Genomic DNA, 144,179 nt, shown 5'->3' with positions numbered 1-144,179 from the left:
AGATGTCACAGACAAAAGGGTCAAAGAGGTGTTGAAGGTGGTGACATTTGTCTGAGAAAAGTGCTAATTAAGAATGGAAGACAGGATATTCAAGGTACAGCTCTAGTGGGGGTGGGGTGGAAAGACTAACAAGGTTTTAGTTTTAGATTTAAAAATAATGGAAATAGGTGGGGAAAGAAGAATCTATATAAATTATTGAAAAAAAAAGCGGGGGGGTGGGGAAAGAAACGGGGTGGGGATGGGGGGAGGGGGAGTTTAAGATCTAAAGTTGTTGAATTCAATATTCAGCCCAGAGGGCTGTAAAGTGCCTAGTCGGAAGATGAGGTGCTGTTCCTCCAGTTTGCGTTGGGCTTCACTGGAACAATGCAGCAAGCCAAGGACAGACATGTGGGCAAGAGAACAGGGTGGAGTGTTAAAATGGCAAGCGACAGGGAGGTTTGGGTCTTTCTTGCGGACAGACCGCAGGTGTTCCGCAAAACGGTCGCCCAGTTTGCGTTTGGTCTCTCCAATGTAGAGGAGACCGCATTGGGAGCAACGAATGCAGTAGACTAAGTTAGGGGAAATGCAAGTGAAATGCTGCTTCACTTGAAAGGAGTGTTTGGGCCCTTGGACGGTGAGGAGAGAGGAAGTGAAGGGGCAGGTGTTGCATCTTCTGCGTGGGCATGGGGAGGTGCCATAAGTGGGGGTTGAGGAGTAGGGGGTGATGGAGGAGTGGATCAGGGTGTCTCGGAGGGAACGATCCCTACGGAATGCCGTCAGGGGGGGTGAAGGGAAGATGTGTTTGGTGGTGGCATCATGCTGGAGTTGGCGGAAATGGCGGAGGATGATCCTTTGAATGCGGAGGCTGGTGGGGTGATAAGTGAGGACAAGGGGGACCCTATCATGTTTCTGGGAAGGAGGAGAAGGCGTGAGGGAGGATGCGCGGGATATGGGATATGGGCCGGACACGGTTGAGGGCCCTGTCAACGACCGTGGAAGGAAAACCTCGGATAAGGAAGAAGGAGGACATGTCAGAGGAGCTGTTTTTGAAGGTAGCGTCATCAGAACAGATGCGACGGAGGCGAAGGAACTGAGAGAATGGGATGGAGTCTTTAAAGAAGCGGGGTGTGAGGAGCTGTAGTCGAGGTAGCTGTGGGAGTCGGTAGGCTTGTAATGGATATTGGTGGACAGTCTATCATCAGAAATTGAGACAGAGAGGTCAAGGAAGGGAAGAGAAGTGTCAGAGATGGACCATGTGAAGATGATGGAGGGGTGGAGATTGGAAGCAAAATTAATAAATTTTTCCAGGTCCCGACGAGAGCATGAAGCAGCACCGAAGTAATCATCGATGTACCGGAGAAAGAGTTGTGGGAGGGGGCCGGAGTAGGACTGGAACAAGGAATGTTCCACATACCCCATAAAGAGACAGGCATAGCTGGGGCCCATGCGGGTACCCATAGCCACACCTTTTATTTGGAGGAAGTGAGAGGAGTTAAAGGAGAAATTGTTCAGTGTGAGAACAAGTTCAGCCAGACGGAGGAGAGTAGTGGTGGATGGGGATTGTTGGGGCCTCTGTTCAAGGAAGAAGCTAAGGGCCCTCAGACCATACTGGTGGGGGATGGAGGTGTAGAGGGATTGGACGTCCATGGTGAAGAGGAAGCGGTTGGGGCCAGGGAACTGGAAATTGTTGATGTGACGTAAGGTGTCAGAGGAATCACGGATGTAGGTGGGAAGGGACTGGACAAGGGGAGAGAGAAGGGAGTCAAGATAACGAGAAATGAGTTCCGTGGGGCAGGAACAGGCTGACACGATCGGTCTGCCAGGACAGTTCTGTTTGTGGATTTTGGGTAGGAGGTAGAAGCGGGCCGTCCGAGGTTGGGCGACTATCAGGTTGGAAGCTGTGGGAGGAAGATCTCCAGAGGAGATGAGGTCAGTGACAGCCCTGGAAACAATGGCTTGATGTTCTGTGGTGGGGTCATGGTCCAGGGAGAGGTAGGAGGAAATGTCTGCGAGTTGACGCTCAGCCTCCGTGTGGTAGAGGTCAATGCGCCAGACAACAACAGTACCACCCTTGTCAGCGGGTTTGATGACAATGTTGGGGTTGGACCTGAGAGAACGGAGTGCAGTGAGTTCAGAGAGAGACAGATTAGAATGGGTGAGAGGAGCAGAGAAATTGAGACGGCTAATGTCAGGCCGACAGTTCTCAATGAAAAGATCAAGAGAAGGTAAGAATCCAGAGGGAGGGAGGGAGGATTTTCTGTTCATTTATGTTTGGTTTATATTTACTGGTTTGGGAATGAAGACCAGAAAAGGTCATGTAAATTTTTTTGGATTGTCAAAATGAGGTAAATCTTGTTTTTGTGCTAATGGCCTGAGTATGCTTCACCTTTTTATGTTTTTGGTGCAGGGTACGTCAGTATGTAATGCTGGACGTGAGTGGCTCTGAACTTTATTGCGCAGGCTCTGAGTGGACTTTGGGGTCAAATGAAAGGGTCATTTCAGATACCCGGGATGGAGGCAGCAGCCCTGACGTGAGGTGGTAGTTCTTATTTGGCAGCCTAGCTGAAGGAGCGTTGATCAAGGTGTCCTGGGTGTCCCTGCCCCCCTGGAGATTATCGAAGTCTGCCTCCATGCCCTCAGCATTCTCCTCATCGCGCTCCCCTCCTGACTCACTATTAGATCCATCCTCTGTGGCCTGTGCAGCTGCCTCAAGATCCTCTTCCCCCAGTGGGTCCCCCCCTTGCCAGTGCCAGATTGTGGAGAGTGCAGCATGAAACCACGATCAGTGACACCTACTCTGGAGGGTATTGGAGTGCGCCCCCTTAACAGTCCAGGCATCGGAAGTAAATCTTGGGAAGACCTATGGTTGTTTCTACCACAGCCCTTGTGGTGCCCTGGCTCCTATTGTACCGCTGCTTGGCTTCTGTTCTTGGATGGCGGAGAGGTGTCATGAGCCACTTTCTAAGGGGATAGCCCTTGTCACCCAGCAGCCATCCATCCAGCCGGGCTGGAGCACTGAAGAGCCCCGGCACCTGGGAGTGTCTGAGGATGTAGGCGTTGTGGGAGCTGCCTGGGTACCTTGCACAGACTTGTAGAATCTGCATCCTGTGATCACACACTATCTGCACGTTCATGGAGTGGAAGCCCTTCCTGTTGACGAAGGCACCGGGCTCACCCGCTGGCGCCTTGAATGCCACATGTGTACAGTCTATAGCACCCTGGACACGGGGGAAGCCAGCAATGGCCGCGAAGCCTCTGTCTCATTCAGCCTGGCTGGCCTCGTCCGTACAGAAATGAAGGAAAATCAATACCCGCCTGAACAGAGCTTCTGCCACCAGTTTGACACAACTGTGGACAGCTGATTGGGAGACTCCACCCAGATCCCGCACTGACCCCTGGAAAGAGCCAGAGGCGTAGAAGTTGAGGGTCACTGTGACCTTCAGAGCCACTGGCATGGGGTGTCCACCCACACAGTCGGAGCTGATCTCAGGGCCGATCATCTGACAAATGGAGGTCACAGTCTCCCTTGAGAGGCAGAGCCTCCTTCAGCATTGCACCTCGGACATATTGAGGTAGCTGCATCGCTGCCTGTAAACCCGGGCAGCAAGATAGTGGCATCTTCTGCGGCCCCACTACCTTGGACTACCTGCTGACTCTGCACCCCTTGTGCCTGCGCCTCTCCTCCCACAGGTCACTCCCCTGGAAGCTGCATTGGGACACCCGGCCTCCTCTCCCTTCTGCCCCTCTCTTCCTCCTCAGAGGAGGTACCACCAGCGGAGACCACAATCCCCATCACCAGGGTAAGGGAAGGCTGTCTGATACCTGGAAGGGTCCACACAGTCCGAACCCTCTGGGGGTCTGGCAGACAGCAATGAGACCTGAAATGAAGCCTGGAAATGCTAAAACTGAAGCTCAGAACAGAGATGAAGCTGCCAAGTTCCAATAAGCCACCAGCAGCAAACTATCTCCCAAACTCCTCACTCCTCACACTGGCAATGCTGCTGACCCTTCTTATCCCGTCCGTGGATGAGGTTTGTGAGAATGTCGGCTGCCCGCCTGCCCGTTTTGTCCGTGTGACGAGCGCGAAATCACACGGGCAACGAAAAATCAGCATCAATTGGCTTTTTAATGGCCTTAAGTGGCCTCTTAATTAATGGCGGGCGCGGCTCTGACACCCGCTCGAGTCCATTGACCGAAATATCGAGCAAATGCGCGATGATGTTGGGACGCTCACCCGACATCATCACGCGCTATTTTACGCACGATGGGGTCAGGCATGTGGGGCGTAAAATTCTGCCCATGGGGTAGAGGGAGGGGGGGAGTTGGGGGGGGGTTGTTTCCAAAGGTGAAGTACTGTTGAGCGTGGGGAGAGATAGAAGCATAAAGGAGTTTGTGAGATGGAGGCGGGCGGGGAGCTTAACGGAGGGATTTCAAAACCAGAGCAAGAGTTTTAGGTTTGAGGTATTTGGGGGACCAGGAGTCAACAGGAGCCAGTGAAATGGGGGATAATGGGTGAGGGGGCTTTACTGCAGGGCAGGACATGGATGGCTGAGATTTGAACACTTTGAATCGAGGAAAATGGGAAGCCAGTGGGAAGGACATGAGGGAGATCAACTGTCAAGGTGCCATAAATGTGAATGAGGGTATCAGTGAGGGGTTGCAGGGGCAGAGGTTGGGGCAATATCATAGATGTGGAGATAAACATCCCTGAAAGGATTTAGGGTGACATTTGAAGCCGAGTTCTGGGGCAAGCAGGGCAAATGTTATTAGTGGCAAGGGAGCAGAGTTTATGGCGTCCAAGATGATGCCTTTGATCTTCCTGATTGGGGGAAGTTTTGACTCATTGACAACTTCATTTCAGAGGGGCAGTTAAGCGGCACTGAGTCGCTTGCAGGGCTGAGTGTGTCGGTAGGGATGTGGAGAATGTGTGTGGTCGGGCTACCCATGGAAGCTACGTTTGGAGACGGTGTCAACCAATGGGCAGCTGGTAGGTAAAGGTGGATCTTTGATGTACCCTAGAGGTGATGCTACGGGCATAGGAAGCAAAGCCATCGCTAGAGTTGTACTGGCTGTGATCGGAGCGATGGGAGTGTGACCAGACAAGGACAGAGAGGCGGAGGTGGACATTGAGGACCGGCTCACCACACTCATGGTCATGGATATCATTATTTGTGACGTTACCCCTGGTCATCTCTGGTCAGGACTATGCCTACCACAAGAATGGATAACTAATAGATACGGCCCAGGGGCCAGACTCCAGTGGATTAGAAAGGCAGGAGAACATCAAGGGCAAATCACACAGCACAAGAGCAAAGTCCGGATGGTTCCGAAAGAGCTAAGGGTGAGGATGCATTGTGGGATTGTTGCTAGGCGACTAATCCATGGGTGGGATTTTCCGCTCGGCGGACCCGGGAGCGGCTGGGAAAAGGACTGCTGCTCGTGATTGGCCTCTCCCCCCGACCGGCTTGGCCAATTAACAGCCAGCGTGAAAGGCGTGCTGAAGCGCTCAGCGCTGTCGGGGTGGGGGCGGGAGGAGGGCGAGCGTGGAAGTCTGCGCGTGCCCGGGTGGTGGGGGGGGGGAGCGTGTGCTGACAGCTCCCTGAGGACACAGAGCCGCCTCAGGGAACTGAAGAATTGGACCAAGGAAAATAAAGATTTTAGTTATGATACAAACGGGTCCCCACACGTGACTCAGTCACATGAAGAGGGTCACGTTTATAATGAAGTCGAAAATTCTTTTCCCGCCCATGCATGAGATTTCATTAACAACGCAAAGGCCGCCGGGCCTATTCGCCCTCTCGCCAACCGAACGGTCGAACAGGCAGCGAAAAATACAGATCAATGACTTGCTCGGGGCCTTAATAGGCACCTTAATCGTCGGCGGGCTCGCTGCTGACTCTCGGGCGTGCTTGCCAACGGAAAGATCGTGAGAATGCGCGATGGGGTCCGGACGCTCTCCCGACGTCGTTATGCGTGATCTTACGCCCGATCGGGTCAGGGGGGCGCGCGGGACATAAAATCCTGCCCCATGACCTGGCCGAATCAATTTTGGGCGGTGAATTCATTCCCCGTCATGGCAAGTGGGGAAGATAAATTCGATTAATGAAGTAAGTGTAGAACGCAAGGAGTAAGTCATAAATCCCCTTCGAGCCTGCTCCGCCATTCAATAAAATCCTGAACTTATTTTCCCCTCTCACCCTGGTATATCTGTTTATTCCCTTAGCCTGGTATAAACACTTACACCACATGGTTCAAGAGGGCGGCTCCCCACCACCTTCCCAAGGGCAACTAGGGATGGGCAATAAATGCTGGCCCAGCCAGCGACGCCCACATCCCCGTGAATGAGTAAAAAAATTTAACATCATCAGTGAAACTCCCAGATTGTAAATAACATTCTATCTGGTTCACTAATGTACTTTAGGGAGGGGAATCTGGTGCCCTGGTCTGGTCAATATGTGACTCCAGACCCACAACAAAGTGGCCCGTTCTTAACTGTCCTCTGAAATGGCCAAGCAAGCCACTCAGTCGTGTAAAAGATGGTGGCTCACCAGCAGCCTCTGAATGCCAAGTAGGAATGGGCGATATATGCGGACTTACCAATAACACCTACATCCTGTGAATGAAAAAGATAACGTGTGGTAACCCACAGCTGACTGTATTTTGCGTGACACACAGTATGTAGCATCGTCAGACCACATGGTAAAAGGAGCAGTGATAGGAAGATTTATTTGCCTGGGGAATACCTAGGTTACTGAAGAAGTTGCGCTGATAGCAGTTCAGTGATAGAGTCTTTGCACCGATTGCAGTGAAGGATGTAGCCAGTCAGATTGGACGAGGAAGAATTTAGAATTTATCTTGTGCTAAGGGGGCTAAGGAGGAATGTTTGGGGAACTCTTGAGATTACGGTGCAGGGGTGGGAAGAGGTAAGCCATTGGTGGAGAAACCCCAGCTACCATCAGAAGAGTTAAACTAAGCAACTAGCACAGACATGAATCTATCACAAATGCATGCAGTTCAGCACATAGCAACATATGATTAGGAGCAGGAGTAGGCCACTCGGCCCCTCGAGCCTGTTCTGCCAATCAATAAGATCATGGCTGATCTGATTGTAACCTTGACCCCACATTCCCACCTACCCCCGATAACCTTTCACCCCCTTGCTTATCAAGAATCTATCTACCTCTGCCTTAAAAATATTCAAAGGCTCTGCTCCCACTGCCTTTTGAGGAAGAGAGTTCCAAAGACTCACAATCTTTTGAGAGAAAAAATTTCACCTCATCTGTGTCTTAAATGAGCGATCCCTTATTTTTAAACAGTGACCCCTAGTTCTAGATTCTCCCACAAGAGGAAACATCTTCTTCACATCCACCCTGTCAAGATCCCTCAGTATCTTATATGTTTTAATTAAGTTGCCTCTTACTCTTCTAAACTCCAGTGGATACAAGCCTAACCTGTCCAACCTTTCCTCATAAGACAACTGGCCTAATCCAGGTATTAGTCTGGTAAACCTTCTCTGAGCTGATTCCAATGCATTTACATCCTTAAATAAGGAGACCAATACTGTACATTGTACTCCAGATGTGGTCTCACCATGTGGTAGATACACAGGAACTGCTGCCATATTACCCAAGTTATTTTGAAAAGCAGTCCACAAAGTCTTCCCTCTCGATTCTGTTAACGCAGGATATTTGCAGTGTGGAGCTTGGTAGAAGCTGGTGTCTGTTGCTTCTTGATGAGAAAGGTTTGTATGTATCTCGTTCAATGGTCTGCCCATTGCCTGGCCGTCACTACCTGGAGGTGCACTCCCAACTTCAGAATCCTCTCATTCCTTCTCAGGTACAGAACAGCATGAAGGCCTTGAACTTTAGTGGTGCTCTCACATGGTCTTTATCTTATCTCTGTTGGAAACCCTGAAGAAATGGTGTAATTGACTGAAGACTGTCATTTCATGGCAATTCCCGCCATTTCCCTGGGGTTTATGCTGACTCGCAGTCGTCCTGAAGGACCTCAGAGCTAGGTGATTCTGAAGCCCACTATCGATCCATGGCAGATTCACTGGAACGGAAGACAGTGTGGAGATGAGCATCTGTCCATATTCTTTTCAGGTATATAGGATGTGGTGAGACCACATCTGGAGTATTGTGTACAGTATTGGTCTCCTTATTTAAGGAAGGACGTAAATGCGTTGGAAGCAGTTCAGAGAAGGTTTACTAAACTAATACCTGGAATGGGTGGGTTGTCTTATGAGGAAAGGTTGGACAGACTAGGCTTGTATCCACTGGAGTTTAGAAGAGTAAGAGGTGACTTGATTGAAACATGTAAGATCCTGAGAAGTCTTGACAGGGTGGATGTGGAGAGGATGTTTCCTCTTGTGGGATAATCTAGAACTAGGGGTCACTGTTTAAAAATAAGGGGTCGCTCATTTCAGACAGAGATGAGGAGAAATTTTTTTCTCTCAGGAGGTCGTGAGTCTCTGGAACTCTCTTCCTCAAAAGGCGGTGGAAACAGAGTCTTTGAATATTTTTAAGGCAGAGGTAGATAGATTCTTGATTAACAAGGGGGTGAGAGGTTATTAGGGGCAGGTGGGAATGTGGGGTTGAGGTTACAATTAGATCAGCCATGATCTTATTGAATGGCAGAACAGGCTCGAGGGGCCGAGTGGCCTACTCCTGCTCCTAATTCGTATGTTCCTATGTGCTGAACTGCATGCATTTGTGATAGATTCATGTCTGTGCTAATACTTGGTTTAACTCTTCTGATGGTAGCTGGGGTTTCTCCACCAGTGGCTTACCTCTTCCCACCCCTGCACCGTAATCTCGAGAGTTCCCCAAACATTCGTCCTTCGTCCCATCCTCTCCCTGATCAAGACCCCGCCCTTTGGAAACACAGGATCAGGTTCCACATGTAGACCTATAACCTCCCCCCTCCATACCTCTCCACCACCCCCCTCTCCCCCCCTCCACCCCCCCATCCCCTCTCTGCTCTCACACGGCTTGTCTGACATCTGCTCTTGGAATCAGCCGGAATTTCCTGGAGATAAACTTGAGAAGACCACAGCCACCACCTGACTGTCCATTGACACAAACGGCACCCCCTTTCCACCACACCTCACTCCTCAGCTATCACCGCGGGCTGAACCTGATTGGTTATGACCTCGCTATTTGAACCATAGCTGTATTTCTGACCTCGTATCCTTTTGCTGAGAATGACCATTTACTGACAACTCAATGACACTGCCGGGTTCCTGCCTGGTGTTTCAGTCCGTCCGCTGTCTTTTTCCATGACTTTGTTCCTCTCCTACCCCAGACTCAGCTGTCTTATTGCTTCCTGAACTGGCCCTTTATATTACACCCTCTGACAACTTCAGGTTATACAAGACTCCACTGCTTATATCACACCAAATCCCACTCACCCATCACCCCTTTCTTGTAGACCTGCATTGCTTCCCAGTTTTGCTGATGCCTCAAATGTAAAATTCTCATCCTCGTGTTTAAGTCCTTCCCCTGGCCTTACCCCTCCATATCTCTGTCACTTCCTCCAACAACTCCGAGCTCACCTTCATCTCTGCTCCCGCCGTTTGTGAATCTCCCTGCCTCTTTCCTGTCCTTTATTCTTTCATGGGATGTTGGCGTCACTGGCAAGGCCAATATTTGTTGCCCATCCTTAATGGCCCTTGAACTGACCTTGCCAGGTCGTTTCGGAGGGCAGCTAAGAAGCACCTTTGAACTTGTCTCTGTGCTAAGGCAGCTTAGAAATACCTGTCAGTCTTATGGTCAAGTGTTATCATTGTTAGCAGGATTTAATCTTGCTTTCGCCGATACCTGTAATCCACAAATTTCAAAACCAAAGTTGACCCCAGACAAAAGCCGAACGCTGACTGTGACCTCAGAGCGGAATTAGCTGAAAAAAAATGGGCAGCTCTCGCACCCTCAGTCAGAACGCAGAGGTGATTCTGGGTTATGTTGCGCTGTGAAATTTGGGAGTGTGAAACAGAGGCGCCTCAAACCAACTATTGACAGGGCCCAGAACCAAATTCCTGGAATATTTTCCATCCTCAGAAAAAAAAACACAATTCCAACACTGGAAACTCTTACCACAAGCCTTCAGCAATGGTCCTCAGCTAATGTGGACTGCACACATCCAACTAGCAACGCCACAGAGACATAACCACATGGGGTATAACTCATCACTTCAGATACTTGAGTACTATAAAGAGGCCTCGCGCTTTTGGGCAAAGCCACAAATTAGCTGAGGCAACTGTCCAGTTCAATCCCTGTTGAAATGCATAATGCTTCAAGCAACAAGCTATTGCAGTTCAACTTGGATAGGATTCTCCTGTGCTGAGCGTTTGCAAAACCAAACCTGCCATGTAATTATACTGACTGCTGCAATCTACCATTTAAACTGTCCATCACCCGTCACACGTGGAAATATTCTTGGACGCAGGGAGGGGGCTCGGTGGGTGGTGGTGGGTGTGGTTGGGGAGAGGTGAATAGGGTCAGAAGGTGAAATGGTTGTATTATAAAGTGGTTAGAAATTGGAGATTTGAATGAATTTCCCTGCCCCAAATAACTTTTCTTCGTTACGATAGGCTGATTATGTAACTGGAAGGGGAACTTTGTGGCTGTGATTAGTGTAAAGACAAGATTTTAAATTTGAGGCATTGGGGGTGTCAGGGAGCTGATGGTGGTCAGTGAGGTTGGAGTAAGTGGGTAAGTGACATTTAGTACAGGAGCTTTAGGTAAACTGGAATGAGTGGAGAGTGATGCTGGGAGATTGCAGAAGACAATGACGGATTAGATCAAATCTGGAGGGGACAAAGACATGCCTGAGGGTTTCAGAGGCAAAGGGGCTGAGCAACTGGAAAGGATTGGTGTTTCTACAGGGGTAGGTCATCCTGGGGACAGAGGGTGTTTGAGATTGGAGACCCAACACGGGGTCGAACAGGATGTTACGGCTGAGGACAGCCTATGGAGTATCTCCTGATGGACACATGTCCTGGGTTCCCAATGCACCTAACTCCCAAAGTCAACGCACTCCTCAAAGTAAACAGAGCAGCTTCCGTTCAGCAGACCCAGTGCCTCAAGGGGCATATAAATGGCAGTAAGTCACTGCGCCTGTGTGAGGATGGGAGCATTTAGGGGAGGAGGAAGAATACCTTACATTGTCCTTAACTTCTGCTGTTTTGTGGGTCTTTTGGAGTTGGATTCAGCAAAGGGAGAGAAGGACAGTTCTTCTCAGTCCAACATCCCGTGCGCTCCAGGTTTTTGGGTGTTAGGGATAAGGCTAAAGGGACGACAAGTACAATGCTTCCACCCCTATCACCCCGTTGAAATTTGAGCCCGTTATAACTAACTGTACAGAGTTGCTACATGTTGAGCAGCAATGGGTGACTAAGTTTAAAGGATCAAAAAAAAATTAGTCAGCTTTTGTTTTCTTAGATCTCCTGGCACTTTGGGCTCCTGGGAGCTTTTATTTATTGCTGGATATTTATTCCCTTTGTGCCAGTGAGAGTTCCCCTATCAGAACTACCAGGAGAGAGGCAGCCAGGTTGCGATACTGAGAGATGCCCCGTGCCTTGCTGGCAGTTGCCGACAATCTGCAGGTACAAATAAAATTGGAAATAAAAACAGAAAATGCGGGAAAAACTCAGCCGGTCTGACAGCGTCTGTGGAGAGAGAAACAGAGCTAACGTTTCCAGTCCGTCTGACTCTCCTTCAGAGCTGAGACCAGCAGAGACAGGTGGCCAGTTCTCTCGTTGACGGACAATTAACGTGTACTGAGACTCGCTGGGTTGTGACAGCAGGCCTGATGGCATGGATGCTTGTGAAGAATTGACCAACGCTTCTGCTGGATAATTCAACATAAGTGTGCCCATCACATGTTTTAGGTGGTATTCAATGAAAGAAGGCAAGCCAGGGTAATTAGAGTCATCGAGTCATAGGCCAGGACTTTCCCCGCTGGCCGACGGGTAATATGTCGAGGGGAACTCCCGACGTCACCGCGTCCCATTTAAATTTTCAGGTAGGCGGGGGTGCAGCGAAATCAGCTGTGTGCCCGCCGACCTATCAATGGCCAATTGAGGCCATTGACAGAGTCATTAAACTAATTAATGGACCTGCCCATCCAACCTTAAGGCTGGCGGGCAGGCCAGGAGCCCCAGCGGGCTTCTGAAAAAGCATGAAACCTCATCCACTGGCGGGATGAGGTTTCATGTAGCTTTTAAAACATTTAATAAAAGTGTTTTTAGAAGTTGTGGACAGTGTCACATGAGGGGACATGTCAGGGAATTTTTTTTTCTTCTGTTTTTAATATTTTTGACATTTAGAGCCGATCTCCCTGAGGCTAAGCGCAGCCTCAGGGAGATGAATACGCTCTTTCGTGCGCATGCGTGAAATAGCGCACTCCCGGGTTTAGGGACTCCCCCCCCCCTCCCCCCTCCAGCCCACACAGGGAGTGCACAGCGCTTCTGTTCGCACGTCACGCTGGGTGGGTCTTAATTGGCCCGCCCACGTAAAATGGTGGCGCTCCCCCCGATCGGGGGCACCGATGGGAGGCTCACCTCTGCGCGCCCGCTCTTCAACTTCCCCCCCGACGGGGGAAACTCCTGACCATCGAGTCACACAGCACAGAAACAGGCCCTTTGGCCCATCGTGCCTGTGCTGGCCATCAAGCCCCTATCTTTTCTAATCGCATTTTCCAGCAATTGGCCTGTAGCCCTGTATGCCATGGTGTTTCAAGTGCTCATCTAGACACTTCTTAAATGTCCTTTCCAACCACATTGGCAGGTATTGATGCACCTGCCTGGCAAAGCTTTGGGAGGGAGACTCCTCACCAGGTCTGGGCTGGTAGGTAGCCAGGTGCAGTAATGTGCCAGCTGCTGCAAACATGGGCCACAGGCATGGCACAGACGTAACAGAACCAGTCAGTGCTATCTCAAAACTGCGGATAAAATTCCTTTCCTATCGCCTGTGTCTGTCAGTTCTCTGTCCCTTTTAGCCCTGTTGAGTTGAGATGTCATTGAGGCTTTCAATAACTTTATGCTGGCATAAGTCCCACTCGTGTTACCAGTGGGATTCTTCCATTCGCTGCCATCTGCACCTGACTCAATGAACAACGTTGCAAACAAAGTGACCCAGGAAATCATAGCGTTATCAGTTTGTTACCTCCAGGTACTTGGGTTTCCAGGAGCCCTTGTGGCAATTGTTTAAAAACGTATGGATTTTGCCTGTGCAGAACCATTCCTGCCATCAATGGGTTTCCCAATGGGAACTTCCCTGTCCGAGGAGCTTGGAAGATGAAGAGGGTCGGTAAAAGAATGACAGGAAAGTTGAGGATCACGCGCTGTGTCCTCCCTCTAGTTCCTGCATATCCACAACTAGAGACAGAAGAAACCAAATCACTTTTTGACCAAGGATTAATCCAAACGGAGTCAGAATTAATGCCTGTTTTTTTTCCCAACATGATACGCACCATGTAAGGAAGAGAGTCCTCTAGATTTTCTGTTCCCATCAAAAGGCCAATAAAATGAGCAGAGGAAATGCAGCAAGACAATATCCAGACTTGGGCTGACAAGTGGCAAGTAACATTCAGGCCACACAAGTGCCAGGCAATTACCATCTCCAACAAGAGAGAGCCCAACCATCACCCCATGACATTCAATGGTGTTACCATCACTGAATCCTCCACTATTAACATCCTGGGGGTTACCATTGATCAGAAACTGAACTGGACTAGCCATATAAATACTGTGGCTACAAGAACAGGTCAGAGGCTAAGAATCCTCCAGCAAGTAACTCACCTCCTGACTCCCCAAAGCCTGTCCACCATCTACAAGGCACAAGTCAGGAGTGTGATGGAATACTCTCCACTTGCCTGGATGAGTGCAGCTCCCACAACACTCAAGAAGCTGGACACCATCCAGGACAAAGCAGCCCACTTGATTGGCACCGCATCCTCAAACATTCACTTCCTCCACCACCGATGCACAGTGGCAGCAGTGAGTACCATCTACAAGATGATCTACTGCAGAAACTCACCAAGGCTCCTGAGGCAGCATCTTCCAAAATCACAACCGTTACCATCTAGAAGGACAAGGGCAGCAGATACATGGGAACACCACCACCTGGAATTTCCCCTCCAAGTCACTCACCATCCTGACTTGGAAATATATCGCCATTCCTTCACTGTCGCTGGGTCAAAATCCTGGAACTCCCTCCCTAACAGCACTGTGGGTGTACCTACACCACAGGGACTGCAGCGGTTCGAGAAGGCAGCTCACCACCACCTTCTCAAGGGGCAATTAGGGATGGGCAATAAATGCTGGCCTAACCAGCGACCCCCACAACCCGTGAACGAATGTCACAAAACTAACACACAGCTTGAAACTAAAGCCACCTTCGATTACATAGTGGAATTGTATCACAAATACCACCAGTGAGAGTGCATAATTGATTTTCAGATTCCAGGCTATTTAATCTTGGATGATTGGGCAGGTCTAATTATTTGGCCATGGGCATACCGCTAAATGCTGTCTATGGGCTTGGGTTTTTTATGAATATGTTTTGAATGGGAAACGTTTTAAAAAAGCAACAGAAATGTAAGATTTAGAATAATGGGATGGTTATTATAAAAAAACATGGCGCAAACAGGCCTGAGAGTAGTGGCACATTATTGCTCTGTGCAACATAGTTTGTCTGGATTTGGGGTATGCTGCACCCCTTCTGTGCCTTTGTCAGTTTTTCAGCTCAGATTCTGATTGATTTAAATGAATATTAATGACACACAAAGTGCAGTGATTGGGTCAGATTTGGGGTACAGTGTTCTGGGAGTCCAAAGTGATGAAAAATACCACATATAAAGTTATGACACAGCTGATGGCGAAGGCTGAGTTGTTCAAATCCCAGAGGGAAACTTGAAACAACTGTCATAACTCATTTTTGCAATTTGTAATTTCGAGATGCAGGCTTTGAATTCAGTAGGAATAAGACCACAGAGTCTCGTAGTTTTTATATCAAACTAAATTAAATATTTATTAATTTAACAACAAATTAAACACATACAGATGGCTAAAAATTACAACTATAATAACTTTCTAACAAATCCCCAAATTAATAATCCCCAGGTAAATCTCCACTAAGGTAACAGTAACCCATAGACTTTAAATAGACACCAGGCAAAGCACATTTGACCTTACGAATTCCAAATGAGGTCCCTTTCAATTTGGTTCCTGTGCAGACAGTTGTGGGCTTATAGGCTGGTTAGATCTTACATGCCTCTGCCCCCCACCACACACAAACTCCTTTCGGTTTATACCCAGCTTTCCCTTTGAATGTAAATTTTCCATTGTGTTACTAGGTTTTTAAAAAAACTTTTACCTCTCCTAACAATAATCTTTTCACTCCATCAATATTATTAGTAATTTAATACCTTGCTTAGTGTCTCCCAGCTAGGTGCAAGATTTTACCCATTCTTTTGAATGGTTTATTCAACAAACACTGAGGAGTGCGGAGGAACAAAGGGATCTGGGAGTTCAGATACACATTCCCTGAAAGTGGCGTCACAGGTAGACAAGGTTGTAAAGAAAGCTTTTGGCATACTGGCCTTCATAAATCAAAGTATTGAGTAAAGGAGTTGGGATGTTATGATGAGGTTGTATAAGACATTGGTGGGGCCAACTTTGGAGTATTGTGTGCAGTTCTGGTCGCCTAACTACAGGAAGGATATCAGTAAGATTGAAAGAGTGCAGAGAAGATTTACTAGGATGTTGCCGGGTCTTAAGGAGTTGAGTTACAGGGAAAGATTAAACAGGTTAGGACTTTATTCCTTGGAGCGTAGAAGAATGAGGGGAGATTTGATAGAAGTTTACAAAATTATGAGGGGTATAGACAGAGTAAATGCGAGTAGGCTCTTTCCACTTAGATTAGGAGAGATAAACACGAGAGGACATAGCTTTAGGGTGAAAGGGGAAAGGTTTAGGGGGAACATTAGGGGGAACTTCTTCACTCAGAGAGTGGTGAGAGTGTGGAACGAGCTACCATCTGACGTGGTAAATGTGGGCTCACTCTTAAGTTTTAAGAATAAATTGGATAGATACATGGATGGGAGAGGTCTGGAGGGTTATGGACTAGGTGCAGGTCAATGGGACTAGCGGAATAATATTTCGGCACAGACTAGAAGGGCCGAATGGCCTGTTTTCTGTGCTGTAGTGTTCTATGGTTCTAAATGCAAATGTACTCTTTGCCTTCCAGCCTCCTGTTTAACTAATTAACATCTCAAACTACTATATATCAAAACACCCAGACTAGCTGTCTTTAATCCAATTAAGCCACACAAAAAGACACCACTAAGCTCTATTTTAAAAAAAATAATTTCCAATAACATTATAGACATTAATGTCTTCATGACAATAACACACAGAAAGCCCACAGTGGTATTGTTCAAATATAAAATCCACAATATACCCTGTAGCACACGTCCAAATGAAAACGAAAGGCCAAGCAAGAAACACCCAGGTCTCTAAATGCACATAGTCCACTAATACATGGAATTTAATCAAGCATGTCTAGCTTATTGCAGCCATCGCAACCTGTTCCTCACAATCCCTAAATTAAGCAACACAACTAGTTGGGACGGCAGAAAGAAAATTGACAATGTTGAGACTGCAGCTTTTCAAGTAACTCTTTCGAGTTATCAACAGATCACATGTAACTCTTTCGAGTACATTCACAGTTCTTGGTTTCCAGGAGTGGGACATGAACCCACAACCCTCTGATTCAAAGGCGAGGGTGCTATGAACTGAGCCACAGCTGACATCTCAAGCTTTTCAAGTAGTTGCTGTCCTAAAGGGGACTTTCCTGCTTCCTAGTTAGCAAATCAGCTCAGCTAAGTTGCTGGTTGCAACCAGTGAGAATAATGTTCTGATGAAGGGTGACAGGCCTGAAACATTAACTCCTGTTCCTCTTTCCACGGATGCCGCCAGACATGCTGAGCATTTCCAGGCACTTTCTGTTTTTATTTCAGGTGTCCAGCATCTGCGGTATTTTGACTCTCGGAGTAAAGATTGTCTGATTGCTTTACTTCTCGGGTAGGTTCAATGCGGCATGTCACTCGAGGCTGACAAGGTGCGTTTTAAATAGATGCAGTAATTCCTCACCTAACGTTGACTTGGGTCAGGACGTTTTGTCAGGATGTCGCGGTTAAAATAGGGAACGTATAGTCTTTTAATGTCGCGGCATTCGCTGTAATGTCGTTTGCCAGAAAGTTTCCTGTCCCATGGTCTGCGCATGCCACGTGCTCACGATGCGGCTGCAGAGGGTAACCTCAGCCCCGGCGTTTTCACTCATTTCCTCTCAATGCTGCCCCTCGGACGAGGCGCAACCAGTGGCCACTGCTATTGCCCTCCGAAGCTCACAGAGCTTTTTGGTCTGCTGTTGACCTGGAGGAGATCTGATGATCCGCTCCCAAGCATTTATTGCCCATCCCCAATTGCCCCTTGAGAAGGTGGTGGTGAGCCACCTTCTAGAACCGCTGCAGTCCCATGTGGTGTAGGTACACCCACAGTGCTGTTAGGGAGGGAATTCCAGGACTTTGGCCCAGCGACAGAAAGAATGCTCGGTGCCCCAGCTTCTGGAGGTCGGGGCGACCTTTCAGCAGCAGCTCCCCTCCCCCTCCCGACTCCCCTCCCCCACACCCACTCCCACCGTGGAAGGCCCCAGTTTCTGCCACGACCACCAGGAGCTCCTGCAGCTACTCCAGCACCGACGCCACCTCCTGGTGCTAGGTGGGGCCTGATCACTGAGAAACCAGGCGGCCGCTGAGTGTAATCTTCTTTAGATTTATATTCCCTTTATGTTTATAAATCTATTTTAATTTAAAATGATTTTATTCAGGAACGTAGGAATTTAGGGATTCGCCCATAATGTTTTAATGTTCTTTTTTCTGGTGAGAAAGCCTGAAAGACGAACTCCGGTGTTAACATTAGCTGAAATGAGGAAATCTGATTCTCTTAACAATGTTTCGTGTAGAGTTGCGCTTTTCAGAAATACAAGGTTAAGTGAGGAATCTCTGCATGTCACTCACAAACACCAAATACAGGTACCCAATCAGTAGTTACTTTGCATAATAGTTAAACTTTAGGGTATCAAAATATTTTGTTATGACCCGGCAGCTGGTAAAGCTGAGTTATTTAAAAATCCCTGAGGGAAACTTTAAACAACTGTCATAACCTATATTTTTAAGTGGTATGTTTGAGATGCAGCTCTAAATTCAGGAATCAGACCACCAGTTCTCGAGAGGTTTTATATCAAAATACATGAGACGTTTTATTAACACAAGTTAAATATATACACATAGCTACAAGTTATTACTATCATAACTTTTAACAAACGTCCAAACTAATCTCCATTGAGGCAACAGCAACCCATAGGCTTCACCAGACATCAGGCAAAGCATTTTCACCTTACAAATTCAAAATTAGGGTATTTTCACTTTGGTTCCTGTGGAGACAGTTATAGGCTTACAGCTGCTTTGATCTTACATTGCCTCTGCCCTCCATACACAAAACTGCTTTCTGATATACCCAGCACAGCTCACTGAATGTAAGTTCTCATTGTATTACCAGCCTCTTTGAACTCCACCTCTTCTAACAATAAAACCCCTCTCATAGCACCAATGTTATGAGGAATATAAACATATTGCTTGGTCTCTGCTGACTAGGTGCCAGATTTCACCCCACTTCTTGAATGTTCTATTGAAAAAATGCAAATGCCCTCTACCTCTCTTACACCTCAAAACTAGTACACATCAAAGCACCCAGACTAGCTGGCTTTAATCCAATTAAGACACACCCACAGACTAAACCTCAATTTTAAAAGTCAAATATTTTCCATTGAAATTATATACATTAATAGCTTCATGACAATTTTTTTAATGGTTTAAAATCAAGTTTATGTTATTTTAGTCAGAACCAAAGCAAATATTTTTATCCTACAGTAATTGTATTGCGTTTAGTGTTAGCTTGGCTCAGTCTTGTGACACAGCCACCACTGAGTCAGAAGGTTTTGGGTTCAAGCCAGGCTGTGGAACTTGAGTGTAAACCTAGGTAGTACTGTGGGAGTGCTTCACTGTGGGAGTACTTCACTGTCAGATGCCCCGTCTTTCAGATGGTAAACCAAAGCCTTGTTCAGGCGGAATATGACTGATGGAACTTTCCATCTTTGGCATTCTTCAAAGTGTTGTTTTCTCTGCATGAGTGATTGCAGATTGGTTTGAAAAGTCCCCTCTCTGGATTCCCCAGAGCTTAGAGACATCTGTCCAAACTCCTGTCAGACTGGGTAGGCTGCATGGGGTAGAAGCGCTGGGTAGGGTTGACCCAGACAGGTTGACCAGACGTGATGAACTAGGCAGGGACAAATGTTGGGTTGGGTAGGTGTTACGACCAATCCCTGGGCGAGGACCCCAATTTGTTATGACCCTGAATGGGACCCCAGTTTTGTTATGCTCTCGTGGGAGGAGGAATGAACTGGCTCCCCTTCTTTATTCAGCCCCCTCAGTTGGTTGCAACAAGGTTAATTTGAAAGTGGTCCCTTCCCTCGTGGATATCTTTTCCCAGCCCAAATGTATTTATGTTTTAAAAGGAACCAATTTAACCAGGCTTTCTTGAGTCAAAGAAAGAGTAAGTTTATTAGTTAAAAACCCGAGATAAAAATAATGAAAACACAATGCATACACACACACACACATACATACACATCAGAAATGAGAAGTTGAGTCCAAAAGTAAAAGTTAAAAAAAATACGAATCAGTCTTTGGCTTGTCCATGAGAAGTAGACGGTGAAATTTGCGACTGTTACGTTGGGTGATTCCAGTAGAGGTGACTTTGGCAGTTGAGCAATTGATTTGGTGACTCTTGGGGCAGAATTTTCTGCCTGTCGGGCAGGCGGGCCCGACCCAATCCCCGCCGGAGGAGTGGGCCGCACCGCCATTTTATGTGGGTGGGCCAATTAAGACCTGCCATTGTGACATCCGGCGGGAAGCGCTATGCACTTCCTGTGAGGACGGGGTGGGGGGGGGGGGTGGAATTCCCCAAAAGTGAGAGTGCGCTCTTTCACGCATGTGCACAACAGAGCACACATCTCCTTGAGGCTAAGTGCTGCCTCAGGGAGATCACTGACACATTGAAAAAGATTAAAAATAGAAAAAAAAATTCCCTAATATGTCCCCTTCATGTGACAATGTTACATGAGATGGGACATGTTCATAATTTACACTATAACTTTATTAAACTTTTTAAAACCCTACATGAAACCTCATCCCACCGCTGGATGGGGTTTCATGTGTTTTCTCTATTTGCCGCCGGGGCTCCTGGCCGACCCGCCAACCTTAAGGATGGACGGGCAGGTCCTTTAATTGTTTCAATGATCCTGTCAATGGCCTCAATTGGCCATTGACAGGTCGGCGGGCCCGCAGCTGATTTTGATGCGCCCCCGCCTTCCTGAAAATTCAAATGGGGCGGGGATAACGTCGGGGGTTCCCTCTGACATCATCCCGCATCGGTTTACGCATCGGTGAGCGGGCCCCGCCCCCTGCTCACCGACGGCAAAATTCTGCCCTTGATTCTGCAGGTTGGCTGAAGGAGTTGACCTGTTTCCTTTTTGATTGTGGCTTTGCTGACTTACCTCCAGCCAGAGAGAGGGAGATAGAGAGAGATAGACTTTTACCTGCAGGCTTCAGGAGTGTCTAGTTGATGTTCTTCTGCTATGACCTTCAGAGCCAGCACACACTAGCCCACCAGAACTGGAACGCACAGATCAGGTTTGGAGCTGCCTTTTTGACCCATTCCCTTGTGTCTTCCATGCCTTTCACCCAGAATCTGCTTTCCTTCAGCTCAGATCATTTCCACATTCCGAGACATAACTCAACAGGCGACGGTTTCTGCTGAGATGTGGAATCCGTCTCCATTTGTCTCGGTAACTACAGGAGATTCAGGTTCAGCATTTCATATTGCATTTCTTCCTTCCAAGTGTCTCTGACTGAAGTCGGCCTTGACACCTTCTTAGGTGCGACATTCCATGGGCTCTCTGGACAAGTCAGTCAAGTATAATAGAAAGATTTCCAGAAAGTAGTTACTTTACACTGTCAGCCAGCTTTTGCTTGCACGTCTTTGGAAAAAACACACACGCCTTCCTTTAAAAAGTGCAAAATGCCGGTAAGTAATTCAGGGTTGTGATCCGCTGTTGTAACAACAGGTGATGTGAATGTCTTACAATTCATTGACATGTTAGCTTGATGATCAGCAACTTCTGGAAGTGCTAAAAATAAGCCCCACGGTCAACATGTTAAACTATTTCTTATTCAAAACCTTTTTTTTAAAAAAAAACTGCAGGACTATCATTTCAAGAAGATAATTTCAGGACAAACACGTAATTAAACTTAATCCTGGGTTAGTCCTTTTCTTGGGATGTCCGCTGACAGCAAAATGGATTCAGAATGGAGTTCCAGCTGGGGGATTGAAGTTTGAAGGTGAAACCTTCACTAAGGTTCAGACTTGGATGTCCTCTGGATCATAGCACATCACAGGAGGAGGCCATTTGGCCTGTTGTGTCTGTGCTGGCTCTCCTTAAGAGCAGCTCACCTAGTTTCATTCTACACTTTTCACTGTAGCCGTGCAGTTCCTTTCTATTCAGATGGTTATCCAAGTCTTTTTTGAAAGCCACGAATGAATCTGCCTCCCCTGAAACTCTCAGGCAGTGCGTCCCAGTAACCACTCGCTGCTTGATAAATCCTTTCCTCATGTCATGTCACCATTGCTTCTTTTGCCAATCACCTTAAGTCAGTATCCTCTGGCTCCACGCCAATGGGAGCAGTTTCTCTCGATCAACTCTGACCAGGCCCCTCAAGGTTTTGAATACCTCTATTAAATGCCCCCAACAGCCTTTGCTTCTCCAGGGAGTACAGCCCCAAATGTCACCAGGATCGGCTGAGCGATAGAACAAGAGGAGGCTGCGATGGCAAAACCGCTCCCTAAATTGGCGCTGAGAGAGATGGCCAAAAAGAGGAAGTTGCACAAAGGAACTTATAATGAAATCCTCGGACAAGTTGGACTCTTCTGTTGGAGGGTTACGTCGGTACTGAGGGCTGGCCGGGGTTAGAAGTTCAAAAATAAAGTTTCACAAAGCAACCTTAAAAAGGAGCAGCGAGTTGGGAAGACAAGACTTCCATGTGAGATTCGGTTTTCTTTATTTCAGATAAAGGGTGAGCCGGAAAATCAAGTGACAAATATCTGGAAAATAGCGTTGAATAAAATGTGCATTTTTTTGCCTATTCACGTGTTTGCCATACAAAACCGCTGTCACGACAATGTGTCATGTGCAACGCGGAATGTTAATTGTTAGTTTCATCAGCTGGTGCAACGCCTTGGATTGTCTTTGGAAAAGAAACAGCTAGAACTTGCAAAGACACTGCTTTAAAATGGCCACAGAAGTCACCTGACATACAAATTAGCCAAGTTCTAGCAGCCCCTGAATGTGGGCTACCAGAGGGGTATGTCTATGCAGTTCCCTGGTGGACTTCACACCTACCATTGTCTGAACTCTCTACAAAATATATGGACAATAGGTCATCAGCCTTCATGGCCCCAGAAACTGCCAGATACAAAGAAGGACTAACGAAATGCATTATGCAAGGAGGATGCTAAGGACCGCCTCTCTGTTTCAATGGCATTTTGATAGTTTTGACAATGGGAGATCGAAGTTCCTTTGTTAATATAGGTTGCACTCCATTGCGTGGCAGTAGATAGCTGTCACACGATTGGAAGCCCACTTGTGAAAAGCTATGATTATAAAACTTGCCTGTTTGTCACAGTAAAAGAGGGGTCTTCAGAAACACCCAGAAGACTGCAGAATGTAATGTTATCTTTCTCCCTGCTATTCTCAAGCTCGGACCCTATCTCTGCTACATTTTGGAATATATCACAGGGATAGAGAATTTTAACCGAAAGAAACCTCAACATCCACTTTGGAAACAGATAGATTGATGTTTAAGAGAGATGATCCCCAGAAAAACAACTGGCTTACATCGGCCACAACACCCCTGGAATTATCAAGACCATCAAAGGAACATCGAAATGTATATTTCTTTTTTTTCTTACAGACTTTAACTCTTATCAATTCCACTTCCGCCAGCCTGGAACTGGTTCTGCTTTCCAGGCTAGCGCGTGTTTATGTCTGTTTGTGTGTGTCATGGGATTTGCCTCGTGCTCTTACCAATTTAATAAGTCTTATACTTTTTCCTGAGTGAGTTTTTAACAGTAAAACTAACTCCTTGCTTGTTACCTCAAGAGATATGACTGGCGTACTTCTTCATGTAGCTTTACATTTGGTCAAGTGCATATTGAATTGAAAATCGCCACTTTTAGAAATTCAAACTCTGTCATAAATGATCTCAGGGGTGGAAAAGAGAGGAATTTATTTATTCACCTTTCCAGACTTAGTTGCAACACCACTCATTAATATACTCACAGACTGTTTCTTGTATAAAGATGGTAAAATAAGGTTTAATGTTATTGATTGCTATGTTAGAACAGGATGTAGTAAAAAAACTATTAGTGCCAGAGCAGTTTTCAGTTACAAAATTTGCAGTCAGAAAGAGTTTGATCCCAACCCAGAAGCTAAGGCAAAGCTGCTGATGAGTCTGGCACTGCACCAGGTGTAGGTTCAGTTCAGTGTCAAACCTGCTTTATGAGGGACTCAGGGGTCCACCACCAGCCGCCCCGCATTACTCAACGTTAATGTGCCCATTTGAGAAAGCTGGGGTTAACCCGGGCATTGTACCTGATCGCCAGCATTTGAACTGATCGGGCAGGATCTTCACGTAACCATGTCCCTGCTGAGACCCTCACCAGGACAGGATGATCCAGCGAAGCAAGAGCCAGGCAGAGTGCGCAGGGTGCCAAAGATCTGCTTCCGCCTCATGCCAGGGGTGCCACCTCCATCCCAGATGCCTGAAATGACTCTTTCATTTGAACCCAAAGTCCACTCAGTGCCTGCGCAATAAAGTTCAGAGCCACTCTCGTCCAGCATTACATACTGGCCTACCCTGCACCAATAAAATAAAAAGGTGAAGCATACTCAGGCCATTATGACAAAATCAAAATTTATGTCATTTTCACAATCCAAACAAATTAATAAAACCTTCTCTGGTCTTCGTTCCCAGGCCAGTAAATGTAAACAAAACATTACAGAACAGAAGATCAGCTGTGACCTGTCCCTCTTCTGCTCATGGTGCCTTAAACTTACGTTTGTGGGTGCCAAGTCTAGGTGCTGCCCCATCGCTGGCACTGCCATTGGAGACAGCTGCTGACTCTGCTGTCCTGTTGGCCTTGATGACCTTGGCAGTCGTCCTCTGGCCAGTGGAGCCTGTGCTGGCCCCGCCTGGGAGGGATCGGCCAATGCCATGGCTGGCATCTCCCCAGTCATCGCAGCCTCATCAGATGCCACAGTCACTGGCAGAGGGCCAGAGGAGCTGCTGCGATCATCCAGAACGCCCTGAGAGGAGCCCACAGAGACCCCAAGCAGCTCATGCAACAACATGAGGTCTCACTGGACCTCCTTGCTCACCATTGATGGATGGGCACCGAGCTGGGATACTGGGTGCCTCATCAGGTCTCCTGAGGTCATTGCCGGTGTGAGGGCTTGCAGGTCCGAGCACAACCCCAGGAACACCTGATTCCCATGAGAGTTGCCTTTCCCTCAGTGGAGGAGGCAGTGTGCTCGGCCATGAGGGTCAATGCAGTGCTGATGCTCCACATTGTCTCCTCCATAACAGAGACCATGGCACACAGACCCTCATGGATCTCCACCAGATCCTCCCGCACATCCTGCTGGACATCCAGCATCTGCTGCCTAATGGATGACTCCAGAGGCTCATCATCTGCCTTCAACTCAGCATCGCCCTGGTCTCCAGCCGTCCTCCGCTGGGCACTCTCTGCCTCTACCTGCTCCTCATGCGAGTGTGAAGTGCCCTCACCACTGTGCACCGACATTCTAGCTGCCTATCTAATGCCCACCGAGGTGCTGGCATCTGCGCTGGTGCTTGGTGCAGAGAGTGGGTGTGATGCAGGTGCATCTGGAGCCCAACAGTCCTCTGACATCAAGGGTGGCCCTTTGGGGTCCTGCAATTGAGTGTGTGCTGGCAAATCTAAGGGAGAAGAAGGACATGTCATTAGTTAAACCCATCACACTGTCACTGTGCCAGGCACCCTGGTGAGACAATGGGGATCTGCATCATGGTGCCATCGTCTTTCAATGATCAATGGCAGCTCCAGGTTTGAGGCTCCCATCAATGACGAGACTGCACTAGAATGTTTGCACCATCCGAAACTCTCACCCCTGTGCCCTGCGCTCTTACCTTCATCAGGGACCCCAGCCTCTCCACGACCGGCTGGCCGAGGTGGGTGGCGCCTCTCCAGCTCCAAGGTGTCCTGCTCAAATCTGGTTAGGATTAGGAGGTTTGGGGACCTCCGCCTGTCCGCGACCTTTCTATTTTGCTATGGGATGTCTTCTCCTGAAAGGACAGAGGAGCATGGATGAGTCCACTCTCTACCTGCAGCGCCATTGCAGCCTGGCCAACCCCAGCTGAGGAACACCTCACAGGGCACATCCGAATCGTGGCCCTCGAGCCGCAAGCCCCTCAGTCCAAGCAGCCAGGGCTCACCCCCTTGGCCAACTCCAGCATCATTGCCAGTTGGCACTTAGACTCTAACACCCCTGTGCTCCACAGGGGGGATGGCCAGCCCTTAACACTTCACCACGCTGATCCATGCCAACTTGGTACTCACTCTTGCTGAGCACAGCAGATCGTTGAACCTTTTGCGGCACTGCGCCCATGTGCACCACACAACGTCATGGCCGCTGACCTAGTCTGTCACCTCCTCCCAAGCTCTTTCCATTAGGTGCGGTGGGCCTCCTCCTGCCATCTCTGGGGATGCTGACGTCCCTCCTGCCAGCCACCTCCTCCAGGAGGACCACAAGGGACTCGTCTGAAAACCTGGGGGGGGGCTCACCCGAACCTCCTGCCCGCCTGATGTCTCCAGTCGCAGTTCAGGCCATAGTTTTGCTCTTCAGAATGCAGATGATATGCTTTTCCTTGGCGTCTTCAAGGTGCCGTTTTTAAACTGCCCACCAGGTCACCATTGGAACTGGTGCCTGACAGGCCCCCATGTCTGCCCATTGGGGAGGCTCCTTTAATGCTGGGTGGGCCTTAATTGACCAGCCAGTGCGGTTGGGGGCCTTCGCAGGTAGAGGGCCCGTTTCCCAACTGATCCCGGACCTGTCGATTGCGTGCGCCCGACAAGAGAATAATTCAAGCCATAGTCCCAAACTGTGACACACACAAACTCAAACTGTGACACACACAATCTCCCGAACTGTGACACACAAACTCCCAAACTGTGACACACACAAACTCTCAAACTGTGACACACACAATCTCCCGAACTGTGACACACAAACTCCCAAACTGTGACACACACAAACTCTCAAACTGTGACACACACAAACTCTCAAACTGTGACACACACAATTTCCCGAACTGTGACACACACAAACTCTCAAACTGTGACACACACAATCTCCCGAACTGTGACACACACAATCTCCCGAAATGTGACATACACAAACTCTCAAACTGTGACACACACAAACTCCTGAACTGTGACACACATAAATTCTCAAACTGTGACACAAACTCTCAAACTGTGACACACACAAACTCTCAAACTGTGACACACACATCTCCCGAACTGTGACACACACAAACTCTCAAACTGTGACACAAACTCTCAAACTGTGACACACACAAACTCCTGAACTGTGACACACACAAACTCTCAAACTGTGACACAAACTCTCAAACTGTGACACACACAAACTCTCAAACTGTGACACACACAATCTCCCGAACTGTGACACACACAATCTCCCGAAATGTGACACACACAAACTCTCAAACTGTGACACACACAAACTCCCAAACTGTGACACACACAAACTCCCGAAATGTGACACACACAAACTCTCAAACTGTGACACACACAAACTCTCAAACTGTGACACACACAAACTCTCAAACTGTGACACACACAAACTCTCAAACTGTGACACACACAAACTCTCAAACTGTGACACACACAAACTCTCGAACTGTGACACACACAAACTCTCAAACTGTTACACACACAAACTCTCAAACTGTGATACACACAACTCCTGAACAGTGACACACACAAACTCTCAAACTGTGACATACACAAGGTCTCAAACTGTGACACACACAAATTCTCAAACTGTGTCACACACAAACTCCTGAACTGTGACACACACAATGTCCCAGAGGCTGGAAATACTGTGGTGAGTAATTCAACTCCTGACTCCCCAAAACCTGTCTACTATCTGCAAGGCGGAAGTCAGGAGTGTGTTGGAATACTGTCCGCTTGCCTGGATGAGTGCAGCTCCCACAACACTCAAGAAGCTCAACACCATCCAGGACAAAGCAGCCCACTTGATCGGCACCACATCCACAAACATTCACTCCCTCCACCACCGACGAACAGTGATGGCATCGTGCACCATCTACAAGACGCACTGCAGCCACTCACCAAGCCTTCTTCGACAGCACCTTCCAAACCCATGACCATCCCGACTTGGAAATATATCGCCGTTCCTTCACTGTCGCTGGGTCAAAATCCTGGAACTCCCTCCCTAACAGCACTGTGGGTGTACCTACAGCACAGGGACTGCAGCGGTTCAAGAAGGCAGCTCACCCACCACCCTCTCAAGGGCAATTAGGGATGGGCAATAAATGGTGACCCAGCCAGCGAAGCTCACATCCCGTGAACGAATTAATAAAAGGGGTTAAAATGACAAGTGGAAGAAAACACATTTAGAATAAAGTTAAAGTTGATGAAGCATAATAAAAGAAGCATGGATTGAAAGATATACAACATCGAAAATATTATAAAAGGAGGGCGATTAAGCTAAGCCAAGGAGCTCTTCTGTTTCCAATTTATCAATCGGATTGGAATTCCTATTAAACAATAAAACCCAACTTCTAAATCTACCACACAGCAACATCAGGAGACGAAAGGCAAACAGTTGCTGGCTACAGATTTAAACCCACATTAAATGCGACTACCCTTCCTTTGCACACATAAGGAAGGGGAATAAAAATGCAAAGATCAGCAATTCAAGTTTTATGAGCTTGGCTTTACCCCTTTGTCTGCAGGGGCACTGCTGGGACTTCTTATGTGGCAAGAGAAAAGTATGAGGTTCAACAAGATAAAAGGAAAAAAAAAAATCCAAACTCAAGCAATTAGCCCATTAAAAGATGGGCCAACAGCATGTGTACAGTGACCTGAAAATCACTGACAATGGGCGCAATTTAGTTCTTATTCCTCGTTACATGTGGTGAACATTGAAGCTCGTTCTGCATTTTTCTATCACAAGGTTTTTATGAGATAGGCAAAGCAAGTCTCGGTTGCGTGTCTCTTCAGGCATCATTTACAATTGCGCATCCATTACTAACACAGGCACTTTATCCAAAAGGAGGATTGAAGACAGGCCCATGGTTTTGAATTCAGCGTAGGGAAACCCTTCAAATGCACCTGATGGTCACCGCTGTACAATGAGCACAAGGCCAATTTCCGAATGCCAATTCTAATTAGATTCGAATCTGACCATTGCTGAGAAAAGACATTTTGTTGAAGCTTTTCATCTTGCACTCATCAGGACGATCACAAGAATACCAAGGTCAGGGGAAACAACAGCTTTATGCTGTATGAGAAGAGAGTGCTGATTGGTTGGCAAGTGGACACTGATTGGATGTGTATACGGTATAAAGTTGTTGCTTCCCTTGACATTGGTATTCTTGCGATTGTCCTGATGAGTCCAAGATGAAAAGCTTTGACAGAATGTCTTTTTTCAGCAATACTCAACTTCTGTGCTACCAAATGGCTAGTGAATTAGGATCCATGAACAGGACCAATATTAGCTGCCTGATAAACGTGGACATCTGGGCAAAGTCAGGTTGCTGACAAAAGCTCCAAGTTTAGATTTAAATCTGATTCCACAGCCCAGAAGGGAAAGTACTTCCCTGGACAGACAACACAATGGATGTCACAGGTAAAATGCAAGACTACCCAGGAAATGCATGTGCCATACATTAGCAGAACTTCATGGCAGATATATTATGCTGTTCCAGTACAGCTACAACACTGGCATCTACCCAGGAATGTGGAAAATTACCCAGGTATGTCCTGTCCACAAAAAGCAGGACAGATCCAACCCAGCCACTTACTGCCCCATCAGTCTACTCTGGATCATCAGTAAAGTGATGGAAGGGGTCATCAACAGTGCTATCAAGCGGCTCTTGCTTAGCAATAACCTGCTCACTGAGGCCCAGTTTGGTTCCATCAGGGTCACTCAGCTCCTGACCTCATTCAGCCTTGGTTCATACATGGACAAAAGAGCTGAACTCCCGAGGTGAGGTGAGAGTGACTGCCCTTGACATCAAGGCAGCATTTGACAGAGTGTGACATCAAGGAGCCCTAGCAAAACTGGAGCCAATGGGAATCAGGGGGAAAACTCTCCACTGGTTGGAGTCATACCTAGCACAAAGGAATATGGTTGTGGTTGTTGAGGTCAATCATCTCAGCTCCAGGACATCACTGCAGGAGTCCCTCAGGGCAGTGTCCTCGGCCCAACCATCTTCAGCTGCTTCATCAATGACCTTCCTTCCATCGTAAAGTCAGAAGTGGGGCTGTTCGCTGATGATTGCACAATGTTCAGCACCATCCATGACTCCTCAGATACTGAAGCAGTCCATGTCTAAATGCAACAAGACCTGGACAATATCCAGGCCTGGGCTGACAAGTGGCAAGTAACATTCATGCCACACAAGTGCCAGGCAATGACTATCTCCAACAAGAGAGAATCTAAATATCATCCCTTGACATTCAATGGCATTACCATCACTGAATCCCCCACTATCGATATCCTGGGGGCTACCATTGACCAGAAACCGAACTGGACTAGCCACATAAATATTGTGGCTACAAGAGCAGGTCAGAGGCTAGGAATCCTGCGATGAGTAACTCACCTCTTGACCCCCCAAAGCCTGTCCACCAACTGCAAGGCACGAGTCAGGAGTGTGATGGAATGCTCCCCACTTGCCTGGATGAGTGCAGCTCCCACAACACTCAAGAAGCTTGACACCATCTAGGACAAAGCAGCCCACTTGATTGGCACCACATCCACAAACATTCACACTCTCCACCACTGATGAACAGTAGCAGCAGTGTGCACCATCTACAAGATGCAATGCATTAACTCAGCAAGGCTCCTTAGACAGCACTTTCCAAACCCACGACCACTACTATCTAGAAGGACAAGGGTAGCAGACATATGGGAACACCACCACCTGGAAGTTCCCCTCCAAGCCACTCACTATCCTGGCTTGGAAATATATCGCTGTTCCTTCACTGTCGCTGGGTCAAAATCCTGGAACTCCCTCCCTAACAGCACGGTGGGTGTGTGGACTGCAGCGGTTCAAGAAGGCAGCTCACCACCACCTTCTCAAGGGCAGTAAGGGATGGGCAATAAATGCTGTCTTAGTCAGCAATGCCCACATCCCATGAATGAATAAAAAAAAGGCACAGTTGTCATTTCTCATGTAATGATTGAAAGAAAATGATTAACCGGGAGAATGTAAAATATAAAAAGCATCAGAAAATGTTAAAAGCCACCAGCAGTTGATAGAATGTGACATGTTGGGTGAAACCCCTAGGTCAATTGACATTTTCAATATTGTCCTGGTTTTATTGGCCCGTCCTATGAATAATGTGATAGAATGGAAGGGCTTTACCAATAGTCGAATACTCAATGACACATTATGGGAACTAATGGTTGAACTGGCTTTTCCAAAGGGATTCTTATGACTGCAAAGTTCTTGTACAATTCCCGCTATCGATATAATTTCCCAGCTGAGCCCATCATTATGCAACAGAATATGTGGACATTATCCACACTATAGGGACATTGTTTGCAGGAGTAGGCGCAAAGGGCTGAATGGCCTACTCCTGCTGCTAATTCGTATGTTCGTAAGTATGTTCGTAAGACACAAAGACACTGTACCATTTTCACTCAAATCTAACGTAATAAGAACGAGATACCAGTGCTGAATATCCACCCCCCCCACTCCATTAGTTATAACAAATCTGTAAATGTGTTGGTGAGTTCATTAAAGTCGCTTCAGGGAGGGAAGTATTGGAGCGAATGCCTTAGGTATCCACCCATCCTCAAAATGGCAATGATCCACGCAAAATGCCAGCTACCTGTTTTATGGTGTCAGAAAGTTTCCCACTCAGTTTACATTCGACCATACAAACATATAACTTAGGAGTAGGAGTAGGCCATTCGGCCCCTCGAGCCTGATCCGCTCCATTCAATAAGATCATGGCTGATCTGATTGTGGCCTGAACTTCACATTCTGCCTACCCCCAATCGCCTTTGACTCCCTTGTTAGTCAAGAATCGATCTACCTCTGCCTTAAAAATATTCATTGCTCCCTGGGGAAGAGAGTTCCACAGAAGCACACCCTTCTGAGAGAAAAAATTTCTCCTCAAAATTTCTCCTGTCTTAAATGGGAGACCCCCTTATTTTTAAACTGTGTCTTCTGTTCTAGTCTCTCCCACAAGGGGAAACAACCTTTCATCATCCACCCTGTCAAGTCCCCTCAGGATCTTATATGTTTCAATGAGATCACCTCTCATTCTTCTAAACTCCAATGGATACAGGCCCAGCCTGTCCAACCTTTCCTCATAAGATAACCTCCTCTTCCCAGGTATCAGTGGAGTGGGCCTTCTCTGAACTGCTTCTAATGCAATTATGTCCTTTCTTAAATAAGGAGATCAAAACTGTACACTGTACTCCAGATGCGGCCTCCCCAACACCCTGTACAACTGTGGCAAAACATCCCCACTTTTGGGCAGAATTTTGCCGTCAGCGAGCAGGGGGCGGGGCCCAATGTCACCCCGCCCCATTTAAATTTTCAGGAAGGCGGGGGTTCGGCAAAATCAGCTGCGGGCCCGCTGACCTGTCAATGGCCAATTGAGGCCATTAACAGGATCATTGAAACAATTAAAGGACCTGCCCGTCCAACCTTAAGGTTGGCGGGTCGGCCAGGAGCCCCGGCGGGGAATAGAAAAAATATGAAACCTCATCCAGTGGCGGGATGAGGTTTCATGTAGGGTTTTAAAAAGTTTAATAAAGTTATTATGTAAATTACGAACATGTCCCACCTCATGTGACATGAGGGGGACATATTAGGGAATTTTCTTTTTCTATTTTTCATATTTTTAAAAGTGTCAGTGATCTCCCTGAGGCTGCACTTAGCCTCAGGGAGATGTGCTCTCTTGCGTGTGCATGCGTGAAAGAGCGCACTCTCGCTTTTGGGGAAATCCCCCCCCCCTGCCCGCACAGGGAGTGCATAGCCCTTCCTGCCGGACGTCACACTGGGCGGGCCTTAAATAGCCCGTCCACGTAAAATGGCGGTGGGGCCCGCTTCTCTGGCAGGGATCGTCTCCCCGCCTGTCGGAGATTGGGTCGGGCCCACCCACCCGACAGGCAGAAAATTCTGCCCTTTATATTCCGTTCCCCTTGCAAAAACAACATTCCATTTGCCTTCCTAATCACTTGCCGTACCTGCATACTAACTTTTTGTGATTCATGTACCAGGACACCCAGATCCCTCTGCACCTCAGAGTTCTGCAATCTCTCTCCATTTAAACAGTACACTGCTTTCCTATTCTCCCCGTCAAAGTGGGCAAATTCATGTTTTCCCACTTTACACTCCATCTGCCAAATTTTTGCCCATCCACTTAACCTGTCTATGTCCCTTTGCAGAGTCCTCATGTCCTCTTTGCAAATGACCAGGCGAGCGATATACTCCAGGACATCCCCTGGTTTAACCCCTGAACTAACTCAGCAATGTCAGCGGAATTGCTGTTACAACTGACTTCAGTGCTGCTCCTCGGTTAGAGATTTGCTGCTCCTGATTGTTGTCCAGCAGCCTTGTGTGCACAGCAGTCAGGCGGGGAAGGGATTGGGCTAGACTACACAGCTTTCCGCCCTTGAATAAGCTGATTATGTCCGCTACCAAGGTTCATGCGCCAGGAAAGGCCACCTGATGGAGGAACCAGAGGGCGTCAATGCAACTGTGGAATCAAATATCGGAGAGCAGTGGTGAGAAAACAAGGAATGGGGTTAAATATCATGGAAGCCAGTTATCGGTGTGCTCCTGTGGGGCTCAGTACTCAGTCACTTGTTTTTTGGAGTTTATGTTAATGGTTTTGACTCAAGTGTAGGGGAACCTGATGAGGAACTTTGCAGATGATACAAGATGTGGCCTTGCGGTTGACAGGGAGGATGAAAGTTTTAGGCTACAGGAAGATATAGTTGGGTAGAAACATGGAAAATGGAATTCAATCCAGAGAAGGATGAGGTAACGCAGTTTGGGAAGTGCAACAAGGCAATGGGAATACACAATAACTGGGAGGATACTGAGTAATGTGGAGGAACAGGGGCACCTAGGAGTGCATGTCCACAGGTCCTTCACGATTGCAGGGCAGGTTGATAAGGTGGCTACGAAGGCAAATTGCTTTCCTTTATTAGCTGAGGCATCGAATATAAAGCAGGTTAGCAGGGTCATTTGGGACCTCAGGAGGTGGCCGTCCCTGCTCTTTTGTGAGTCAGGCAAGGGCCGTATGCTCAGGATTATGAGAAAAGCCAACAGTGCAGAGCCAGCGAGTTTTCGATGGTGATGGTGATAGGGCTAGGTCCTTACAGGCAGGGGATCATTCAGGAACAGGCCTTGTGTTTCTTTTAAGATCGCATGAGGAAGGCAATGGGAAACCACCTCATGCCTTCTTTTCCTCAGTCATATTTTTCTTTTTATTCATTTATGGGATGTGGGCGTCGCTGACTGGGCCAGCATTTATTTCCCATTCCTAATTGCCCTTGAGAAGGTGGTGGTGAGCTGCCTTCTTGAACCGCTGCAGTCCGTGTGGTGTAGGTACACCCACAGTGCTGTTAGGGAGGGAGTTCCAGGATTTTGACCCAGCGACAGTGAAGGAACGGTGATATATTTCCAAGTCAGGATGGTGAGTGACTTGGAGGGGAACTTCCAGGTGATGGTGTCCCCATGTGTCTGCTGCCCTTGTCCTTCTAGATGGTAGTGGTCGTGGTTTTGGAAGATGCTGTCTAAGGAGCCTTGGTGAGTTGCTGCAGTGCATCTTGTAGCTGGTACACACTGCTGCTACTGTGTGTCGGTGGTTGAGGGAGTGAATGTTTGTGGCTCATTGAAATTGAAATTGAAAATGGGAAGTTCCTACGAGCAACTGAATAGAAAAGACCACAAGGTCATTGAGAAATGAGCAGAAGACCTTCCCTTGGACAGATTACTACTGTAGAATATAAGAGCAGGGAGGTTATGCTAGAACTGTATAAAACACTAGTTAGGCCACAGCTAGAGTACTGCGTGCAGTTCTGGTCACCATGGGAAGATGTGATTGTACTGTACGGGAGACGGCGCAGAGGAGACTTACAAGGATGTTGTAAAGCCTGGAAAATTTTAGCAATTAGGCAAGATTGAATAAGCTGGGGTTGTTTTCTTTGGAACAGGGGAGGCTGAGGGGTGACTTAATTGAGGCTTAAAAATTATGAGGGGCCTAGACAGAGCCAGTAGGGACAACCTAATTACTTTAGTGAAGGGGTCAAAAAACCAGGGTGCATAGATTTAAGGTAATTGGTCGAAGAATTGGAGGGTAGATATGAGAGAATGTTTTCACCAAGAGGATGGTAGGGACCTGAAACTGACGGCCTGACAATGTGGTGGAGGCAGAAGATCTCACCTCATTCAAGAAGCACTTGGATGTCAATTCTACAGCCGTGACCTGCAGGGCTGTGAACCTAGCACGGGGAGATGGTGTTAGGCTGGTATTAGTCCTTCATCGGCCAGCATGCACATGGTGGGCAGAATGGCCTCCTTCTCTGTCATACATTATCTATGATCCTGTGAAAAGGGTTCTTAAAAAACCTTAAATCTGGGACTATCAATCTTGCCATTTCCATGGACCACGTGCAATCTTTCCTGGTCAATGAATATATCCATCTGTTCAACCATTCAAGAGAAAGTTGGCATAAATACTTCCTAATTCCTAAGGGTTATTAGGGCTTCCAAACTGTGGGTAGGGATCCTAGTGGGGATCACATGATGAGATTTTGGGGACGGGTGCTCTGAGGCAGCAATAGCTGCTGCGGAGCTCGGATTGAAGGTTAAAATCCGAGGGCCCTTTAAATTCTTGCATTTTTTTTTCTGATGTCGGGGCGTGGCCTAATGGACAGACCTTTGAGGCCCAATTGCTGCTGCAAAAAAAGCCCGTGAGAAGGCAGACACCCTATAGTTTAAACGCTACCTACCGTGCTCAACCGACACTCCGCCTCTGCTCAGCAACTGAAGATCACCCCACCCCACCACCATTCAACGAGTATTCGTCTTCCTTCATTATCCAATCCCAGCCAACTGTGGTCTCCGGGCAACCGCCCCACGTCGGCTGCACAAGAGCTCTGTATCGCCAGATCCCTCGGAGAGTCAGCAAACCTTTCCTGACGAAAATTAACCAGCAAAACCTTCACTAATGAAGCAACAAGGCTGTAAATTAAGATTTAATCAATTGCATTCAATGCTCTGCATCATTGAGGCCAGTCAGTGCACGTTCATGCAGATTACAATCTGTACTTTCTACACATCGTATAAAGATGATCTTCTCCGAGGAAGTACTTCCTGTGGGAATCACCTCTCTTCAGTGAGGGTGAACAAACTGCAGTCACCTCTGACCCATTTGCTTTGGCAATGGGCCATGGAAAACCATGAAGGTTTAACTTTTCTAATTCTCAGCTCAGATTTTCCAGCCACGGTGATTTAGCGGGAGCAGGCTGTTGTCGCTCAGGCTTCCACAGGCTTAAAGTTACGCCCTGGCGCTCGATCAGAGTGATCGCTTGTGGTGGTCAGTGCACATCGACGTATGTGGCTTTAGGTAGTGACGGGCACTCCAAGCCAGGCCTCACTCAAGCCTCCTGTGCGCTGCTGACCTTGGTTCCTCTGAGGGTACAAATAGCATTAGGGGTAGGTCCGACAAGACGAGCATCTCAACGCTCCCCGTCCTACACTGTTGCCCCCCATTAGGTGGCCTATTCAAAGCAGCTGACAGACTGACGACATTTTGATGATGCGACATGGTGGAAGGACTGGCTTGGGGGAGGGGGGGGGAGCGGTGGTGGGGGAGGTGGGGGGTGGGGCTGCACAGAGCGGTGATCACCCACTCACTGAGCTCCCAATCCTAGTGGGAAAGGGCTGAATGCAAAGCAATGAGAGAGGGAGTAAAAGCTGGTTACTCACCTCACCCCGGGCTTACTCACACGCACTGTCTTTCCGGCATTTGGAAGCTAAGGGTCAGGCGACTCATCCTCCTTTGCCACAAATGCAAAGCTTAGGAACTCTTAGCTGGGAAATGAGAATAGAGTAAATTCCAAAAAAAAATGAAGCATAATTCCTGCCAGGAAATGAAACAACTCGCAAATGGAAAGCTAGAAAGATCATCACTAAACCCGATCCTTGGCTTGCTTGAATAATTTGGGATCTTCAGTTCTTTATCCCGTTTATTTGGTCATGATGAAATGTACAGAAACATCTCCAGGTTCAAGTGATCTCCGTGATTAGCCATTGATCCAAATGCGCTCTTGCCCCCTGTGCTTCCAACTGACCACCCCCACCCCCCCAACCCCCAAAGCAGACCAGCCTACCATGGCTTGGCCCTCGGCCAAGCCTCCATGCATGCGGTCTGACCTTAAAAGAAGCTGTTTCTCAGTCGAGCGACACTGCGAAAGGATGTGGGCAAATCAATAAATGCAAAGGGATCAAAGTCCGCGTAGCAAATTCATTCCTTCTGCCGGCTGAATGTTCAAACCCTCGGGGGTCGGGGGTGGGGGGGTAACCATTTGTGGTGAATGTTAACTTAGCAACTCAAGAGAAAGGCAGGAGATGAGAAAAAAAAAGAGAGTGACGTGACTAAGGAGGTAAAGGTGGCAATATCCAGATGCATTCTTCAAAACTCAGTGAGGAAAGCAGTAGACCCTTTGTGTGAGAGCATTTCTATTTATAAGTCATTTGAAAGAGACTGCAAACTGCGGCATTTCAAATCTACAATTAAAGAGCTTGCCACCAGGATGTTACTAATGATATCAAGATACTACTTTTTGCAACCAAAATAAAACACATGTTTGGCAGCAATCCAACCATGATTTCCTTTAGTTTGCTGCATTCACCATCTTCCTGCAGTTTGTTGAGTAGCAGTTCCTCTCCAAGTATGTTTATTCCCTGGCTTGAGATTCAAGGTTCATTGGATGCTTAACATGACCCGTGTGTGGGGCATGCGAAACGAAGACTAACGTGAAGGGATTTTCTTATAGCTCCCTAACAACGATACCTCCGTGCAGAACCATCAAGTCATGCCACTGGCAACCGAGTTCTCTGCAGTAATGGGTGTGAATGCAAAATACCGCGGATACTGGAAACCTGAGCTAAAAGCGGAAAATGCTGGAAAGACTCAGCGGGTCTGGCAGCATCTGGGGACAGAGAAACAGAGTTAATGTTTTGAGTCCGTGTTGACTCTTCCTCACCACTAAAGAGGAGTAGAAGTGATTTTCTGCAGCCCCCTTGTCACACAAGCCCGAATGCGAAAGTGCTCGAAATTTTTTAAAAATGACTTCAGAAATGTCATTCTATGAACCTTTGAGCATGGTGCAACATAAAGAAAAATAGTCGTTAGGTAGTACAGGGCTTGAGTATTGCTGAAAAAAAGAGACGACCTGTTAAAGCTTTTCGTCTTGCACTCATGAGGACAAATGCAAGAATGCCAAATTTCAAAAAGAGCAGCAATTTATACTGCGTGGGTGCTGACCGGTTGGCAAGTCAATTCTGATTGGTTGAGACGTTTCCATGGAGAATGCACCAAGGAACTACGCCTTTCTTTCATTCAAAAAAAGACACGGTGTCTGGATTTGTACCTGCAGAGGATAGATTCTTGTGTATATGTGCATATGTAGCTTCAAGGGAGCGTAAATGAGCCACATTGCAAGCCCAACTGATGATCTTAAATTGGATGGTAGTGTGGTTCTTAGCACACTCAGGATTGTTCAGCCACTGCTGTCCAATCGCTGAATCATGTCTGACGTTAGACATTGCATTCTGAGTTTTACAAGCACAGGCTGGTTGAGTACAGTTAGTACTTTGCCTGTTGCGAAGAGCCAAAGGGACGTGCTGTTTGATACGATCCACCAGCCATTGGGATGTACAGCCTACAAACCTGACACTGAAATTCACACATCACATAATGCATTTGTGTGGTGGGCCGAATGCCTTTTTGGCAGCGTCCTGTTAGTGGGGTTAACACAATCGAAAGAAAGTAATAAAAATCCCGGAAATACTCAGCAGGCCTGACAGCGTCCGCAAAGAGAGAAGCACTTTTAATGTTGCAGCTCATTGGGCTTTCCTCAGAGCTGGGATAAATTAGGGATGTAATAGGTTTTGAGCAAGTGAAAGGGGGTGGGGGAGGTGGGTAAAAGAACCAATGATAGGGTAGTGGGCAGAAGAGACTAAACAACAAAAGGTTTCATCTTGCCAGGCCAAAGGGAGCGGTAATGGGACAAGTAAAGAAACAAGAGGTGAGCACCGAGGAGGTGTGAATGGCAGGATCAAAAGTAACTGCAGCGTGAAAGCAAAAAAAAGAAGAAAGGGAGAAACAAGAGAGACAAAAACAAGCCAGGAAAGGAAAAATAAACAAAATGGAAGCAGAATACGATCTAAAATGGTCAAACTCAACGCTGAGCCCAGAGGCTGTGGAATGCCAGCCGGAAGGTAAGGTTCTGTTCTTTGACATTTTAGTACATTTCAAAAGCCAACATACTTAAAAAGGGAAACGTTAGCAGGGATGTGGGGATCGAGCAGGGCACTGGGATTATAGGATCACTCTTTCTCAGGACTGGCACAGGCACAAGGGCTGAATGATCTCCTTCTGTACTGTATCATTCTTTATGCCGATGGGCGGGGCTGGGTTACTGGTACGAGTATGACCGGACGCTCCACTGTCTGAAGCAACACGGAGCGAAAATGGCGGCCGATTTCTGATCCCAGCACTGCCACAGCTTCTGGTTCAAGCGAAACTGCGGTGAAGGAAAGACCATCGGCGAGACAAAAGGGATACCGAAATGCAATCCCACGGGGACCTGAATGTGACAAAGCATTTCTGTAAGATACTAAATGAAGTGCACTGCCTGAAGTTTATTTTTATTTGCTCCCGACAACATTGGGACATAGGAACATAGGAAATAGGAGCAGGAGTAGGCCATTCGGCCCCTCTAGCCTGCTCCACCACTCAACCAGATCACGGCTGATCTTCTACTTCAATACCATTTTCCCATGTTATCCCCATACCCCTTGTATCTAGAAATCCATCTCTGTCTTGACTCAATGACTGAGCCTCCCAGAGCCCACTGGGGTAGAGAATTCCAAAGACTCACCACCCTCTAAGTGAAGAAATTCCTCCTCATCTCAGTCCTAAATGACCGACCTTTTATCCTGAATCCGTGTCCCCTGGTTCAAGACCCCCCAACCAAGGGGAAACATCCTTTCTGCACTTACTCCTGTTTAGCCCCTCAAGAATTTTGTAAGTTCCAATGAGACCACCTCTCATTCGTCTAAACTCTAGAGAATACAGGCCCAGTCTCCTCAATCTCTCCTCATAGGACAGTCCCGCCATCCCAGTGAGCTTCCGCTGCACTCCTCCTATGGCAAGGTCCTTCCTTAGGTAAGGAGAGCAAAACTCTACACAATCCTCCAGGTGAGGTCTCACCAAGGCTCTATACAATTAAAGCGAGACATCTTTACCCCTGTACTCAAATCCTCTTGTGATAAAGGCCAACATACCATTTGCCTTCCTGATCGCTTGCTGCACCTGCATGTTAGCTTTGAGTGACTTGTGAACAAGGACAACCCAGGTCCCTTTGGACACCAACACTTTCCAATCTCTCAACATTTAAGAAATCCTCTGCACCCCCGTCCCTCCTGCCAAAGTGGACAACCTCACACTCATCCACGTTATATTCCATCTGCCAACTTCTTGCCCGCTCACCTGGCCTGTCCAAATCCCCTTGAAGTCTCTTTGCATCCTCCTCACAAATCACTTTCCCACCTAGTTTTATGCCATCGTTACATTTGATTCTCATGTGCGATACATTGATATAGATTGTGAATAGTTGGGGCCCCAGCACTGATCTTTGCGATACCCCACTAGTCTGCCAACCTGAGAATGACCCGTTTATTCCTCCGCTCTGTGTTCTGCCCTTTAACCAATCCTCGATCCATGCCAGTAGGTTACCCCCAATCCCATGTGCTCTAATGTTGTTTACTCCAAATCCACCAGTTGCCTCTGACCTATTCTGCTAGTTACATCCTCAAAAGACTCCAACAGCTTTGTCAAATCATGTTTGATAAACCAATCCATGTTGGTTTTTGGAAGGCAGCATTCATTGCTGATCCCTTGTTACCTCTGCCTCAGAAAGTTTTGGGTTCAAGTCTCCGGCATCTTGAGCACAAAAAGCAAGTGCAGTACTGAGGGAGTGCTGCACTGTTGGAGGCACAGTCTTTCAGATGAGGCATTAAACCGAGGCCCTGTTGGCCCTCTCACGTAGATGCAAAAGATTCCTCGGTGCTATTTCAGGGGAGTTACCCCTGGTGTCCTGACAATATTTATCCATCACCAACATCACAAAGGAACAGATTATTTGGTCTTTAACACACTTCTGTTTCTGGGAGTTTACTGAGCACAAACTGACTGTCACGTTTCCTACAATACAAAAGTGACTACCCGTCACACAGTACTTCATTGGGTGTAAAGTGTTTTGGAATGCCCCTTGGTCATGCAAGGTGCTATATAAATGCAAGTTTTTCTTTTTTTGTAATACAGCTCACTAAGCACTGGCATATTGTAGCCCAACTAATACTGCACCTCTGCGGAGAGCAAGAGGTGCTACCCTTGAAATTGGCAAAATGAAGTCACTGAGGAATTATTGAATGGACCATCCATCATTACAGAAGGGGCTATCCTAGCTACAATATAATGTGCATGGATCCCAACGATTGCCAAATTTAATGGAGTTATCTAAACAATGGAGACTGGTGAAGCTCCAGAACTGGATAGCATTCCTGCAAGAGATTTACAAATCCAATTGTGAAGGTCTCACTGGATACATAGCCAAAGTCTTCATATCTATCAGGAGATAGCACCATCTTATGAGACTTAAAGGACTGGGTGATTGCTACTATTTACAAGCAGAGAGCAAAGGATAATGAAATTATGATAAATACCATGAAATTTCCCTTCTCTTAACAGCTGGAAAAAGATCTTCATAATACTCAAATATTCAATTGCCAGAGAGCATGGGCAATTCATTGGCAGCGCAGAGAGGATGATAATGAATCAGAATTCCCATTGATCTCAATGGAAAAGATAAAGCTGCTGTAGATCTACCCTTGCTTGTTTTGACCTGTCTCCAATGTCAAATGTCACCTTCAAGTGTGCTCGGAGCAAACCACAGCCATACTGACAGAGGTTTCATTGCCCTGCAGACACAGGGTTAATATATGGAGCAGTGTGAAGGCCATTCCAGAGCGCTCCTTGACTTGACCAAGGCTCCTGACAAGTTTGAGTGACTGAATGTCCAAGTTTCGTGGTCAGGGAGATTTTGTCTCATGGTCAATGGGCTCCATGATACAAAACCTTGGTAGACAGGGGTGTTGAAGGATGGATGCTTCCTGAACTTTTAATTATCACCAGCTGACTCAAGGAAGAGTATGTGCAGTCACAAATCTCTACATAACCTCCATCGTGGCTATGCAGCAAGAGGTTTAAACAGATCCAGTTGCTTAAGTTTCCATCAATCCTGAACTCCCTTCCGCCCGAGTTGCACCTACACTGTTTTGATGTAGGTGACAGGAAGAAGGTTCCAGAATCCCAGGAGCAATGGGTTTTGTACAGCAAGCTGGAAGAGGCAAAGCAGCAGATTGAGTGAAAGAGATTAATGGACACGCTGGAACACCATGTCAATTCACGTAATGTCATTGTTCAGAACCGGGGATATCTTGCAGTTGATCGCAAGAGATTGTGGGCAGAAATACACAATATTCTCAGACGGAATACACTCCGAGTGCCTGGATGAGTGTAGTTCCAACACTCAAGAACTTCAATATCATCCACGGCATAGCAAGCCAAGCTTGGTCAGCATCCCATCCACTACCTTAAATAGTGTGTACCATCTACAAGATGCACTGCAGGAATTCACCGAGGCTGCTTAGACATCACCTTCCAAACCCATGACCGATACCATCTAGAAGGACAAAGGCAGCAGACACATGGGAACACCAGAACCTGGAAGTTCCCCTCCAAGCCACTCACTAACCTCACTTGGAAATATATCACCGTTCCTTCACTGTCGCTGGGTCAAAATCCTGGAACTCCCTCCCTAACAGCACTGTGGGTGTACCTACACCACATGGACTGCAGCGGTTCAAGAAGGCAGCTCACCACCACCTTCTCCAGGGCAATCAGGGATGGGCAATAAATGTGTGACAAATCCCATGGATGAGGTAAAAAAACCTCTCAGCTGGTATGAGCACGAGCTTGCTGTTGTTCTGAAGAGGCGGTGGGGGGTGTCAGATGGGCTTGTTGGAGCCTGTGAAATGTGCCTTTCTTGTGCTAACCTTAATATTCATCAGCACAGTCACTAGGACTGATTCTCTTTACAACAGGAATGAACATGGTGGCAGACTACAACCCACCTACTCTTGCACAATGAACCATGGCCCGTCACCAAAGTTTTTCAATAAATAAAACAGGAGCAGCTGGGTACAAAAATGGTGAGTACACCCCATGAAAGTAACGCACAATTGTCTTCCCACTGAAGAGTGGTGCATGTTTCAAATAAGGTACCTGGGCACTAGAGGACAAAAGTGAATTCAAGTAGACCCTGTACGGTGCGTGGAAACAGACGAGTGGTTTGTGACTGTGATTTCCTGTATGGTGGCCTTGCCCTCAGCTGTACTCTTGTTGACTGGAGACAAGATGCATCACCACAAGATGTATCTGGGGGTTGAGGGCAGCGGAGTGAGGGGGGAGGGGTGCGGTGGTCACCCAGGCTGCTTGGTTGCATCTCCTGCTGGCTGCACAGGAGCATTAGAAATGATCTAGAAATAACCGGCCCGGCTACTCTCTCGGGGTACCATGTAGGCGCAGGTCTGAAGTTGGTTCCCATCAAGTGCACCAAACAGCAAATCGTCAGCTTCTTTCGCACCCCACAAGGGATGTTAACTTAATAATTAATTTAACTTTGCGTTAACTTAAATAGAACATTTTTAACCTATGATCCAATGGAATAGTCAGCGCAAAAACAGGCCAATCGGCCCATCCATGCCATGCCAGTGTTCATGCTTCACTCAGGTCTCCTCTTTACTCATCAGCATAACACTCTATCCTCTTCCCCCTCATGTGTTTATCCAGCTTCCCTTACACAATGCATCTACACCATTCACTCCAATCACTCCCTGTGGTAGCGCGTTCCACATTCTCCCCACTCTCTGGGTAAAGAAGTTTCTCCTGAATCCTCTATGGGATTTCTTGCTGGCTACCTTGGTCCTTGGTTATGGTCTCCCCCACAAGAGGAAACATTCTCTCTGTATCCTCTCTTTCAAAACCTTTCAGACTTTTAATGATCTCTATAAGGTCACCTCTCAACCTTCTCTTTACAAGAGAAAAGAGTCTCAGTCTGTTCATCCTTTCCTGTTAGGTGTAACTTCGGAGTTCTGCTATCATCCAAATAGATATCAACATCTGTGCTGTAAATTTCTCTATGTTTCTAGGGCAAGAACTAGGGAAAGGATTGAAGAGTAGAAAAGTAGGATGTTACTCAGATGGAGAGAGGTTGCAGAACGCTGAAGTACAGAGGGATCTGGGTGTCCTGGTACATGAATCAGGAAAAGTTAGTATGCAGGTGCGGCAAGTGATTAGGAAGGCAAACGGAATGTTGTTGTTTATTGCAAAAGGAGTGGGATATAAAAGTAGGAATGTTTTGCTGCAGTTGTACAGGGTGTTGATGAGACCACATCTGAAGTACAGTGTACAGTTTTGGTGTCCTTATTGAAGAAGAGGCACAATAACATTAGAAGCAGTTCAGGGAAGGTTCACTCAACTAATTCCTGAAATAAGGGGGTTACCTTATAAGGAAGGGTTGAACAAGCTGGGCCTGTATCCATTGGAGTTTAGAAGAATGAGAGGTGATCTTATCGAAACAGACCCCGAGGGGACTTGACAGGGTGGATGCTGAGAGGATGTTTCCCCTTGTGGGAGAGACTAGAACTAGGGGGACACAGATTAAAAATAAAGGGTCTCCCATTTAAGACGGAGATGAGGGCTTTTCTTTTCTCCCAGAGGGTCGTTAGTCTGTGGAATTCTCTTGCCAGAGAGTGGTGAAGACAGGGTCATTGAATATTTTTAAGGCAGTCAGATAGACTCCTGACTTACAAGCGAATCAAACATTTTCGGGGGTGGGCAGGAATGTGGAGTTGAGGCCACAATCAGATCAGCCATGATCTTATTGAACAGTGGAGCAGGTTCAAAGGGGCTAAATAGCCTACTCCAGCTCCTAATTCGTATGTTTGTATGTATATATATGTAAGGACGAGTGATAGTGCTGTGTGATTCCAATAAAAGTCTAAGCTGAATGAAATGTATGTAAGAGTGAATCATTTTATTGAGTTAAATTCTGTGTCTGGCATTTACACTTTCTTTAGGTGTTCAGACAAGTTGTCCACAAGGCCTCCATTTCTTTACGGTTTTAATGTAATAGGTGCTTTATGTACAAAAAAATAGCATTTATATAACTCTCTTTCAAAACCTCGGAATGTCTCAAAGCACTTCCCAGCCAATGAAGAGCTTTTTCTTAAGTAAAGTCACTGTTGTAATGTAGGAAACGTGGCAGCTAAATTGTGTGCAGCAAGATCCCAAACCCAGCAATGTGGTAATGACTGGAAAATCTGTCTGCATTACATGGAGTATTTTAAGAGAGAATAGAGTGCAGCGGTTCAATAGCATTGGGTTCATTCCCATAACTGTACTGAAATGGCATCACTACCAAAAATAGTAAAATATCTCTATAATAGAGAAGGTCGCACACTGGGAAGCGAGTATTCATGGAAGGTGCCACCATGTATTCAGGCCAAAATGGCAGAGCACAGTAACCTGGCATTAGCTCGTCTACAGAATGCACATCTGTGTGAAGAGACTCCTGGTATGCCTCCTGGATTATCGGGAACAGATGGGATTTTCAGAACTTGCTGCAGGGAATTATAACATCATTACTGGTGTTTTCTTTTTCAGATTACTGGCCAGTTGTGGTGCTCCAGTTCACTGGGGAAGTAATGATGTCCAGTTGTCATCTGGTTTGCTTAGTTTCGAACTTCGAAGGTGAGAATGTCCAAGTGTTTGATTCGAGATATTTCTGGAGACGTGAAGTGAACGTTGAGAAAGGGCACAGCAAAAGATTGGCAACTGGAGATGGCAATTAGCGACTTTATCCAGGTCACCCAGAGACTTCTTCTTTGCTGTTATAGTCTATCTCCTCCCCTTCCAGCTCTGGACTAGTCATTGTAATAACAGGACTTCAGTAACAACATTGCAAATTGAGCCAACCCAACCTTTACACCCGTTATTTTGGATCTCATTTGAGAAATAAAATGGGCTTTAAGGACACGGAGGAAGATAGGAACAGGAGGAGATCGTTCAGCCGTCGGAGACTGTTCCTTTGTTTGATTAGATTCCACATTTGGCACCGCACACTCAGATCGAGAGGCTGTTACAAAATTGGGCCCTGGGGCGGGTCTACATCCTTGGAGTGAGGTGCCAACGCCTGTTGCACCCTCTCGGGCAGGAGGCAAACGAGTTTCAAGCACTCAGAGACGGTGCTGAGGTAGGCTCCAGGCGGTGAGGTGCGGAGGTCGGATTGAGTGAGGGACCCTGAGTGCGGCAGACCCGCCACTAGCCCACTCACTCATTTTGTACAGGAGTCTTTGAACATGCATTAGGCGTCTGATTAGCATATTTAAGGGGCCTAAGGCCCGTTCTAGGTGTCTGCCCAAAGACGTTTAAAAATGTGGTTGGCGTAAATTTAACAGTGGCACCAAAGTTTGGGCGTCGTTCTTCCCAATGTTAAGTTGATTTGCTTTGCGTGCGTTTCCACCTGGAAATGGGCACCTTCCATTGCAATTTCTGCCCCCCAAATACCCAACAAAGATGGCTGGTCCATGTCAACCTTAGCTCAGTGATAACATTCTCACCCCTGAGTTGGAAGGATCGCAGGTCTTAACTCCTCTTCAGGGTGTGAGCATGTTATTGAGGTTGACACTTGAACGACTGCCTCGCGCGATGTTAGACCAAGGCCACGCCTGTCTTCCCAAGTGAACGTGAAAGAGTCCCACGGCACCACTTGAGGGAGAACAAAGAATTATCCCGGTTATTATTTATCCCTCACGTCAACTACATTGAAACGGGGCAACTGATCAATTATTCTGCCTTCTCAGCTCACCCGCCCTGCCCGCTGTGCCCCAAACCCCCCCACCACGCCCCCAGCTCGCCTTTGCCCCTGTTACATCGCAAACTTCTCCCAGTCCTGAAGGAAGGTCATTGACTTGCAACGTTAATCCTGGCTGGAATTTTACAGCCTCTTTGCCAACAGGGCTGGAAAAGTGGAAGGGGCTGAGGAGGGGAGGTGTCGCAGGGAGGGGGTGGTCTGAGGCCTTCCTGCCACCATGCCATTTTGCCAGCGGCAGGATAGTTGGCAGCTTGGTCACCCGGTTCAGCCACTCGGATGGGAAATTAACAGCCGTCCCCCACCTCTGGGGGCCTCTTGTCCAGGCTGAGACCATCTGCCATCATGTAGGGAGATTGCCAGGTGAAATCTAGTAGCCTCTTAGCAGGGTCTAGGATAGTGACAGGTGGTGGGGAGGGTTAGTGCCCTCCTTCATGGCGATTCCCATGGCCTACGGAGGGGTCCCAGGAACGACGATGGCTGCACTCGCGGCAACAGGCACCACCATAGCTGAGTGAACCACCCCCTACCCTGATCACAGGGGAATGCCTAGCTGGCCCTGGCATTGCCCCAAGCTCACTTACCCCTCTTCAAGGACACCTCGACATTGAGATGCCATCTCACTGCAGCTGCAGCCTTGGCCATGGCTACTGCTAGCCACCTCTGGTGGGGCCAGCGGCTCTTGGGTGCGGGCTGCCATCCTCAACTGGACACAGGAAGCCACCTAATGGGCTGCGGAGGCGGAGGCAAAATGCTGTCCTGAGTCCGACCACCCACCAAAGCGGGATCGCCTTCCTCTTTCAGCCCCTGCAGCGGGACTTCTGCCACCCAACAAAATTCACATCGTAGTTTCCCCCTTCGTGGATGTTGCCTGATCAACTCAGAATTTCCAATATTTTCTGTTTTCACTGCCAATTGCTACCATCTGCAGTATTTTCCTTTTGGTCACTTTTCTCCTTTCTATTTGTGACAATTACAACAGTGATTACAATTTCAGAGCTTCTTAATTAGACACAAAGTGCTTTGGGGTGCCCTAGGACATTGGGAAATGCAGATACTTCCTTGTATAGTTTGAAAGTTTCAGCTTGGATTATCTTCAGGAGTACTTTGCTTTCCACTGTAGCACCGATGTGTACTGAATTATTGCTGTGTTACACTGTATTACCAATGTGTACTGAATTATTGCTGTGTTACACTGTGACACCAGTGTGTACTGAATTATTGCTGTGTTACACTGTAACACCAATGTGTACTGAATTATTGCTGTGTTACACTTTTACACCAATGTGTACTGAATTATTGCTGTGTTACACTGTAACACCAATGTGTACTGAATATTGGCTGTATTACACTGTAACACCAATGTGTACTGAATTATGGCTGTGTTACACTGTAATACCAATGCATACTGAATTATTGCTGTGTTACACTGTAACACCAATGTGTACTGAATTATGGCTGTGTTACACTGTAATACCAATGCATACTGAATTATTGCTGTGTTACACTGTAACACCAATGTGTACTGAATTATGGCTGTGTTACACTGTAATACCAATGTGTACTGAATTATTGCTGTGTTACACTGTAATACCAATGCATACTGAATTATTGCTGTGTTACACTGTAATATCAATGTGTACTGAATTATAGACATGTCACATTGGTCTGTGTCCACTAGGAGCCAGTATCTTGTCATCCATCTCATTAACTACTGAAATTACTGAGTGGACATTCTTTAATTCAATCCCAGCTATTCCGGAGGTAACGGGGCAGTGCACAATCCCCTCTACACCATGAACACTCCTGTTCTGCCAAGCCCATGGTCTAACACGAGGTCATGATCCCTTCCTCACAGTACGGGGCTGAAACATGAACAACGTATAAGATGTGCCTCAAAGCACTGGAGTTATACCATCAATGCTGCCTGCCGAAGATCTTACAGGACAGACGCTCCAACATCAGTGTCCTCTCACATGCAGGCAACACAAGCATCAAGGCTATGACCATCCCCATCAGCGTTGTTGGGTTGGTCATAGAGTTCGGGTGTCAGAGACCAGCTCCCAGAGCAGGTCTCCTTCTCCCAGCACAGTCGGGGCAGAAGCACCAGAGGAGGGCAGAAGAAGGGCTTCAAGGATGTGCTGGCAGTCAACATGAAGAAATGCAACCATTGACATTAACTCCTGGGAGGCAATCGCCTTGGATCAAACCAGATGGCAGCTGAGCTTGTGGGAAGGATCCCAGCATTTTCAGACTCAATGGTGACAAAATGATGATGAACAGAGAGAGCGGCAAAGAGAACAGGCCGTGGCCCGAACTAATAACACACAACCAGACATCCCACAGGACAACAAATGTCCCGTGTGCCATCAAGTCTGCAGATGCCAAATTGGCCTCATCAGCCATCTTCGGACTCATGGAAGCCAACCATCCTTGTTAGCGAGAGATCGCTAATAATAACAATAATACCACTTGACACTTTGCCCCCTCAAATAACTTCACTCTACTTTTTGCCCCATAGCTATGTAAAAAAAAGCTCACACTAAAAGGGCAATGATTGAATTGTCACTGGTACCTTCAAAGGAGATCTTACTCCTGTTAATGTGCTAGTTACATTTTTGTTGGAAGGCTTGTTTGAATTTTACATTTAAATATTTCCATGAGTCAGAATAAATTTATGACTCAATAAATTGCCAGAATAACATTTGGTGCCAAACAAAATAAAGGAAATAAATGACAAATCAACAAATGATGACGTCAATTGCGATTGCAAAACAGAGGCAGTGACAATATAAAATCTAAGAAAAAAAACCACAGTAATTATTCCAAAGCAAGCAGGATACTTGCTTACCAAGTGCAGGTATAGAAAGGGGTACTGTCAAGGGCTGGGTTAGGCCAGTTTATATACTTGCAGGTTCGTGGGGACCAGAGTCTAGGATTGAATAACTCAAGCCAGAGCCCACATTCGAAATGGCTTCACCACGTGATGATTAATCGATGTGGACCAGGTTTTTTATCGGGGCACCAGTGATTCTCCTTTGGGCACCGACCTCTAGGGAAGTCAGCCATTGAATCTTACTGCACAGAAGGAGGTCATTCACAGGGTTGGCAACCCTCCCGGAATAGCCGGGACGGTCAATTAAGTCCATCATCCTGGCCCCGCTGCTATCTTACCTACAGCAGTGCAAGGCCCCAGGTCAGGTGGGCAGGCTGGCAGCTTTACTGGGCGAGCTGGTGTGGCGCAAGGAGGGGGTGACCTCCTTTGGGTGTCCCCCACGCTGGTCAGAGGCATTCCCCTCCCCAGGATCATATGCCCCCTTTAACCAACACCCCTGGCATCTTGCCCTGGCCCCCTACCTCCCTCACATCCCCACCCCACCCCACCACCCCCACCCCCCCCGCTCCCCAACTACCCCCCCAACCCCCACCTCACTGGGGGGGACTTGTCAGCCAAGACCCTGCCGATACCCCCAACTCACCCTCAGTCAGCTTCCCTAACCCTCCCTCTCCTTCGGAGACTGGCTTCCATTCCGGCAGCGGCCACCGCTCAAGCCTGGCGCTGCTGGGGGCGACAGAGCTGCTGCCAATCGGGTTAGCTCTCTCTCTCTCTCTAGGGCAGGGCTTCCCCCCTCAGGTAAGGGGCAGAAGCCTGGCCCTGAGGCCAATTATTGCCTGCGACGCCGTGAAACGGCCGCAGGCAGCCGGCTTCCTCGTGGGCATTCCCCTGTGGACTGACTTTTTAGTCCAAGGGGGAAGGAAATGCACGGATCCCCCATCCCCCCCGACCTTGTAAAATCCAGCCCCCGATGTTTGTCAATCTGTGAATGTGTCTGCCACTAATTCGGCATGGGTGATTTTCAGTCTTCCTTGAGCGCTTGTCATTTTACTGACCCCCGTAGATAACTTTCAGCAACAGCATCAATAACTTTAATGGCTGTGCTGTATCCAGTTGCACACAGAAATAAAAAGCAGTGAATGCAAAAGATGGCTTGAACCGCAACCCTTTGGAGAACATGTGTTAATTCTCCTCGGTCCTTGGTTCCTGTTTTTTTTTTGCCTGCTCCTCCTTAATGTTTGCTGCCGTGGCCCATATATGGTCGCCACACGACAGTGGCACTCTCCACCCTCAGCCAATCGGTAACGCTGTTGCCCGCTCAACCCATATATGGACGTGATTCCATTTTGCTTCGCCCTGGCTCTTTTCTTCCCCGACAGGCACAAATTTAAAACAAAAAAAAAGCAACTGCAGTCGAGCAATTCACCATTGTATCGTCGTAGCCGTCGTAGGGCAAATTAACTGGCCATTTGTCACGCATCCCCTGATCTCTGACGGGGAAATCGTGGAGTGAGCCCCATATAAATCTCCCCTCGCAAAGCCATGAAATCTTCAGTGCTGTTGGATAGACTATTGGCATCTCCCTGCCAAAATGTATGTAAACGGCTCCATGTGCATCTCATTTTAAAATCCCTTAGAGAGCACTCCGAACCACTGCACAGACTCAACCTCGATACTTGCTGGATGACAAGCAAGTTTAAAGGGATTCTTCAGATGAGGGGCTTTAGCCTTGGCCTTCTAAGTTTCTCACCTTCACTGTTGGTGGGTGAAGCGCACCTCGCGCTGATCGAGCCCTTGGCAACGGCACAGTGCTCAATTGACGGACTGGCTATTCAACCATAATGGCATCGCTTCCGAGCCAAGGCTGCCCTGGTCAGAAATCCACACATGCCCATTTTTCAATAGATTTACAGAAAATGGGCTGACTCATTTCTACTCCCCACCACCCCCCACCACCCCCCTCCCACCCCATGGAAAGGAACTGAGCCAAGTCGTTTGACTGAATTTGACCATGGTGTTCTGGACGTCGACGTCAGGAGCGTATGATGGGGGGTGGGGTGTCCCGAGCCACCTCCCCAAGCTCTCTGCCCAATTAGGCAGGGCTCCAGGTGCTGCTGGCCCAATGGGAGGGCCGGTAGCCCTGGAGACTTGGGCCATCCCGTCGGGAGAGGCGGGCACTGCTGAGGGCAGGTCCAGGACTGGGAGGGCGCGATTGGAGAGGAGGCTCGAATTTAATATTCCGGGGGAGGGCCCACGAGGAGGAGGGGAAGCCCTCCGGATGGAGTGGCAGGGCAGCAGGGTGTGGGGGTGGGGGATGGGGGTGGGGGAGGGGTGGGAGGGGGGGGCGGGTGGAGGGGTGCCTTTCCTCCCCGTGGCCCCTCTTTGAGGGCGCGGAGCCCCTGCCTCCAGTGGCACCCCTGGGGCTGGCTGGCGCAGGGAGGCCGCTTCCATGACGTTGGTGGACCCCCCCCAGCTCCCCCCCCAACCCCGCACACGGGCAGGTGAGGCTTCCCAGCGCCGGGCAAAATGCCATCGGCTCTAAAACAAAAACTGACCCTAACAGGGGACCGAACGATTTAAGTTGGCTGCCTGTCTCCCTAGTGGAACGCGTCAGGAACCAGCCCGGACCCAGCTCCCCTTATTTCACCACTTGCCCCCACGACCCCCACCTCCTCCCAGCCCACCACCCAAAGGAGGGTAAACCTCTGCCCGTAGCGTCTGCACTGCAATCTTGCCAGGGCCCAGCACAGATCAGCGCCTGACTTGCTCCTCACCGAGCACTGTACTTCCTAACCAATCTATGAGGACTGCCCTCAAGTATTCATCCAGAAGCTAAACCCACAAGTCCTATATATATTTATACATTTATATATATATATATATATATATATATACGGCTTTAAAAGCCGTAAGTGAGTGATCTATTTTGCAAAGGTGACCTCATTGTTGCTGCCTTCTTGATGTGGCCTCCAGTGTCTGTGCACATTCCTGTGGTCGCCCGGTGAACACGACAGTTATCTCATGTTCTCACTCAGTTCCCAGCACCCTTTGTCCCACTGCCAATAGATGGTAAGAAACAGCACCGACTTTTTTGGGAGATGAGCTTTCGCACTGAAAATGTCCCGTTTTTAACGCCCATTCTTCGGAAATGTGGTGGTGGTTGAACCCCTGGGAAGCCACCCCCATGGTGAGTTTCTAAAAAAATGTTTTCAGTTACGCAATTCTCTCTCATGCCGGCGGGCCTCATCGTGAGTTTTATGTGTGTTTTCCTCCTGAATGGTGCGTGGCTTCAGTGGGCCGAAGGCCTGACTTCACTGAGGCCGGACAAAATATTTTTTCTGCCCTCGGTCACTTGCGCGCTGTTCGATTGTTCTAGGTTTGATTACCTGAGTCTGGGAACTGATCTATGCTCACTGTGTTTGATTGGTTAAGCCTGGGTGTGGGCTCAGAGAAAAGTAAGTGCAGCCGTAGGAAGAGCTGGAAGCCAGAGCTGAAGCATGGAGCAGACATTTCAAAGCACTGTGAATAAAGTTTATTACGCACATCAAAACTAGTGTCATCTCCGCATAGCTCTGAGATAGAAAATGTACAGCAACTTTGATTCAGGCCTCAGTTGCTCTGAGGTTCTGATGGAAGGTCATTGACTGGATTTTTATTTTGGGGTCAGGACCCCATGTTGTGTCGGCGTCAGGTGTCTAATGGGATTTCTGCAAGGATTAGTGTCATGGAGATCACTTGTCCAATTAAGGAGGGCAGGTGAGCTCCCGAGGCTGCACATACGAGTTGGAGCAGGAGTAGGCCATTCAGCCCCTCGAGCCTGCACCGCCATTCAATAAGATCATGGCTGATCTGAATGTAACCTCAACCCCATATTCCTGCCTACCCCAATAACCTTTCATCCCCTAGTTAATCAAGAATCTATCCAGCTCTGCCTTAAAAATACACAAAGACTCTGCTTCCACTGCCTCATGAGCAAGAGTTCCAAAGACACTCAACCCTCTGAGAGAAAAAATTTCTCCTCATCTCTGTCTTAAATGAGCGACCCCTTGGTGACCCCTAGTTCTAGATTCTCCCACAAGAGGAAACATCCTCTCCACATCCACCCTGTCAAGACCCCTCAGAATCTTAAAGATTTCAATTAAGTCACCTCTTACTCTTCTAAACTCCAGTGGATACAAACCTAACCTGTCCAACCTTTCCTCATAAGACAACCCGCCCATTCCAGGTATTAGTCTAGTAAATCTTCTCTGAACTGCTTCTAACACATTTACATCTTTCTTCAAAAAAGGAGACCAATATTGTACACAGTACTCCAGATGTGGCCTCATCAATGCCCTGTATAACTGAAGCATAACCTCCCTACTATTGTAATCAATTCCCCTCACACTAATCAATAATATTTTATTAGCTTTCCTAATTACTTGCTGCACCTGCATACTAACTTATTGTGATTCATGCACTAGGACACCCAGATCCCTCTGCATCTCAGAGCTCTGCAGTCTCTCACCATTTAGATAATATGCTTCCTTTTTATTCTTCCTGCCAAAATGAATGATTTCACATTTACCCACATTATACTCCATTTGCCAGATCTTTGCCCACTCACTTAATCTATCTATGTCACTTTGTAGCCTCCTTACGTCCTCTTCACAATTTACTTTCCTACCTATCTTTGTGTCGTCAGCAAATTTCGCCACCATTCCTTCGGTCCCTTCAACCAAGTTATTTATATAAATTGTAAAATGTTGAAGCCCCAGAACTGATACCTGTGTCACATCCTGCCAACCAGAAAAAAGACCCATTTATGCCAACGCGCTGCTTCCTGTTAGTTATCCAATCTTCTCTCCATGCCAATATGTTAGCCCCTACACTATGAGCTTTTATTTTCTGCAATGATGTGGCACTTTATCAAATGCCTTCTGGAACTCTAAGTGCAGTATATCTACCAGTTCCCCTTTATCCACAGCACAGGTGACTCTGTCAAAGAACTCCGATAAATTGGTTAAACATGATTTCCCTTTCACAAAGCCATGTTGACTCTGCCTGATTACCTTGAATTTTTCTAAGTGCCCTGTTATAACATCTTTAATAATAGCCTCTAACATTTTCCCTCTGACAGATGTTAGGCTAACTGGCCTATAGTTTCCTGCTTTCTGCCTCTCTCCCTATTTGAACAAAGGAATTGTCTTTGCAACTTTCCATTCTAATGGAACCTTCCCTGAATCTAGACAATGCTGAGGGACCAATAGGAGCCTCCAGCAATGATACATTGTCCGAATTGGGAATGAGAGAGAGAGAGAGAGAGGTGGTGGGAGCACCTCATGATGGAGGCACCTCTGAAGAGACGGCAAAAAGAAATCACATTTAAAATGGTCACAGGCCTCAGGCCATCACCATGGAGAGTTGTCGGGGCGCAACACCACGGTGATGGCTCGATGGCCGTGGTGGGAGTAGGGTAGGTGCCTAGTGAGGTGGAGCACAGCCCCTCCCCCACTCCTGGCCCGGTAGGCCACCTCCATCCTTCGGCTATGTTTTGGCTTCAGTGAGGGTCTTCCAAGTTCGACTGGAAAGTTCCAGTTGACTTCTGCTGAGTGGCTGTAATAGGCTATTTAATTGACCTAATAAACTATCGGTCACTTGCAGATGGTTAGCCGCCAATCCCAACCCTCCCCCAATTGCCACCCCACCACCACCCCTCCCCCTCCCCCTCCCCCCACCACTGCGTTCCTACTGGAACAAAAATAGCCCAGAGGTGGAAACTTGCCTTCAACCTGCCACTCTGCCATCCCACACCAATTTTCGGACCTTTCGCCTCTGACAGGAATCAAAAACTCTGCTCGTCGACCGCGCTTCCCTCCCCACAGATGCTGCCTGACCTGCTGAGTGTTTCTAGCGTTTTCCGTTCGTGTTTTTTTCTTTCAGGTTTTTTCAGTTCTCTTTGCTCAGCCGGGAGAACGCTTATTGGCTTTTCCATGTTTGGCTCAAAATCTCAAAACTGAACGGGAGGCGGGAAGAAGCTGGGAATAACGTCCCAGGAACAAGCCTGCATCTTAGAAGTGAAAGGGTGGGCGGAACTTAAAATAATGTACAATAACCAGGGGGAAAGGGCACTGAGAAAATTATTAAAACTAAAAGCTGACAAGTCCCCAGGTCCTGATGGACTTCGTCCTGGGGTCTTTAAAAGAAGTAGCAGAGTCCACTGCGTGCCTGCCAAACTGTCAAAGGCCCTATTAAGGCCATCATTAAACTAATTGACGTACTTGTCTAGGCTAAAAACAAGAAGATAAAAACAAAAGAGATAAAAACAAAAAGATAAAAACAAAAAGAAACTTGTCTAGGCTGCCTGTCCAACCTTAAGGTTGGCGGGGGGGCAGGTGAAGAGCCCAGCCTTCGCATTTTTCATGGAACCTCATCCACGGGCGGGATGAGGCTTCATGAAGGGTTTATAAGTTTAATAAAAATTTTTATTAAAATTCATTGACATGTCCCAGCTCATGCGACACTGTCACGTGAGTTGCCATGTCCGAAATTTTTAAAAAATACTTTTATTCAACTTTTCATGATCAAAGTCATCTCCCTGAGGCAGCTCAGTGACTCAGGGGGGGAATTCCTGTGTCCTTACGCGCGTATGCGTGAAAGAGCGCAGGCCCCAACTCTCCCTCCTCCCCCCCACCCCCAACCCGCCTGCACAGGGAGCGCTAAGCACTTCCAGGTGCGCTAGGGCGGGTCTTAATTGGCCCGCCCACGCAAAATGGCGGCGCGCAGCCGATCGCGGGCGGTGATCGGCTACACGCCCGCTCCCAAACCACCCGCCCGACAGGGAGAAAATCCTCCCCCTAGATTCTGGAAAGGTCCCATCAGATTGGAAAATAGCAAATGTAACTCCCCTATTCAATATAGGAAGGAGACAGGAAACTACAGGCCAGTTAGCTTAACATCTGTCATAGGGAAATTGCTGGAATCTATTATTAAGGAGGTTATAGCGGGGTACTTAGAAAATATCAATGCAATCAGGCAGAGTCAACATGGCTTTGTGAAAGGGAAATTTATTAGAATGCTTTGAGGAAGGGACAAGCAACGTGGATTAAGGGGAACCTGTGGATGTGCTGTACTTAGATTTCCTGAAGGCATTTGACAAGGTGCCACATCAAAGGTCACAATGCAAAATAAGTGCTCATGATGTAGGAGGTAACATATTAGCATGGATAGAGGATTGGTTAGCTAACAGAAAACAGAGGGTAGGCATAAATGGGTCATTTTCAGGTTGCCAAGATGTAACCAGTAGAGCGCCTCAGGGATCAGTGCTGGGGTCTCAACTATTTACAATCTATATCAATGACTTTGAAGATGGGACCGAATGCATGCTTGCTAAATGCGCTGATGATACAAATATAGGTAGGAAGGTAAGTTGTGCAGAGGGCATAAGGAGTCTGCAAAGGGATATAGACAGGGTAAGTGAGTGGGCAAAAAATTGGCAGATGGAGTATAATGTGGGGAAAATGTGAACATTGGCATGAAGAATAAAAAAGCAACATTTTGTTTAAATACAGAGAGATCACAGAACTCTGAAGTACAGAGGGATCTGGGTGTCCTGGTACATGAATCAAGAGAAGTTAGTATGCGGGTACAGCAAGTGATTAGGAAGGCAAATGGAATATGTCATTTATTGCAAGGGGAGTGGAATATAAAAGTAGGGATGTTTTGCTTCAGGATATCAGTGAGACCACATCCAGAGTAATATGTACAGTTTTGGTCTCCTTATTTAAAAAAGGGCATAATTGCATTAGAAACAGTTCAGAGAAGGTTCACTCAACTTCTACCTGGGGCGGGGGGATTATTTTATGAGGAAAGGTTGGACAGGCTGGGCCTGTATCCATTGGAGTTTAGAAGAATGAGAGGTGATCTTATGGAAACATATAAGATCCTGAGGGGACTTGACAGGTTGGATGCTGAAATTATGTTTCCCCTTGTAGGGAAGACTAGAACTAGGGGGCACAGTTCAAAAATAAGGCGTCTCTCATTTAAGACGGAGGTGAGGAGAATTCTTTTCTCTTAGTGGATCCTGAGTCTGTGGAACTCTTTCCTCCAGAGAGTGGTGGAGGCAGGATCAATGAATATTTTTAAAGCAGAGTTAGATATATTCTTGATAAGTTTTTGATTGACAAGGGAGTCAAAGGTTACTGGTGACAGGCAGAATATGGAGTTGAGGCCGGTCATAGACTTGATTTTCCAGACAGGTTTCTCATAAGAAACAGTGAACTTTACTGACAGGGCTTCAGCAGCAGTTACATGCTTTCATCAAGAACTGCAACTAAACACAATCTCCACCCCTCAGGTTCCCAGCCCTTCTGGCTGATTCGTTCACACTGTCTCGTGATACTACACAGTACAATACGTCTTAAAGCTACAGTCACTACATTCTTTAAAGCCCATCATTGAATTCTTGCGGAAGCCATAGGAAGGATAGCTTTTTCTTCACTAAACAGACCCAAGAGTGGTTTGTGATCAGATGCTATAGTAAAGCGTTTGCCATGTACATACTGATGGAACTTTTTAACTCCAAAAATAATCAATAATCCTTCTTTCTCGATTTGGGAATAACCCTTCGTGGCCGTAGAGAAGGTTCTGGATACATAGCCCAATGGCCTTTCTGAACCGTCGTCCATCTTGTGAGATAGTACCGCTCCCACGCCATAGGGGGAGGTGTTGCAAGTTAGCACCAATTCTTTTGGCAGGTCGTAGAAAGAACGTGTTCAAAGAATGCAAGAACTGTTTAACTGTTTAACTTTCATGAAGGCTTCTTCTTGAGGTGAATTCCAAGACCAATGTTCGTTTTCCTTTAACAATGAGTGTAGAGGGGCTAGGACTGTTGATAAGTTGGGTAGGAATCGGCCATAGTAATTTACTGCGCCCAAGAATGACTTGACCTCTGAGACATTTGTAGGCGAGCGTGCCTCTTTAATAGCTTTAACTTTCTCTTCTACCAGGTGTAACCCTTGGGCATCCACCCGGTGGCCCAAGTGAATGATTTCACTTGCCTGAAAGGTACACTTTTCCTTTTTCAAGCGCACCTCTGCTTCCAAGAATTGTTTTAAGACTTCTTCCAAGATAGCCAAGTGTTCCGCTTCTATTAACCCAGTTATTAGGACATGGCCCAGGTAGACCATGACTTGAGGTAGTCCTTGCAGCAAACTCTCCATCATTCTCTGGCAAATCGCACAGGCTGAAGAAACTCCAAAAGGCAGGCTTGTGTATTGATACAACCCTTTATGTGAGTTTATGGTTACAAATCCTCTGGATGTATCATCCAGCTCCAGCTGCTGATATGCGTGACTCATGTCTAAGTTAGTGTAAGTTCTCCCTCCTGCTAGTTTGGCATACAGATCCTCAATCCTGGGGATAGGGTACTTGTCCAACTTGGACAGCCTTGTTTACTGTTAACTTGTAATCTCCACAGATACGGGTGGTCTGATCCGGTTTCAAGACAGGGACTATGGGTGTTGCCTGCTCCGAAAATTGAACCGACTGAGTCAACATAGATCTTAGTCTGCAGGCCCTTGATTTTCCCCAGTTCCTCTCGAAAGACCTTGTCATATTTCTTTAGCAGCTCTGGCAGCCCTCCAGCTCTGAGCTGGAAAATTTCAGATCAATTTAGTTTAATTTCTTTCAAACAATCACGACCTAGGAGGCTTGGTCCTTCACCTTCCATTACAATCACAGGGAGCTATGCTGTCTGGTGCTTGTAATAAACAGGTACAGTGGTAATGCTTTTCACTTGTATGGCTTCACCAGTATAGGTTTTCAATTTGGCTGAAGTCTGCTCCATATTCAATTTCTGAGTGCCCTTATTTAAATATTTGAATGTGTGCTCCCCCAATACGATGGTTGATGCACTGGTATCCACATCCATGATCAAAGGTTTTCCATTAACCTGCAGAGTAACAGTGATTGGCTCTGTTTTCCCTACCTTCACATTAGGGAATAAACATCGGAATTCGTGGCTTCTGGTTCTTCCGCGTTATGTACTTTGATCAGTTTAGTTAGTTGCTGCCTGGGAGTCTGTCTTAATCTTGCTTTGCATTGCTTCAGCATGTGCCCTCTTTTGTGACAATAATGGCACTCCACCTCTTTAAAATGGCAAGTTTCAGCGAAATGGTTACTTCCACATCGGTAACGAATCATTTTCCGATTTGCCGCTGAGCTGTCTCCTGTCTATTTTAAACATTTTCGGGTAGCGGGGACTGTCTCCCGCTTCACGGCTGACTCCCTGGTTTCTGCGCCACGCCCGGTGATCGGTTCCCGCCCTCCCCATCTGGAAAACGGCGCCGTTTTGTACTCCCTGCGAATCCCTGCTGGGCGCTTCCCACCACACGCGCTATTTCCAAAGCCCTTTTAAAATTGATATTTTACTTCAGCTAGTAACCGTGGTTGAATGGCATCATCGTGCACACCGCAGACCAAACGACCCCTTTAATGTATCGTTTAGGGTCTCCCTGAAGTCACAATGTTCTGTTAGCTGTTTTAACTTTGCTACCCATGTTGCTAAGGTCTCTCCCCCACTCCCGGGGGTTCTTACTCTTGAATTAAATTCGAACCTCTGCATGATGACGGAGGGTTTGGGGTTGAAAATGACCCTTTACCAGATCGACCAATTTGCTGAAAGTATTTGATTTGGGAGCGTTTGGGGCTGTCAAACTACGGACTTAGTTATAAGTTTTACTCCCACAGACGATTGGGAGAACTGCTTTCCCTTTTTCCCTCCACCATTATTGTGTTCGCTTGGAAGCAGAAACCCAGGGCGTTCTATATATTGACTCCAATCCTGCGTGGGTGAGTCGAAAGGGTTGTTCCTGCCAAATGGTGGAATGCCTGGTGAGTATATTTTCTCTTTCTCCTGTTTAAAACAAGATCATCACATTCACTGGACGAGGGACCCAATTTATCCTCGTCACCAGACAGGTTGCTCATAAGAAACAGTGAACTTTATTGACAGGGCTTCAGCAGCAGTTACATGTTTCTATCAAAAACCACAACTGGACACAAACCCCACCCCTAAGGCCCCTTGCGTTTGGGGCTGACTCGTTCATACTGTTGCATCGCACGACGCAGTACAATAAGCCTTAAAGCTACAGCCACTACATTCCTTAAAGGTACAGTTACTACAAGGACACAATCAGATCTGAGGTGATCTTATTGAATAGTGGAGCAGGCTCAAGGGGCTGAATGGCCTACTCCTGTTCCTAATCCGTATGTTCATATATTATTATGAGATCACAGTGTCTTTCCTACTGATGAAATGAATTGAAAACCTAATTGATCTTAAAAATAATCTCGAGACAAGCCACAAGGTTAAAGAGGGCAGCCCGCTCGAGTCATCAATTGCCTCATCTAAAGCTAGATGAGGGACAATCAAGGTGCTTGCTCCCAGTTTTGTTCCTTGTTGGGATTTTTGCCACCTTCTTTCCCTACCCAGTGTGGTACGAGCAGTCTGTGAGCCCCTTTTGCTGTGAACAAACTCCGTGAAGAGATTTAAGGGTCAGATTTTGTCATTTTGGATGGAAAGGTGTGCTGTGGTGGAGGGGGAGGGTGGGGGGATCAATGGAGTTGCTTTTTAATGCAGAAATTTAAAGGGTGCACCCAGACGCAGAGAATTTGAGCCATAAGAGTGTATCAGGCTCCAAGCCACCAAAATAATCAAGAGTAAATGAGTTTCAAACCTGCTCCCAGCCATCCCCTACCACAATGAATGGTCCCTTTAAATGTCCCCGGGAATGGCTGCCCCCTGAACTGCGCCACATACAGTCGCTTGTTCGTACAGGACCGGAACTTTGCTGAAAAGACAGACAAGTTGCTGAAGCTTTTCGTCTTGCACTTATCAGGACAAATGCCAGAATGCCAAATTTCAAACAGCCACAACAATTGGTAGGACTGAAGAAAAGGGGGCTGATTGGTTAAGCAAGCAGATTCTGCTTTTGCTCAGCCAATCGGAATCGACTCGCCAACCAATCAGCACCCATTTGTCCTGGAGCATGAACTGTGGCGATCATTTGAAATTCAGCGTTCTTGCATTTGTCCCCGATGAGGGGAAGGGCGAAAATCTTCGCCAACATGTCTCTTTTTTCAGCAATATTCAAGTGAAGGTTGAAGAACAAATTAGGACTGCACCGACTGACATGGAAATCGTGTTCAGGTCTGAACTGTAGACCCCACGCGACTTTTATTTCATTCTTCCACAGACGTGGGTGTCGCTGGCTAGATCAGCATTTGTTGCCCATCCCTAATTGCCCTTGAGAAGGTGATGGTCAGCCTCTTCTTGAACCGCTGCAGCCCATCTGGTGTAGGTACATCCCCACAGTGCTGTTACTACACATATTCATTAGCCTCCAGCCTATTTCTGGGACGCTGACCATCTGCATTGAGACCTGCCCAAGAAACAAAGCAGCCAGACGCCCAATGCAAAGTTGGTGGAACTTTGCTCTTTTCATCCATAAGCAACCACCACCCCATCCAGAGGCAGAAGCAGGGCAGCAGCAAGGCTAAAATCCCTTCATGATTTATCCTGCAAATGTTATTTACCCCACAAGCAACTTCAGGGGCTGATGCCACGACTGTTTAGCATGTGATGATCTTAGACGTTTAACACAACCTCACCCACCCCCCACCCCAGCATTGTTTGGTACAGCTTCTATTGGTGCCCTACTACAGACAGATCAGTGTGTAAAACAGGCAGGGTGTGAATTGGATGGCGTATAATAGGGTTGGTGTGTGAAATAGACATGGTATGTAAATTGCAGCAAGGCCTGAACAACATTCAGACTTGGGCTGATAAGTGGCGAATAACATTCATGTCACACAAGTGCCAGGCAATGACTGTTAATCTGGTGGACATCCATCTGGTAAAGGGAGAAGCTGGAGCCAGTCTGCTTTTAGCTTATGTTATACTGAGTTTTGTGAATAAACCTAAGTGCAGACTACGTTTCCCATCCGCAAAGCTCCTGGTGGAAACTGGTTCTTATGTATTCGCCCCATCTTTTCCCCACATCAGCTGTCCTTAATCACAACTAGAGCATGCACTCAATTGTCACAGCAATTGCAAGATTAACAATGGCCATCTCCAACAAGAGAGAATCTAACCATCGCCCCTTGATGTTCAATGGCATTACCTTCACTGAATCCCCCGCTATCAACATCCTGGGGGTTACCGTTGACCAGAAACTGAACAGGATCAGCCATATAAATACTGTGGCTACAAGAGGCTGGGAATCCTGCAGCAAGTAACTCAGATCCTGACTCCCCAAAGCCTGTCCACCATCCACAAGGCACAAGTCAGGAGTGTGATGGAATACTCCCCACTTGCCTGGATGAGTGCAGCTCCAACAACACCCAAGAAGCTGGACACCATCCAGGACAAAGCAGCCCGCTTGATTGGCACCACATCCACAAACATTCACTCCCTCCACCACCAACACACAGTGACTGCAGTGTGTACCATCTACATGATGCACTGCAGCAATTCACCAAGGCTCCTTCAACAGCATCTTCCAAACACACGACCTCTACCACCTAGAAGGACAAGGGCAGCAGATAGATGGGAACACCACCACCTGGAAGTTCCCCTCCAAGCCACTCACTATCCTGACTTGGAAATATATCGCCGTTCCTTCACTGTTGCTGGGTCAAAATCCTGGAGTTCCCTCCCTAACAGCACAGTGGGTGTACCTACACCACATGGACTGCAGCGGTTCAAGAAGGCAGCTCACCACCACCTTCTCAAGTGTCAATTCGGGATGGGCAATAAATGCTGGCCCAGCCAGAGAAGTCCATATCCTATGAAAGAATTTTTAAAAATTGGACGGTGTGTAAAACAATCGACCAATACAGTTTGACGCTTGGTGGGTTAAAATTATCCCTTGCTTCAGCCATGCGAAAGTATGTCTGTATTTTATAAGAAAACATAAAAAATAGGAGCAGGAGTAGAGCATTCAGCCCCTCAAGCCTACCCCACCATTCAATAAGATCATAACTGATTTTCAACCTCAACTCCACCTTCCCACTCTATCCCCATTGGCCTTAACTCCCTCAGTGCCCAGCAATCTATCGACCCCTGTCTTGAATATACTCAATGATTGAGCTTCCTCTGGTGTGGAGAATTCCACAGATTCACCACCCACTGAGTGAAGATGTTCCTCCTCATCTCAGCCCTTAACGGCCTACCCCTTGTCCCGAGACCATGACCCCGAGTTCTAGACTCTCCAGCCAGGGGGGGAACAGCCTCTCAGCACCTACCCTGTCAAAGCAACGAAGAATTATATATATTTCAGTAGGATCACCACTCATTCTTTTCAACTCCAGTGAATATGGACCTATCCTGCTCTACTCCTCCTCAGAGAATAATTCCCCAAGATTCAGTCCGGTGAATACCCATTTGCAAAGTAGTTTATTCAATAGCTTGTGGGTTTGCCATGTGACTGCCCTTTTGCAACCTCTTCCCCTGTATTGCTTTTTTTCATTCTGGCTTCATTCGCCTTCAGAATCGAACTGAACGAGCGATTAATCACAAAAGTACTCATTCCAAAATATTGATTGCAAAAAAGATGATGCAAATGCAAAATCCTGCGCGCGTGGGAAATCTGAAAGACCATCGGCCTGAACCGCGAACCCTCTTTCTCTCTCCACAGAAGCTGCCAGACCTGCTGAGCTTTTCCAGTATTATAAAAACAGGGTGGCCCTTTATTCAGGTCGGGGTGTTGGGGGGCTAATATTGAGGGTTAACCCTAAAGTATTTTGCTGGACTTCTTTCAGGCCCGCGAATAACTCTGAGGAGTTAATCGCGCCTCTGCTGTTTTTTTCTGTTTTTTGTCGGAAAAGCAAGCACTTTTTTAAAAGATATATTTGAAGGTTTAACAGAATGCAGCTGGAGAAATTCCACCGAAATCTGATTCCAATTATTGGGTCTAAGTACTTACATCAAAGCTCACGGTTTTGCGCTGTTCCCTTTAACTGCAACTTTGAGGTGGTTTGCTTTGTTTTTAATGTTATCTTATTTATCTGCCTCTAAAAGGACGATTGTAATATATTCATGACATTTACAGGACAATTCTATCCCCTTCACTGTATATTGCAGGCGTTAACAGTAAAATGGTGCCTATATTTGCGGAGTTATCACCGTCAGCTATTGGTTTACTCTCAGGTTACTCCATCCGATTTCTATTTCTTGGTCCATCCTCTTGTCTCATGGGAGCATAAGAATTAGGAGCAGGAGGAGGCCATTCGGCCCCTCGAGCCTGCTCCGCCATTTAATAGGATCATGGCTGATCTGATTGCGGCCTCAATTCCTGTCTACCCTCGATTATCCTTGCCTCTCTTGTCGATCAAAAATCTTGAATATATTCAATGACCCAGCCTCCACTGCTCTCTCTGGAAGAGAATTCCAAAGATTAACAACCCTCTGAGAGAAGAAATTCCTCCTCATCTCCGTCTCAAATGGAAAACCCCTTATTTTTAAACTGTGCCCTCTAGTTCTAGTCTCTCCCATAAGGGGAAACATCCTCTCAACATCCACCCTGTCAAGTCCCCTCAGGATCTTATATGTTTCAACAAGGTCGCCTCTCATTCTCCTAAACTCCAATGGGTACAGGCCCAAACTACTCAACCTCTCCTCATAAGACAACCCCTTCATCCCAGGAATCAGTCTAATGAACCCCATCTGAATGGCTTCCAATGCAAGTATAACCTTCCTTAAGTAAGGAAACAGAACTATACACTTAACTCCAGGTGCGGTCTCACCAGTGCCCTGTACAGTTGTAGCAAGACTTCCCTACTTTAATACTCTATCCCACTTGCAACAAAGGCCAACATTCCATTTGCCTTCCTAACTACTTGCTAACTTTTCATGCACAAGGACACCCAGATCCCTCTGTACCTCGGAGCTCTGCATTCTTGCTCCATTTAAATAATATTCTGCTTTTCTACTCTTCCTAGCAAAGTGGACCAGCTCACAATATTCCCACATTATACTCCATCTGCCATTTTTTGCCCACTCACTCACCCCACCCTTTTTCCATTGGCTTGGTGGGGCTGCAGGCTTCCTTCCTCTCTCTCTCTCCCTCTCTCTACCCGCCCTGTTCCTTCACTGGATCGTCGATCCCTTTCGTTTGCCAATCAGCCATGACATGGTGTGTGTCACAAAAGAGATTGGGAGTGTGTTGCCAGACAAAAGAGTTAGGGTCAATGGGTAACACTCAGTTTGAGGGGAGATTTGAAGTGTTGAACTCCAGTGGTGAGTCCACATTTGGTCTCACGTTTTGTAAGTTTTAGCATTGAACATCCACTCTTCATATTTCCAAACAGCATTCGTCATCTGCAGTGCGCAGCATCTTTATTCCTCATGTGTTGCAGCATCTGAACCCCCTACATCTTGTTGCTCTTCAATGCGATAGTAAAAGTCCTGCTTCTTTCAATTCTTCAAACAGGTGAGGATGGTGAGGGCCATGGGTACCAGACCCTCAGGAGTACCCCTCTATGCCCCGTGAAAATCCCCTGGCTTGCTGCCAACCCATGCTCAGCCCCCGTCAGCCTCTGCTTCCCCCTCCCCCCCACTCCCCAAGGACCAAAAGATTGTACCTGGCGGCCGCTGCAAAATGTGTTGATGAGGGTTGAGCCGACCATATTGGGTCCATTCAGCATCCAACCCAAAAGCCTAAGCGAGAGCTCCCATGTCTTAAGATCGGCAGCTTTAACTTTAGTCCTCGTTGGTGGTCTTCTTCAATTCCGCCATCTCTCTCTGGTTTTAGGTGGAATTCCGAAGTACCCTAAATCACCTCATTTATACAGAGCACCTCCCCCGCCGCCCTCCCATAACCACGGAATCTCCGTAAAGCTCACATCTGTTCAACAGTTAACACGCAAACATCTGAGAAGGCTTTTCAATGATCTTTCTCGGATTTTTGGGAAGCCTACAAGAACACGGGAATCGGGAATGGGAGCCAGTCTGCCATTCAGCCCCCACCGAGCTTGTTCCGTTATTCGATCAGATCGTGGCTGAACTGATTGTGGCCTGAACTCCACTTTCCTGTCTGGCCCCCTCCCTCGTCAGTCGAAAAATCTGTCCCGCTCAACCTTGAACATACTCAATGACTCAGCCCCCACTGCTTTCTCTGGAAGAGAATTCCACAGATTAATGACCCTCTGAGAGAAGATATTCGATCCACCTCCACCTTAAAAATATTCATTGACCCTGTCTCCACTGCTCCCCGGGGAAGACAGTTCCACAGAAGCACAACCCTCTGGGAGAAAAAAAATTTCCCCTCAATATTTCTCCCGTCTTAAAAGGGAGACCCCCTTATTTTTAAACTGTGCCCTCCCACCCCTAGTTCTAGATTCCCCCACAAGGGGAAGCATCCTCTCAGCGTCCACCCTGTCAAGCCCCCACACAACCTTATATGTTTCAATAAGGTCACCTCCCATTCTTCTAAACTCCAATGGATACAGGCCCAGTCTGCCCAACCTTTCCTTGTAGGATAACCCCTCCACCCCAAGAGTCAGCCGAGTGCATGCAGACCTTTCTCATTCCTCCAGCCTCTAAACGTCCTCCTTTCGGCCTTTCTTATCTTTCTTCGTTTCACCGATTCACCTTTGAATTTCCCTCTCGTCCAAATACTCAGCCTCCCGCCCCAGCGATACTGCACTTTCGTGGTGAACACCCACGTGTTCATTTTTTAGTGACGCGGTTTTAGATTTCGGCCACGTCCAACGAAGGTGTTGCACGTGGGCTCAGCGTGGGTAGAGCTCCGAGCCAGAAGGGGCTGTGGGTTCAAGGCCGATTTCTGCCTTGGTGTGTCCGCCCCTCCACTTTGGGGGTCCACCTGCTGCACAGAATGACCCCAAGGACGTTTGGCGATGGTGAGTCAAGGAGTAAATCCAGCAGCAGATGGGGCAGCCAATGCCTGTCTGGTATGGACCTGGCGTTGGGAGATACAATGCCAGTCGGGCACTTTTGTGCACTCTGCTGCCTTAGGAGCATTTAGAATGCCAGCGCTTGAGGATTGGAACCCATCCCAACGCTAGGTTCTGACTTTGGGGTTTCCTTATGGAGTTACACCCTGGCACACCCAAATTCAGAATTCTTGGAACAGTTTCCTGGCCATGGGGAGTCTGCGAACAGGCATGGCAATGTACAACGTTATAGCAATACACAAGGGGGAATTACCCGCCTAGCTGTGCTGCAGGCAGCTTCGTGAATGACCCGCATTCCTTTAGTTTCCACCGAAATGCCACGACACAGCCCTACCCTGTGTGTGAACTTGCAGGGCTGGGGCCTGTGGTGAGACTAAAGCTCTGGTCTGCGGGTCCAATCTCTAATTACAAAGGACTCCAGGGCTGGTGCTTTCTGTGTGAATGCTCGATGGTTCTGTTGACGTTCGGAAAGGTGTGGCCGCCGGTCAAAATGAAGAGCGTGAGACGTAGGCTTACCCTGGAACTAGGAGGGATCTCCTGTGGACAGGGCCATGTCTGCAATGCTTCATCAGTTCATGTGCTAAGGCATTGATTTTTTAGAGTCAGTGAAATTGCGCACAGATGTGTTAAATCATCATAGGCTGTTGCATCACAACATAATTTCAAGATCACAGTGTTGAAACATGGACAACAGGAAAAGATCTGTGGAAGGAAATCGAGCCCCTTGAAATGTGGATGCGAAGACAGATGCTAAAAACCCCCGACCCAGACCACAAGACTAAATGAAGAGGTGCTTGAAATTGCAAGGTCAAAAAGGGACTCTAAGAAGTGACAGCCTGAAAAGAGAGTGTCAGAGCATTTCAGCCATTTGATCAGAGCTGAAGCGCTCCAGAGATCTCTTCTAGAGGGCAAATCAGAGGGCAGCAGAGAGAGGGGTTGACTTAGGTTTTGTCGGATGACGGACATCACAGGCCGGTTGTAGATGCGTTACAGCAAAGCTGTGAGGATGGTGCAAACATAGAAACATAGAAACTAGGAGCAGGAGTAGGCCATTCGGCCCTTCGAGCCTGCTCCGCCATTCATTATGATCATGGCTGATCATCCAACTCAATAGCCTGCTCCCGCTTTCTCCCCATATCCTTTGATCCCTTTCGCCCCAAGAGCTATATCTAACTCCTTCTTGAAAACATACAATGTTTTGGCTTCAACTACTTTCTGTGGTAGCGAATTCCACAGGCTCACCACTCTCTGGGTGAAGAAATTTCTCCTCATCTCAGTCCTAAATGGTCTACCCCGTATCCTCAGACTGTGACCCCTGGTTCTGGACTCCCCCACCATCGGGAACATCCTTCCTGCATCTACCCTGTCTAGTCCTGTTAGAATTTTATAGGTTTCTATGAGATTCCCCCCCACTCATTCTTCTGAACTCCAGCGAATATAATCCTAACCGACTCAATCTCTCCTCATATGTCAGTCCCGCCATCCCAGGAATCAGTCGGGTAAACCTTCGCTGAACTCCCTCCATAGCAAGAACATCCTTCCTCAGATAAGGAGACCAAAACTGCACACAATATTCCAGGTGTGGTCTCACCAAGTCCTTGTACAATTGCAGCAAGACATCCCTGTTCCAGTACTCGAATCGTCTGGCTATGAAGGCCAACATACCATTTGCCTTCTTTACCGCCTGCTGCACCCGCATACTTACCTTCAGCGACAAGATAGGCAAGTGTGACATACCAGACATACCAGGTAACAAAGTCTCTGGTAGGCGTAGCTACAAGCAGCAGCAGCAACGTGTTCGATTTCTCTCACAAAGCACCAGTTGACAAGGTCTCATGGCTTTTTCCAGATTTCTTTAATTGAGTTAAAATACTCCAGTTGCTCAGCTAGCATTTCAACACCCGGCTGCTAGATGACTAACCCAGTAACATCATCGCAATGCTACAATTTCCAGCAACGGCTGACACATAGGATGGGAATTTTAACATGGGTGTGCGAGCAGGGTTAGGCACAGGTAGGGAGTTAATTGGGAAAAAGTAGGAGCCAATACCAACCTCCGGGTTATCCTGATGTGGGGCAAGTGCTGGGCAGCCAAGCGGCTGGTCTCCCCATGTTTCAGAAGGCCCAGAGAGGCAAGAACAGGCTCGGGGAGAAGGTAAGTGCTTTTACAGCACTGAGGAGCAGGAGTGATTCCCCAAGCCTTCCCCCCGCCTTTAGACCCCCTCCCCCACTCTCGCAAAGTGAAAACCACCTTCATCCCTCAGATCAGCCCGCCACCACACCCCGGAGAGCGGGATTGCGGATTGGACTCTGCACCCCCCCCACCAACTCACTCCTTAACCAGGGTTCAGAGATCGCTCCTGCCTGGCACCCCAGGGTGCTCCCCTTTCAACCTGAAGCCAAACCTGTAAATCAGGCTGACCTCAGGGCAGGGAGCCAAGCGATGGCGAAAGGTGCACGTGGTGGGGTTCAAACTCCATCGCAAATGAATAAGGTTCCTGGGCTCTCCACAGGTGACAAGGCCCACACTTCACAGGGCCAAGTGCAGTGGAAGGTCAACATTCTCCCATATTCTCACTGAGTTGCAGAGCCTTATAATACTCAGTGAGGTTAATAGTGGGGCACATCCACACTGACAATAGTCCTCTTCAGTGTCCCTTGGGACTGCTGGGTTCCCCAGTCGTGCAATACAAACATATGAACAGGGAGCAGGAGTAGGCCATTCGGCCCCTCGAGCCTGTTCTGCCATTTAATAAGATCGTGGCTGACCTGAGAGTAACCTGAAATCTGCATCCCACCTACCTAACCTATCAACCCCTTGCTTACCAAGAATCTATCCACCTCTGCCTTAAAATACTCAAAGACTCTGCTTCCACCACCTTTTCAGGAAGAGAGTTCCAAAGACTCATGACCCTCTGAGTGAAAATATTTCGCCTCATCTCCATTTTAAATGATTTTTAAACAGTGACCCCTAGTTCTAGATTCTCCCACAAGAGGAAACATCCTCTCCACATCCACCCTGTCAAAACCCCTCAGGGTCTTATATGTTTCAATCAAGTTGCCTCTTATTCTTCTAAACTCCAGCGGATACAAGCATAACCTGTCCAACATTTCCTCATAAGACAACCCGCCCATTCCAGGTATTAGTCTGGTAAACCTTCTCTGAACTGCTTCCAATGCATTTACATCCTTCCTTAAATAAGGTGACCAATACTGTACACAGTACTCCAGATGTGGTCTCACTAGTGCTCTGTATAACTGAAGCATAACCTCCCTCTTTTGCATTCAATTCCCTCACAATAAATTATTACATTCTATTAGCTTTCCTAATTACTTGCTGTACCTGCATAATAGCCTTATGTGATTCATGCGCTAAGACATCCAGGTCCCTCTGCATTTCAGAGCTCTGCAATCTCCCACTATTTAGATAATATGCTTCTCTTTTATTCTTCCTGCCAAAATGGACAATTTCACATTTACCCACATAATACTCCATTTGCCAGATCTTTGCCCACTCACTCAACCTACCTATATCTTTTTGTAGCCTCCTTATGTCCTCTTCACAAATTACTTTCCTACCTATCTTTGTGTCATCAGTAAATTTGGCATCCATCCCTTCACCCAAGTCGTTTATATAAATTGTAAACAGTTGAGGCCCCAGCACTGATCCATGTGACACACCACTCGTTACATCCTGCCAACCTGAAAAAGACCCATTTATGCCTACTCTCTACTTCCTGTTAGCCGGCCAATCTTCTATCCGTGCCAATATGTTACCCCCTTTATCATGAGCTTTTGTTCTCTGCAATAACCTTTGATGTGGCACTTTATCAAATGCCTTCTGGAAATCTAAGTACAGTACATCTACCGGCTCCCCTTTATCCACAGCACATGTTACTTCCTCAAAGAACTCCAATGAGTTGGTTAAACATGATTTCCCTTTCACAAAACCATGTTGACTCTGCCTGATTACCTTGAGCTTATCCAAGTGCCCTGCTATAGCTTCTTTAATAACAGCTTCTAACATTTTCCAATGTTTGGTAATGCAGTCACCTTAATCTGTCTGAGGAGAATAACCCTGCCAGAACAGGTAATGTAGTAAACCACAGTCAGGTCCAGAATGCAGGAGATACACAACCAGTACATATTCCTCTAATGAAGGCAGTGATCAACTGTCATACAATACAATATCCCTCCCTAATGCTCCTTGGGCTCAACCACTATGGATTACATAGGATTACATTGACTATACAGCACAGAAACAGGCTACTCAGCCCAACTAGACAATGCTAGCTCACTCAAATCTCCTCATTGTTTCTATCACCGCATCCTTCTATCCCTTTCCCCCTCGTGTGTTTATCCAGCTTCCCCCTTAAATGTATCTATACTATTCACCTCAGCCACTCCCTGTGGTAGCGAGTTCCACATTCCTGCCACTCTCCGGGGAAATTCTGAATTCCCTATTGGATTCCTTGGCAACTACCTTGCCTCTAGTTTTTTTTTCTTCCTCACAACAGGAGACACAAGGGGCTGAATTTTCCCAGGGGCATTGGGACCCCCACCTCGGGTCCACGTCTGGGCCTTGAGCCTGTGCACAGCCTGAGGCGCTCGCTGGAGCAACTTCAGGCGATGCAGCCTCCTGATTGGCTGCCCCTGCATGTACCGTCTAATTAAGAATACTCAGGCCAGGCTGTCTCTTTTCTCAGCATTTCCCATTTTCCGATTTCAGATTGGGATCCTTAGGTTTTACAGTGTCCACAGTATTCTTCGTTATACTGGCGGGAGTGGGATGAGGCCCTTAACTGGCATTAATTGCCCCCCTTAAGGGACTCACTTGGTGTTGGGGCGTGAATGCCATTTGGATTTAATCAGGGCAGAGGTGGGAAGATGGCACGGGTCCCCATCCGTCACCCTTCCATAGAACCATAGAACCACAGAAAAGTTAACAGCACGGAAGGAGGCCATTCTTGTCCATGCCAGCCCGAGGACACCCAGGTACCCTTTCTAATCCCACCTCCCTGCACCCGGCCCATAGCCCTGCAGCTTACAGCACTTAAGGTGCAGATAACAGGTACTTTTTAAAAGAGTTTAGAGTTTCTGCCTCTACCACCAACTTGGGCAGCGAATTCCAGACACCCTCTACCCTCTGCGTTAAAAAAAAGTTCTTCCTCATGTCCCCCCTACACCTTCTGCCACTTATCTTGAATCTATGTCCCCTGGTTCTGGAATTCTCCACCAAGAGAAACAATTTTATCCTGTCCACTCTATCGACTTCTGCCCGATTAAATGCCCCCCTCATCTCCAAACTTGCCATCGGGGAGGGTATTAAATTCCACCCTCCGATGCTGTTGAGCTTTGAGAATACAGTTGATTCGAGCACTCACAACCAATTGGAATGTTAAGCCAAACAGTGATCACAGCCGTTTAACTGTGATCACATTCGTTACACATCTGCATTGGGCTTCTTTTTTGATTTAACGAGCTTACTGGATCTTAGTTTCCTTTCTGCTTTTTCTCGATGTCTCTCCTGCCCCTCATGCCACATCTGACTCCCCCTTTTTCCTAAAAAAAATGTTGGGAACAGATATCCCACCTTACACTGACCGAAGGCCACGCGAGATAAGGGTTGGGAAGCGATGTGGACCAGTTTAGTTTTGATACGGCGATTATATTCCGAAATAAAGATGCGATTAGCCAAATGCCCCTCGAAATGAGAGAGGGTAACCTTGACTTTGGCCGATAGTGTAGAGTGAAGAACATTAATTCATCTGCCCGTGATTTCAGTGCGCCACAGATGGTTAAGCCAATATTGCCTTGTTTTACTCGATCACACAAACTGATAATTCTCCACAAGAGTTCTGACGAATTGTCCTGGCTGACTGGTTTCCTAGCCCACGTATCGGCTGATCAACAGAGTGTAGCCAATGTTTTCTGTCCATACTTCCGACCTCCAGCATTTGCAGGGTTCTATATTTTAATTTGCCCCTTAGAACTACCCTCCAGGGAGCATCAGCTGCACAGGCCGAAGAGGTTTTGGGTTCAATGTCTGTGGTAAATCCTGTCCCTGCCCCAGAAACTAGTGTCTAAAACATACAGCCTTGCCACAAAGCAGTTTAAACTGTTCACCCCGTCACCTCCCCCCTCGCCCTCGTCCACCCCTCCCCCCCACTCCATGCCCTGAAGTGAGAAAGGGCCCAGCTTTGGAATTCTCCTCTGCCATCCCCCCGCTTCGAGCGGGGAGATGGTGAGTGGCAGCTATGGTGACTCCCAGACATGAAAGATAGTAATCGGAGGCAGGGTACCATACTTGGGACAGTGCCTGGCACCTCTTTGTGCCTGGGCGCGTGGGGCAGTAATCAGGAAGCAGGCTGGAAGGCTGGCACTGATCCTTCCAGTTCAGCCCAAAGTGAACAGTGTTACGGACAGGAGGGGGTTAATTTAAACAGGCACCCATTTCTCCCCTCACCGCCCGTCCGTAAACAGAAAGGTGTTTTGATTTGTTTCCCTCTTTATAAGCGATGGGGTATTCCCCCACCCCTTCGGTTTTGGTGCGATCCAAATTTCTATTAATAACTCGAGGTAGGATGAACTCAAAGGGTTAGTTTATTTGCACACACTCAAAATGCATTCATACAGTAAAAGAGGGATAGAGAAAAGAAAGGTTTACAGCGCAGAGACCACACAGAGAAGAAATATTGTTTCACAAGAGTCCCAGTGCCCAGAATCAAAGGGCGGAATCATCGCCGGTTTGCACTAAGTGCGGGTAGCGGGCAGGTAAAATGACGTTTTAACCCGTCTGTTGCAATGGTGACTGTTCACGTCGTATCATCCCAAACACGCCGCATTATTTACGCATGCCCGGGAAACACGCTGTTTCCATGGTGAGCGGGCTCTCATTCACCCGCCACACCATCACCTCACCGCCTCATCACACCGAGCGCCATGTTTAAAGTGCAGCCGTGCGCACACCTCTCAGCGCTTCCAGCCCACGACTGCTACATGATAGACATGGCCCGGAAAGGCAAAAAGCCTGCAGCCCCCAGGTTCAATGAGACATCCCTCCAATGCCTTTTGGACACGGTGGAGCCTCGCCATGTTGTACTCTACCCCCATTCTGGCCAGTGGGATGGGCAGCAACCTCATTAATCTGGTTTGGGAGGCGGTGGCAGTGGTGGTCAGTGCCAATGCCCTTCAAAAGAGGGCAGCCACAAGAGGATGAATGATCTCCTCCGTTCCACCAGGGTAAGTCACTCTTCTCATCACTCTCAACTCACACACTCACAAACCCAGCACACACCCACAGGGCCCTCACTCACTGCCAGTGCAAGATACATCACCATTCACTCTCTCACACACACCTTCATTGTCCTCATCCCATTCATGGGACCACTCACCACCCGCACAGGCCAGGCATATATATCATCTGGCCTGGCAGGCATCCTGCTTACACTCTCTCCATCTCTACTCACACAGGACAAGTTGGCACATAACAACAGGGAGAGGTCACAGACCAGTGGAGGAATCCCTGAAATCAAGGTCCTCACGGACTTTGAAAACAGAGCCATCCAGCTGGCCGGCGATGACCGGGACCGGTCCTGTGCTGACGGTGAGGTCGGCGCTGCTCTACCAGGTGAGGATCCAGCAGTGCCACATCCATCAGACAACCATGCTGTGAATGATGTGTCCTGTTTCACAGGCCACTTCCATGCACTAATTATCTCCCCTTGCTTTCACAGGCACATCTGCCAAACAGCCGACAGACTCCCTGACCCAGGGCCTCCAATAAAATCCCAAAGAAACCTCTGAAGAGGAATCTGAAGACACCCTCCCTGAAGTCCTGTCACAGCGCTCACACACACCCTCCAACAGCGCAGAGACACACACCTCGGTGGGACCCAGCTTTAGAGTAACCTCAGGATCACAATCTGGTGAGCACATCGCACAGTCTAATCCACAGCAGGCGGTGACAGGGACTTCCCAGGTCCCCAGCACTCGGAGGACGGCTGGAGGTCAGAACGTTGCTGAGTCCGAGTCAGATGATGAGCCTCTGGACTGGGTCATGTCACACTTGCTGGAGCTGCAAAGACAAGCTCGGGAACATCAGGAAGGGATGTCCGCTGCAGTCCTCAGATTGTAAGGCACGATGGAGGAGTCTGTCTGCCTTCAGGCTGAGGTGATAGCGCCGGCATTGCCAACACACTGAGGGCAACACTGGTAGGATGGCGGCCGCCATGGAGATCTTGGTCCAGGATGTCGCTCCTGCTCTGCTGCGCGGGCTCAACTCCATCACTGATGCCATAGTTGGCCTCCAACAGGGTGTACATGAGCGGGGTTCTGGGCAGCTCGATCTCACTCCAGCCACCCCTGCTCCTCAAGGAGTCAGCCTGGGGCCCTCGGGCACCCATAGGGAGGAGGATCAGCAGGTACACACTCCGGGCCCATCTACCCAGGTGACCCTGGAAGTGTCCGGCCCATCCGAATCCCCTCTTCCTGTGATCCCAGCAGCTCCAGCTCCACAGGCCGAGGAGGGTGTCACTGACACACAGCAGGACCCTGAAAGCAGGTCGGGGTCCTCCAGGTCTCGACCCTCCAGAGGACGCCCGCCAGGGCCATCACAGACAGGGTGTCACAGTCAGCAGGCTGCCTCCACCTCCACTGTGGATGTCCGGGGAGCACCAAGACGTAGCGGCAGGGTTAGGAAGGTTAAGAAGATGTAATTGCACAGCCTGGGCACGGGTGTTAATCACTTGTACATAATGCTCACTATTGTCAATAAACTCCCAAGATTGTCTCTCTTCCTATGGCTCCTTGTTCTGATGAGCAGTGTTCGTGTCACTCAGATGTGAAACCTTTCTGCACAAGATAAAGGCAGGTGTCTCAGTCCAGGGCCTCTTCCCTGTGTCTGTGCGGCCTTCAGACCACAGTGATGGTCCAACCTCACACTGCCTGGAAACATTACTGATGTCTGCACCTCGACAGTGCTGGTCATTGCTGCCAGAATGTAGTGGACAGGCGCCACAGAGTTCTCTCATTCTCTCTGTGTGCTCTCAGCATCTTTAAGGTGGGGCTGGCCCCCATCTCACCAGCATCTGTGACCAGTGATGCTGTGCACCAGCTCCTGAAGGGCTGAGGTGCTGAAGGCAGACACAGCATCAGATGCTTTTAAGGTTTCCCGGCTGTGTCTCTATGATATGACCCTGATCACAGAGAGCAAGCGAGCTGCCCTCGGCCAGACAGGAGTCAGACATTCTCAGAGGCTGTGTGAAGATCTATGGAGTGTCCTCACTGCATGTTGTCATCATCCTCCTGCGATCGAACGACTATTAGGGTCCCCACTGCGTCTCCATGACAGGAGCGTTCTCACAGAGGGTATTCGCGCTGGCATAAGCCAGACTGGAGTCAAACATTCACAGATGCGATGTAAGGATTGATGGTGTCATGTCGTCAGCATTCTCCACAAATCTAGCAACTATGAGGGCCTCCTGAGCTTTTCCCCGTCATTGTCGCCTTCGAGGACCTCCTCACCCTCATCACCATTGGCATCCTCCTCATTGGAGGATACCTCCAGCTCCTCCACCTCCTCCTCAGCCAGCTCCTCTCCCTGTTACAGCGCCAGGTTGTAAAGGGTACAGCAGACGATGATGATGTGTGACACCCTCTGTGGACTGTATTGCAGGGCTCCACCAGACCGGTCCAGGCACCGGAACCTCATCTTTAGCTCCACCAAGGTTCGAGCTACAGCATAAGCCTCATTATAGCGTCGCTCTGCTGCAGTCTGAGGCCGCCGCACGGGTGTCATCAGCCACGGCCTCTGCGGGTAGCCCTTGTCCCTGAGGAGCCAACCCTGCAGCTTCTGTGGACCCTGGAAGATGTCAGGGACCTGTGAATGACTGAGAGTGTAGGAGTCATGCACACTCCCTGGGTACCGTGCGCAGACCTGCAGGATGTGTTTGTGGTGGTCACACACCAGCTGTACATTCAGTGAATGGAATCCCTTGTGGTTGATGTAGTTAACCGTTTGTTCTGACGGAGATCTGAGTGCAGTCAATGGCACCCTGCACCTGTGGGAAACCCGAGATAAGGGAAAATCCAATCGCTCTTGCATCCTGGCTTTGCCCATTGGACTGCAGGCTGTGGTCTCAGCTCAGGCACAGGCATTCTCCTAACCCGCACTGCAAGGCTGCACTGTTAGTGTGAACCAAGCTAACTGGTCCAAACCGGGATGATGACATTGCAAAGGGGCTGTGAGCACCTCCACCAGTGACTCCTCCATGGTCAGATTTAACAAGGAGATTGTACAATGTGCCCGGTCATTACACTGTTCTGCAGTCCACTAAAACACTCATTAGTTTGCAGCCTGTGCCCGAGGGGTGAAAAGCTCTGGGGCACTTGGCAATACTTTGATGTCTCTGCGTTGCTTGAGTGGACAGAGAAGCTAGAGACCTGACCCCAATCATATCAATGTGGCTGTGCCTGAACTGTCTCAGCTGCAGAGGAATGGTCACTTTATACAAGGTGTCCCTAATGCGTGGCCGCTTCCCTCGCCCACCCCACACGTGCTTGTGCACCACCTTCAACCGCAGGGCAGCCCTGGCACCAACCCCCAAATGCACCTCAACCTTGAAGTCCAGCAGGTGACCCGGGTGAGTGCTGCACAACGTTACTGTGCTCTCACCTCCGAGTTCCCCTCAAAGTGCAGCCCACCAAGAACACGTCTTTTGTGTGCTGTTGTGAAACACGCCGGGGTGCAATCACACTGACGTGGGCGGATGATCCAGCGGGAGTTGGGGGGGAGCGATTCCGGCGGGCTGGCCTTATAATGATATGCAGATGAATTACAATGAGCTTCCCAATGTCCGAAGGTGGTAAATGTGGGCCCGCCATCGGCGAGCGGAGAGCACAATCGCAAACTGGTTACACGATGCCTTGAAACTGGTTCTTGGTCTTCTCGCCATATTGTCTGCTCATGCCACCGAACATGCCTGACACCAGCGGGCACGGAAAGTCCCGGCCAAAGTCCCATGAGGTATTCCTTCACAGCGGTCGGCAGGTTGAAAACCGATGCTGGATAATTCACTTTTCCGGTAGTGTTGACTTCACACAGTGAGATAGGCATGCAGAGATGAGTCAGTCTCGTAGGCGATGGTACAGAATTTACAGCAGAAGCAGTGTAGATAGGGACCAGGTGTCCAACCTGATGTGCCTGTGCTGTCGAGGGGCCGACAATGGCCGGCATCAATACCTAATCACCCGAAATGCAGCAGGGAAGCAAATATGTTGGGTCTGTAATTCCCGGAGTAACGTTGAAGCGGGATTTCCGACCCACCCCCTCTCCCAGTTTGTGAAGAGAGCTGGCTGCCATTGTGAATGTCAGCTTCCAGGACTCCTTCACAGTGCAAGTAATTTATCGACCTCATCATGGTGGTCAGCTTAAACTGCTTATACCCCCTCACCCTCCCTTGCTGTTCTTATGCATTTGGCCCTCCTTCATTCATGACGGTCACAGTGCCAGAGGAAGCGGTAGTTAAAATGGGATCTGTAAGGGGCGAGGGGAGACACTGTAGAGGACAGGCCCTGGCTCTTGGACCTACAGCTTCCTGCTTTGGTGGTCCAGCTCCGAGCAGGATGCTGGTCGGGAATCGTGCTCCATGGAGGACCACCTTGGATGAGCTGAGACAGATGGCGGGGGTGGGGTGGGTTGTGGGGGGGTGGTGGGGGTGGGTGGGGTGCAGAGTGGGATGCAACGCTGTCCTCAGAGCCAGTAGCCAGAGAGGATTTGAGAAGCTGGGGACATTTGCTTCAGTGGCCCTGACAGAGAGACCTCAAACCATCGGTGCAACCCAGGGAGACCTGTGACCACTTGACCATGCCTAGGAGGGTCATTTGGAGAGAAGGATGGGAAGCGCTTCATCGGGTGGGAGAGGGGGGGAGGTGGGCACACGCCTGCTGAGAGCCTGTCAGGTCCCCTCTCCGCAGTTCATCAGCTAGCACCCAGTGCAAATGGGCGCTGAGTGCTAGAGCTCAACTTCCTGACCACCCGTATGCCCCTTCGACCCACCCAACCCGCCTCGGGTGCTGGCGCATGTAGGTGGCAGGGCCAGGCTGCCCATGTGCCCCCCCATGGTCGAACAGCCTGCTGACGGGTCCTCCCAGAGCACAGTCACCCTGAGCCAAGGATCACTTTCGTCCCATTGTGATGGTGTTCCCACAGCCCAGCCCAAACTCCGTTAGCGTTCCAGGCTCCCTGGGTGTAACGGAAAAAATCGGATAAGGAAGAGCAGAGGGAGAGCAAGAGAGAGGGAGAGAGAGAGTGGCATCAATGGTTGGTTAGAAACATTTGCTGTAAAATGTATGCATGCGCAATAAAACCAGTTTGTGAAATGAAATCCAGTATTTTGGAAGTTGCGTTTTGTCTTTGAGAGGATGCATGAAGGTTAGTTGGAAAAAGGGGAGATGGGGTTCTATCTGTGGTTCCTTAGACAGGCATCAGAGGTACCCTTGAGGGAGTGGAGTATGGGCTCTGAATGGAAGGGGGGCTGTATCCTGAATAACTCTGTCATTTCTCCACTTGCCTGCTCCGGTTCTACTTCCATTATAAAGAACATAAGACCATACAAAACAGGAGTGGGAGTAGGCCATTAGGCCCTTCAGGCCTGTTCTGCCATTCAGTAAAATCAATGCTGATCTTCTACCCCAACTCCACCCTCCTGCATTACCCCCACATCCCTAATTCCCTTAGTTCCCCAAACTCTATCGCTCTCTGTCTTGAATGTGTTCAGTGACTGAGCCTCCACAGCCCCCTGGAGTAGAGAATTCCAAAGATTCACCACCCTCTGTGTGAAGAAATTCCTCCTCATCTCAGTCCTAAATGATCGGCCCCTTATCCTGAGACTGTGACCCCCTATGTTCTAGATTCCCCGACCAGCATCCACCCTGTCAAGCCCCTCAAGAATTTTAGACATACATGAGGAACAGGAGTAGGCTACTCAGCCCCTCGAGCCTGCTGCACCATTCTATAAGATCACAGCTGACCTGAATGTAACCTCAACCCCACATTCCTGCCCACCCCCCGATAACCTTTGACCCCCCCTTGTGAGTCAAGAATCTATCTACCTCTACCTTGGAAATGTTCTTTGACCCTGCCTCCCCCCCAACTCTGGGAAGAGAGTTCTAATTGTTAATAAAAATACGTTTCAATTAGATCACCTCTCATTCTTTTAGACTCCAGCAAATACGGGCTGCGTCTACTCAATTTTTCCTCATAGGACAGTCTTCCAGGGATTCCCGGAGCAAAGGATCTTCCTGCCTGAAACTACCGGGCGCAGAGCTGGCAAAGGAATTAACGAATTGCTTCAGCCAGAAGTGATGTTTCAGACAGAGTTTGTGGAGAGTCAATGCCTTTGAATTAAATTGTTTCCTGGCTTGAGAAGCTTTGCAGGCAGCTGACCCCTTTCTCCCAGGCCCATCTGCAGTTTTTTTCCCCCTCACTGCCTCTTCAGTTACACCTACTTCACTTTGGGAGGTTAAGGGGGCGGTGGTAAATCTACTGGAGTTTAGATGGAGTCTAAGTTTCACCAGACCTGACTTGAATCTCAAATTCAAATCCGTTTCATCGCTTCCAAAAAACAACTCTTGGAACATCCAGTCCTTTATCAGACATTTATCTAAATGTAAGGGATCCAAATTGCCCTGGCCAATTCCACCAGATCTCTCAGCAGAATAGTTTGGCTGAAGTCAATGACCTGGGATGGTTAGATTCTCTCCAACAAGAGAGAATCTAACCATCCTCCCTTGATGTTCAATGGAATTACCCTTGCTGAATCCCCCACTATCAACATCCTGTGGATTACTATTGAGCAGAAATTGAACTGGACCAGCCATATAAATACTGTGGCTACAAGAGCAGGTCAGAGGCTAGGAATCCTGTGGTGAGTAACTCACCTCCTGACTCCCCAAAGCCTGTCCACAATCTACAAAGCACAAATCAGGAGTGTGATGGAATACTCCCCACTTGCCTGGATAAGTGCAGCTCCCACAACACTCAAGAAGCTCAACACCATCTAGGAGAAAGCAGTTCGCTTGATTGGCACCACATCCACAAACATTCACTCCCTCCACCACCAATGCACAGTGGCAGCAGTGTGTACCATCTACAAGATGCACTGCAGGAATTCACCAGCTCACCAAGGCTCCTTAGACAGCACCTTCTAAACCCACAACCTCTACCATCTAGAAGGACAAGGGCAGCAGGTACATGGGAACACTACCACCTGGAAGTTCCCATCCAAGTAACTTACCATCCTGACTTGGAAATATATCGCCGTACCTTCACTGTCGCTGGGTCAAAATCCTGGAACTCCCTCCCTAACAGCAGTGTGGGTGTACCTACACCACATGGACTGCAGCGGTTCAAGAAGGCAGCTCACCACCACCTTCTCAAGGGTAATTAGGGATGGGGCAATAAATGCTGGCCCAGCCAGCGACGCCCACACCCCATGAATGGATTAAAAGAAGTGTTGACTCCCAGCCTTACTTGGGGTTTCCTGTAAGGATGGTGGCAAGACCAGCGATGGCCACTAGCTGTGCAGGGCACGAGAGCGGACATGCCAAGCTAGCACCAGAGGCTTTCACAGTGGGCAGATTGTGACATCACACAGTCATCCCAGTTGTTGGAACGTGCACCATGCCAGGCCAGTTAATGCCTGCGCCAATCTCTCACAGCTGAACATGCGTTCAGCTGCATAAGGACCCTCCCGGCACAACAGACACCCCCGCCAGCACTGTTTAAATTGTCAGGCACCCTGGGGGAGGTGAATTATATCAACCTCGGCTATTGCTAAGGTTGTGGGAATACTGCAGAGCGCACCTGGAGCTGCCTGTGGTGAGTTGCTGGATTCGGCAGCACGAGCGTTGCTGTATCCTCAGAGGAAGGGCAGAGGATTTGGCGACCTATCCAACACAAAGGCTATCACAGGTTCAGGGGCTGTGGTGACAGAGTCTCTGGATCTGCAACAAGACAGAGAGATGGAGCCAAGGCTACAGAGAGAGAAAATTCCACCTAGAAGGAGGAGGAGTCGCTGGAGAGCTCTGTACAGAAGGCTTTCTGCCATGGGGTTTTCAGGGAGCACATCTCCTACCTCCATTCCTCCCCTAGGAACAATGCCTGCCACACCTGAGATTCAACAAAGGGGCGATCTCTGAACTGTGCCACCTCCTTCCACAAGACCTGAAGCCTCACAGCAGGGTGAGAATGGCACTGCCAAGAGCTTTCAACTTCCGTGTGATCGGGACCTTTCACGGCCACACCATCAGCAACATCACAGTCTCAGGATACAGGGTAGGCCATTCAGGACTGAGATGAGGAGAAACGTCTTCACTCGGAGGTTGGTGAACCTGTGGAATTCTCTACCACAGGAGGCTGTGGAGGCCAAGCCACTGAATATGTTTAAGAAGGAAATAGATTTCTGGACACTAAAGGCGTCAAGGGGTATGGGGAGAGAGAGCGGGAGTATGACATTGAGATAGAGGATCAGCCATGATCATATTGAATGGCAGAGCAGGCTCGAAGGGCTGAATGGCCTACTCCTGCTCCTAGTTTCTATGTTAGTATCATACCAGATCTTAGCATGAGAGTGAGGTTGGAGATGAGAAGGCAGGAACATACCATCATCCTCAATGTTCCCAGCAGTGCTGGATTCTATAGGCTCTGCTGCTGCCGACTGCATGACGTGGAGCAGCCTCTCCTCTGTGGGTCTCGGGAGGGCCAGGCATCTCTGACCCACACACTTCACGCTCTATCCCCTGTGAACGTGCGTGACCGAGAGAGAGGGCAGAATGCCGCTGACGGTGTTGCACCGTATTTGGGCGGTGTGCCTGCCGTAGCTGAATAGCTGCAGGCATGCGGTGGGGGGGCTGCAAGAGGCGGCTGCGAGGCTGGCAGCACGGTTGGGTGTGTGGGGGAAGGAGGGGGCAAGGTGGAGCGCGTGAATGTTGGGCCTTCCCCCTGGGTGCTTGGGGCTTTTGCTGGGCGGGTGATGGGGGTTGGGCAGTGGGCGGGGCGATGCATTGAGCAGCGCGAGAGTTTAGTCATGCAATGGGTAGGGGGTGTCATGTCAAGATGCGTTTGCAGACCTTGACTCCTTGTGTGAGGCCATTCAACTTGTTGTGGCTGCTAGGCCCTTGGAGCCAGACTCGAGCAGCTCTCTTCCAAGGGTGACTCTTGAGGGTCTTCTACCCCCTCTTCGCCTCTCTCCTCCTGTTACCCTCCACTATTAAGGCCTCCAGTGCCTCATCTCTGAATCTCGGAGTCCCCTCCCCCTCTCTCGGCTGTTGCTCCATTTGTTTAGCTTCTTGGTGCCGTCGCTTGCATTGCAAGTCGTCAGCAGCGTGTTCCTTCGGTTGAGTGCAGCCCTTCTTCTAAAGAATGGCCAACAGATCAGCTGGCTTGGCCATGCCACCCGGCCCATCAGGCCATGCAGTGGACTCCCACTGAATGTCGATGGACAGGGTGACCCAAGGTGAACTGGCGCCTGACCTGCCAGGAGAGATCTCCAGCTGGTTAACAGACCCTGGAGTGACGCGGCAATATCGGCTGTGCAGCAGGAGCGAATGGAGAGCTTTGTCCACCTTGTGCGTCTCCTGGCGCGGCAGGCTACTAAGCCTGAGTGGGCAAGTCAACCGCAGTTAAGAGTTGGAGGCCAGCTGAAGCACGTGGCAGCCGTGCACGCTGCTGGGCCCCCTGCTGAACGCGCTGCCCGTCAACAGCACTGGGTTGTGCTGGGCTCCACACTACGGTCAGGCAAGTGAGAAGGCAGCACAAAGTCTCCGTGGTGCCTGCCTCAACGGAACCCGGCCGAAAACGCGGGCACACCAACTTTAGCCCCTAACCTTTGCCTGTAACAGAGCAGGCATAAAGATGACGCAATGGCTTCCTGGGGCACACCACAAAGGAGGGCAGGTTTTAGTGTTTGGAACATGAAGTAGAGGGAAGTGTAAATTCTGCAGCCACTATTGGAGAAGACTGTTCACCAGCTGGCATAGTTTTGACTGGTTATATTTAATAATGTAAGTGTCCCCTGGATGGGGAGAACAATAGCTCGGGAAATTTAATAAGAGATGAGCGTTGGGTACTGCACATTGGTATAAGGTCTGTGTGTTACATGGACTGGGGACAGTGTAGAACTCAGCACGGGGAGGTTGAAGAGATCCTGGTGCTGTTAACAGAATCTGCACTTAACACATTGAATACTGGAGGGGCAGTAGCAAACAGGAGGGATAGTTTAGGAAATTACGTTACTAAATCGGTAGATCAAAAGGATTAATAGAGGCGCACAGCAAGATCCCACAAACAGAAATGAGTCCGTCGGTTTTGGTGGGAGCGTAAGATGTTGAGCTGGAGAATTCCCTTCCAATGACGGCGCACGGTTTAACATCTGAGTCAGCTTGGATTGCACACACGAACCCTGGTGTGGGGACTGAACCCCTGACTCCCTTAGTCAGAGGCAAGGGTGCAATCATTGACCCAAACCTGACACTTACAGATGTGGTGATGTGCCCTTTAAAAACCCCTTGCCACCCCCTTTTTTTTATAAAGCCAGCCACAAATTAGTCCAAACCCTCGCGGACTGGTCGCTGATGGAGGCAAGTCCGCGTTGTGAAATTTTTGCAGAATTGGGCATCAAACCCTACTCCGTGAAGCCAGGAGTGGTGTGCGGGATGGAACAGGAGGAGAACTTTCCTGTGCCTGGGGACTGGGAGGTATTAATGTGGCAGCACATGCGGCAAGGATGTGGCCTTCAAAACCTCTGCTACATACCCGCCTTGGGAAGGCCCTGTTCTAAAATTGAGCAGTAAACAGTAAGAAGATGCCCAATTCTAACCCAAGATGAGGACAAAACTTCTGCCGACTGTTGCCCCCCTTCCCCCTCCTACCTCCAACACACACCCACCTCCGACTCAAAAGTGCCTTCTGAATTCACTCTCCAGGAATATAAACAAATATTTAATTTGCCATCTCCATGCTGCACACTTGCTTTATTTCAAAGAGTCCTGCAGCTGTATTTACAGAGAGTCACATCCTTATAAAAACAAGGTTGGAATTAGAGTCAGGTGCAATTTTCAGCACTTCTTTTGTTAGTCAAGAAGGAACTGCACTGAGTTTATTTAAGTGAAATGTTTTGTCACAGAATGAATCACTATTCAGGAGTTCAGTACAGAATTTATTGCGCATCCTCGAGGAGCTGCATAACTTACTAATGTTTCTTGGCACTAGGCCGATACCTACATTTCCCTGTCGTACACATGTGGAAACAATTCTGCATTCAACACCTGAATATAGTTTATACCACATGCAGGGGACGACATGTACCGTCCATAATGATTGTAGATTTTTACGTATGCAAGGGGGAAATTGTGTAGATTGCACAAAAGACATGTGGCAAGAAACACATTTCTCAAAACACCTGGCCCAGTCACATTGGGACCTCACGCTTACAAATAGAAACAACACTGCCTTGCGTTGGTGCACGTAGAGACGGCGAGAGGACAGAGCAGGTTCCAGGAGAGGCAGCAAACTTAGCGGCAAATGCTCAGTTCAAAACTATTGGTTCCCTTTCTCTAAGATGGCAGAGGACCGTACGTTGCTGTGACTATCCAAAACAAGCCAAATGATTCTTTGCGCTTTTTACCACTGGCGGTGAGTTTGGGGGAATGACGTTGGGTGAGTGAGAAATAGCCAAAAAGGGGTAAAGGGGGTCGGGGGTGGGGTATATGTGCTCAACTCATTGAAGGTGGTAGGGCAGGCTGAGAAAGTGATTAGTCAGGCATGCATACGGGATCCTGGGCTTTATAAAAAGGGCTATAGAGTACAAAAGCAAGGCAAGTTTGAAGGGCCTTTGGAAAACACTGGTTCAACCGCAACTGAAGCATTGTGTCCAATCCTGGGCTTTAGGGAAGGCTTTTAGAAAGGGTGCAGAAAAGATGTACAAAAATGGCTCCGGGGTTGAGAGGATTCACTTACGAGGATCGGTCGGTGAAGCTGGGACTGTTTCCCTTGTCAGAAGGTTGAGAAGAGATTTGGTAGAGGTGCTCAAAATGTGAGGGGGGCCTGGACAGAGTTAGGGAGGAACCGTTCCCCTGGGCGGAAGGACGGAGAACCGGGGAACCACCATTTTAAGGCGATCAGCGGAAGAAGCAATGGTGATGTGAGGAAAGGCTTTTCTCGTGCAGTGGGCGGTTAGGGTCTGGAATGCGCTGCCTGCGAGCGTGGTGGAGGCAGGGTCAGTCGAGGCTTTCAGAAGAGAATTGGATGATCATTTGAAGACAAAAACAAATCTGCAGGGCTATGGGGAAGAGGCAGGGAGTGGGGCTAACCCAGTTGCTACAGGTCTACTGGCAGCTTAGTCCGGTACTGATGGACATGCCTGGCCCACTCCACTGCGGTGGAGAGGATGAAGGAGTCCAGTGGATTGGTGGCGTAGGGGATTGGGAAAAGGCCTTCTCATGGTGAGGGAGGCCGCCCTCATGGTGCTACAAAGCAAGGCTCTCAAATGAGTCCATGCAGACCATGGCCACAGCTGTTCAGACTTTGTTTGCTGCCTTAAACAGGCTGACAGATACCTGACCCGTGGCCCTACAGCACCACACCGATCACCACCAATCCGCTCTGCAGCAGGCTGGAGGGATTGATGTGGCACCAGCCCAGGAAGGAGATGGGGAAAGGACACATGGAAGTGGAGGCTGCCCTCAAAGCGCTCCCACTTCTCACTTACTGCCTCCCCTCAGCCCCCTCCTCAGTTAATATGCAACATGCTGCCTTCTCCCTCGATGCTCGGGCCTGCCCCTGCACACGGGCCAAGGAATATCTCAGCAGATAGGGACCTGAGCAGACAGGATGGGGACCTGAGCAGTCAGGATGGGGACCTGAGCAGACAGGATGGGGACCTGAGCAGTCAGGATGGGGACCTGAGCAGTCAGGATGGGGACCTGAGCAGACAGGATGGGGACCTGAGCAGACAGGATGGGGACCTGAGTGGTCAGGATGGGGACCTGAGCAGTCAGATGGGGATCTGAGCAGTCAGATGGGGATCTGAGCTGTCGGGACAGGGGTCTGAGCGGTTGGGATTGGGATCTGAGCCGTCGGGACAGGGGTCTGAGCAGTTGGGATTGGGATCTGAGCCGTTGGGTTTGGGATCTGAGTGGTTGTGATTGGGATCTGAGCGGTTGGGATTGGGATCTGAGCGGTTGGGATTGGGATCTGAGCCATTGGGATTGGGATCTGAGCTGTTGGGATTGGGATCTGAATGGTTGGGATTGGGATGTGAGTGGTTGGGATTGGGATCTGAGCGGTTGGGATTGGGATCTGAGCTGTTGGGATTGGGATCTGAGCGGTTGGGATTGCGATCTGAGCGGTTGGGATTGGGATCTGAACGTTTGGGATTGGGATCTGAGCCGTTGGGATTGGGATCTGAGCTGTTGGGATTGGGATCTGAGCGGTTGGGATTGCGATCTGAGCTGTTGGGATTGGGATCTGAACGTTTGGGATTGGGATCTGAGTGGTTGGGATTGGGATCTGAGCTGTTGGGATTGGGATCTGAGCGGTTGGGATTGCGATCTGAGCGGTTGGGATTGGGATCTGAGCCGTTGGGATTGGGATCTGAGCTGTTGGGATTGGGATCTGAATGGTTGGGATTGGGATGTGAGTGGTTGGGATTGGGATCTGAGCGGTTGGGATTGGGATCTGAGCTGTTGGGATTGGGATCTGAGCGGTTGGGATTGCGATCTGAGCTGTTGGGATTGGGATCTGAACGTTTGGGATTGGGATCTGAGTGGTTGGGATTGGGATCTGAGTGGTTGGGATTGGGATCTGAGCTGTTGGGATTGGGATCTGAGCGGTTGGGATTGCGATCTGAGCGGTTGGGATTGGGATCTGAGCCGTTGGGTTTGGGATCTGAGCTGTTGGGATTGGGATCTGAACGGTTGGGATTGGGATCTGAGTGGTTGGGATTGGGATCTGAGCGGTTGGGATTGGGATCTGAGTGGTTGGGATAGGGATCTGAGCGGTTGGGATGGGGATCTGAGCGGTTGGGATTGGGATCTGAGTGGTCAGGATGGGGATCTGAGCAGACAGGATGGGGACCTGAGCAGTCGGGATTGGGATCTGAGCAGCTGGGGTGGGATCCCAGCATTCGGGATAGGGATCTGAGCCGTTGGGATTGGGATCTGAGCGGTTGGGATTGGGATCTGAGTGGTTGGGATTGGGATCTGAGCGGTTGGGATTGGGACCTGAGTGGTTGGGATAGGGATCTGAGCGGTTGGGATGGGGATCTGAGCATTTGGGATTGGGATCTGAGCGGTCAGGATAGGGATCTGAGCAGACAGGATGGGGACCCGAGCAGTCGGGATTGGGATCTGAGCAGCTGGGGTGGGATCCCAGCATTCGGGATAGGGATCTGAGCCGTTGGGATTGGGATCTGAGCCATTGGGATTGGGATCTGAGCGGTTGGGATTGGGATCTGAGTGGTTGTGATTGGGATCTGAGCGGTTGGGATTGGGATCTGAGCGGTTGGGATTGGGATCTGAGTGGTTGTGATTGGGATCTGAGCGGTTGGGATTGGGATCTGAGCGGTTGGGATTGCGATCTGAGCTGTTGGGATTGGGATCTGAGCCATTGGGATTGGGATCTGAGCTGTTGGGATTGGGATCTGAGAGGTTGAGATTGGGATCTGAGTGGTTGGGATTGGGATCTGAGTGGTTGGGATTGGGATCTGAGCGGTTGGGATTGGGATCTGAGTGGTTGGGATTGGGATCTGAACGGTTGGGTTTGGGATCTGAGCTGTTGGGATTGGGATCTGAACAGTTGGGATTGGGATCTGAGAGGTTGAGATTGGGATCTGAGTGGTTGGGATTGGGATCTGAGCGGTTGGGATTGGGATCTGAGCGGTTGGGATTGGGATCTGAGTGGTTGGGATTGGGATCTGAACGGTTGGGTTTGGGATCTGAGCTGTTGGGATTGGGATCTGAGCCGTTGGGATTGGGATATGAGCGGTTGGGATTGGGATCTGAGTGGTTGGGATTGGGATCTGAGCTGTTGGGATTGGGATCTGAACGGTTGGGATTGGGATCTGAGTGGTTGGGATTGGGATCTGAGCGGTTGGGATTGGGATCTGAACGGTTGGGATTGGGATCTGAGCGGTTGTGATTGGGATCTGAGCTGTTGGGATTGGGATCTGAATGGTTGGGATTGAGATCTGAGCGGTTGGGATTGGGATCTGAGCGGTTAGCCTCTAGTTATACTGAAGCTGCACAGAAGGCACCAAGTAAAAGTGGCAGGAAGATTATGGTGAGGAAATTCTAATTCACCAAAGATACATGAATGTTTGACAAAATGCTATCTTGTTAATTTTCCTCTTTTTAAGCTTCCCTGGTCAGTTTCCTGAGGAAACCCATTCTGCTAAAGTTAAATTTGGAACCAAGCATAAAGTAATTTGAAAATTCCTCATTAGCATCTGTTAATGGTATGCTAATTATACTGTTATCATATTAACTTTAAAGACATACAGCGAAGGACATTGTTTCATTAAGTACTTGGAGCACTTAAAAAGAGAGACTGCTGGGATACAGGGGTTGTAGTGGGTAGGACGCAGGCATTTGTTATACTGCATTCTGTGAACAAACCTATTATCAAGAGAAGTATTAGTGTTTCTTTTGATACTTCACCAAATGGCTTGGGATTGATATAACAACAGCACGGAAGGGCATTAATAACGATCCACATGGACCTAGTTCAGAAATTCCCAAATGTAGATTTCTCAATGGTATCCAGACATGCTTCTCTGAAACTCAGAAGCTGGGGCTTTGAAGCTGGGGTGATACCTGCTCTAATATTCACCAATCTTACCCCTCACCTGTTCCCAATCCACCCTTCCCTGTAGGTTAAAATCCCTCAATTGTTTCTGGTGATGCTCTGAGACATGGAAGGTGGAGCTGGCATGTATTGGTCAGACTGGATATGGAGGATCTTGTTTTGAAAGGAAATAGCATGAGATTTAACATGGGGATCCCCAGCTTCCACAACAGGGTGAGAGAGAGGTAGGGAGGCAGGAAGATGTAACATGTGTTTGGGCATGGAGTTCCTGACGGAAGATTTCAGTGTGAGGTTACATAGGGAACTCTTCAATCCAACCTTCATTTCTGGTGCAATTTCAACACCAACGCTTGCATTTATATAGCACCTTTTAACACAGTGAAACAACCTTAAGGGCCTCCTAGGAGGCTTGGCAAACAAAATTGGAAATGGAGCTGCTTAAGAAGCTGGTAGGAGAGATGGAGGCCAGCAAGTGTGAAACGATGAAGATCAGGAATGTGCAAAAGGCCAGAACTGGAGGAGCACAGAGATATCGGAGGGCTGTGTGAAGCTGGAGTAGTTGTGTGTTGGGCACGTAAACTTGCAATATATAACTAACTTTTCTCAGTAATCCATTGCAGGAGAAAACGTGGGTATTAATAAACTGATCAGATATCACTTATAGTTTCAAAGTATATACCATCAACCTTTTTACTTTGCTTTATACCCACACTCAATCGCACAACCTGTGTACCATTCCCCACAATCTTACAGTCCACTCCTCCCATCCCCACACACACACATACACACACTCACGCCTTGCTCAACACACACACACACATTCACCCACCATACGCACACACACACACTCACCTTGCTCAACACACACAGACACACACACACATTCACTCACCATTTGCACCCACACCCACACACACACATTCACCCACCATACGCACACACAAACACACACACACCTTGCTCAACACACACATACACATACACACACATATTCACTCACCATTTGCACCCACACCCCCACACACACACACACACACCTTGCTCAACAGACACAGACACACACACACATTCACTCACCATTTGCATCCACACACACACACACGCACTTACACAAACACAGCCAGTCACCACACACACACACGCACACACGCACACACGCACACACGCACACATCTTGCTCAACACACCCACACATACACAGTCACTCACCATTTGCACCCACACCCGCACACACACATCTCACCTGACATTATACCCTACCATATAACGAGAGCTCATAAAATTCTTTTTTAAAAAGAAAATCACAGTCATCAACAATATAAGGATTAAGCAGTGACTGCGGTGAGCTTAAAGCAGGAATCCAACCTCACGGTTCAACTACTTGAGCTTCAGATGAAGGTAATGAAGATCTGTGATGCACATGGGTAAGTTAGTGCTCCAGTGGTATCAGTTTTATTCTGGATTTACTTCCCTGTGTAAAGTGTGTACGGCGTTCTCTGACTTTTCTTTTCAATGAGTGTCAGAACTGCAGCTGGACCCCACAGTTGCCAAGGAGGGCCCCCATTCTCATGCTATCCTGGGGTCAGGAGGATGCCCAGTGAGGACCAAGGCTTCTGCCAGGTCAGCAGGGACAGGCAAGATGGTCAATGTCTGAGGGTGGGGGGGTGACTCTCTCACACCCTCCCTGTTAGATGGATGCAGTCAGGCACTGGGATAGCCCGGGGATAGTGTGGGAGGCCGTCCTATCCCAATGATCACGTGGAATCGGGGAAGTTCACAGGAAGAGCAAGGCAGAAGCGTCGTCGAGGGGGGGTGTAGGGGGGAAAATACTTGAAGGAGACCAACCATGTTGCAATGCCGGTGAGAAAGCGCTGCTCTTTCAACTCAGAGATTATGGCCCAGTTGTGCAATATTGCTGAATACCTTCGCACACTAAAAAGGAGAGAGGCGTAGACAGATCACAGTCGGGGTTTTCTGAAGTTTTGCAGAGATTGGAGATTTATTGCTGTCTCAAGCGGAGTCATATTCTTAACTATTTGGCCTGCGTCACCGCATTACTCAGTGTGTCGTCTTTGGAAACCGCTGATCCTCTCTCTCCTGCCTTTGCGAGGTCAGGAGAAACGTTGTGTTACCCCCCACCACCCACCCCCTGCTCTGCACCTTTTGCACAATCCAGGAAACTTGCATCGTCGTCAGTGTCCCTGTGGAGGCTACATACCCAGGTGACACCCCCCCGCGTTTCCTGCTGCTTTAGCGTTCCCGGCCACCAATTCATTCCGGGCAGAGGTGGATTTCTTTTATTTTAATGGTTTGGTCGGTACCTGGGATAGACCCCGCGCGTTCTTTTCTTTCGTTCTTTCTTTTTTTTTTGAATGGCTTGCATATTGTCATCCGGTAAATGCATCATCAGGATAAAATCTGCTTGTCCACACAGATGCCTTTTGGCGAAAGCCACATGAAAAGATTTTTAAAATTACCCCTGGGCCCTGGGAATGCTGGCAATGTCAAATTAGATTTTAATAAACGATTGGTATTCAGAGATGCCTGGTGTTAATTACTTTACCAGCCTCTCACCAGTGGAGACTCTGCACTGAAGTCATCTGTGGAGTCCATTATGCGCGACTCAAACAGCTCTGCGAACTTCCTGGCCCTCTATAAAACCCAGGAGCTATACGAAAACTCTCTGATGGCATCTGCAGCTCCCAGATAGAAGAAGCAAAAAAATAAAATAAGATAAAATAAAATAAAAGCAGAGAAAGCACGTTGTCAGCGGGAGATTTCGGAAGCCTCCTTTCGAGTGGCATCTGCCCGCGGGTCGGCCAACTTCGAAAAAGCGCCAGGTTTGCGCCCGAAAGAAAAAAAAACCAGTGACCGCGCGGAACCCTGTACATCCGCGACGACGGACACACACTTACGCGGGCCGCCTCCCCCGCCAAGGACAAATCGGACGCGTGTTTATCCACCCGAGTTGGATCCAAACCGTGGGAAGGGAAGGTGGGCCCATCGAGTCCCAAAGTGTTGAAATTTATTCGGGCCCCGTCGCTCCTTTGTCACCGGGTGGGGTGGGGTGGGAGGGGCAGGATTTTTACATTCGGCGCGCGGGTACGCGCCCGGCACACCGGGACGTCACCTGAGGCGCGCGATGGTGTTGGGCCTGTGTCCCGACTGGCATCACGCCTGCCTCGCGATGTTTCGTTCGGCGGGCGCGCACCAGAGTCGGCACCGGTAGTTGAAAGGCCCGGTAAGGCCATTAACAAACTAATTAACTTCAAATTTACACCGCCCGTCCAACCACGACGGTCGGCGGGGGCGGGCGAAAAGGCCAAGCGGCCTTTACATTTTTTTTAGGAAACCTCATCCACGAGGTTTCCCAAAACTAATGCAAATTAAATGAAAACTTTATTTCGGAAATAAAAACGCGCCCCATCGCGCATGACACAGTCACACGAGGGCACGTGTTTCATTAGATTTTTACATATTTTTATTTTAAAAAAGCGCTTCGATCTCCCTGAGGGACCTCCGTGTGCCTCGGAGAGACTGAAGCGCTCTTTCCCGCCCAGTGCGTGAAAGAGAACTGGTACCCGGCTCTCCCTCCTCCTCCTCCCCGCCCCCACCACCAAGCGCCCAGCGCCACCGCTCGCGATCCACGCAAGGTGGGTCTTTGTTGGCCCGCCCGTGTGACAATCACGGTGCGGAGCTGATCGCTGCCATGGGTTGGCTCCTCGCCAAGCCCCACCCGACCAATGTAAAACCCCGGCCCAGGTTTCATTTTTAAAAAAAATTCATTCACGGAGATGCGGGCGTCGCTGGCTGGGCTTGCCTTAATTCCCCATCCCTAATTGCCCCCTTGAGAAGGTGGTGGGTGAGCTGCCTTCTTGAACCGCTGCAGTCCCTGTGGTGTAGGTACACCCACAATGCTGTTAGGGAGGGAGCTCTGTTGAAGAGTCATTCGGACTCGAAACGTTAACTGTGTTCCTCTCCGCAGATGCTGTCTGACCTGCTGAGCTTTTCCAGCTATTTTTGCTTTTGTGTCAGGGATGGAGTTCCAGGATTTTGATCCGGCGACAGTGAAGGAACAACCGATATATTTCCAAGCCAGGATGGTGAGCGACTTGGAGGGGAATTTCCAGGTGGTGGTGTTCCCATGTGTCTGCTGCCCTTGTCCTTCTCGATGGTAGCGGTCGTGGGTTTGGAAGGTGCTGCCTAAGGAGCCTTGGTGAGTGTTTAAGAATGGGTGTTAGGAGCAGGCGGGGTTGGGCACAGCTTAATCTCATGCGATTCTACTTTATCTAATGGAGTGCGCTGCCTGTGGCCCAACAACTCCACCCGTGTTAATAGAATGGAACTTAATGGGACCGCTGCAGCACAATTTGCATTCGTGCGGTGCCTATGACGTAGGGAAAGGTCTCAAGGGGCTTCAGTCAAAAACTGACAGGGAGCTGAAGAAGGCGGTGGTCACAAGCATTTGGAATCCCTGTGCTGGTCCCTAGGGAGCAGGCTGCTGGAACCAGCAGAGGGAGTGTGGACGGCTACCAGTGGCTGATTTTACACCACGCCTCCGGGGACAGGGGTCTCAGCTGATCTCCTGTCCAGAGTTCCAGCATCTGAGTTGGGTGACCCTGAGGGGAATTCAGGACCCGAATGTCTTTTCTTGTTGTTGTTGTTGTTGCTGTCATTCATTCACAGAACGAAGGTGTCGCTGGCTAGGCCAGCATTTATTGCCCATCTCTAATCGCCCTGTCACCCAAAGGATGGTGAGCCACCTTCCGGCTTGCTAGGTCACTTCAGGGGGGCAGGCGAGGGTCAAATGCCCGGCTGTGGGCCTGGAGTCACATATGATCCTGACTGAACGAGGGTCCCAGGCTCCCTCCGCGAACGGACCTGAAGTGAACCCGACGGGTTCCTGTGAACCCGGTGGTTGTACGGGTTTTACTGACACAAGTTATTTTTTTTTAACGTTCAGAATTTATTTAGTTAACTGAATTTAGATTCCTCAGCCGCTCTGGTGGCATCGGAGCTCCTGCCTCTGAATCATGAATCCAGGCCTCTGGATTACTAGCCCAGTGACTAAGCTCCCTCCTCCATTCCATCTTGAATCACAGCTTCAATGAAAAAAGCAACAGGAAGAAAGGAGACAGACGAGAGCCATTGAGAGACAGTGATGTGTTGTTATGTTGTGGGTTTGCAGGCCTATCGATGGCAATGAGCATGTCCCCCAACCACTATCAGCAAAGTGTAAAAATCAATGGTGGGAAATGGTAAATTGTGCATTATATACACCATTCATTTTTGTACAGGGGCGTAAGCCAGGGCCAAGCAGAAAATTGATGTCCCGATCTTGTTGAATTCCATATTGAGGATATTGCGAAAGATAATGACAAACGACCAAATAGAACTTCACCCTTCATTGTGTCAAACTATGAGCCCCAGTGGAACGCCTGTTTAATGCTGGAAAAAGAGACATGTCGAAGTTTTTTGTCTTGTACTCATCAGGTCGCTTTGCAAGAATCCCAATGTAAAGGGGAGAACAACAATTTATACTGCATGTGGAGAGAGTGCTGGTTGGTTGGCAAGTGATGTTGCCTTGGAGAATGCGCCACTGATGATGACTGACAGTTAACTGCCAGGCATTGTTTGAAATTTTAACCAGGCAGCTTGACCCTGATTGGTCTAGGCACTGACCTGAGGAATGAGCCAGCGAATGTCTGTCTCTTATTTTGTTTAGCTGAAACAGGCGCAATGTGTGTACATGTTCTTTCTGCCTGCAGAGAACAGGGCCCTGTGTATTGATATACGTAGCTTCCAGTACACACAAATGTACCACACTGCAAGCCCAACTGACAATCTTAAATTGGTTGTCAGCGTAATTCTTAGCACATTGAGGATTAATAAGCAAATGTTGTCCAATCGCAAAATCACATCAGTGGTGCATCCGCCAAGGCAATGCCACTTGCCAACCAACCAGCACTCTCTTCACATACGGTATAAATTGTTGTTTTCCTCTGAGATTGGTATTCCTGTGAAGTGTCCTGATGAGTGCAAGATGAAAAGCTTTGACATGTCTCTTTTCTCAGCAACACTCAAGCTCTGTACTATGAAATGACTATTTGAACACATTCCTTTGTGGGATAGATATGGAAACACCGGAACGTTAGTGAACTTGCCCCTTGGGAGCCGGGGGGGTTGGGGGCGGGGAGGTGCGAGGGACTGGGGTGACGGGAAAACCAGAAGGATCCTCCTCAGAGCTGAGCCAGTGACATTATTGCGGAGGCGGGGCTTATTGGGGAGGGCGGTGGGGGTGTGGGGAAGGGGGGAAGGGGGGAAGGGCCGTGGGAGATGGTGCCCCAAGCTGGTCGACATTTGTGGGACCAGGACAATAAAAAAAAAACAACCAGAACACAGCTCCTTCTGCCCTCCCAATAAAACCACTTAGCCGCCCATTACAGGGGCCACTGGAGGGGCCCTCTGCACTCTGCCCGAGGCCTCTTAAGAATTGCCTTGCCATCCCATTTCTATCGTGGCAGCCCGAGGAACCTCCTGCCTGGATCTGGGTTCCAATTTATCCAGCCTGGAAGAGGGGATAAAATTGGAACCCGTGCATGCGGAAGAAATGTTGACGGGGACTAAGCATGAAAGCGATAGGTTTCATCCATATCTTAGTCCGCAAAGTACAAAATGAAATATCCTCCGTTATATTGTATCGAACGTTTACCTCATTAAAATGGCTATATTCACATGTTTCTTACTCGGACTTCCGCTTCTCTGCTGGGAGCAGCTCTCAATCACATTTATAGCCCAGGGTGATAGGCCTCAACAGCAGCGTTGTGAACGCCTCCATTTTCCACATCAGGCATCCAAACAGCCGCCCAGCCCGCTACAATCGTGTCAACCCGCCCACGGTCACTCGTGCAGGCGTGGGCCCAGGTTCACCCCGGCGAGGCTGACAAACCCATTCCACGCAGGCCCGGGTGAAATGAAAGATCTCGATCCGCCTCGGTTTAGGCTTCTTCCCAGCCCAGGCCGCAGAGGTTAAAGGTGAGTGCACTAGCACGGTGTCACGCTGGGCTGGGACCAGGGGGTGGAGGAAGGGCGAGGGCAACAGTCCCCCTTTGAATACAACGAAAGACGTAGGAATTTTGGCACCGGGAGCCGGGAATTGTTACAAATAGACATACAGAGCTGTGCAAGAGTATTTCAAATCAAATCACTCGTCCACCCTGAGGTTTCTTTTCTACGTTAGAAATCTTTAGGTGGTCAGGTATAAAATATTAGCTTAATAATAAGCAATATGGTGGCCCCACTGATTGATTCGGACCCCCGCAGCCCTCAGTCCACACTTCCACTATCTAACCATTAACTACATGCCAGATACTGTTAAAAGGACACTTCCCAGGCCTGATTTACACTGTTCAGCTGCTCCAGCAATCCACAGTTATTACAAACAGACTCCTCGCAAAGTGGGAGCTTATCTTTAAGGCTATTCTTTTTGCACCATTTGAAATGAGTGCCAGTATTGCATGCACTTTACCGCTATAAAACCACTGCTTTAAATTAAAGTCAACCAGCAAATAAACAGAAAGCAGCTGACCAGCTACTTTATACTGGCAAGGCTTTCCACCATTGCTCCGGTGTAGAGACTAAGATCACACGGCCAAGTCATTCAACACGAACCAGGGTCCAAGTCGGGTGTTTGTGCATGTTTTTAAAGTTACATAATTTACTACAATTGCACAGCCAAAGGCAGGAGGATGGAACTATGTTGCGTACAATATTCTTATAGCAAACAATGCATGTATATGAAATAATGGTCTGTCTACAGGTACAGGAAGGAGAAGGGGGAGAGCAGGAGAGAGAGAGAGAGATGTGTGAGGAATCCCACTGACTAGCGTATTAACAGGTTACAGAGTGGTTAAAATTGGCATCTTGCAGGACGTGTGAAACAGGGCAGGTAGGACATGTGCACCCTCCATACCTGTAACCAATCACCTGCAAACGAACAACCTCCAATGCACAGAGGTGGGTTAATGAGACTCGTGGGTCTTAGCCAGATCGGACTGTTGGCATTGCTTTATTATTTTTGCAAAATATCAGAACAATTTCATTATTTCTGTATTTTATAGCTGGAACTTCTTACTATTAGTGAGAGACAAGGTAAAGATACAAGGAAAATAGGATTACCATATGGTCCACATCAACTAGACTTGGGAATATTGTGTGTGTGTGCGTGTGTGTGTGTGTGTACGTGCGTGCCTGCCTTCATGCGTGCATGTGTGTGTGCGTGTGCGTGTGTACGTGCGTGCTTGTCTGTGTGTGTGCGTGTGTGTGTCCGTGTGTGCGCGTGTGTACGTGCGTGTGCGTGTGCGTGTGTACGTGCATGCTTGTCTGTGTGCGTGCATGTGTGTATGTGCGTGTTTCTGCGTGTGTGTGTTTGTGTGTGTGTCTGTGTGTGTGCATGTGTGTGTGTGTCTGTGTGTGTGTGTGTGCGTGTGTGTCTGTGTGTGTACGTGCGTGTGTGTGTGTACGTGCGTGCGTGCATGTATGTGTTTGTGTGTGTGTGTCACAAGTCGCAGGCTTCATAACCTACATATAGGCCTGTAGTTTGCACAGATCTCCACCCAGATATCAGCTTAACCTGAACAGAATTGAATGAAGTAACACTAAAGGAGTTTAGAGGAGTAAGAAGTGACTTGATTGAAACCTTTAAGATCCTAAGGGGACTTGACAGGGTGGATGTGGGGAGGATGATTTCTCTTGTGGGAGAATCTAGAACTAGGGGGTCACTGTTTAAAAATAAGGGGTCGCTCATTTAAGACAGAGATGAGGTGAAATTTGTTCTCTCAGGGGGTCGTGAGTCTTTGGAACTCTCTTCCTCAAAAGGCGGTGGAAGCAGAGTCTTTGAATATTTTTAAGGCAGAGACAGATGGATTCTTGATAAGCAAGGGGGTGAGAGGTTATCAGGAGTAGGCGGGAGGTTACAATCAGATCAGTCACGACCTTGTTGAATGACGGAGCTGACTCAAGGGGCCGAGTGGCCTACTCCTGCTCCCAATTCGTATGTCCGTGTGTGAAGATCAGGGAATTTGAAGCGCGACGTGTGAGCCACCTGCTGCCGGGGATCCCACTCCCAATCTGCTCGGAATTTCCGCGGGACTTGGGTGGGAGTCTGTCCCGTTGGATGCCGCTGCATCCTGGCCTTTTTTAAAATCAGCCTGGATGTAAGACAGTTAAAATCGACCCCTCTATCTCTGCACTCACATCCTGCGTCCAACTTCATCCCTTACAGTTTCCGCCTCTTTTAAAATGAGAAGTTTGCCTGACAATAGTCACCACCCTCCGAAAATAACTCTGAAAGCACCTCATCTTCCGACTAGGCGCTTTACAGCCTGCCGGACTGAATATTGAGTTCAACAACTTTAGATCATGAACTCTCTCCTCCATCCCCACCCCCTTTCCGATCCCCCCTTTTTTCCAATAATTTATATAGATTTTTCTTTTCCCACCTATTTCCATTATTTTTAAATGTATTTCCATCCATTGTTTTATCTCTACCTTTTAGCCTATTTCGATCCCTTCCCCCCACCCCACCCCCACTAGGGCTATCTGTACCTTGCTCGTCCTGCTTTCTACCCTTAATTAGCACATTTCTTAGCTAATATCACCACCTTCAACACCTCTTTGTCCTTTTGTCTGTGACATCTTTTGGCTATCTCCACCTATCACTGGCCCTCTATCCAGCTCTACCTGTCCCACCCCCCCTTAAACCAGCTTATATTTCACCTCTTTTCTATTTTTACTTAGTTCTGTTGAAGAGTCATACGGACTCGAAACGTTAACTGTGTTCCTCTCCGCAGATGCTGCCGGACCTGCTGAGTTTTTCCAGGTATTTTTGTTTTTGCTTCGAGAGTGCTGTGGAACACTTTGGCCTGAGGGTGTGAAACAATGCTATTTTCTGTGCAAGTTCTCTCATTTCTTTTCTAGCTGTTTCTGTACGGGTTGTCAGCCACCAGTGATGGTACTGCGAAGACTTACCTGCGTTAATGAACTCAACCTGCATTGCCTCAAAGCTCAGTTGAGATATTATATGGAAATGGGGACAGAAATGTATGACCTCAAAGTGGGGGGGAGGAGTTAAATTACATCTGTATATGCTGATGTAATTATCTCCCATCCTATAATCCCACTTCAAAGAACGAAAGACCCACATTTCCACAGCGTCTTCCATGACCTCAGGAGGTCCCAAAACGTTTCACGGCCAGTGAAGTCCTTGTGAAGTGTAGTTGCTGCTGTAGTGGGGCAGCGTTACATTATCGGCAGCCAATTAGCGCACAGCAATGTGATAGTGATCAGATCATCTGTTTCTCAGTGACCTTTATTGAGGGGCAAGTGTTGGCTAATTGGTTTCTGGGATACTGGCTGAGGGGCAGATATCAGCCGGACTAAATGCTGTGGATAACCCGACTGATGCCTGGGATGGCGGGTCTGACATAGGAGGAGGGATTGAGTCGGTTAGGATTATATTCGCTGGAGTTCAGGAGAATGAGGAGAGGATCTCATAGAAACCTATAAAATTCTAACAGGACTAGACAGGGTAGGTGCAGGAAGGATGTTCCTGATGGTGGGGGAGTCCAGAACCAGGGGGTCACAGTCTGAGGATACGGGGTAGACCATTTAGGACTGAGATGAGGAGAAATTTCCTCACCCAGAGAGTGGTGAGCCTGTGGAATTCACTACCACAGAAAGTAGTTGAGGCCAAAACATTGTATGTTTTCAAGGAGGAGTTAGATATAGCTCTTGGGGCGAAAGGGATCAAAGGGTATGGGGAGAAAGCGGGAGCAGGCTATTGAGTTGGATGATCAGCCATGATCATAATGAATGGTGGAGCAGGCTCGAAGGGCCGAATGGCCTACTCCTGCTCCTAGTTTCTACGTTTCTATGTAATAACCTGCTCTTGAAGGACAAAGGCGATCTCTGCTTCCCATGTGCAATGCCAAACGAAATTAGGAACAACAGAACCTTGGAACAGGAGGAGGCCATTCAGCCCCACGACGCTGTTTTCCCATTCAGTGAGATCATGGCTGATCTGTCACCTAACTTCGTATACCTGCCTTTTTATGCGAGCATGTGAACAAGGAGCAGGTGTAGGCCATTCAGCCCCTCGAGCCTGCTACGCCATTTAATAAGATCATGGTTGACCTGTGACCTAATTTCATATACCTGCCTTTTCCCTTGATACCTGTGGATAAAAAAAATCTATCGCTCCCAGATTTAAAATTAATGATTCAATTAGCATCAGTTGCCATTTGCGGGGGAGAGTTCCAAACTTCCACCACCCTCTGTGTGAAGAAGTGTTTCTTAATTTCACTCTTGAAAGGCCTGGCTCTCATTTTTAGTCTCTGCCCCCTAGTCCTAGACCACCAACCAGTGGAAATAGATTTTTCCAATCTACTCTATCTGTTCCCCATAATGAAGTTCCTTTCCAAGTCACTCAACATCCTGACTTGGAAATATATTCACTGTCGCTGGGTCAAAATCCTGGAACTCCCTCCCTAACAGCACTGTGGGTGTACCTACACCACAGGGGCTGCAGCGGTTCAAGAAGGCAGCTCACCACCACCTTCTCAAGGGCAATTAGGGGTGGGCAACAAATGCTGGCCTTGCCAGCGATGCCCACATCCTGTGAATGAGTAAATAAAAAATATATATATCTTGAAAACTTTGATCAAATCACCCCTTAACCTTCTAAACTTCAGGGAATACAACCCTAGCTTGTGCAATCTCTCCTTGTAATTTAATCCTTGGAGTCCAGGAACCCTTCTGCTAAATGAGGAGTTTGAGGCCTGGGGCAGATCAGCCATGATCTTATTGAGTGACGGGGGCAGGTATGAGGGGCTACACTGCAATCTCTCCAAGGTCAGTGTGTGTTGCCTTAGGTATGGTGCCCAGAGCTGCTCACAGATCTTCAGTTGACAATAAAGTACAATCATGAAGGGTCAAAGCAGTTAGGAACCTCCAGGTACAGAAGAAGCAAACCTTAGCAGATGTTAGCCAAGGACGGCAACACAGAAGGGGGGACAATCCAAGCAGCAGAAATGGGAAACAAAAGAAGCACTAAAAAGGTGCTAATGGTTAAACGATTACAGCAGGTTGTCTGGGGATGTGATGGAATAAGTGGTAATATCACTGGACTGGTATTCCAGAGACCCAGGGTAATCCTCTGGGGACCAGAGTTCAAATCCCACCACAGCAGATGGTGAAATCTGAAATCAATAAAAGTCTGGATTTAAGAGCCTGATGCTGACCATGAAACCATTCTGATTGTTGTTAAAATCCATCTGGTCCACTAATGGAAGGAGATCTGCTGGCCTACATGTGACTCCAAAGCCACAGTGGTTGACTCTTAAGTGCCCTGTGAACAAGGGCAATTAGGGATGGGCAATAAATGCTGGCCTAGCCAGTGAAGCTCACATCCCATAAATGAGGAGAAGGGAAAGAATAGGATAAGTAGAGTGCGGAAACCCATTTGGCTGTATGCTGGGGAAGAATAAAGAGCCTTCAATACTAAAAGGGGAGATAGCTAGATGAGACCAAAGTGATGACTAAATCGAGAATTAAGCAGACAATCTAGTAAAGAGCCTGTGCTGGCTGATCTGCCACATTCTACCCTCCGTAAACCTGAGGTCATCCAAAACTCTACTGCCCGTGCCCGAACTCACGGCAAATTTTCCCATCTGGAATTCCCTCCCTAAACCTTTCCACCTCTCTTTCTTCCTTCAAGATACTCCATAAAAGCTACATCTTTGACCAAACATTTGGCCATCTGCTCCAATATCCACGTTGTCTGGCTCCGTGGTGAAATCTCTCTTCATAATGTTTCTGTGAAACACCCTGCAATGTTTTGCCACATGGAAGGTGCTACATAAACTCAAGTTATTGTTATTGCTGTTGTATGGCCACAGGTATGAACATCAAAACATAAAAATTGGGAGCAGGAGTAGGTCATTCGGCCCTTCGAGCCTGCTCCACCATTCAATATGATCATAGCTGCTCCTCTATCTCAACACCGTACTCTCGCTCTCTCCCCATACCCCTTGACACCTTTAGAGTCCAGAAATCTATCTATTTCCTTCTTAAATATATTCAGTGACTTGGCCTCCACAGCCTCCTGTGGTAGAGAATTCCACAGGTTCACCACCCTCTGAGTGAAGATGTTTCTCCTCATCTCAGTCCTGAATGGCCTACCCTGTATCCTGAGACTGTGACCCCTTGTTCTAGACCCCCCCAGCCAGGGGAAACATCATCCCTGCATCCAGTCTGTCCAGCCCTGTCAGAATTTTATACATTTCAATGAGATCCCCTCTCAATCTTCGAAACTCCAGTGAATTCAGGCCTAGTCGGCCCAATCTCTCCTCATACGATAATCCTACCATCCCAGGAATCAGTCTGGTGAACCTTCACTGCACTCCCTCTATGGCAAGTATATCCATAGAGGGAGTGCAGCGCAAGTTCACCAGGCTGAAAGGAGGGAATATTAAATATATAGAACTTTGACCAAGTTAAAGCAAAGAAACATTATGAATCCTCTCTGATTGGGCTATTTCCCAGTATCTCAACCCGGGCTGAGCCTGGAGCTATAAAAACAGAAAACTGCGGGTGCTGGAATCCTGAAACAAATAGAGGAAATGCTGGAAACACTCAGCAATGGTCAGGTAGTGACTGTGAGCCCTGTGAAACGGGCTGGGCTCAAGCATGGACCGATGAAGACTGGCTTTTCTGCCACATTTGAGGTAGATTTTCTTGCCAGGAGAGGACAGGACCTTAGAATGATACAGCGCAGAAGGAGGCCATTCAGTCCACCATGCCTGTGCTGGCTTCTTGAAAGAGCTATCCAATTTGTCCCGCTGCCCTTCCCTTGCCCCACAGCCTAATTTTTTTTTGTTCAAATATTTTTATGCAATTCCCTTTCGAAAGTGACTTTTGAACCTGCTTCCAGGCAGAGAATCCCCGATCATCACAACCCATCATTGTGCAAATTTTTTGCTCCTCATCTCACTCCTGGTTCTTTTGCCGATTGTCTCAAATCAGTGTCCCCTGGTTAATGAGCGAGAGGTGCCGCAAATGGCTACTAACTCCACAAGGGGTGGCTTTCTGAAGAGAAATTGTTCCAGCGAGTTGATTACCTGCCCACCAGCAGCAGCAGCAGGAGAGCAGATAGTTTGAACTTCCTGGTATTGGTCTAATTCCCACCTAGGATTCATCTGCAGGAACTGAGGTGGGCGGGGGTTGAGGATTGGGCCTCCTGGGAAGAGGCAGACTAGGGGCTTCAGAGCAGTCTCTTGGCGGGGGAGGAGGGCAGCCCTGGGGTGGAAGGGCGGGGGGCTGTAACATTCCTTATAAGGCCTACAGCACCATGCCCTCTTCTCCAGACAGTGCAGTGGAGACTTTTAAACTTGCCAGAAAGGTGTCTTCAATCTCCTGACAAACCTACTCCTGCCCCAGTGGAAAGGCTGCCACGGTTTGTCACTTAGCCCCGTTAGTATTGCGCCCCAGATCCTCCTGGTGTAATAAGTCGGAGACTTATTACATCAAGAGATTTAAGGGCTCTTGTCTGTTTTGAGGGGTGCCTCATCTGCCTGAAAAAAACCCTGCATGTTAATACTGCAGATAATCAGAATTGGTCAGGAACCGAAGCAATAACCTACATTAAATGGTAGGGCACTGAGGAGTGCGGAGGAACAAAGGGATCTGGGAGTTCAGATACATAATTCCCTGAAAGTGGCGTCACAGGTAGACAAGGTTGTAAAGAAAGCTTTTGGCATACTGGCCTTCATAAATCAAAGTACTGAGCGTAGGAGTTGGGATGTTACGGTGAGGTTGTATAAGACATTGGTGAGGCCAACTTTGGAGTATTGTGTGCAGTTCTGGTCGCCTAACTACAGGAAGGATATCAGTAAGATTGAGAGAGTGCAGAGAAGATTTACTAATATGTTGCCGGGTCTTAAGGAATTGAATTACAGGGAAAGATTAAACAGGTTAGGACTTTATTCCTTGGAGCGTAGAAGGATGAGGGGAGATTTGATAGAAGTTTACAAAATTATGAGGGGTATAGACAGAGTAAATGCGAGTAGGCTCTTTCCACTTAGATTAGGAGAGATAAACAGGAGAGGACATGGCTTTAGGGTGAAAGGGGAAAGGTTTAGGGGGAACATTAGGGGGAACTTCATCACTCAGAGAGTGGTGAGAGTGTGGAACGAGCTACCATCTGACGTGGTAAATGTGGGCTCACTCTTAAGTTTTAAGAATAAATTGGATAGATACATGGATGGGAGAGGTCTGGAGGGTTATGGACTAGGTGCAGGTCAATGGGATTAGCGGAATAATATTTTGGCACAGACTAGAAGGGCCGAATGGCCTATTTTCTGTGCTGTAGTGTTCTATGGTTCTATGTTTCTAACTGCCCACTGACCTGGTTTCCATCAGGCTGCTAGGATTAAGATCGATCATTACGAAGTCCAGGCTGCCAGCGTTGCCAACAGGCTGGCACTCATTCAGCCTGTGTAGAGCACAGGGTGTTTTAAAAGAAGTGCTCTTTGAACAGAGTGCCAACATTGGGAAAGTGAAGCAATCCTGGTTCTGGATTACATATAAGATTCTGGTGATTCTCCTCTCATTATTTCGCAGTGTTGCAGCCGTCTGTCCCATGTGACTTTAAGCTGTTTGCCTCCTGGCCCGTGGAATTATACACTCAATGGCTGAAGAAGATCTCACTCCAACCACGGCCCAGCGTCAGAAAGAGCCAAAACTCCGGCTCCAGTGTCCGGTTTAAAACATGCCTTAGGTCCGTCGACTAAAATTTCAGCTTCCTGTTAACCCTTTAATCTCGCCCAGGAACGGCACCTCGAGGTGTTCGGTTTGTTGGATTTTGCTAACCTTTGAGGATTTTTCTTTTGGCTTCAGTAATGAAAACTCCTCGTTCCGACACTCTGCTTTAAGATGACCCATCTTCTTACAAAACTGGCACTCTTTGGTAGGTCAGTCTCCACATCGACGCTGCCTTTTTCCGCCACACCAATAAGACTTGGTTGTGGCAGTCGCCGCGCCCTCTTCACGCTTCCCCGTCTCTGCACTGCCCCATTTTCACTCTGAAGCTTAACGGACTCCACTGAATCGGTGTTTCTTTGCAAATGAGTCTCCTGGGGTCATCGCGAAGTACAAAACGATTCTGTTTCATGACCTCAGGTTGCCTGGTCAGCTGAATGACCTCGGTTAGTGTTATGTCATCCCTTGACTGCAAAAGGTTGACCGGCTTTCGTCTAAGGCCCCAACAACGATTCTATCTCGAATTAATTCTCCCTTTTATTTGCCTTACTCGCAATTTTATGTCAGTCGGTAGAGATCGTTAATAAAGGAATCGACATTCCCCCCGGCCGCTGGGTGTACTTATTAACTTTTACCCGCTCAACAATGGTATTTTTCCAGAGACTGAAGTAGGCATCGAATGCGTTCGTTACTTCGTCATATGCAGCGGTTTCCTCATCCATCCTCTGTCTGACTGGGGTATTGTCTACACAACTGCCCATTGCATATAGAAGTGTACTGACCTGCATTTTGCTCAGCTTTGTGCTGAGTCCCGATGCAGTGCGGTACCTTGCAAACCTTCAGCCCCAGTTTGGACCCGCAACTTGTTTGAAGCATCCAGGTAATGGCAATCTCCATTCCGTTCTTTTTCTTTAAGCCATTGGTCATTGGCTGCTCATTTTCTTGCTATCCAGTTACCTGCTGCCACCATGTAATCTTCATGTGCTCAACATGTTGTTAATGACTATTGTTGGAGTCTTTCTGAGGTAGGGTTTAATATCAACTTTATTCAAATAAAAAAGCAAGGGATAACTACATCTAGCATGAGACATCATCCTCATCCCGAGGCTCCCAGAGAGAATCCGATCATGATAGTCATGTGATCTTACAGCACTTCCCCAAGATTGATGTGAACTGCCTCATTCACATATTCACATTAACCCTTTATACTACAGCTGTCACAACAGATCTCTAGAACAATACATAGGTAGAATCAAAAAGGGGCAAGATATTTTGGATCCAATATTCTGTATTGAGCCAGGGTTAATTATTAGTCTTGTAATAAAGGTCTTCCGGGAAAAATAATTTATCATGATACGACTGAATTTCATGTTAAGTTTGGGAATGCCAAGTCCAAAACAAGAATCGGAAACTTAAACAAAGACATTTTTAAAAAAAAATTCATTTTTAAAAATTCGACAGACAGGGATGGAGGGCGGGTCAGTGGAGTCGAGGCCAAGAAGAGTTCAGCCATGGTGTTATTGAATGGTTCGAGGTTCGAGGGGTTGTAAGATCTACTCCTGCTCCTATTTCTTATGTTCTTACGTTCTTCAGGGTTTTGAGCTGACAAGCCTGTGGACAATTTTGAGTGGAGAATTTGAGAACAACCTGTTCGAGACCAGTCTGATCCTTGGGGAAATTAGAATTAGCTCCATCCCTCTTTGTAGTTGGGGGAAGCCCACCGCAACAGCTGAAAAATTAACTCACCTTCGTAAACAGAACCAGTGAAAATTACCTCCAATATTGACGACGACCTACACACCCTCATGGAAGTTGGCAACCAAAGCACAAAATAGCAGATTTGGAAATAATAGGGAGGCACTTGGCATCCGCAAGGAATGATTTCAGACTCAAGAGATCTCTTCACGCTCCACCTGCAGGTCAGTAGATTGGAGCACGGAATATTTGAGGCTCTGATCTCTCTGCATCGGCTTGACTTCATCATAAAAGGTCTCAATGCTTGGGAAGGCCAGAGGACAAATCTCCAGAATAATAACTTACCGGGACATGAACTTGCACCTCAAATCTGCAATGGGCTACAGGTCAAATGAATTAATTAGAAAAAGGTCATCATTAACTTGTGTCTGGAACACTGAAAAGTTACTTGGATATTGATCCGCGAGATTACTGGTCCTTTTCAATAAAAAAACGAAGCAGATCAGGATCTTGGTTTATCCACAGTACTGTTGCCCTAGAGTCATAGAGCCATAGAGTTATACAGTACAGAAACAGGCCCTTTGGCCCATCGTGTCCGTGCCGGCCATCAAGCCCCTATCTATTCTAATCCCATTTTCCAGCACTTGGCCCATAGCCCCGTATGCTATGGTGTTTCAAGTGCTCATCTAAATACTTCTTAAATGTTGTGAGGGTTCCTGCCTCTACCGCCCCCTCAGGCAGTGTGTTCCAGATTCCAACCACCCTCTGGGTGAAAATATTTTTCCTCAAACCCCCTCTAAACCTCCTGCCCCTTACCTTAAATCTATGCCCCCTGGTTATTGGCACCTCCGTTAAGGGGAAAAGCTTCTTCCTATCTACCCTATCTATGCCCCTCATAATTTTGTATACCTCTTTCAAGTTCACCCCTCAGCCTTCTCTGCTCTAAGGAAAACAACCCTACCTTATCCAGTCTCTCTTCATAGCTGAAACGCTCCAGTCCAGGCAACATCCTGGTGAATCTCCTCTGCACCCTCTCCAGCGCAATCACTTCCTGGTAAAGAGGTGGTGGGAGAGGTTGCTTTCAGGAGTAAAACAACTCAGAACTCCAACATCCAGATGCCAAAGGCAGTTTGGTGACTTCCTCCTTCGATTGCCTCCATTTTGACTTTCCCTCCCCAAGTTGAGATGACTATTAGGCTACTTAAAGAAGCACAGTCTTCACTGAGAAGGTATTGAGCAAAGGTGTTTGGTCTTGGAGTGGAGAAGGTGCAGTGGTGATGTGCCACAATTACATTCGTGCGACTGACATGATAATATTGTTCAACGAGGCTTACCTCATCGCACCGATTTTGAAAAACAGCTCAATTGGCCAAACAGTCTTTCATGAAGACAGTTCCACTCCTTGAGCTCTGGTTCAAAATGTTCCTAATGCACATTTCTCATCTTTCAAGAATATTCATCATCCCATTATGTATGGTGAGGGGGCTATTGCACTAATTAATAGATTATATAGACTGTCAACATCCTGGGGGTTACCATTGACCAGAAACTGAACTGGACTAGTCATATAAATACTGTGGCTACAAGAGCAGGTCAGAGGCTAGGAATTGTGCGGTGAGTAACTCACCTCCTGACTCCCCAAAGCCTGTCCACCATCTACAAGGCACAAGTCAGGAGCATGATGGAATACTCTCCACTTGCCTGGAAGAGTGCAATTCCAACAACACTTAAGAAGCTTGACACCATGTAGGACTAGCACCCCGCCAGATTGGCACCCCATCCACAAACATTCACTGCCTCCACCACCGACGCACAGTAGCAGCAGTGTGTACCATCTACAAGATGCACTGCAGGAACTCACCAAGCCTCTTTTGACAGCTTCTTCCCAACCCATGATATCTACCAACCTAAAAGTACAAGGGCAGCAGATAGATGGGAACACCACCACCTGGAAGTTCCCCTCCAAGCTACTCACCATCTTGACTTGGGAACATATCGCTGTTCTTTCACTGTCGCTGGGTCAAAATCCTGGAACTCCCTCCCTAACAGCACTGTGGGTGTACCTACACCACAGGGACTGCAGCAGTTAAAGAAGGCAGCTCAGCACCACCTTCTCGAGGGCAATTAGGGATGGGCAACAAATGCTGGCCCAGCCATTGAGACCGACACCCCATGAATGAATAGTAAAAGAAAAGATTAATTTCCATTTTACTGCCTACAACAGAACATTCTTCATTAAAAAACATGGTTACCAATTTACAGTGTTTCCTAAATACCTTCACACTGCATCAATCACATCACTTGCTAACCATTTGAGCACTTGTCACCAGTTTTTTGTTATTCCAATTGTTTTTCCAGCTTGAGGGATCCACTGTTCTTCTGCCAACCTAATTAGGCTCTGTATCAACTTTTTTTTGCTTTCAAGCCTCCTCCTGACTTTGGGAAAAATTACTCATCAGGTTTGGCTTTAAGTTCAGAAAATAAAAGCCCCAAGGAAAATTTCAGCATTCTCCCTGGGAACGCTTTGCAAACTATGTTGGAATGTTGTGGTGATTCGTTGAAAATCTGGATAAATATACTTTGCTCATTATGGAAAGTCGCTGTGGGATATTTATGAGAACAATGCAAAGGGCTTGAACTGCAAACACTTCTTATTTTTAGAAGAAAAACACAGCCAATTTTCTTCCCCGGTTAGCTTTTCTTCTGATGTCTTCCCTTACACACATCTCCTCCATCACGGGCAGGAAGGACTCCAGTCTAGGGTCTGGACCTTCCTTGAGGGAGATAAAGGGCATGCCATAGTCAGCTGACAATTCAAAGTCGGGGCACTGTGCCCATTTCTATTCTCATTCGACCACGCCGCCCTCTTCCCCAGAAGGAAGACCCCTTGCACGCATAAAGTTACCTACCTCCCGTATAACTCTCTACCTCTCCCCCACTTCCCTCCCCCACCTAACAGCAGTACGAGAGCACAAGAGGTGGGAGCAGGAGTAGACCATATGGCCCATTGGGCCTGATCCATATAATCATGGCTGATCTGGGATTTCAGCTCCACTTTCCCGCCCGCTCCCCATATCCCTTAATTCCTTGCGAGGCCAAAAATCTGTCCATCCCAGCCTTGATTGCATTCGACGATGGAGAATCCACAACCCTCTGGGAGTAGAGAATTCCAAAGCTTGACAAGCCTTTGAGTGAAGTAATTTCTCCTCATCTCTAGTCCTAAATGATCGACCCCTTTATCCTGAGACTGTGCCCCCATGTCCTAGAGTCCCTGACCAGCGGAGACAGTCTCTCAGCATCCACCCTCTCACGTCCCTTCAGAGTCCTTGTGTGTTTCGATGAGATCATCTTTCATTCTTCTAAACTCCAATTTGCTCAGCCTCTCACCACAGGATAGGCCCCCCACCTCAGCGAGCAACTTCATGAACCTTCACTGTACTGCCTCCAATAGATCCTTCACACAGCTGTGGTTGTACAGTAAAGGGTTAACATCAGGAGCATACAAGACACTGATGTAATAATGATGTCAGGTCACATGACTGAGAAGTAAGAACGATCTGGAAGAGAGCAGAGCCTCTTACCAAACGTGTAAACACTCGCTGTAAATCAATAATTATGGTCAAGAAGGCTACGGACTCGAGCAGAATACTTTTGGGTGACTAAACAATCCTCAAACTCTGTCTAAACCTCTACTGCACAACAAATCAGCGATAGTCTACATTGTGTAAAAGGTACAGTAATGTTAGACCAATTATCGCAGGCCATATCATTCAGGTACAGGCAAAATACTGCGGATGCTGGGAATCTGAAACAAAAACAGAAAAAACGCTGGGAAAATCTCAGCAGGTCTGACAGCATCTGTGGAGAGAAAGACAGAGATAACATTTCGAGTCTGTATGACTCTTCATCAGAGCTATAGACAGGGATACCTCATATCATTCAGGACTGGACACGTTCTATAGAAAGAGAGCAAAATTCATTCACCCCTCCCTGTTGACATTCGTACCAACAGAGCAACTTATTTCGATCATGCCAAACTCAAATAAAAGTAGCAGAACATCCAGAACGTGATGACTTTTGTCACAATGTCAGGGTTACTGTTTAGGTGACCAGAGTCTGCCTGTCTGATCATGTGTGAGCCGTTTGGGGCAGATAGAGGTTAAAGTGTAGGATTAACTTAACGGTGACACAATCGCCATTGATGGAGTGACTAGGAGTTGGGGAGAGTGGATGGGGAGTTAAGGATTGGGGCAAGGGTGGATGGAGAGGATATACCTGGGTTGTCAGATTAGCAGGAATGGTGGTGGGAGCGAGGGGGCAGTAGGATGGAGAGCGGGCGGTGAAGAACTGATTAACTAGTGCTGAAATAAAGGCCAATGACGCACCAATTCAATTGACATGGTGCAACAGCACAGCACATTAACTCATTGTCCATCATTCCTGCTGAACTGAATGAAAACCAATACCATGAATATATAAAATAATAGAATGATACAGCACAGAATGAGGCCATTCAGTCCATTGTGTCGAGGCCAACTCTTTGTAAAAGCTATCCAATTAACCCTCACCCCTGGTCTTTCACCATAGTCCTGGAATATTTTCCCCTCAAATATTTGTCCAATTTATTTTTGAAAGTTACTATCCCAAAAGGAAAAAACAGTTCGGACCAGTACCCTTATTTCCCAGTTAATATACCATTTTAAGGTATAAAAGACCAGTTCAGACCAGTATTATTATTTCCCAGTTTTACTGGTGTTCCATTTTAAGGTATGCAGGACCAGTTCAGACCAGTATTATGATTGTTGAAGGGTCATGAGGACTTGAAACGTCAGCTCCTTTCTTCTCCGCCGATGCTACCAGACCTGCTGAGTTTTTCCAGGTAATTCTGTTTTTGTTTTATGATTTCCCAGTTTAACTGGTGCTCTATTTTAAGGTATGCAGGAACAGTTCATACCAGTACTCTTATTTCCCAGTTTTACTGGTGTTGCATTTTAAGATATACAAGACCAGTTCAGACCAGTACTCTTATTTCCCAGTTTTTACTGTTTTGTTCTTCTGGGATTGAATCGATTTCCACCGCCCTCTTAGACCCTGCCTTCCAGACCACCACTACTTACTCCGTACTTTTTTTCCCTCATTTCTCCTCTGGTCCATTTGCCAATCAAATTAACCCTGTACCCTCTGGTCGCTGGCTCCCTCCTGCCACTGAGACAGTTTTTCCTTATTTACTCTATCGAAACCATTCATGATTTTCAGAGCTCTGAAGAAGAGTCGCACGGACTCGAAACGTGAACTCTGTTTCTCTCTCCACAGAGGCTGTCGGACTTGCTGAGTGTTTCCAACATTTTCTGTTTTTATTTACTACTTACTACATTTCTCACTACTTACTACATTTCTGAGTTTTGTGCCATCTTCAAACCTGGGTAAGAATTAGGAGCAGGAGTAGGCCATTCAGCCCTTCGAGCCTGCGCAGCCATTCAACGAGATTGTTGGCTGATATTCTCCCTGCACTATCCCCGTATCCCTTGACATTTCTGATCCATAGGAATCCATCGATCTCTGTCTTGAACGCACTTGGCGACCGAGCCTCTTCAGCCAGAGGATAACAAAGATCCACCAGCCTCTGCGTGAAGAAACTCCTCCTCATCTCAGTCCTAAGCGGCCTGCCCCTTAAACTGAGACTGTGTTCCCCTGGTTCTAGATGCCACCCCTCCACCCCAGCCAGGGGGAAACGTCCGATACCCCAAGCCCAGGCCATTAAAATATAACAGAAAGGGCAGTGACCCTAATCCGAATAGCACCCTGAGATGCACCGCTGTAAACTTTCCTCCATACCTGAGAAACAGCGGTTTGCGACCGCTCTGCTTTCCGGTCCTTAACAACCGCGTATCCATTGCCCCTTTTAATCCCATGGGCTTCAATTGTGCCAACAAGGCCCATTAAGCTTCTTTTTGTACGTTGCAAAGAATGACGCAAGCAGGAACAGAGAATATCACCAGGTGGAGGCGATGTTGCTAAGCTTTGTTCTCGTGGTTTAGAATGTGGTTTGAACCCCTTCGATGGGCTCCTGTTACTTGCACCACCCCGCAGAACGTGCCAAGGGGTGATTTTGGCCAAAAAGGTGGAAGCAGGTATTAAATGGGTGCGGTGTTAAAAAGGCTAGCCCGCTTGAAAGCGTTTGATTTAACGAAACAATTTTAGGCCTAATTGCCGACCCCCCCCAAAATTTGGAATCGCCTGAAGCTTCGAAAACCAGGAGCCTGAGGTTTCGCGTTCGAGGGCCGGTCAGGAGTGATTTTGATGGGGCAGCGTAGGTGGCTCTTGGCACCAACTCCGACAACGGCCGGTGGAGTGGGCAGGATTGTACGCGACAGCACAATGCAGGGTAGCTCGGGTGCAGGGGGGAGCACAGATTCTCAGGTGGCACAGGAGGGCCTGGTGGAGGAGGTCCGGTGGGAGAGGGTTGCCCTGCCTTGCGCAAAGGGTCACCCATCCTGCCCCTCTCCTGCAGCAGGAGCTGGTGCTGCTTTTTCTGGCCTCTTGTCTCATCCTCATCACCCCGACCAATGGGGAACTTCTAGCAAGGTGCCAATGACCAAGACTCCCCATGTCCTTGGTGACTCCCATAAGGTGTCCAATAAGGTAGAGTGATTCAGTACTTACTGTTTTTAGATGAAACAATCAAAGAATCTCCAGAGTAGCTGTTGCTCAAGTGATGGTGAAGCCTTGACAAAATGTCCCAAGAAGTTTCCCGATGTGTTACAGAGATCTTGTTCACAGATCCTGCAGGAAAGATGAATATTCCTATAAGCGGTGAGTATCCCTTTAAGTGGTCAGTATCCCTTTAAGCAATGAGTACCCCTTTAAATGGTGACTATCCCTTTAAGAGATGAGTACCCCTTTAAGTGGTGAATATCCTTTTCAGTCATGAGCACCCCTTTAAGTAGTGAATATCCATTTAAGCGATGAGTACCTCTTTAAGTGGTGAATATCCCTTTCACTCATGAGCACCCTTTAAGTGGTGAATATCCCTTTAAGTGATGAGTACCCCTTTAATTGGTGAATACCCCTTTAAGCGATGAGTGCCCCTTTAAGTGATGAGTGCCTCTTTAAGAGATGAGTACCCCTTTAATTGGTGAATACCCCTTTAAGCGATGAGTGCCCCTTTAAGTGATGAGTGCCCCTTTAAGAGATGAGTGCCCCTTTAAGTGGTGAATATTCCTTTAAGCAATGAGTGCCCCTTTAAGCGATGAGTGCCCCTTTAAGTGGTGAATATCCCGTGAAGCGATGTTTGAAATGGACCTTAACGCCATGTTTCCTCCCAATCAGCTGGTGGAGGCGATGTTAACAGTAACTCTGGGCAACAAGGTGTTGCGCAGCCTCTTTAATGAGCACCAACAGGAAATTTACGTGGCAAATGGGCCCTTTTACAAGCCTCAGGGCAGCCGTTCCTAGCGCTGGTTTCAGCTCCTCTACCAAGATGGCATCGACTCAATGCAGGTTAACCTGATGTTTCAGCTTAAGACCCTATACTGACCATCTCTTTCACACCTAAAACATCTGGCACAAAATTGCCCCCGCCGCACCCATTGCGAGTGTACCAGCGATCGATCACCAGTGTGTAAGGATTCACTCGCAATAATTGATCCTTTGATGTTAGATCTCCCTGCAACGACAGTGCTGGTCAGTCGACTCTGTCCAATGCTCATTGAGGATAAAATAGAACAGACACAAACACAGAAGAGAATCACTGCGATGGAGTTAAAAACAAAGAGACACAGGGCAGGATTTTCCTGGCCGGGATCGTCCGCTCCTGCTGAAGTCCGGTGGTCTTGTGGCTGGGGCCACTGACCCTCCTGCAGCGAGTCAGGCCACGATGAGGCTGAAAGATCCCGGCCACGCTCTGAGTAATTCCCAGGCTGCAATCTCAGGCACACGTCATCGATCGCAACCAGGCGAGGTTCATTCTCGCAATCTTTTTTCCTTCATTCTGCCTTGGGGCGTGGGCGTCACGGGCAAGGCCAGCATTTGTTGCCCATCCCTAATTGCCCTTCAGCCAAGTGACTGGCTAGGGCCATTTCAGAGGGGCAGTTCAGAGTCAACCACATCGCTGTGGGTCGGGAGTCACAATGTAGGCCAGACCGGATAAGGACGGCCGATTTCCTTCGCTACTGGGAGCATTGGTAAACCAGATGGGGGTTTTTTTTTTAACAACGATCGACGATGGCGCTGTTATTGAGAATACCTTTTAATCCCGGATTTATTCATTGAGTTTAAATTCCACCGGCTGCCGCGGTGAGATTTGAACCCGCAACCCCCCACCGAGCGTTCGTCTGGATCTCTGGATTACCGGTCTCGTGACATTACCGCTCTGCCGCCAATCTCTCAGGTTTACTTTCCCGCGCTTATGATCGCTCGATTTCAGCACCCCGCCCGTCAGGTTCCGATTCGCAATTCGCCCCGACGCATCTGTTATTTTACACGCAAGCAACTTGGCCCCTCAGTCGATTTCCAGCCTCCCAACTTTCTCCCTAAAATAGCTGCGCTGGTCTGTGCAGGAATCTGTTCGCGATCTATATCGCTCCGACGATCTATATTCCCCTCTGACGAAGCCTGTGCATCAATTTGCAGCCGCTGTAGATTGTTTCTGTACACGTCCCAAGGTTTCTGAATAAAAATGTAAATATAGCATTCCAGACAGTTCCATACCCGTGAGCGGTTCATGATTTAACCGGCGGACTCTTGGGGCTCAGCGTCACTAGGTGAATGGTCATGGATTTCATTCCATGTACCAACCAGTTCCTAAGCCAAGCGGTGGTGGATTGCAATGGACGGTACCCCCTGCTTCACGGGATGGGATGGGGGACGTTGTGTCCGGGAAGTAGGAGAAATGGGAAATGTTGATTCCCTATGGGGGAGAATTTTCCCCAAGTCGAGGGAGGCCCAGTCGGGAGCGAGCGCGGAGCCGATCGTCACCTGCGAACGGCTCTGGGCCGCCATTTTACGTGGCGCCAATTAAGGCCCACCCAGCGTGAGGCACGGCCGATCGCTACCTGTGCGGGTGGTGGGTGGGGGTGGGGGAGGGAGGAGGGAGAGTCGGGGCCTGCTCCCTCTCATGTGCACACGCCCGCGAGAGAGAGCGCAGAAACCCTCCCTGAGGCGCGGAACTGCCGCTTGGGAGATTCAGCCCGTGTCGAAACCTTTCAATAAAGAAAAAAAACCGGGAGATTACTCAGACGCGTCCCCTCATCCCCGCCCGCGGGTGAGGTTACCCGAAAAAACGTGAAAGGCTGCCTGGGCCGGTTGGAAGGGCAGCCCCGCTAGTTATCTAAACCGGTGCCCTAATGGCCTTAACCGGCCTTTGACAGGTCAGCGGGCGGGCAGCAGACTCTGGTGTGCGCCCGCCGAATTAAAGGCCTGAATGCCACCCGGTGATGTTGGGGTCACCGCGCGTCATCTTACGCGTCGGCGTGTCCGGCCTACGTTGAAACCTTTAAATAAATCGCCGACATGAAAACTCTCCCCATAACTGTTTTGGTGATGCCAGCTTGCCAGAAGGGCGGCTTCCCTCTCCCGTGAAGCTGTGGCTCTGCCAGTGAGTTGGACGGTGGTGGACCTGAGCACAAAAAAAAATTAAGGCTGACACTCCAGTGCAGCGCTGAGCGAGTGCCGCACTGTCAGCGGAGCTGTCTTTCGGTTGAAGTGTTCAGCTGAGGCCCCATCTGCCCTCTCGGGCAGTAAGTAGAAGATCCTGTGTGGCACTGCTTTGAAGGAGAGCTGGGGAGTTAAACGGAAAGTGCTGGAAAAAAAACTCGGTGGGGTTGGCAGCATCGGTGTGGAGATTTCCACACCTCTCTCTCTACACTGATACTGCGCTGAACCTGCTAAGCTTGGTGCAGCATTTTCTGTTCTTATTTCAGATTTAAAGCCTCTGCCGTATTCTAGCGTCTCGATTCGCATTACCCCTGGGGACCTGGGACGCACTTATCCCTCAACTAACCTCACAACAACAGGTGATCCGGTCATTATCACATCGCTGTTTGTGGGAGCTTGCCGTGCGCAAATGGGGTGCTGCGTCTCCCACATTGCGACAGTGAGCGCACTTCCAAAGTGCTTCATTGGCTGGGGGAGGAAGCGCTTTGAGATGGTCTGGTGGTGGTGGAAGGTGCTACAGGAATGCGAGCCTTTCTTTTTTATTCAGGGCTGCTCAACCCTATAACCAGCTCCAACTTTCAGAATGTCATCTCGGACACAGAGCTTTGAATTAGACCGTACTTCGCCTCTCTCAGTGGCTCTTGTACCTAACGCCATCGGATACCCTCGTAACTCAGAGTGCAACGCCCTGCCGGAACTCTACTGTGCTTATCCTGGCAACCAGCCAGTGTGGGGCATTAGCGCCAATCTGAATACAGAGCTTTGACACCTCGCTAGGATTAGGTGTTCAGGACCCAGGTGGGAGACTCAGTGTGTGGGAGGCAATGGCCGGCAAGATAAAAGCAAAAACAGCCACGCCTCACACAAAAAATAAATACTTATGCTTGACGTTCGTTTTTATAGAATCACAGAACGGCTACCGCACAGAGGAGGGGGAAAGAGCCTTCTTCATTCCCGCTCCCTACCCCCCTTCTCCGTAGTCCTGTGCTTTTTATCCCTTCAGGAGCATTTCCAACTCCTTCAGGAAGCTTCGATTGACCCTGCCCCCAGCCACACTCTCAGGCAGCGCGTTCCAGGTCCGAAACCACTCGCCGCCTGAGAAGGTCCTTCTCCTCGTGTCGCCTTTGGCGCTTTTTTGCCATTCACCTTAAATCGGTGCCCTCCGGCTCCCAGCCCTTCCGGCAACGGGAAAGGGTCCCCCTCCCCGTCCGCGCTGTCCGGAGAACCCTCCATTTTGATCTTGAACACCTCCACCCAATCCCCTCTCGGCCTGCTCTCCTCGAAAGGGAACGCTTTTTTGAAAAAAATTAAAAAATGCTCCCCGTGGTTGAGTTTCCACTGAAAATGAAAAACCCGCAGCCCATTGAAGGTTCGATTTGGCTGCTGAGTGGGAAACTAATACTCACGGGGTCTGTTCCTGACAGTTCCTGTTGTTTAGCAGAAGCACATACAAACGCACAGAGCTCCCTGCATTGTGTGTCTGTCAGGAGATGCTGCCAGCTCTTATGACTGCTGATGGATCTAGAGAGGTCACTCACAGCCCCGAGAATGTTAAATGAATCAATTCACGGTTAAAAGCTCAAGATTAGCTCAAGTGTTAATGTACCCCTGCTTACACTTAGGGGAAGGTAACGGTTTGATGATCGAAAGATAATTGCCGATGAGCAAGGTCACTCAACCCATTTCATTCGTTCATGCAGAGAGAGAAGTCCTCTGTGACATTAACTGTCTCGTAAATAGTTTGTACCTTCACTCCCGCCTCTATCTGGAACTTTCGTCCAAACGTTCATCGGTCACTGCCTGAAGGAGAATTTCCTGATGTGTGCCTTAAAAGAACCTGTCTCTAGCTTGAGCCGGTGTCTTCTGGCTTCACTCGCATCTTTAAATTCAAAGTAACTTGCTGGGTTAAGATTTTCAACACCCCTCGGAGGTCCAGCCCTCCGGTGCAGGCTGCTGATGTTGAACAGCCCATGTCCCTCCGGTCGTCCTTCATCATCCGTGCCCCTGACACAGGCGGCGCCGCTCTTCTCTGCACAGCGCGTCCAATGCATAAGTATCCCTCTCACTTCTTGGCCACCAGAAGTGGACCCAGTATTCGTGGCGTAAGCTGACCAGGCCTTTACGAAGTTAGATGATTGACTTCTAATGAGTTAAATTCTATTGTTCCCGCTGCGTAGGTCGACGTCTTGTTGCCCTTTGTTGGTTGTTGCTTGGTATTGGTTGGACATGCTTAGCTTTGGGCCTACTGAGGCACTTAGGCCTGAACTTTACCCTCAGGCTACGGCCCAAGTCAGCGCGGCCGGGAGCGGATATAAAACTCGCCCCCGACTGTGATCTTTACGCTGGCTGCCCAATTAAGGCCCGCCCGGCGTGAAACACGACTGCCGGGCGCGGAGGCAGGAACGCCTGGGGGGCGGGGGCGTGGCAGGTCCAATGGGGACCTGGCGGGGTGTCCAAAGATGGAAGAGGCAGCCCCCCCCGAAGGCCGCCAGGAGTCGTGGGGGAGGCTGAGGGAGCTGTTTGGAAGCTATCCAATGCTGTGCAGTCATGGCCTCAGCGCCTGGTGGTCATGGAAGGCGGGAGGGCAAGTCGGGTGGGCACTCTGCACCCCCCCACCCCCCACCACCCCGAGTTTCTCAGATGAGTGCCTGGGAGGAGCGCTGGCCGAGGGAGGGGTCAGTGTGAGGCGGAATATCTCAATGCCCGGGGGGTGGCAAGAGAAGGCCACCCCCCCTCCCCCCCAACCTGAGCAAGAAGACCTGGACGGAGGTCACCGCCCAGGTCAGTGGGCACGATGTGGTGTGCCCAGGTGGATTCAGTGCCGCAAAAGGCTCAACGACCTGCTGCGGCCAACAAGGGTAAGTGCAGAAATGGCGGAGAACTTTAGTCGGGTGCCCGTTTCCCCGGAACGTTCAGGGGTCTAGGAGTGTGTGCGCCAAGTGGCACAGGAGCCCTGCCCTGCCAAGTCTGGGATGTCAGCATTGACTGGTCTCAGTGCATTGCAGGGTGAGATGTGCCTCAGAGACACAGGCCCGCCTAATACCCACGTGGGAGGGCGGGTGGGCACCAGGAAAGGGCCTTCAGGGGTGGGGGGGAACAGAGCGATAATGAGGCTATTTTTCCCTGTCAGGAAGAGAGGAGCCCTAACGCCGCGGAGCGCCCTCAGGATGGGTGGAGGAGCTGAATCAGAGCGATGCACTGGAGCTGGAATGCCACCGGTCAGCTCGCTCCTCTGGGCGCGGTGAGGCAGGGGGGGTCTCGGGTGAAGGGAAGAGTGCGGGTGACAGATGCGTGTGCGGCGGGTACTGGAAACATAATGGGCTCCTCTCACCAGAAACTGAACTGTCGTAGCCAGAGAGCCCAGTGAAGCTGCAATGCAGATGGCACCAAGCAGCAGCTCTCCGAAGCCTGTATAGTGACTGTGGTGATCGAATGTACTGATCTTTTGCCTTCCTCCCGAAGATGCACCATCCACAGGAGCTACCGGTGATCCCGAGGACCCCCCCCACCCCCCCACATTGAGCTCCGAGGAAGACATCACACCTGCACCAGCGTCACCCCGTCTCTCTAAACCAGGCACCAGCGCACTTACTCACACGTCGGTGGGCATTAGGTATTTAGCTCCACGGGTAGTGCACAGTAGTGAGGGCCCTTCACACTCGCATGAGGAGCTGGCAGAGGCAGTGAGATCCCAGGGAGCCGACAGTGGGAACACAGCTGGAGACCAGGACTCTGCTATGTCCGAGGCAGATGACCAACCTCTAGCGTCGTCCATTAGACGGCAGATGCTGGATGTCCAGTGGGATGCGCAGGGAGAACTGGCGGAGATTCATGAGGGTCTGCGTGCCATGGTCTCCGTCATGGAGGAGTCCATGTGGAGCATGAGTTGTCCCTTAACACCGAGCGCAGAGCCTCCTCCATGGAGAGAGTGGCGACTCTCATGGAGAGGCAGCTTCAGGAGCAGGCTCAGGGGTTCCTGGGGTTGCACTCGGACCTGCAAGACCCTCACACAGGCCTTGGGAGGTCACTGCCAGTGTGAGAGATGGATGAGGCACCTACTCTCCCTGCTGGGTCCCCATCCATCAGCGGTGAGCAGAGAGGTGCAAACACATCTCACACTGGCAGACGAGCTGCCTGTTCACCCCTAGGGGCTCCTCTCAGGGTGCTATGGGTGAGGGCACCAGCTCCTCCGCCCCTCTGCCAGTGGTCGCTGCATCTGATGATGCCATGACGACTGAGCAGTGCCCAGTCACGGGGCTGGACGCACCCTCCCAGGTGGCACCTGCTCAGGCTCTGGTGGCCAGAGGATGCCCACCAAGGTCATCAGGGGCCACCAGGGCAGCAGAGTCAGCAGCTGCCCCCAACGCCACTGTCAGCGAGGGGTGGGGGGCACCAAGAAGCAGCACCCACAGGTGCACGTTGAAGGCACCTTGAGCACAGCAGGGACGTGGCACGGGTGACATTATTCGTGTTCATTATTTTGATGTTTGTGTTAGGGATGGACACTTTGTTCATGTGAAGTAACATAACCATTTATTTGACTTAAGTGGGCTGAGTTGGCTGGATGGTCTGAATCGGTGCCAGATGCAGCATAGGCTTGTGAAAGTATGGTGCTGTGTGGTGCTGGCTTACTGGGTTGGGTTCTCATTTATTGGTTGTTAGCAAAGGAAACAGTACCATTGACTTGATGAGGCATTGATGCCTTAGCTGCCTAGCAGAAGGTTTGCTGGGTCAAAGCATCCCTGGTGTCCCTGCCTCCAGGAAGGTTCCTGTCCTCTGCCTCGAGGTCCTCACCCTGCACCTCCCCCAGGCTCTTCCTCTGAGCCATCTCTTGAGTCATCCTCCGTGGCCTGTGCAGCTCCCTCGCTTTCCTCAGCCTCCAGTGGGCCCTCCCTTGTCAGAGCCAGGCTGTGCAGGGCGCAGCATGCGAATACTATGAGGGAGACACGCTCTGGAGGATACTGCAATGCTCCCCATGACCGGTCCAGGCATCTGAAGCAGCCCAATGGTCCTCTCCACCATGTGGAGGCATGACTCCTGTTGTTTCTCCCCTCGGCCTCAGTTCTTGGGTGACGGAGTGGGGTGATCAGCCACCTTTTCAAGGGATAGCCCTCGTCACCCAGGAGCCATCCATCCACTCGTGCGAGAGCCAGGAGCAGCCTTGGTACCTGTGAGTGCCGCACGATGTAAGCATCGTGTGAGCTCCCAGGGTAACGGGCACAAACTTGGAGAATCTGTGCCCTGTGGTCACAGACGATTTGAACATTCATTGAGTGGAAGCCCTTTCTGTTTTTGGAAGCTCCCGGCTCACCTGCTGGTACCTCGATGGCCCCGTGAGTGCAGTCTATTCCACCCTGGCCGCAGGGGTAACCCAGCCATCACAGTGAAGCCTTGTGCTCTCTCCGCCTGGTTTGCCTCTTCTGTCTGGAAGTGGATGGACGTGTGGACGTGTCTAAAAATAGCAACTGGGTGCAGCAGATTGAGAAACGCCGCACAGATTCCCCCACTGAACCCTAGGAAGAACCAGAGGCAGAGAGGGTCAGGGCTACTGTGACCTTCAAAGCCACCGGCATGGGGTGTCCGCCCACGCAGTTGGGTTTCCGGACCTATCATGTGACATATCGCTGACACAGTGTCCCCGGAGAGGCGGGGCCTCCTGCGGCACTGGACCTCGGACATCTGGAGGTAGTTGGAGCGCTGCCTGAATGCTCTAGACGCTGGGTAGTGGGGTCTTCAGCGTGCCCTCCCGCCTTGGCCTCCCTGTTGGCCCTGCACCCACTGAGCCCCTGGGATACTGTCCGCGCCCACTGCCTGGCCTCCTCTCCCTCCTGCCCCTCTCTTCCTCCACAGTGGAAGTTCCACTGTCCCCGTTGGATGGGATGCAGAGGGGAAGTGCCTTGAAAATGAGGGAGCGACTGTGCTGCAACACTCAGGGGAACCTTCCAGGGAAGGTGAGGACCTGAGATACTGAAAGGCAGGCTGGACAACCAAGCAAGATGCCAAGAAACTCTGGGGCAGCTCTGTGCTCACACATCAAGAGGCCAGCAACGACAGGGAAAGTGCTGCTGCACCGGAGGCCTTGCACCCCTCCCCGCGGATGAGGGAATGATAAAAAACGCGAACCGTTTTGCCCGCGCGACGAGCTGGAAGTCACACGGCCAACCCCAAAATCGCGGTCAGTGGGCTTTTTACTGGCCTTAATTGGCCCTTTAATTGTCGGCGGGCGCGTCTCCGACTCCGCGCCCGCCCGCTCGTCACCGAGGTGCAAGACTGATGTTGTGGATCGGACACTTGTTCCGGAAACTTCCCCATCTCTGGGAGGACAGGCACTGTTGGCCCACCAGAAGCTCAGGCATGCAGGTCGCAATCTCCCCCTTCTGCACCAGGGAATATTCTCAGTTCATTGTTAAAAACAGGGAAGTATTCAGACTCAAAATGCATTAAAACTGGCGGCACGTGGAAATCTTTAATCGGTGCAAGGCTACAGCCTGTTCTGACTGTATGGAATCTGTAGAGGGTGACAGCCTGTTCTGAGTATGTGGAATCTGTAGAGGGTGACAGCCTGTTCTGAGTATGTGGAATCTGTAGAGGGTGACAGCCTGTTCTGACTGTGTGGAATCTGTAGAGGGTGACAGCCTGTTCTGACTGTGTGGAATCTGTAGAGGGTAACAGCCTGTTCTGACTGTGTGGAATCTGTAGAGGGTGACAGTCTGTTCTGACTGTATGGAATCTGTAGAGGGTGACAGGCTGTTCTGACTGTGTGGAATCTGTAGAGGGTGACAGCCTGTTCTGACTGTGTGGAATCTGTAGAGGGTGACAGCCTGTTCTGAGTATGTGGAATCTGTAGAGGATGACAGCCTGTTCTGACTGTGTGGAATCTGTAGAGGGTGACAGGCTGTTCTGACTGTGTGGAATCTGTAGAGGGTGACAGCCTGTTCTGACTGTGTGGAATCTGTAGAGGGTGACAGCCTGTTCTGACTGTGTGGAATCTGTAGAGGGTGACAGCCTGTTCTGACTGTATGGAATCTGTAGAGGGTGACAGCCTGTTCTGACTATGTGGAATCTGTGGAGGGTGACAGCCTGTTCTGACTGTATGGAATCTGTAGAGCGTGACAGCCTGTTCTGACTGTGTGGAATCTGTAGAGGGTGACAGCCTGTTCTGACTGTATGGAATCTGTAGAGGGCGACAGCCTGTTCTGACTGTATGGAATCTGTAGAGGGCGACAGCCTGTTCTGACTGTATGGAATCTGTAGAGGGTGACAGCCTGTTCTGACTGTATGGAATCTGTGGAGGGTGACAGCCTGTTCTGACTGTATGGAATCTGTAGAGGATGACAGCCTGTTCTGACTATGTGGAATCTGTGGAGGGTGACAGCCTGTTCTGACTATGTGGAATCTGTAGAGCGTGACAGCCTGTTCTGACTGTGTGGAATCTGTAGAGGGTGACAGCCTGTTCTGACTGTATGGAATCTGTAGAGGGCGACAGCCTGTTCTGACTGTGTGGAATCTGTAGAGGGTGACAGCCTGTTCTGACTGTGTGGAATCTGTAGAGGGTGACAGCCTGTTCTGACTGTGTGGAATCTGTAGAGGGTGACAGCCTGTTCTGACTGTGTGGAATCTGTAGAGGGTGACAGCCTGTTCTGACTGTATGGAATCTGTAGAGGGTGACAGCCTGTTTTGTCTGTGTGGAATCTGTAGAGGGTGACAGCCTGTTCTGACTGTGTGGAATCTGTAGAGGGTGACAGCCTGTTCTGACTGTGTGGAATCTGTAGAGGGTGACAGCCTGTTCTGAGTATGTGGAATCTGTAGAGGATGACAGCCTGTTCTGACTGTGTGGAATCTGTAGAGGGTGACAGCCTGTTCTGACTGTGTGGAATCTGTAGAGGGTGACAGCCTGTTCTGACTGTGTGGAATCTGTAGAGGATGACAGCCTGTTCTGACTGTATGGAATCTGTAGAGGGTGACAGCCTGTTCTGACTATGTGGAATCTGTGGAGGGTGACAGCCTGTTCTGACTGTATGGAATCTGTAGAGCGTGACAGCCTGTTCTGACTGTGTGGAATCTGTAGAGGGTGACAGCCTGTTCTGACTGTGTGGAATCTGTAGAGGGTGACAGCCTGTTCTGACTGTATGGAATCTGTGGAGGGTGACAGCCTGTTCTGACTGTATGGAATCTGTAGAGGATGACAGCCTGTTCTGGGTAAGTGGAATCTGTAGAGGGTGACAGCCTGTTCTGACTGTATGGAATCTGTAGAGGGTGACAGCCTGTTCTGACTGTATGGAATCTGTGGAGGGTGACAGCCTGTTCTGACTGTATGGAAACTGTAGAGGGTGACAGCCTGTTCTGACTGTATGGAAACTGTAGAGGGTGACAGCCTGTTCTGACCGTATTGAATCTGTGGAGGGTGACATCCTGTTCTGACTGTATGGAATCTGTAGAGGGTGACAGCCTGTTCTGACTGTATGGAATCTGTAGAGGGTGACAGCCTGTTCTGACTGTATGGAATCTATAGAGGGTGTCAGCCTGTTCTGACTGTATGGAATCTGTAGAGGGTGACAGCCTGTTCTGACTGTGTGGAATCTGTGGAGGGCGACAGCCTGTTCTGACTGTATGGAATCTGTAGAGGGTGACAGCCTGTTCTGACTGTATGGAATCTGTGGAGGGTGACAGCCTGTTCTGACTGTATGGAATCTGTGGAGGGTGACAGCCTGTTCTGACTGTATGGAATCTGTGGAGGGTGACAGCCTGTTCTGACTGTATGGAATCTGTGGAGGGTGACAGCCTGTTCTGACTGTATGGAATCTGTGGAGGGTGACAGCCTGTTCTGACTGTATGGAATCTGTGGAGGGTGACAGCCTGTTCTGACTGTATGGAATCTGTGGAGGGTGACAGCCTGTTCTGACTGTATGGAATCTGTGGAGGGTGACAGCCTGTTCTGACTGTATGGAATCTGTGGAGGGTGACAGCCTGTTCTGACTGTATGGAATCTATAGAGGGTGTCAGCCTGTTCTGACTGTATGGAATCTGTAGAGGGTGACAGCCTGTTCTGACTGTATGGAATCTGTAGAGGGTGACAGCCTGTTCTGACTGTATGGAATCTGTGGAGGGTGACAGCCTGTTCTGACTGTATGGAATCTGTAGAGGGTGACAGCCTGTTCTGACTGTATGGAATCTGTGGAGGGTGACAGCCTGTTCTGACTGTATGGAACCTGTAGAGGGTGACAGCCTGCCCTGACTCCCTGTGTGTTGCAATTTCTCCCTTAACCGATACAATGCCAGCGATCGGTCCGTGCCCCCCCTGTCTGAGATCCAGTCGGTTCTATCAGCGCTGAAATGTTATTGAGAATGAGAGCGCATTAATTTGCTGAACAGCACAGTTGGACGGAACCCACTGTCCACTCTGACCCACTGCCATTCATCATCGTTGTACCAAAGCCACTTGCAATCATGCAAAGTTAAACATTATTTGAACCTGTCATCATTAGAGAATGATTAATGTGCTGCGTTCATCATTCCGCTGCTCTGTCCACCCTGGATCCTATTCAGCTAGGCTTGGGGGGGGGGAAACGGGTCGGATTTTCACAGTCTAAATTCCCTGGCTGCAGCCAGACTTGTGCAATGCAAGTTATCGCACAGCTGACAGAATCTGAATCCCCATAGCATGGTGGACTCTGTTAACCCACCTGCACACCACGCAGTCATTATTATGACATGTTAGATGAATGTGCTGTTAGCAATTTCCACTTACTAAGCGAGTGTGTATCATATGATCTGGTGCTGCGGTTTGTTTATTCACCTTTGGTTCACTGACAACTCATAGGAATATTTCAAGCTCCCTTGTTTTGTGCAGCCCACTCGTCTGCAGCGCCGCTCAGATGCAAGAAGAAAGAAAGACTTGCATTTATATAGCACCGTTCATGACTTCCGGACACTTTACAGCCAATGAAGTACCTTTTGAAGTGTAGAGAATGAGATAATGGTGGAAACACGGCAGCCAATTTGCACACAGCAAGCTCCCATATACAGCAACGTGACATTGACCAGGTAATCAGTGACCTTCCCTTAATCATAAGGTCAGAAGTGGGGATGTTCACTGATGATTGCACAATGTTCAGCACCATTCGCGACTCCTCAGATGCTGAAGCAGTCCATGTCCAAATGCAGCAAGACCTGGATAATATCCAGGCTTGGGCTGAGAAGTGGCAAGTAACATTCACGCCACAAAAGTGCCAGGCAATGACCATCTCCAACAAGAGAGAGTCCAGCCATCATCCCTTGACATTTCATGGCATTATCATCATTGAATCTCCCACTATCAACATCCTGGGGGTTACCATTGACCAGAATCTGAACTGGACCAGCCATATAAATACTGTGGCTACAAGAGCAGGTCAGAGGCTAGGGATCTTGTGGCGAGTAACTCACCTCCTGACTCCCCATAGCCTGTCCACCATTTACAAGGCACAAGTCAGGAGTGTGATGGAATACTCCCCACTTGCCTGGATGAGTGCAGCTCCCACAACACTCAAGAAGCTTGAATCCATCCAAGACAAAGCAGCCCGCTTGATTGGCACCCCTTCCACAAGCATTCACTCCCTCCACCACTGACACACAGTAGCAGGAGTGTGTACCATCTACAAGATGCACTACAGCACTCCTTAGGTAGCACCTTCCAAACCCACGACCGCTACCATCTAGAAGGACAAGGGCAGCAGACACATGGGAACACCACCACCTGGGAGTTCCCCTCCAAGCCACTCACCACCCTGACTTGGAAATATATTGCCGTTCCTTCACTGTCACTGGGTCAAAATCCTGGAACTCCTTCCCTAACAGCACTGTGAGTGTACCTACACCACATGGACTGCAGCGGCTCAAGAAGGCAGCTCACCACCACCTTCTCAAGGGGAAATTAGGGTTGGGCAATAAATGTTGGCCCAGCCAGCGAAGCCCCACACCCCGAGAATGAATATTAAAAAGACATTCTGACGAATGATCGTTGACCTGATACGTTAATTCTGCTTCTCTCTCCACAGATGCCTTGCTGAGTATTTCCGGGATTTTCTGTTTTTATCTCAATTATTCTTTTCTGGTGTCCTGTTGTCCAGTCCTCAAAAACCCCAGCTTTCTGAGTGTATTGAGCCGACATGTTTCCGCCCCTTAATTGATTACAGTTATCTACATTCCAAGAAACTTTCTGATCACTCTAATTGCCCAGATATTTCTATTTTTAAAAATTCATTCATGGGACCTGAGCATTGCCAGCTAGGTGACATCGCTGGCTAGATATCCTGCCAAACCCAGCCATCAACCCCATCCTTGATATTCTACATTGTGTTCCTGTCTTCCAACATATCCAATCTAAGTTCCTAACCCTTTCGCCATGGGGCTGCTCATAAGATGGGGGCCATGGGGGTGGTGGGCAGATCATAACCCACCCCCCACCGAGGGTCAATGGCCACAGTGTGCTTGGTCACACAAAGATACAGACCGAGAGGCAAAAGGGGAGTCCCAGACTTAGTCTCCCATAGGCTGCCCTAGAAATAAGGGATAAAAGATCTCTGTTAAGGGGCACGGGACAAACAGTCTAAATAAGGGACAATCCTTTAATAGATGGGACAGTTGGCCTAGGAGTCCAGCAATGTGGAGATCAGCAAGCAGCCTGTGACTCCATACACCAACAGGCCCTCAGGCAACATTCGATTCTCTCACTACTTCAATCCCGTTTCCAATATTTTCTCATCACCCTCCCTCCGCTATTGCCGAAATATTTAAGGATGGAAAATGTGGGAATGTGAGGCTTCATTTGGCAAGAATCAACCACAGGCAATGAGCAATGTAGATCCAGAGCAGGGGCTGTGGCTCTTAACCAGTGGTGTCGGTAAGATAAGCCATCCAGGGGGAAGTTGAATTAACAATCAAAACTTTGCCGCTTGGCCAATGCGAATAAACATTTCTTGCCGCATGGGGATGGAAAAGAGTGGGAAATGACGACTAAAGGAATGGAACAGGCCGAATATGGTTCATGCAGACTCAACTACACAGTGATGCATTAGCATGTGATTGGGAGATTGATTTCTTGGAAGCATTGGTCTGCAAGAGAGGGTTAGAGAGAGGTCTGGGCAATTAGGGTGATCAAAATGTTTCTTGGAATGTAGATAACTGTAATCAATTAAGGAGCGGAAACATGTGGCTCAATGCAAAACAGATCTTTCTGCAGGGAAAACGAGTGGCATGGCCAGAAAAAATAAACAACCATTTCAAATGTTTCCGCTCCAAGCCACCATCCCCTCCACCCCCAGTGGGTCAGTTATCATGGTCCAAGGACAGACATGGGGATCTACTGCGGCTCCTTGGGGCTCTGTATGGTTCAGTTCCATCCTGCAATGGATTCGGAGGAGGCGATGGCATGGTGGTATTGTTACTGGTAACCTTTGATCCCCTTGCCAATCAAGAACCTATCTATCTCCGTCTTAAATACACTCAATGACCTGGCCTCCACAGCCCTCTGTGGCAATGAATTCCATAGATTCACCACTCGCTGTCTAAAGAAGTTTATCCTCATCTCTGTTCTAAAAGGTCTTCCCTTTACTCTGAGGCTGTGCCCTCGGGTCCTAGTCTCTCCTACTAATGGAAACATCTTCCCCACGTCCACTCTATCCAGGCCTTTCAGTATTCAGTAAGTTTCAATCAGATCCCCCCCTCATCCTTCTAAACTCCACCGAGTATAGACCCAGAGTCCTCAAACGTTCCTCATATGTTAAGCCTTTCATTCCTGGGATCATTCTCGTGAACCTCCTCTGGACCCTCTCCAGGGCCAGCACATCCTTCCTGAGATACGGGGCCCAAAATTGCTCACAATATTCTAAATGTGGTCTGACCAGAGCCTTATAAAGCCTCAGCAGTACATCCCTGCTTTTACATTCTAGCCCTCTCGAAATAAATGCCAACATTGCATTTGCCTTCCTAACTACCGCGTCAACCTGTAAGTTAACCTTAAGAGAATCCTGGACTAGGTCTCCCAAGTCCCTTTGCACTCCAGATTTCTGAATTCTCTCCCCATTTAGAAAATAGTCTATGCCTCTATTCTTCCTACCAAAGTGCATGACCTCACACTTCCCCACGTTGTGTTCCATCTGCCTCTTCTTTGCCCATTCTCCTAACCTGTCCAAATCCTTCTGCAGCCTCCCCGCCTCCTCAATACTACCTGTCCCTCCACCTATCTTTGCATCATCTACAAACTTAGCCAGGATGCCCTCAGTTCCTTCATCTAGATCATTAATGTATAAAGTGAAAAGTTGTGGTCCCAACACTGACCCCAGCGGAACTCCACTAGTCACCTGCCGCCATCCTGAGAAGGACCCCCTTATCCCCACTCTCTGCCTCCTGCCAGACAGCCAATCTTCTATCCATGCTAGTACCTTGCCTCTAACACCATGGGCTCTTATCTTACTGAGCAGCCTCCTATGCGGCACCTTGTCAAAGGCCTTCTGGAAGTCCAAGTAGATAACATCCATTGGTTCTCCTTTGTCTAACCTACTCGTTACCTCCTCAAAGAATTCTAACAGATTTGTCAGGCATGACCTCCCCTTGATGAAACCATGCTGACTTTGCCCTATTTTACCATGCACTTCCAAGTATTCTGAAATCTCATCCTTAATAATGGACTCTAAAATCTTACCAACGACCGAGGTCAGGCTAATCGGCCTGTAATTTCCTGTCTTTTGCCTCACTCCCTTCTTAAACAGGGGGTTACATTAGCGATTTTCCAGTCCTCTGGGACCCTCCCTGACTCCAGTGATTCCTGAAAGGTCACCACTAATGCCTCCACTATCTCTTCAGTTATCTCCTTCAGAACTCTGGGGTGTAATCCATCTGGTCCAGGTGATTTATCCACCTTCAGACCTTTCAGTTTTCCTAGCACCTTCTCCTTGGTAATGGCCACCATACTCACCTCTGCTCCCCGACTCTCTTGAACTTTGGGGATGTCACTCGTGTCTTCCACTGTGAAGACTGACGCAAAGTACCTATTCAGTTCCTCCGCCATTTCTTTGTTCCCCACTACTACTTCTCCAGCGTCATTTTCCCAATGTCCATTTTTGCCTCTCTCTTACCCTTTCTATACCTAAAAAAACTCTTGCAAGCTTTTTTTATATTACTGGCTAGTTTACCCTCATACTTAATCTTCTCCCTCCTTATTTGCTTTTTAGTTGTCCTCTGTTGGTCTTTGTAGGCTTCCCAATCCCCTGGTTTCCCACTGCTCTTCGCTGCATTGTATGCTTTCTCTTTAGCTTTTATGCTGTCCCTGACTTCCCTTGTCAGCCATGGTTGCCTCGTCCTCCCTTTAGTATATTCCTGTCCTGCAATTTGATAGCTGGTGTTCTACTACCAGAAATATTCCAGCAATAGTACTGAAGCTTCAAAACGTGCTGTGCCCCTAGCCAAGCTGTTCCAGTACAGCTACAACACTGGCATCTACCTGGCTATGTGGAAAATTGCCCAGGTATGTCCTGTACACAAAAAGCAGGACTAATCTGACCTGGCCAATTACCTCTCCATTGTCAGTAAAGTAATGGAAGGGGTCATCAACAGTGCTATCAAGTGGCACTTGCTTAGCAATAACCTGCTCACTGATGCCCAGTTTGGGTTCTGCCAGGGTGACTCAGCTTCTGACCGTATTACAGCCTTGGTTCAAACATGGACAAAAGAGCTGAACTCCTGAGGTGAGAGTGACTGCCCTTGATATCAAGGCAGCATTTGGCCGAGTGTGGCATCAAGGAGCCTGAGCAGAACTGGAATCAATGGGAATCAGGGGAAAAACTCTCCACTGGTTGGAGTCATACCTAGCACAAAGGAAGATGGTTGTGGTTGTTGGAGGTCGGTCATCTCAGCCCCAAGACATCACTGCAGGAGTTCCTCAGGGCAGTGTCCTCGGCCCAACCATCTTCAGCTGCTTCATCAATGACCTTCCCTCCATCATAAGGTCAGAAGTGGGGATGTTCGCTGATGATTGCACAATGTTCAGCACCATTCGCGACTCCTCAGATACTGAAGCAGTCCATGTTCAAATGCAGCAAGACCTGGACAATATCCAGGCTTGGGGTGGCAAGTAACATTTGCACCACACAAGTGTCAGGCAATGATCATCTCCAACCAGAGACAATCCAACTATCGCCCCTTGATGTTCAATGGCATTACCATCACTGAATCCCCCACTATCAACATCCTGGGGGAGTGGTTTACCATTGACCAGAAACTGAACTGGACTAGCCATATAAATACTGTGGCTGAAAGAGCAGGTCAGAGGCTAGGAATCATGCGACAAGTAACTCACCTCCTGACTCCCCAAAGCCTGTCCACCATCTACAAGGCACAAGTCAGGAATGTGATGGAACACTCCCCACTTGCCTGGATGAGTGCAGCTCCCACAACACTCAAGAAGCTCGACACCATCCAGGACAAAACAGCCCCGCTTGATCAGCACCCCATCCACAAACATTCACACCCTCCACCACCGATGCACAGTAGCAGCAGTGTGTACCATCTACAAGAGTAACTGCAGGAATTCACCAAGGCTCCTTGGACAGGACCTTTCAAACCCATGACCACTACAACCTAGAAGGACAAGGGCAGCAGATAGATGGGAACACCACCACCTGGAAGTTCCCCTCCAAGTCACTCACCATCCTGACTTGGGAATATATCGGCCGTTCCTTCACTGTCGCTGGGTCAAAATCCTGGAACTCCCTCCCTAACAGCACTGTGGGTGTACCTACACCACATGGGACTGCAGCGGTTCAAGAAGGCAGCTCACCACCACCTTCTCAAGGGGCAATTAGGGATGGGCAATAAATGCTGGTTTAGCCAGCGACGCCCACACCCCATGAATGAATAAAAAAAAAGAAATGTGAATAAGGAGCTGACCTGAGCCCTGAGTGAGGAATTGCTGCCAGTTAAGTGGGGAAGGGGTGCAAAATGGTGGGTTCAGTGGCGTTATTGTCACATCATTGCTGCACCCAGTGCCCTCGCCTGGTGTTGAGGAATGAGCAACACAGACTGAGCTGTCATTGCAGAATCAAGATGCCAGAACTGGTGCGAAACATGACAAATTTCCAATGGACTTTGCCCCTTAGCAATAAATGGTGAACCGTCAGGGTGATGAGGGGGCGGTGATGCGGAGGAAGGTGGGGTGTGGCAGTACCATTCGATGGCATTTCACCTCCACCCTTTACCCTTTTCTGTATGGGGGGAGCTTATTGAAAATGCTGGCACCTTCCCAGGATCCTCCTGAGCTCTCACATCCCATTACCCTTACCCCCACCCCCCCCCAACCCCACCCCACCCTTCCCGCCCTCGCCACCTTGTCCTACCTCAGAAAGATGCCCACTCTCTTCGGCGAGAACGTCCCTCTTCTCTTGCCGGCAGCTACAGAAAGATCGTGACAGGAAGTCAACGAGCAAGGGCCAATACTAACATTGTGGTGACAGACGCAGAGCTTGCCATTGACCTCTGGAAAAATCTACATGTTACCTCACCAAACAGCCCCCGCCGGTGGGCAGGCGAGAGCAAATTAGTCTTCTGTGCCACTCCTGGCATCGCCTTCCTATGGCACAGTGCCCAACCTGCCCGGCTCAAATCCCCAAACGCCCCCAGATCAAATGAAAGTTGTGATTGCATTCATTTGGCTGACAGTCCATCCTGATTCAGGGAATTGAGACTATTCCCAGCACTCTCTATTGCATGCAGATGCACTAATCTGATCTTGTGGCTTAGTTGCTGTTTCCTATCCTCATAAGCCACAGCACATGGTCTCCTCCAAGGAAATTAACAACTGTTATTAGTCCCCTCTTGCCAACAGTTTACTTTACATCTTTAGAGGCCATTTAGTGACAGATGGATTGCAATTTGCAAAATTTTGATTTCACGCTTTTCCCAAAGTAATCACTCGTTAATAGCGTTCATACTGGAGCAATTTTGCCCAATTGTCACCCTATAAGGATTGTTTACTTTCGGAGAATATCTGTAACTGTAAATATTGACGTTACAACTGATTCATCCTGCCAACATTCCTGAACGCTAAACAGAAATGGTACGCTTTCAGGAATTCATTGGTACGAGAGCAAGTTAAATGCTTACCTCAGAAAAGTAAATATTCATCAAATCTGCGTTGAGATGATTAAAAAATAAAAAGAGGGAATTAAAACAGCAAAATGAAAAAGGTCACATATTTTTTAAAGGTCTAATGGAACAAGGAAAGCCAATATATTCGTGACCTCTGGTGCCTTTCTCGCCAGACTTGTACCTAATTCCTCTGACCTACTTTCCAAAAGCACACCTTCACTGATATTCACCTCAACTCTGCCAAGTGGGAATCCTGAAGCAAGCCTATGGGATGGGAAGCCTGGGGTATTATCTGAAATGGAGGGGATGTGAGGTAGACCATCGGAGCCGCTGCCCCCAGCTGGATGCAGGTGGGACTGCATGAACCGCACGTGGAAAAGTGACCAACTCCGCCCCGACATTCCCCCTTTCCCCCCCCCAACACCACCCCACCAGCCCTCCTCGAGGAAGCTGCGAGATCCTATACACATCCTGCCTGTTACCCCAGCTTCAGCTATTTTGGGTCTCGGTCTTAAAGGGGCTGCAAGGTCGATTCGTACAGACCATGTGCTGGGCCTGGTGGCCGACCCACTAGAAAGCACTCCCTCCCCTGCGACACATAGGCCGTAAATATTACTGTAAGCTGCAAAATATTGCATCTTCCCCCCCCCCACCACCAGCCCCTGCCTTCTCCCCAGACCCTGAACCTTCCCCTGTAGGGGAACCCCAATCCTCACACCCTACGCCCCACAACAGCCAACATGCAGGTGAAGGTTCAGTGGAACATTGGCCTGTTCAAGTATGGCCTCTGCCCAGGATGGTGGAGGTACTAAGCAATATGGGGCTTTATCTTTCCCTTTACATTACCCAGCTCGGGGTCGAGTACAGTAGCATAATGGTTACGCTATTGGGCTGGTAACCTGGAAGCCTCAACTAATGATCTGAAGACGAGTTCAAATCCCATCATGGCAACTGGGGAGTTTAAATTCAATTAATTAAATAAGTTGGGGATAAAAAGCAGGTATCAGTAATGATGATCCTGAAAATATTGGCTCTGGTTCACTAATCCCCTTTAAGGAAGGAAATTTGCCACCTTGGCCTACATGTGACTCCTAGGGTTGCCAATTGTGATTGAATGTATTCCTGGAGGTTTCATCACATTGACTTAGTCCCCACACTCCAGCCATTAGTCGGCCAACACATCCATCCTTGTGACACATGGCCTTCCTATGCCAACTGGAAAGCAAAAAGACCCATTATTCAACTGGATGATGCTTGACTGTCAGCCAAACAGCCTTTTTTCCCCCATATTTTCAATATTTCTGTATCTGGAAAAAACGTAATTTAATTTTTAATTCTTATTTAATGCCTGGTGATTTTTCTCCAGGATTACATACAAACATACAAATTAGGAGCAGGAGTAGGCCATTCGGCCCTCTCAAGCCTTCTCCACCATCCAATAAGATCATGGCTGATCTGAATGTACCTCGACCCCACATTCCCGCCTACCCCTGATAACCTTTCACCCTCTTGTTAATCAAGAATCTAACTAACTCTGCCTTAAAAATATTCAAAGGCCATGCCTTTTGAGGAAGAGAGTTCCAAAGACACTCAGCACTCTGAGAGAAAAAAATTCTTCTCATCCCTGTCTTAAATGAGTGACCCCTTACTTTTAAACAGTGACCCCCTGGATCTAGATTCTCCCACAAGAGGAAACATCCTCTCCACATCCATCCTGTCAAGACCCCTCAGGATCTTTAAGGTTTCAATTACTCTTCTAAACTCCAGTGGATACAAGCCTAACTTGTCCAACCTCTCCTCATAAGACAACCCACCCATTCCTGGTATTAGTCCAGTAAACCTTCTCTGAACTGCTTCTAATGCATTTACATCTTTCCTTAAATAAGGAGACCAATACAGTACACAATACTTCAATGGTCTCACCACTGCCCTGTACAACTGAAGCATAACCTCCCTACTTTTGTAATCAATTCCCCTCACAATAAATGATAACATTCTATTAGCTTTCCTAATTACTTGCTGTACCTGCATTCTAACCTTTTGTGATTCATGCACTAGGACACCCAGATCCCTCTGAATTTCAGAGCTCTGCAATCTCTCACCATTTAGGTAATAAGCTTTTTTATTCTTCCTGCTAAAATGAACAATTTCACATTTGCCCACATTATACTCTATTTGCCGGATCTTTGCCCACTCACTTAACCTACCTATGTCACTTTGTAGCTTCCTGATGTCCGCTTCACAATTTACTTTCCTACCTATCTTTGTGTCATCAGCAAATTTAGCCACCATACCTTCAGTCCCTTCATCCAAGTTATTTATATAAATTATAAAAAGTTGAGGCCCCAGCACTGATGTGTGCTGATGAGTGACTGGCACACCACTCGTCACATCCTGCCAATCAGAAAAAGACCCATTTATGCCAACTCTCTGCTTCCTGTTAGCTAGCCAATCTTCTGTCCATGCCAATATGTTATCCCCTACACCATGAGCTTTTATTTTCTGCAATAACCATTGATGTGGCACTTTATCAAATGCCTTCTGGAAATCTAAGTAAAGTACATCTACTGGTTCCCCTTTATCCACAGCACATGCGACTCCTTCAAAGAACTCCAATCAATTGGTTAAACACGATCTCCCTTTTACAAAACCATGTTGACTCTGCCTGATTGCCTTGAATTTTTCCAAGGGCCCTGCTATAACATCTTTAATAATAGCTTCAAACATTTTCCCTATGACAGATGTCAGGCTAACTGGTCTCTAGTTTCCTGCTTTCTGTCTCCCTCCCTTTTTGGATAAAGGAGTTATATTGGCTATTTTCCAATCTAATGGAATCTTCCCTGAAACTAGGGAATTTTGGGAAATTAAAACCAGCATATCAACTATCTCACTTCCCACTTCTTTCAAACCTTAGGGTGAAGTCCATCTGGACCTGAGGATTTGTCAGCCCACAGCCCCAACAGTTTGCTCAATCCCACTTCCCTGGGGATTGTAATTTTCCCGAGTTCCTCCCTCCCTTCCATTTCCTGATTTGCAGCTATTTCCGGGATGTTACTTGTGTCCTCTATAGTGAAGACCGAAGCAAAATACCTGTTTATTCATCCGCCATCTCTCTGCTTTCCATTAGCAGGTTTTTTTTTATTCATTCCCAGGATGTGAGGTTCACTGACTAGACCAACATTTTTTGCCCACCCCTAATTGCTTTTTCTTAGGGGGCATTTGAGAGTCTACCACATTGCTGGAGTCATATGTAGGCCATCAGATTTCCTGATTGAAACAAATGGGTTTTTACAACAATTGGCAGTGGTTTTGCAGCCATCATCAATTAAAGTCAGATTTTAGCCATCTGTTGTGGTGGGATATGAACCCATGTCCCCAATAGCATAAGCCTGGGTCTCTGGAATACTGATGCTGTGGTAATACCACTATACCACCACCTCTCCACTCACTGCAAGGTCAAAGCTCACTTTGCTAACTCTTGTCTTATTTAAATATCTATACAAACTCTTACTATCCGTCTTCATATTACTAGCTAGCTTTCTCTCATACTCTAATTTTTCCCTCTTTAATAATCTTTTTGTCAATCTTTGCTGTTCTTTATATTCTTTCCAATCTCCTGACCTGCCACCCACCTTTGTATATGCTTTTTCTTTAAACCTGATATTGGCTTTAACTTTTTAGTTAAACGGACAGTGGGCCCTCCCCTTGGAATTTTTCTTTCTCATTGGAATGTATCTATTCTGTGTATTCTGAAATATCCCTTTAAATGTCTACCACTGAACACCTATTAACATATCCCGTAACCTCATTTGCCAGTTCACTTTAGCTAGCTCTGCTTTCAAGCTCTCATCATTGCCCTTATTGAAGTTTAAAATATTAATCTTGGACGCACTCGTTTCTCTCTCAAAATGAATGTAAAATTCAGTCATATTATGATCGCTGCTACCTAGGGGTGCCTTCAATAGGAAGTCATCAAATAATCTTATCTCGTTGCTCAATACCAGGTCTAGTATTGCCTGCTCTCTGGTTGGCTCCAGAATGTGCCGTTCTAAGAATCTATCCCGAAAACATTCTATGAACTCCTCATCTACGCTACCTTTGCCCATCTGATTTTTCCAGTCTATATGTAGATTAAAATTCCCCACGATTATTGCTGTACCTTTCTGACAAGCTCCCATTCTCTCTTCTGGTATACTCTGTCCCACTGTGTAGTTACAATTAGAGGGGGCCTGTACAGCACTCCCACAAATGACTTCTTCCCTTTATCATTCCTCATCTCAACCCAAACCGCTTCTACGTCCTAGTTTCCTGAACTTAGATCATCCCTCCCTAATGTACTAATACCATCGTTAATTAACAGAGCCAACTCTCCACCTTTTCCTAACTTCCTGTCCTTCCTAAATGTCTCGTACCCTTCAATATTCAGGTTCCAATCTATGTCATCCTGCAGCCATGTCTCTGTAATGGCTATCAGATCATACTTATTTATTTCTATTTGTGCTATCAGTTCACCTGTTTTGTTTTGAATGCTATATGTGTTTAGATACAGAGCCTTTAGTTTTTTCCTTTTATTACTTTGTAGCGTCTAGCCTTATCTGACTCACTCTCAAAATTGTACTCTCTGTCCCTACCTGTCCCAACCTGTTTATCCTTTCCAATATTAATACCTTTCTCTCTCGCACACAGCAGTGTCCGGGAGACTGATCTTCAATTCCTGGAGACTCCATGCCAATCCTGGAGGGTTGGGAACACTAGCATCGGTAAGGTGAGCACCTACATGTGACTTCAGGCCCACAGCAAAGTGGTTGACTATTGACTGCCCTGTGAAATGGTTGAACAATCCACTCAGTTGTATTCCAGAAGGTGGCTCACCATCAGCTCCTCAAGGGCAATTATGAATGACTGATAAGTGCTGGCCTTGCCAGCGATGCCCCACATTCTGTGAATGAATAAAAAAGTAACATGGCAATAATCTCTCAGAAGAAATTAAGAATGGGGCAGTGGCCCAAACCTGCAACATTTTCAGTTGACATAGGCAATACTCAACCACTGGTTCAGTCAAATCTCGGATCATCGTCAAAGGACCTGCTTTTACAGACAGGAGGGGGTTTAATTTAGACAGCCCTGGTTTCTCTTCTCACCACCCATCCATAAACAGAAGTATGTTTTAATTTTGATTTCCCCTTTTGTAAGCAATGGTGCATTCCCTATTCCTTCAGTTTTGGTGTGATCCAATTTCTGTTAATAACCCCACAGCAAACTCGAGATAGGGTAAACTCAGAGGGTTAGTTTATTTGCACACATTCGAATGTGGGAGGAGAGTAGCAACATTGCCTCCTTTTCGCTCACACAATAAAAATTTACAGGGCAACGGTCACAGAGAAAATAATTATTGTTTCACTCTGAGTCCAGAGTCCAGAGTCAAAGTTGGCAGACTGAAAACTGTTGCTGGATAATTCACTTTTCCAGTAGAGATGACTTTCACAATAAGATGGGCATGTAGAGTTGAATTAGCCTTGCAGGCAATGGTATAGAAGTTCAGAAGTCCCTGTAGAAACAGTGTAGATGGCGGCCAGAGATTCAAACCTACACAGAACCCCTTTTCTGATCTGCTTAGTAGATGGAAGGTGGTGGACTGCTTTGCAGCACAGCAAGACAGTGGTCCCAGCTAGGGGGACATGTCACATGACTCCCAACGCCCCACTTTGGCTTCGACAAAGGGTACATATTCCTTTGTTTGAAATCCTGAGACTGTTAATGTTTCAACCATTAGGAATTTGAAAGGAAGGTTATTGGGATCTTTGTCCTAGTATACTGGTGGACTCCAGCTGGCCAGGCCTGGCTTATGGAATGTAGATAGCCTTTGTATAATTCCTTTTCAATTTAGTCTCTGCAGCCCACAGGAATCATTGGTATCTCTTCAGAGATAATGAGGCACACATTCCTTTGATACTGCCAGACTTACTCCTATTGCTCAAACAGCCAGACATGGCTTAGGTCATTTGAATAGGTCTTAAAATAGAACTCTGTCAATTTTTTAAGTTTGTTCTCAGATTCAGGAGTTGCTTGCAGGCATTTAGTTACCTTTGAGAAGGTGCTGTGTGGGCTTTCTACTTGAGTCACTGTACTGTCAGGTGGTAAGTGGACTCCCAGAGTCTTTTTTTAATTAATTGAATTTAAAATCCATCAGCAGCCAGAGTGGGATTTGAACCCATACTCCTGGGGCATTAAGCCATGCCTCTGGATTATTAGCCCAGTGCATTGCCGCCACACCCCACCCTGAGAGCACTGCTAGAAAGGGCGTTCCTTTTTAATTCATTCATGGGATGTGAGTGTTGCTGGCAAGGCCACATTTGTTTCCCATCCCTAAGTGCCCTTTGAGAGGGTGATGGTTCTTGAATACGATTGAGTGGCCATTCCAGAGACCAGTTAAGAGTAAACCGCATTGTTACTACACATGTAGGCCAGACCGGGTAAGGACAGCAGATTTCCTTCCCTAAAGGACATTAGTGAACCAGATGGATTTTTAGGTCAATTAGGTTTTGTGATCACTGTGACTGAGGTTAGTATTTGAATTCGCAATTTTATTTAATTTAAAATCCCCCTGCTGCAAGTTGATTTCCTATCTCCAGGTCACTAGTCCAACCCTCTGGTTTACTGGTGAATGTATCATTCTCGCTATACCACTGTACCTGCAGTTTACACACAAACAGCAATCTGATAATAACCAGATCATTTATTTCTTGTTTCATGATGCTGATTGAGGGTTTTATATATCTGGGTAGGATACTGGAGAGAACTCCCCTGCTCTGCTTCAAAATAGCGGCCTGGGCTCTTTTGCATCTATCTGAGAGAGCAAACAGGGCCTCAGTATAATGTCTCATCCAAAGGGCAGTCTGACAGTGCAGAATTCCCTCAGTACTGTGCTGAAGTGTCAGTTTAGATTACTGCGCTCTGTTTCTGGAATGGGCCCCGCAGGCACCACCTTCTTACTTAGCAGCAGACATGCAGCCAAGTGAGCAACAGCAGACATGCAGTAAACTAAGCCGCAGCAGGCATGCATTAAAATGAGCCACAGCAGACATGGAGCCAAGAGAGCCACAGCAGACGTGTAGCAAGTGGAGCCACAGCAGACGTGCAGCAAACTGAGCCACAGCAGACATGCAGTACACAGATCCACAGCAGACATGCAGTAAACTGAGCTACAGCAGACATGCAGCAAGCGGAGCCACAGCAGACATGAAGCAAACTGAGCCACAGCAGACATGCAGTAAACTGAGCCACAGCAGACGTGCAGACAAGTGAGCCACAGCAGACATGCAGTAACCTAAGCTACAGCAGGCATGCAGGCAAGTGACGCAGAGCAGGCATGCAGCCAAGTGAACAACAGCAGACAGGCAGCAAAGCGAGCCACAACAGACATGCAGCCAAGTGAGCCACAGCAGGCATGCAGCAAGATGAGCCAGAGCAGACATGCAGTACACTGAACCAAAGCAGACATGCAGCCAAGTGAGCCACAGCAAACATGCAGTAAACTGAGCCACAGCAGACATGCAGCCAGGTGAGCCACAGCAGACGTGCAGCCAAGTGAGGCAGAGCGGACATGCAGCAATCTGAACCACAGCAGACATGCAGTAAAATGAGCCACAGCAGGCATGCAGCAAACTGAGCCACAGCAGACATGCAGCCAAATGAGCCAAAGCAGACATGCAGCAAGATGAGCCACAGCAGACATGCAACAAATTGATTCACAGCAGTCATGTAGGCAAGTGAGCAACAGCAGACATGCAGCCAATTGAGCCACAGCAGGCATGCAGCACAATGAGCCAGAGCATACAGGCAGCGAAGTGAGCCGCACAGATATGCAGCAAAGTGAAGCACAGCAGACATGCAGCCAAGTGAGCCACAACAGATATGCAGCAAACTAAGCCACATCAGACATGCAGCCAAGTGAGCCACAGCAGGCATGCAGCAAAGTGGGCAACAGCAGATATACAGGCAAGTGAGCCACAACAGGCATGCAGCACCATGTGCATGAACATACAGTCAGCAAGGTGAGCAACAGCAGACATGAAGGAAACTGACCACAAACGGCATGCCGTAAAACGAGACACAGAATACATGCAGTAAACTGAGCCACAGTAGACATGCAGCCAAGTGAGGCAGAGCAGACATGCAGCAAACTTGAGCCACAGCAGACATGCAGTCAATTGAGCCACAGCAGACATGCAGCATGATGAGCAAGAGCATACAGGGAGTGAAGTGAGCCACACAGACATGCAGCAAAGTGAGGCACAGCAGACATGCAGCAAACTGAGCCATAGTAGACATGCAGCCAAGTGAGCCACAACAGACATGCAGCCAAGGGAGCCGTAGCAGACATGCAGCAAAATGAGCCACAGCAGGCATGTAGCAAAATGAGCCACAACAGACATGCAGCCAAGTGAGCAATAGCAGACATGCAGCGAAATTAGCCACAGCAGACGTGCAGCAAAATGAGCCACAACAGATATGCAGCAAACTAAGCCACAGCTGACATGCAGTAGGATGAGCCAGAGAGGACATGCAGCAACTTGAACCACAGCAGACATGTAGGTAAGTGAGCCACCGCAGATATGCAGCCAAGTGAGCCACAGCAGACATGCAGCAAAATGAGCCAGAGCAGATATGCAGCCAAGTGAGACATGGCAGACATGCAGCAAAATGAGCCACAGCTGTAATTCAGTAAACTGAGCCATAGCAGACATGCAGCCAAGGCAGTCACAGCGGACATGAAGCAAACCACCCAAAACAGGCATGCAGTAAACTGAGCCACAGCAGATATGCAGCTCAGTGGGCCACAACAGACAAGTAGTAAACTGCGCCACAGCAGACATGCAGACAAGTGAGCCACAGTAGACATGCAGTAAATTGAGCCAGAGCAGACATGCAGTAAACTGAACCACAGCAGACATGCAGGCAAATGACACTGAGCAGGCATGCAGCCAAGTGAACAACAGCAGACAGGCAGCAAAGTGAGCCAGAGCAGACATGCAGTACACTGAATCACAGCGGCCATGCAGTAACCTGAGCTACAGCATGAATGCAGGCAAGTGAGGCAGAGCAGACATGCAGCAAAGTAAGTTACAACAGACATGCAGCCAACTGAGCCACAGCAGACATGCAGCAAAATGAGCCACAGCAAACATGCAGTAAACTGAGTCACAGCAGACATGCAGCCAAGTGAGCCACAGCAAACATGCAGTAAACTGAGTCACAGCAGACATGCAGCCAAGTGAGCCACAGCGACCATGCAGTAAACTAAGCCACAGCAGACAGGCAGCCAAGTGAGCCACAGCAGACATGCAGCAAGATGATCCAGAGCAGACAGGCAGCAAACTGAGCCACAGCAGACATGCAGTAGGATGAGCCAGAGAGGACATGCAGCAACTTGAACCACAGCAGACATGTAGGC

This window comes from Cetorhinus maximus, chromosome 11, assembly GCF_964194155.1.
Source record: "Cetorhinus maximus chromosome 11, sCetMax3.hap1.1, whole genome shotgun sequence".
NCBI lineage: Eukaryota > Metazoa > Chordata > Chondrichthyes > Lamniformes > Cetorhinidae > Cetorhinus > Cetorhinus maximus.
This window is presented reverse-complemented; position numbering follows the sequence as displayed.